At 44.7% G+C, this 113,367-nt stretch overlaps 2 protein-coding genes and 1 non-coding gene across 7 annotated transcripts; all 3 read left to right on the forward strand.

The window, feature by feature from the left end:
- Nucleotides 1–15,094: 15,094 nt before the first annotated feature.
- PSMD9 (proteasome 26S subunit, non-ATPase 9) lies at nt 15,095–30,568 on the forward strand. Its single transcript, XM_020882518.2, has 6 exons — nt 15,095–15,302; nt 19,082–19,184; nt 22,062–22,267; nt 24,257–24,358; nt 29,785–29,873; nt 30,193–30,568. Exons 1-6 carry the CDS (start codon nt 15,165–15,167, stop codon nt 30,218–30,220), a joined length of 666 nt encoding a protein of 221 aa, XP_020738177.1. The 5' UTR covers nt 15,095–15,164; the 3' UTR covers nt 30,221–30,568.
- On the forward strand, nt 29,494–29,566 carry TRNAG-CCC (transfer RNA glycine (anticodon CCC)). Its single transcript has one exon. It is a non-coding gene; the product is annotated as a tRNA-Gly (tRNA).
- A 1,788-nt stretch (nt 30,569–32,356) lies between the features above and the next one.
- On the forward strand, nt 32,357–104,319 carry CFAP251 (cilia and flagella associated protein 251). Of its 5 annotated transcripts, none has more exons than XM_070475240.1 (22): nt 32,358–32,514; nt 33,621–34,201; nt 35,248–35,643; nt 42,257–42,394; nt 44,870–44,979; nt 51,487–51,598; nt 51,848–51,928; nt 57,974–58,051; nt 59,421–59,471; nt 62,128–62,342; nt 65,022–65,216; nt 66,339–66,589; nt 67,137–67,288; nt 68,403–68,576; nt 70,025–70,209; nt 78,779–78,893; nt 79,925–80,088; nt 85,300–85,390; nt 85,609–85,752; nt 101,423–101,651; nt 102,720–102,821; nt 104,049–104,319. In XM_070475240.1, the coding sequence occupies exons 2-22, from the start codon at nt 33,641–33,643 to the stop codon at nt 104,183–104,185; spliced, it is 3,681 nt and encodes a 1,226-aa protein (XP_070331341.1). In that variant the 5' UTR covers nt 32,358–32,514; nt 33,621–33,640; the 3' UTR covers nt 104,186–104,319. The 5 variants fall into 5 exon arrangements, with proteins under 5 accessions (XP_070331344.1, XP_070331341.1, XP_070331340.1 ...); XM_070475239.1 differs by having other exon boundaries at nt 32,359–32,501; XM_070475241.1 differs by having other exon boundaries at nt 32,376–32,451.
- The last annotated feature ends 9,048 nt before the right edge of the window (nt 104,320–113,367 follow it).

The raw sequence follows: 113,367 nt of genomic DNA on the forward strand, positions 1-113,367 counted from the left end.
CAGGGAAGTCCCTGTAATATGTCTTAGTCATAAGCATGACTATATGGTGGGTCCTGTGATTCCTCCTAGTACATAATCAAACTTGGAGGTGGTATTGGGACCCCTCCCTGACAAGGTGGGATTCGACATATGGGCCCTGACTCACTGAAAGATGCTGGAAGCATTGTTTGGGGAAAGGAAGGATGGAGTGGCAAGGAATGTCCTTCCTAAGATTTGCATATGAGTTTCCCAGCTGTGTAAGCACTGGCTATCTTCTTCTTCATGACCATGACCTAGGTGGCCTTGGTCCTGAGCTCCTTTCTGAAGACCTGGCTGAGCACTCAGAACCTGCCCAGAGGCCTTGGGGTGGCCTGCATGGCCTCCTGGAATAGTCGACCAGCCTTTTAAAGCCCACGTGGCTGTGGAGTTATCTATGGTGTGAGACAGTAGCTTACCTGCAGCCAAAACTGTTGTGAGAGGTAAAAATTACTTCTGGGATTCGACAGTAATAGATGGAGTCCCAGGAGAGTTGACTAGCTGCATCCCTATGGTTTGTTGAGACTGCGATGGCTTGAAATGAGGTGGGGAAGCCCAGTGTGGGTGATGCCTTTATTTACTTATTTATTTAAAAAATAAAAATTTGGGGGTCTTACTGTGCTGGATGCAAGATCTTAGTTTCCCGACCAGGGATCAAACTCAGGTCTCCTGCAGTGGAAAGGCAGATTCTTAACCTCTGGACCCCTGGGGAAGTCCGGATGCCTTTGGTGTTTTGTTCTCTCCTCTAGACGGGAGGAAGAAGAGGTCAAACATTCCCAAAAGTGAGCTTTAGGTGGCCCCCAAATGTTGAAAGTTTGCATTATTGTTTCCACTAAGTGGAAAGAAAATGTCAAATCTTTTCCCAGAATGGAGAAAAGCTTTAGATAAACCAGAGGGGGAAAAGGGCAAGGGAGATGCTCTAGCTGTGGCTGCCATAGCCTCCCTCTCTCCTCCCCGCTGTAAGGGTTGAATTTACTGCTAAGAGTTTAAATGCATTTGCAATGAAAATAAAGGGGGAGGAATTTTTTTTTAGGTGCACCCTCAGTTTATTCATTTTAAAATGTTTATTATTTATTTATTTTTGGCTGTGCTGCGTCTTTGTTGCTGTGAGGGGGCTTTCTCTAGTTGCGGTGCGTGGCTTCTCACTGTGGTGGTTTCTCTGGTTTTGGAGCATGGGCTGTAGTGAACAAGCTTCAGCAGCTGCAGCACATGGGCTCAGTAGTTGGGACACAGGGCTCTTTTGCCCTGAGGCATGTGGGATCTTCCCAGACCAGGGTTCAAATCCGTGTCCCCTGCATTGGCAGGCAGATTTTTAACCACTGGACCACCAGGAAAGACTAGGGAGGGAGAGGAATTTTTTTTTTTTTAATTATTTTTTTAACTGTACGGGGTCTTATTTGCCGCACTCAAGATCTTCAGTCTTTATTGTGGCATGCAGGATCTTTAGTTGTGGCAGTATACGGTCGTATGCACTGGACCACCAGGAAAGTGCCAAATGGGGAGGAATTTTTTAAGGGCTTTGTGTGTGTGTGTGTATTTTATAGCTATTACATATGGATATATGATTAAAGCAGATACAAAGTGTTATATGATTGTAATTTCATAAATACAAGAGGGATGGTCACAATTAGGAAGAGCTGCAAAGAGAAAAGCCATCACTGGGACACAACTTTCTTGCATTTCACCATATGGGCAGCTTGGAATTTGAGTTCTTTGAGTATCGAAAACAGAACAGTTCATACCATGAGTCCTTGCCTATTGGCTCCTGGAGAAAAAAAAAAAAAAACAACAATGTGGGACTTCCCTTGTGATCCAGTGGCTAAGACTCTGAGTGCTCAATGCAGGGGTCCTGGGTTCGATTTCTGGTCAGGAAGCTAGATCACACGTGCTGCAAATAAGACCTGGTGCATCCAAATAAATAAATATATATTTTTAACAGAGACAGTGTGAAAAAGAGGCAGTCTCTAAATGGAGATGCACTTTTGAGGTTTGGAAACACAGTCTTTGGTTGCTAATGAGCTCCTGTGAAATCATATGCCTGACCTTTAGACATGATGTGCCATGACTTGCACATCTTTGTGGGACTTGGCTTGTATTCTAAGACCAACATGACAAAATGGGTGTGGGAAAGCCTTGGTTGTCTTTTGAACTTGGGACGTGGCTGTCTGGCTTGGCTGCAGCAGAAGAGATCCTGCTACTCCCCCTTCCAACCCCCAACTTTATCGAGGAATAATTGACAAGTTACTGATGAGAGAAGCTCATTGGGTCTAAACTGGACAATGTGGTTTATGCAGATCACCTGCGTGCTTCTGAGAGTCTGGAATTTTGGCACATCATACCATGCAGAGGTTTCACAAGACATCTAAAGATGTCCATGGCAAAAAAAGGGAGGAAAAAAAAGGCATAAGATCTCATGCTCTAGATAATATGCACATGAATCCCTACCCTCATTTATAAGGCTGTTCACTTGTCTTAGTTCATCTACCATGGTGGAAAATATTGTAAACAACCTAAATGTCCTTGTATTAGTTAAATAACAAGGAAACAGTAAGTAACTATAAAAACAGATCAAGAGGGATTTCTCTGGTCATCTGGTGGTTAAGACTCCATGCTTCCACTGCAAGGGATACAGGTTTGATCTCTGGTCAGGGAACTAAGATCCCACATGCTGGCAGTTTCCCACAGGGCAAAACATGCCAATGATTGTCAGCCATCGAATGGACTTTATTAATTTATTTTTTCAAGTTTAATTGGAGTGCAGTTGGCTTACAATGTTGTGTTAGTTTCAGGTGTGCAGCAAAGTTAATCCATTCTGAATTGGATAAAGAGAACCTGAATTTCAATAAAGAGAACCAGTTCAACAATTTCCATTTGGAATCTTCTTTTGGGATCACTCCAGGCTATTGTGACCAAAAAGTTTATTTCCTTCTCTTAAGGTCTAATTGCCATTCTGATTCTGCAGCAAATAATATTTGCATGATTTACGTGATTTTAGGAATTATAAATATGTTTTTTTGAGAATCGTAGTTCTTGAAATGTAATTTATAAAGAATGACATTCACCCTTTTTAGCATACAGTTTTATAAGTTTTAAAAACACATGCAGTCACATAACTATAACCACAATCAAGATCTAAAACAATTTCATTACCCAAAAACAGATCCACCAACCCATTCACCACTGTGTACCTTTGTAGTTAATCCCTCCCCCACCCAGTCGCTGACAGCCAGGGATCTATTTTCTGTTATGTGGACAGATTGTGGGTTTTGCCTTTTCCAGCATTTTGTATAAATGAATCAGACAGTAAGCAGCCTTGTGAGTCTGGCTTCTTGCATTCAGCATAATGCATTTGAGAGTCTTCCATGTTGGTGCCTCTACGTGGATTGTGTGTCTTTTTGTTGCTGAGCAGAGTTTCATAGCACTGGTCTCCCAGAGTTTTGCTGCTGCTGTTTTTGTTTGTTTTTTGTTTTGGCCCTGTCTCATTGTGATTTTGATTTGCGTTTCCCTAGTGGCTAATGATGCTGAAATTTTTCTGTGCTTATTATTAATTTCATACATTCTTTGGAGAAATAGCTCATATCCTTTTCCTACTTTTTCATTGTATTATTTGTCTTTTTATTACTGAGTTGTTGTTGTTGTTCAGTTGCTCAGTTATGTCTGACTCTTTGCAACCCCGTGGACTGCAGCATGCCAGGCTTCCCTGTCCTTCACCATCTCCCGGAGCTTACTCAAACTCATGACCATTCAGTCAGTGATGCCGTCCGACCATCTCATCCTCTGTCACTTAGCTGTAATGGTTCCTTATGTGGTCCCTTATCAGGAATCAAGTCCCTTATCAAATATGTGATTTACAAATTTTTTTTCCCACTCTGTGGGTTGTGTTTTCACTTGATGGAATGACAGGCAGCACAGATTTTTTTAAATTTGATGACGTCTGACTTACTATTTTTTTCTTTTGTCACTTGTGCTTTTGGTATTGTATGTAAGAAGGGGAGCTGATTTTTTAACTTAAAATATCTTCAGCTGAAGGAGTGTGATCTGTCTCAAGTTGTTACCTCTGGAGGCAGAGCACTTTTTCAAAATAATAATAATAAGCAGCAATGACAAAAACTTAGATTTTTCTGGTCATTTTGTTTTATAAGCCAGACACTGTGCTAAACACACTAGATGCTCTGACCTTTCTTTTTTCTTTTTTTAAATTAATTTTTTATTGGAGTATAGTTGCTTTTATGCCCTTTAATTATTAAATCCTCTAACAACCCTAGGAGGTAGGTGCTATCATCCCCATTTTACAGATTGGAAAACGGAGGTTTAGAGAGGTGTCCAAGGAACACAGCTAAAAAGTGACAGAGAATTGAGCCCAAGCCTTACTCTCTCAGGCTTCCCTGGTAGATCAGCGGTAAAGAATCTGCCTGCAATGCAGGAGACTCAGGTTCAATACCTGGGTCAGGAAGATTCCCCTGGAGAAGGAAATGGCAACTCACTCCAGTGTTCTTGCCTGAAAAGTCCCATGGACAGAGGAACCTGGTGAGCTACAGTCCATGAGGTAGTATGAGTCAGACATGATTTAGCGGCTAAACTGCCACAACCACCTGACTCTCTCCAAAGTCTATATGCTAGCCACTGCCTGCCATGCTGTCATTGCTTTTGGAAAATGCTTTGGAAATGACCCCTGAGTCTGTTTTCAAGCAGCAGGAGGAAACCAGCCTTCTGGACCCTGGAGAAGCTTCCTCTTCCTTTGGCCTGTGGCTGAGTGGGAAGGGCTGGCTTGGCAGGGGTGAAGGAGGGGAAAAGAGGGAGAAGGTAGGAGCACTGCGAGTCTGCGGGGAGGCTTTGTGGACAGGCTGGTGAGGAGCAAAGCCTTTGTGTAGACAGAGGTGGGGGCTCCTGCTGAGCAACCATGGGCAAGTCACTTCACCTCTCTGAGCCTCATCTCTAAAATGGGAATTGTGGTAGTACCTCCCTCAGAGGGTTGTTATGAGAATCATCTGAGCTAATGCTCATAGAGTGCTTTGCTTGATGCCTGGCATGACTCAATTAATGGCTCCGGTATAGACAGTTAATAGTTACCAATTATGCATGAGAAACGCTGGGCTGGAAGAAGCACAAGCTGGAATCAAGATTGCCGGGAGAAATATCAATAACCTCAGATATGCAGATGACACCACCCTTATGGCAGAAAGTGAAGATGAACTAAAAAGCCTCTTGATGAAAGTGAAAGAGGAGAGTGAAAAAGTCGGTTTAAAGCTCAACATTCAGAAAACTAAGATCATGGCATCTGGTCCCATCACTTCATGGGAAACAGATGGGGAGACAGTGGAAACAGTGTCAGACTTTATTTTGGGGGGCTCCAAAATCACTGCAGATGGTGATTGCAGCCATGAAATTAAAAGACGCTTACTCCTTGGAAGGAAAGTTATGACCAACCTAGATAGCATTTTAAAAAGCAGAGACATTACTTTGCCAACAAAGGTCTCTCTGGTCAAGGCTATGGTTTTTCCAGTGGTCATGTATGGATGTGAGAGTTGGGACTGTGAGGAAAGCTGACCCCCGAAAAATTGATGCTTTTGAACTGTGGTGTTGGAGAAGACTCTTGAGAGTCCCTTGGACTGCAAGGAGATCCAACCAGTCCATCCTAAAGGAGATCAGTCCTGGGCGTTCATTGGAAGGACTGATGCTGAAGCTGAAACTCCAGTGCTTTGGCCACCTCATTCGAAGAGTTGATTCATTGGAAAAGACCCTGATGCTTGGAGGGATTGGGGGCAGGAGGAGAAGGGGATGACAGAGGATGAGATGGCTGGATGGCATCACTGACTCGATGGACATGAGTTTGAGTGGACTCTGGGAGTTGGTGATGGACAGGGAGGCCTGGCGTGCTGAGATTCATGGGGTCTCAAAGAGTCGGACACGACTGAGCGACTGAACTGACTGACTGATGCTTATAAGGAATGTGTGGCTTAGTCGGGTCCAACTCTTTGTGACCCCATGGACTGTAGCACGCCAGGCTTCTCTGTAGTGGGATTTCTCAGGATAGAATACTGGAGTGGGGTGCCATGTCCTTCTCCAGGGGATCTTCCCCACCCAGGGGTGGAACCTGCGTCTCTTGTGTCTCCTGTGTTGGCAGGTGGATTCTTTACCACTAGCGCCACCTGGGAAGCCTATGAGGAATGTGGGAGGGTTGCAAATGTCAGGTTAGGGGGTTTGGGCTTTATCTTTGAGGCAATGGGGAAGCTTTTGAAGGTTTTGTAGCAGAGTTGCAACATGATCAAGACTTTAAAGGCTTCACTGCTCAAGGTCAATGTGGGGAAAAGTTGTTGATAACTGCTGTGCTTGAACTGGAGTGGCCTATTTATGATTCTTTGTCGTATCTGGGGTCTTCCCTGGTGGCTCAGTGGTAAAGATTCTGCCTGCCAATACAGGAGATGCAAGAGACCTTGGTTTGATCCCTGGGTTTGGGAAGATCCCCTGGAGAGAGAAATGGCAACCCACTCCAGTATTCTTGCCTGGGAAATCCCATGGACAGAGGAGCCATGTGGGCTATGGTCCATGGGGTCATGAAAGAGTTGGACATGACTTTATGACTAAACAACAATATTATATCTGGGGAATGTAAATAAAGTAAAAGACTTTAGTTTCATTTGAAAATTGGACTGCCAAAACAGTCAAACAGTCCTGTGTTCTGTTTTCTAGGATCTACAACTGTAGGCCTCCAAACAGAACAAATGAGGATTCAGGGGCAAAAGCCCATCCCCTGCCAGGCTCCATAGACTCCCAACAAGGGCTGAAATAACGGTTGGGGAACAGAGGGCATGTGGGCTGGCCAGTGTGCCCAGCTATTATCAGGGCTGGTGCAGCTGGGCAGGGCCAGCTGGGTGGGGCTGGTCTCTATCTCTTGGGGCACAGGGCCCACATGCTCGAACTTTGGGGTGATGGGCAGCTGTATCACCAGGCATCAGTGATGGCCTGGAGGGTCCAGAGGGTTCCGAGTGGGGACTTCTCTCCAGTTGCAGTACACAGGCTTCCGATTGTGGTGGCTTCTCTTGTTGCAGGACATGGGCTTCAGTAGTAGTTCCAGCAGATGGGCTCAGGAGCTGTGGCTCATGTGTTTAGTTGCTACAAGACTTGTGGAATCTTCCCAGACCGGGGATGGAACCCAGGTCCTCTGCACTGGCAGGTGGATTCTTATCCACTGTACCATCAGGGAAGTCCTGGTAACTTCTGTGATCTTGGGCCACTTCCAGCTCCTCCCTGAGTCTCAGTGTCCCAAACCATGGGCGCCCAGGATCTGAGGTGCCCAGGACAGAAAACTGTCCTCTGTGCTCGGCTTTGGAGCGTTGAGCGCTGTCCTGGATTTTGTTGGTTTTGCCTGTCCAGCATCCATCGCTCCCCTAGCCTCTCACTCTTCCTTTGGGGAACCATCCCTTCTCCCTCTCTGCCCATGTGGTTTGGGAACATGTGGGGGGCTTCCCAGGTGGTGCTAGTGGTAAAGAACCTGCCTGCCAATGCAGGAGACGTAAGAGACACAGGTTCAGTCCCTGAGTGGGGAAGATCCCTTTGGAGGAGGGCATGGCAATCCACTCCAGTATTCTGGCCTGGAGAATCCCATGGACAGAGGAGACTGGCGGGCTATAGTCCATAGGTTCATGAAGAGCTGGACAGAACTGAAGCACCTGAGCATGCATGAGCCAGGTCTGGCCAATGAGAATCCCTGTGATTGGTTCAGGTTTGGGTGCCTGACCAGAGCTGGCCAGTGTGGGTTTGCCTGGGACTTTTGCTTGAGAAAGAGGCTCTCTCTGGGGTCTGGGTTTGCTGAGCCGATGGAATGCTGCTGCGGTGCCCATGTCTGACTCCATGGAGGGAAAATGTGCCTGTGTGTGGAGCTGGCACAGAGAAAGCAGTGATGAGAGAAGGAGACAGATTCCTGATATCTGAGTGACCTGTTTTAGACATACTTCTGGGTAAGTCAAGAATTTTTCCTCCTTTGCATAAGCTCCTTTGAGTTGGTTTTCTGGCATTTACAACCACTAATCCTGACACAAAGAATATAATAGCAACAGCAATAACTGTCTATGAGCACATATTCAATATCAAGCACCAACGTTGGTTGGCAGCCGTCTGTTCACCAACTGGCATTGATACTGATTAGCTTTGCTGGCATTGGAGTTCCCTGGTGGTTTGGTAGTTAAGAATCCACCTGCCAATGCAGAGGTCCGATCCCTGGTCTGAGAAGATCCCACATGTCACGGGGCATCTAAGCCCGTGTTCCACAACTACTGAGCCTGCACTCTAGAGCCCGTGCTCCCCAACAAGAGAAGCCACCACAATGAGAAGCCTGCACCCCACGACTAGAAAGTAGCCCTCGTTCACCAGCAACTAGAGAAAGCCCATGCATAGCAACCCAGCACAGGCCCCCCCCCAAAAAAAAATTATAGATGTAGATTTGCTGGCACAAAATGATAAAGTCAACAGACTTATGGCAATTTTGATTATTATTTTAAAATTCTCTATGGACGATTTTCCTCTGTGGTGGGCATGGAAAGCCCTTTCAAGGAAGGACTTGGGGGGATGGGGGAAGTGGCTGGCTGTCAGCTCCTATGGGATCTCCTGCCGTTGCAGACTTTGTCCCAGGCTGCCTCTGCCCAGAGCAGCCTCCATGTGGTAGCTGAACACGGCAGGAGTAAAGGTGGCCATTTCAGCTCAGTGGGGGACAACTCTGACCACAAGTCTGTCTCCAGAGTCCCTTTTGGGACTGATAAAGTCCTGCTGGGCCTCCACCACTGACTTCTCCTTCTCCCCTGTCGGGCTTCTTCACGTTCATTTCACTGGTGTGCATCCTTAAAAACATCTTGTACCCCTAGCTCTGTCTCAGTCTCTGCTTCTGAAGAACCTATTCTGTGACCAGCCTTACTACCTGCACCTGGAGTGGGCAGGACTCGTTGCCTCTCCCCACTGGGTGTGCCATCCCAAGCACTGGGCCTGTTTATCCTCTCAGCTCACTGTTAGTTCTCCCATTTTATGGATGAGGAAACTAAGACTCAGAAAGATGAAGACTTGCCTAAGTGATCAATTGTTCACTGCGACTAGAAAATGCTGAACCAGAAGGTGGAGCCAGATCACCTTTATATCACTATGTTTGCTACAAAGCCAATCCCTTTATTTCAAGGTGTCAAGAACTTTAGCAACCATTGGAGGAACATGTATTTGAAGGCTGTGACCGAACTTAATCATTTTTAAAGTCAAAAGCAGGTTCTGGCCAGCATTTTCTATAAAGAGCTAGGTAATACATATTTCAGGCTTTGAGGACCATATGGCCTCTGCTGAAACTATTCAGCTCTGCAGCTGTATTTCGAAAGCAGCCAGAGGCAGCATGTAAATGAATTGGCATCATGGCGTGCCAATAAAACTTTATTTACAAAAACTATTTCCAAAAACAGGCAATGAGCAGAAAGAGACAAGCATTCATATTTGGACTGAAAGTTAATATAGCTTGCTTGCTCCAGCCCTAGACAATCAATAAAACAATTAAGCTTTAGTTTGCAGCAGTGTTGAATTCTGTGATAAAAGGACTCCTTATGGCCAGTTACAAACTGCTAACAGAAGGTAGTTTGAACTTGGAGTTGAGAACCATACGTGAAGTAATATATCACACAGAAAAATAGACAAAAGTCTAGGTAGTACTAAAATGTAATAAAATCGGGAATTCCCTGGAGGTTCAGTGGTTAAGGCTTTGTGATGTTACTGCTGAGCGCCCTGGTTCAGTCCCTGATTGGGGAACTAGAATCCCATAAGCTGTGTGGCAAGAAAAAAAAAGATGAAAATGTAGTAAAATAAATAATTAGGAAGTGATGAGATTTGAACATTTTTTATCTTTGTTTTCATGAGTTTAGTTGTAAGTGTATATTAAACTTTTTTCTGCTTTTTAAATGTAATCTTTTAATATACATAATTTAATTTTAAGTAATCTGGTGTCTTAAAAAAAAGTCTCCTAAACTTCCTGAAGAATTCACAATGGGCTCTCCTGAGCCGGTGGGAACTGCTGTGTGAGGTGTGTAGGAGGCAGGAGGCCCCCCATGGCCAGGGAAAGGGCAAAGGCCATCAGTGGCCCTGGAGGAGGAGAAGCTGCTATAACATCAAGGCCCAGCACACATCAAAGAGGTTTCCTCTTTCCTCTCTGGCCAAACAACTATGACGTCAGTCGCTCCATTATTTGCATAAACTGAGGGTGAAGTTACTCAAGATCAGCCATTGATCCCTTCCAGACTGAACCTGTGACCCCATCATCCAGAGTCCCTAAACTTTTGAACATCTGCTATCCTTCAGCTTGGAAAGCTGACTTTGATTCTTCACAAGGGTAACAGAAGAGTTAGCTTTGGCCTTCAATTTGCTGTGTTGCCTTCAGTATATTGCTTAATCTCTCTGAACTGCCTTTCTCTATATCTGAATATTAGGGAGAGCTGTGGTGAGTCTCTGGTACCTACAGGGATAGGAGTGACTATGTGTCCAATGCTTGGCATTTAATATAACAGCCTTATGAGGTAGGTGTTATTGTTATACACATTTTACAGTTAAGGAAACTGAGACTCAGAGAAGCTAAGTGGTTCATACTAGTAAGTGGTAGAGTTGGGATTCATTCTGCCTACTCCAAGTCCAAATTTCTCATTTATTTTTTTCTGGTGTGTCTCCCTGCATCTGGAGATCTCCAAGATTTTTACAGTGATAGGAGTCTGAGAAATCATTAGTTCTGAAACTCGAAACCCAAATGCCCTAGAAGCCAGGAGAGTGACAGAGAAGAGAGAAGAGCCGGGTGGGATTGTGGAGTCACAGGTTCACGCCTTGGCAACAAGGACAATGATTATTCAGCTTCAGCCATTTATCCCTGGCAGGAATGTCGGCCCAGTTTCACAAGATTTTGTTCAAGAGAAGCTGAAAATGTGAATTTTTATGTGAAACCCATTCATTTAAAAATTGCTTTGTTTTTGGGAACTCCCTGGCAGTCCAGTGGTTAGGATTCCATACTTTCACTTCTGAGGGCCTGGGTTAAATCCCTGGTCTGGGAACTAAGATCCCATAAGCCTCGCAGTGTAGCCAAAAAACAAAAATGAAAAAACTAAAACACCTTGGAGTTCAGCCTGTTGGTTTACAGATGCAGGAACTGAGGGTAATTGACTTCCAGTTCCCAGGAGGCTGGGGCAGATGGAAAATATGGAAGATTTGCAGAGTCCTGGAGGCTGGCACTATGATTGTGACGCCCCAGGTATTGTAGGTAGCTCTTAGGTCTTTATCTCAATTCCATCTCTCCTGGCCTCCTCCTGAAATGAAAATGAGAAAGACATGGATGTCTGGAAGAGGCAAACAGTTTAAGTTCTCCTAGATCTCGGCAGCTTTGTAAAGCAAAGGCTCTCTTGCTTGCTTTTGGCCACCGCAGGTAAGCTGAACCTGCAGAACAATCGGAATGGGAAAGAGCAGATTATTCTCCCTGTTGGTTCCCTTAGAATCCTTGATTCAACACTCACCTGGACTTCCCTGCCAGTCCAGTGGTTAAGACTCTAAGCTTCCAATAAAGGGGTGCGGGTTTGATCCCTGGTCAGGAAACTAAGATCCCATGTACTGTGTGGTGGGGATGGCCCCCAAGCCCCCACCCCCCAGACAAACAAGACCCCCCAAATGAGCAAAAATCCCACTCACTTAGTCAAACAACTGAGGCTAAGTCTCAGTCCACGTCCTCTGAGTCCTAAGTACATGGGACACACAGGTAAACATGCATTAAGGATACAGATGGAAATGCACTAAACAGTCCAGCTCTGAGGTGGGTCAGAGAATGATTTTCAGGAGAGGTGATATTTGAGCTGGATGGATCTCAAAGGAGAAGCTGAAACCAGCCTGGCCTGAGATGATGTTTTAGAGAAGGAATCTGCTGGTGCTAAGACCCAGGGCTAAGAGAGACTGAGCAATAAATAAATGGGACAGAAACTGCTGTCAATTTAGGGTGGCTGGAAATCAGTTTATCTCTGTGTGTTGGAGATGGGCTAGGGGTCAAAAGGCAAGGAGGGATCAGAAGGGTCTTGAAAGATAAGAGAAGGTGCTGGAAAGCCATTAAAAGCTTTTAAGCATCAGAGTGACAGTGTTGTTCTTTGGGTTGGTTATTCTGGCTGCTGCGTAGAGAATGGATGAAAGGGACAGCTAGAAGCTGAGACAAATTCAGAGCCCTCAGAAATCTGGGGTGATGGCATGGGAGCAGAGGTGGAGGCGATGGAATGGCTTTGAGAGCTATGAAGGCAGCAGAAGGGAAAGGATCTACACCATTATAATAAAAGCATTGACAATAACAGCATAATGTAGGGACTTAAACAATAGCTCTGGTTTCTGAATGTAAAGGCGAGAATCTTTTCCCCTCCCTTTTTTTGGGAAAAATTTCAAACCTCAGAAAAATTGCAAGATAGTTTCTGTGAACACCCAATATACCCTCACTGAGATTTACCTACTGTCACATTTCGCCGCTCTTTTTCTCTGTGTCTCTGCTTTTATACATACAGAGATGTATACATACATGTTTGTATGCATAGCTTTTTTCCTGAACCACTTGCAAATTTGTTTCAGAAACCATGATACTGTACCTCTAAACACTTCAGCATTCATCTCTTTTGAATAAGGAGATTTTTCTAACATATTCACAATACCATTAACTTCCTGAGGAAATTTAATATCCATATACTGTAATGGAGAAGGAAATGGCAACCCACTCCAGTGTTCTTGCCTGGGACATCTCATAGACAGAGGAGCCTGGTGGGTGACATACAGTCCATGGGATTGCAAAGAGTCAGACATGCCTGAGCACACACATACACACACACACATATACACCTTAATATAAAGTCCATATTCAAATTTTACCAGTTGTTCCAGAAATGTCTCCTAAAGCTGCTGTGTTTTTAATTTTATTTTAAAAAATTCAAAGATTATCTGTTGCAGTTACTGTGTCTCTTTTGTCTTTTCTTTTGTTTCCTTTCTTTTTTTGCATCAATGTTAGAAATGTTTATTTAAAAGCAATAATTAAGGTGAGAGTTCCCTGGTGGATGAGGGGTTTAGGATTTGGCACTTTCATTGCCTCATGGTGCGCAAAAAGAAAAATGGTGATTAGGTAATTGAACAAAATGTAGGAGGCCTAATGTAATTGGTTCTACTTTTTTCTATGTAGAGATTATTTTAGCAACATTTTATTTTGAAATAATTTCAAATTTACAGAAACATTGCAATAATAATACAAATGAATGTTTCACCCAGAGTCACCAGTTATTTATACTTTGTCACATTTACCTGTTCATTCTCTTATCTACAAATATATATACAGATTTTTTTCTGAACCATTTGAAAATAAGTTGCTCCTCTTGCCCCTAAATACTACAGGGTGTATTTTCTAAGGACACTGTCTTAAATAGCCCAATGCAAGTATCAAAATCAGGAAATTTAACTATATTTGGTACTAATATAGTTATATTAATATATACTACTGTATATATTAATATATACTAATATAATACCTAAATTTGGTACTATATTACCCATATTCAAATTTCCCCAACTGTGCCAAGGATGTCTTATAGTCTTTTTTTTTTTTTTAGATAACCAGGATCTAATTAGGGTTCACATATTGCATTTAATTGTTGTGTCTCTTTAGTCTTTAAATATATTTATTTATTTGGCAGTGCCAGGTCTTATTTGTAGCATGTGAACTCTTAGTTACAGCATGTGGCATCTAGTTCCCTGACCAAGGATTGAATCTGGGGCCCCTGCACTGGGAGTGTGGAGTCTTAGCCACTGGACCCCCAGGGAAGTCTTTTTAGTCTTTAATCTAGGTGATTGCCAGGTTTCTGTGTGGGATATTTCACAATAATGACATTTTTGAACAGTTCAGCCCAGTTGTTTTGAAGAATGTCCCTCAATTTGGGTTTGTCTGTTTGTTTTTCATGACTAGATTCAGAGCAAACATGTTTGACTACTTGGTAGGTGATGGCATGTCCTTTTCAGTGCAAAATGTCAGTGGGAACATGTTAAGAGGTTGTGTTACCTTTTGGTTAAGCTGGGTTCAAATTGGGGCTGCTTATTTTGCTAGCTGGGCAAGTGAGTCATTTAGATGATTTTCTTAGCCATCAAATGAGGGTAATAATAATTCTGATTTATGAGTTTGTTGAATTAAAAAAAAAATTATTTGGCTGTGCTGGGTTTCAAATCTTCACTGGGGTATGCAGGATCTTTTTTTCAGTTGCCACATGTAAACCCTTGGTTGAGGCATGTGGGATCTAGTTCCCTGAACAGGGATCAAACCCTGGCCCCCTGCATTGGGAGTTCGCAGTCTTAGCCACTGGACCACCAGGGGAGTCCCAAGCTTGTTGAATTAATACACATAGGGCCCTTAGAACAGTGCTTGATATTATTGTTGTCATCAATACTATTTCTACTGAAATTTATAGAGACCTTAATATGAGACGCACTGAATCCAGTGCTCAGTTCTTTGCCCTTCCAGCACCTAGGACACTGTATGACACAAAGGAGGCATTCAATAAATATTTGTTGGCAAAATGTCAACACTATGAGATAGATTGCTATCAATAGCTAACCAACTCAAGGATGAGGAAACGGAGGCTCAGTGAAGTGATTTATCTAGGTCACTACGGGCAGTAAGAGGCAAGAGCCGGGATTTGAACCAAGCTTATAGGCTTTGTAAAACCACGGATAAGGAATCTGAATATTTTGTAAACCCTCAAGGACTGTAGATGCAGAGCTGAAATGGAGCGCCACGCAGTGTGCTGCCGCATGCATACAGAAGGTGCTCAATACATAGCTGAATGAATGAGAAAAGAAAGTGAGTCAATTAGGGAGAGTTCATCATGCCCTGGTCTGGGCCAGCGCTAGGGTGGGACTGGGAATCCACCGGTCCTCATACTTCCCAGCCAAGAGTCACCACAGGACCACGTGTTCCAGTAGGGTGTGGCTTCTGGTGACCACTCCCACAGACAAACCACGCCTTTCACCTTTCCGGGCGCCCGCGAACAGCCGAGGTGTTTTGGCCCGCGCACGGAGCCGTAGCTTAGTTTCCTCGGGCGTCCGCGACCGGGAAGCCAGCTGTTCCAGGTTCCGGGCAGCCGTGCACAATGTCGGAGAAGGCAGGGAGTCAGAGTGGGGGCTCCCCGGAGGCCAGTGGGGTAACTGTCAGCGACATTCAGGAACTGATACGGCGCAAGGAGGAGATCGAGGCCCAGATCAAAGCCAATTATGAAGTGCTGGAGAGCGTGAGTGTGGGAACTGGGCTCCCGGGCGGGCTGGGAGGCGCCGCAACGCATTCCCGACCCGGCCCCCAGACCGGGCAGTGAGGCAAATAAGATGAGTAACTAGGAACGATTCGAATTGATGCCCTAGCAAGCATTTATGGAACCCTCATTGGGAACTGTGTTAAACGCTTGATATTGGTTAACGCATTTAATCCTCCCAACTATCTTTTGAGGTGAGTTCTATTATTTCCCCCATTTTAGGGATGGAGAAACAGGGACATTACTTAAACCTGCCTGAAGTCACGGGGCTAATAAATTTGCAGAGGCAGGGTGATAATCATCTCTGTCATCAGTCGTTGTACAGTTACCAGATGTCCTGTAATCACTTTACCTTAGAGCTTCTTAAACTTTAACGTGTATGCGAATCACCTGGCGATCTTGTTAAAATTCAGATTCTGATGAGGCATGGGTGTGTGGGAACAGCTACTGCATTTCTGCAAATTACCAGCGATGCTGATGCCACTGGTGTAAGAACGTAACAGGAAAGGTTTATTATCCCTATTGTGTAAGGAGGAGACTGGGGCCAAGAGTGGGGCAAACCCTTGCCTAGGGTCATGTACGTCGGAAGTGGCTGTGATGGGGTTAGTTCTCAGGTCTCTCTGGCTCCGAAACGGATAGTTTTTCTTAAGCCACCTAGTATAAAACCACAAATCAATTTGCAGAGGAAGAGTAAATGAATTACATTCTATATAGTGCAATATAGGGGATGGTTATAAGATGAAGTATGTGGAGGCCAGGGTACCCTTTTACTGGGTGCTGACTGTGTGCCTGAAGGGAGCTGGTTTATGTGTATGCTATATCCTGGAATCCTCTCAACTGCTTTGTGAAGTTGGTATGTTACCCTGGGGCTCAGAAAGAAGTCACAAGGTGAGATTTAGATCTCATGCCTTGGGAATCCAGAATCTGTGCTTTCAAGTGGTTTATGCCAGCTATTTCTCACACCTTAGTTATTTTTCTACTGCAGGCAGGATGCTGTGTCTGTATACCTCCTGTACTGTTACTCCGTTGTTATTTTCCTTTAAGTTAACCCTTTTTTTAACTTTATTTTTAAAGGAAATTTTGTAACTTCACAGCCTCTGGAAACGTAAGAATCTCTTTCCTTAAATATAAAATAATTAAAGTGATCCCCCCCAAAAGGTGATCTATCCATTTAACTGTCACCTGATGAATGGATAATGAAATGTGGTCTGTCCATACAATGAGATATTACTTAAATAAAAAAGAGTGAAGTGCTGACATATGCTACAAAAGGGCATGAACCTTGAAAGCTAAGTGAAAGAAATTCATCACAAAAGACCATACATTTTATGATTCCATTTATATGAAATATCTAGAATAGGCAAATTCATGGACAGAAAGTAGATTAGTGGTTGCCAGGGGCTGAGGGGAGGGGGAGATGGAAGTGGCTGCTAGTGGGTCAGAGTTTCTTTTTGGAGGGTGGTGGAAGTGTTTTAAAATGGATTGTGGTGATTATTTCATAATTCTGTGAATATTCTAAAAACCACTGAATGGTACATTTATTTACTTGACTGCACCACACAGCATGATCTTAGTTCCATGACCAATGATGGAAACTGTGCTCCCTGCAGTGGAAGCACAGAGTTCTTAACCAGTAGACTTCCAGGGAAATTCAGAATTGTACACTTTAAATGGGTGGATTGCATGGATTATATGAATTATAATCATATAATGAATTATATGAATTATATCTGAATGAAACTGTTTAAAAAAATAGAGAGACCCAGATATAACAAGTGATCTGGAGATAATATGAAGACCAACACCAGTTGGAGACTTTTTCCTTGACTACTGGAGAGTTGATGATAATTAGAAAGTGAATAAGTGTTTTAGATTCAGGGTTATTAAATGCCTTGTATATGAGTTGCCAGTGGCTCAGGTCCCAGCTTTGGAAACCAGTCTCTGATGCAGTATTGCCTTACTGTAATCAGGAAGGCCAGTGAACTGTTAATCATTGTGAGCAGACAGGAGGCAGATAGAGATATTTAGCCCCTGGCACATTTATACTGTATCTATAGAGAGTCCTGGGTTAAGGGAGTATACGAGATCCCCTTCCCCATGAACAGAAACCAGTAAATAACCCAGAGGCTTTCAGAAAGAAAGGGAGAGATGTGAATGGAATCCCTCCCTTTGGAACCTGTGTACACTCAGCCGTTGGTCTTTGTGCTGATCATTATAGCCCTCATTTATTATTTTCTGTGTGTATTAATTTCCTGGGGTCACCATAACAAATGATCACAAACTTGGTGGCTTAAAACAGCAGAAATTTATCCTATCTCAGTTGTGGAGACCAGCAGTGTGAAATCAAGGAGTTGGTAGGTTTGGTTCCTTCTGGAGCTCTGAGGGAGAAGCCATTCCCTGCCTCTCCTAAATTCTGGTGGCTACTGGCCATCCTTAGATGGTGGCAGTGTCACCCTAATCCCTGCCTCTGTCTTCGTGGCCTACTCTCTGCATCTCTCTGTCCCATCTCTCCCTCTCTTTTCTTTTAACAGGATACCCATTATTGGATGTAGGGGCCACCCAAAAACCAGGAAGATCTCTTCTTGTGATCCTTCACTTAATTATATCTGCAAAGATCCTTTTTCCAAATAAGGTCACGTTCACAGGGTCTCTGGGTTAGGACTGGGACATATCTTTTGGGGGCCGCTATTCACTGCTCTGTGAATGTGTCTGGCACTGTGCTAAGCACCCTACGTAGGTCAATTAGTTAATTCTCAGAACAGGTGTGAAGTGAGGTGAGTGTCATTTTTCCCATTTTAGAATTGAGGAAGCTGAAGCCCAGAGAGGTGAACATGTTAACCAAGGACACCCAGCTTGTATGTGGCAGAATTGAGCTTGAAATCAAAGTCTGCAAAAACCCAGCTGTATGTCATATAATATAGTTCATTGCTGTTGTGTACCATGCTCTGATTTAGGTAGGAAAAGACTTTAAAAATATGAAAATGGGAATTCGTTGGTGATGCAGTGGTTAGGACTCTGCTTTCACTGCCGAGGGCATGAGTTTAGCCCCTAATTGGGGACTAAGATCCCACAAGCCATGCAGCACAGTTGAAAGAAACAAAACATTACAACAAATGTATTGTTTTCAATAGGGAATACATTGCCATGGTCAAAATTCAACGTTTACAATAGGATATAAGATGGAAAGTCTCTCTTCCTTCCCTCTCCCCAGCCACCCCTTTCCTCTCCCCAGCCACCCCTTTCCTCTCCCCCAGATGGCAACTGGTAATATCAGTGTATCCTTCCAGGGATGAAAGGCTTGTTTGAGGGTCCCTTCAGATCTCTCTTTATTTTCAGAAGAACCAAAGTCCTGCCTCAGCTGGGTGCTCTTGGGGGTTTTTACCCGCTTCTAACCTCCAAGGTCACCAGCCAGGTGTCAGCTGCCCATAGGAAGGAGGGTCTGGAGGAGTTGAGGTAGCAACTGGCCTTGAGGGTGGTGCTCAAAGGAGTCATTAGTTTTATCTGTACTGCTCTAATGTCAGAAAAGAGAGTGGGTCCACTCATTACTGGCGTTGTTAAAAGTCAGTTAAAAAATGGTGCCCACCTCCGAGGGCAGTGGTGAGAGGACATGGGAGAGGACCCGGTCTATGCGAAGTGATCAATATATGGCCGCTGTGGTTACTGGTACGTTTATCACGACTGCAAAGGAACAGAGTCAGGGGAAAGAGGGCTCGAGGACTTCATACCTGTAAAATCTTTCTGACCTTGTTTCTTCCCTCCAGCAAAAAGGCATCGGGATGAACGAGCCACTGGTGGACTGTGAGGGCTACCCCCGGGCAGACGTGGACCTGTACCAAGTCCGAACCGCAAGGCACAACATCGTCTGTGAGTGACCCTGGCTGGGGATGTGCCCTCACCTTGCAGCAGGAGGTGTTTAGGGCACAGAGGAGGCACTAGTATTCCATATTACCTGCTTCCCTCTCCTCTCCCTGATGGGATCATCTCCTTGTCCCCATGGAGGGACTGAGAACTATGGGAATGGGATAGACTCTAGGGGTCTATATTTATGGTCTCATTTTTCTTTTTTTTTTAAATCCTTTTTTAAAAAAATTGTTTTATTTTTTGGCCTCACCATGTGGTATGTGGGATCTTAGTTCCTTGACCAGGGATCAAACCCATGCTCCCTGCCTTGGAAGCATGGAGTCCTTAACTACTGGACCTCCAGGGAAGTCCTGTGGTTTCATTTTTCATTTTGCTTTTAGGAACCTTGCTTCATTGCAGAAACTTTTATTGCAGTAACAACAGAAACCCAAGGCAGATATGGCTTACAATCCCAATCAAATCAGTTACATGTTAGGAAGTATGTTTCGCTGTTAATGATAGTGACCTGACTATGGACACTCAAGCAGAAAATAGCTCAGTCCCTCAGTAAAGACATTTGGAGGTAGGCCGTGCAGGCTGGTCTTCAGAAACCAGGCTCTGCCATCCTTAGGAAATCTTGTCCATCTTCAGGGTCACCATATCCATGTGGCAGGCGGGAAGAAAGGGGAGGAAGAAGGTAGGAAGGACACAAGCTCCTATGCCAGCTGGTACCGCTCCTGTTAAGGATCTGTCCTGCAAGTCCCATGCCCATGTCCTGCATCAATTTCTGCTTTCTCTTATAGGCTCCCCTGCCTGCAAGAAATGTACCCCACAATGGGCGTGTTACTATCTTAAATAAAATATCTTATGTATATAGGTGTATATAGTGTGTCCCTGGAGAAGGAAATAGCAACCCACTCCAGTATTGCCTGAGAGATCCCATGGACAGAGGAGGCTGGCAGGTTACAGTCCATGGGGTTGCAAAGAGTTGAGCATGACTTAGCACCTAAACAGCATAGTATGTATGTATGTATTTATTATCAAGGAACAGAGAGAGTGAATAGAGGTTGGGTAGTTTATTTGACTTCTGTTTCTGCTGTAACAAGTCATCACAGACTTAGTGGTTTAAAATGTCACAAATTGGGACTTCCGTAGTGGTCCAGTGGCTAAAAACTTTGCCTTCTAGTGCAGGGGGTGTGGGTTTGATCCCTGACCCGGGGAACTAAAATCCCACATGCCTTGTGGTCAAAAAACCCAAAACATAAAACAGAAGCAATATTGCAACAAATTCAGTAAAGACTTTAAAAATGGCCTACATCAGAAAAAAAAATCTTAAAAAATAAAAAGTCACAAATGTATTATCTTACATTTCTGGAAGTGAGATGTCCAAGTGGGTCTCACTATACTAAAATCAAGGTGTCAACAGAGCTGTGTTCCCTCCAGAGAATTCATTTCTTTGTCTTTTCCAGCTTCTAAAAGCTGCCCACCTTCCTTGACTTGTAGCCCTTTCCATCTTCAAAGCCAGTGGTCACTTCTCTCCAATTTCTGAGTCTGTCATCACGTCTTTCTCTCATCCTCCTGCCTCCCTCTTTCCCTGATAAAGACACCTGTGATCACATTGGGCTACCACTTGAATAATCCAGGACAGCCTCCCATCTCAGGGCCCTTAACTTAATCCCACCTGTACAGCCTCCCTTGTTATGTCAAGTAGCAGATTCACAGTGTCTGGAATTAGGATGTGAACATCCTTTCTTGGGGCCACTTTCATGCTGCCACAGCTAGGCAACCAACGATTTCTACAACAAGGGCATGTCAAATAGTAGGGAATTTATCATCTACATTACTCCTCCCACTTTTTAAAAAACTAATTTATTTATTTTGGCTGCACTGTGTCTTTGTTGCTGCACTCAGGCTTTCTCTTGGGCTATTCTTTGTTGCAAAGTGTGCTGACTTCTCACTGCAGTGGCTTCTCTTGTTGCCGAGCCTGGGCTGCAGGGGCCTGGGCTTCAGTAATTGTGGCAAACGGACTCGATTGCCCCACGTCATGTGGAAGCTTCCTAGACCAAGGATCAAACCTGTGTCCCTGGCATTGGCAGGCGAATTCTTAACCACTGGCCCACCAGGGAAGTCCTACTTTATCCCCTTGGTGACTTCTGTTTTACCTCTGTGAATCTTGACTCTCTCTGCAGCATGCTTTGGTATAAGTTGTCTTTACGTTAAAAAAAAAAAAGCTACCCAGATCCTAGCCATTCTGCTGGACTGGCCTGCAGAGACAGCTTACTCGACTGGCCCATTTGTTCCCCACATTTTGAGTTAACTGGCAGTACTGAAAAAAATCAGAGGACTTCATCCCAAACTCCTGGTTTCCAGCTGTTCTCACTGTTGCCTCTCCCACGCTGAACACCACCAGTCGTGTGTTTCTAGATTGGGCATCTTCTGGAAGCATTAAGAGAAAAGTGAGGTCCTCCTCGGCTGCAGCCTGCTTCACTTGGTCGCTTGCTCACGGCGCTGCCCCTTGTGTATGCCTGAGCTTGTGCCATGGATTCAGCTGGACGAGTCCCTCCCCCTGCTCACCTTTCAGGCCTCCACTGAAATGGTGCTACCTTTGGCAGGCCTTCCTTGATCTTCTAGATGAGCCAGGTCAGGGCCCATGGGTGGGTCAGCCCTCATTGTGGTCATCAGGTGTCATTGTAATCACTCATCCCTTGGCTGCTCCCCTTGTGGGACTGTAAGCTTCATGAGGGCAGCCCCTCTGTCTTGTTTGTCAATGAGTCCTCAGTGTCTGGCCCAGTCTCTGGGATTTAATAAGCACTCGTTAAATATTTAGTGAATGAATGTGGGGGGCGTGTCTCATGTCTTCTGCTGTCTTTTCTTGGCCCCTGATACGATGCTCTCCTTCAGGCCTGCAGAACGACCATAAGGCAGTGATGAAGCAGGTGGAAGATGCCCTGCACCAGCTGCACGCTCACGACAAAGAGAAGCAGGCCCGGGACCTGGCCGAAGCCCACAGGGAGGCCCTGAGCCGCGGCCAGAGCCACGGCCTCAGCCCTCCTCAGGCCTTCGCCAAAGTGAACAGCGTCAGCCCCGGCTCCCCCGCCAGCATCGCGGTAAGCCAGGGCTGACTCCCTGAGTCCACGCCCTGAGGGTGCCTTGAGGTGGACTTGAGGGTGGGGCACTGTGGACAGACAGACCACACTCTCTCCAGGGCAGCAGACGCCAGGGAAGGCCAGTGGGAGTTAGGCCGTGCTGCCCGCTCCAGTAGCCACGAGAGAAACCCTGGGCCACAAGGTGGAAGGTGATAGATGTCTCAAGAGAGGGAAGGAGGCTCTCCTCCTGGGCCTGATTTTCGCTGGGCGTTGAATAGTAGATAGGAGGGTAACAACAGCAGCTGCCGCTTACTGAGTCCTTGCTGTGCAACATGTGTCCTGCCAAGTGAGCTTGCCTGGTGTGTTTTGACAAGTTTTAACAGCTTTAATTGGGATATAGTTCATATGCGGTAACTTCTATCCATTTAAGGTACATATATGATTGAATGGCTTGTGGTGTATTAACAGTCAGGAGTCAGATTTTAGAGTATTTTCATTATTCTAAAAAGAAACCAATTAGGCGTTACACCTCAACCCCCATCTCCCCTAACCCCTGGCACCCACCAGTCTGCTTTCTATTTCTATAAATTTTCCTATTTTGGGCATTTCATATATGAGTGAATGGAATCATACAATATGGGGTCCTCTATATCTGGCTTCTCCCTCTTAGTATCACGTTTTCAAGGTCTATCCACGTTGGAGCATGTATGTCAGCTTCACTGCTTTTTCATTTTCTAAAATGTTTTATTGGAGTGTAATTGGTGTATAGTGTTGTGTTAGTTTCAGGTGTACAGCAGAGTGAGTAAGTTACACATGCACATAGACCGCTCCTCGTTGGATTCTTCTCCCGTATCGGCCGTTACAGAGCACGGAGTAGGGTTCCCTGTGCGTACAGTGGGTTCTTATTAGTCACCTATTGTACATATAGTTGTATATAATCTCCCAGTTTGTCCCTTTCTCACTTGCATTCCTTTTTACTGCTGAGTATAGTATGGTGTCTGGATAGATCACACTTTGTTTATGCATTCATCAATTTGGTTCCATTTTCTCGCTATTATGAACAGTGCTTATGTGAACATGACAAACAGATTTTTATGTAGAGCTGCAATTAATGCTGAATCCCACAGCCCCTCTCTGGAGTAGGTACCATTTCACCCAGGGGAAAAGCCTCAAACCCCTGAAGTACTTTTTGCTAGGACACATAGCTTCTAGAAGGCGGAATTGGGCCCTGCCAGTCATCTTTAGTGATCGTAAGACTGCGAGTTAACATGTTTTATCCACCGCTGTGCATACAACATCTGGTACAGAGTTGTCGGCCTGTGACGAGTATCTGTGGAAGGAATGGAGGAATTGTGATCTGTGTTCTTAGAACCACAGGGTCACTCTTGTCCTGGGTCAGCGTTGTGCTCCTGGCTGCTCGAATGGGGCCTTCTAGGGCCAATGTATCTAAATGCTGACTCCTGAACAAAATAGGCCAGGTTGGCTTGCTACTCCTTGCCCCCCGCACCTGGGTCAGGACCCCCGGAGAGCTTTGCCCCCTGTTCCTGAAGGCTTTCACCAGGCACTGGGCGGACCCGGCCAGCCGCCTTTTGCTCACTCTGTTCCTGGAGGAACCCCTGGAGGAGCTGGCCCAGTTATGCGCTGTCTCTTCCTGCCTGATGTATCTAAATCCTAACCTCTTTGCTTCGTGCCTGCCGTTCTTCTCTGTGGAAAACATGCTCATTAAAAAAAAAAATCAGAGTATAATTGCTTTACAACATTGTGTTTCTGTTGTACAATGAAGTGAATCAGCCACATGTGTACATATATCCCCTCCCTCTTAAGTGTCCCTCCCACCCTAACTCCCATCCCACCCCTCTCGGTCACCACAGACCACTGAGCTGAGCTCCCTGTCTATACAGCAGATTCCCGCTGAAAACGCGCGTTGACTTAGGACTGTCTGAGAGGGTGAAGGACACCAGAGGCACACTGACCTCTCTCCTGACTTTCTGTTTTCTCTTCTCTCTTTAGGGTCTGCAAGTGGATGATGAGATTCTGGAGTTTGGCTCTGTGAACACCCAGAACTTCCAGTCACTGCAGAACATCAGCAGTGTGGTCCAGCACAGTGAGGGGGTGAGCTGGAGGCTGTGTGGTGTCTGGCCAGTGACCCTGGAACTGCCGGGGCAGGAGCTGTGGCCGGGGGTGGGCCAGCTGCCCTCAGGGGGCTGTTTCTCAGGCACAGTCCTTCCCGCACAGGGCCTTTACATTGGCTGGTCCCTCTGCCTAGAATGCTTATGCCCCTGATTTCTGGCAGGCATCCGTCCAAGAAGCAGTTGGCTGGTGTCGGCGCCCTGCTCGAGGTCAGGCCCTCATTCCACACTGACACCTTCATCCAGTCTGTACTTAGGTGGAAGTTTATAATTTTGATTTTTGTCAAACTTATTAGTTTTGCACTTTATGGCTTGTATCTGCTTGAAGAAATTCTTCTAGTGCTTTTATTGGTTTGGTTTTAGCTTTTCTTTAATCCATCTGGCATGTATCTTTTATTATTTTTTTTAATAGCAGTTTGACTGAGGTACGATTTACATACCTTCCAGGTCACCCATTTAAAGTGCATAATTCACTCATTTTTAGTCTGTTCGTAGAGTTGAGCATCCATCACCACAATCAGTTTTATTTATTTTTTAAATTTTTATTTATTTATTATTTTTTAGAATCAATTTTAGAACATTTTCATCACCTCAGACAGAAGCCTCATTCCCATTAGCAGTCATTCCCATTTTCCCCATATATACCAACCCCTGGCAGCCACTATACTACTCTTTGTCTCTACAGTCTTGCTTATTCTGGATATTTCATGTAAATGGAATCATACAGTATATGATTTATACTGTATATATATACACACACATATATACTGTGATATATCCTGTATATATAGTAAGTGATATATATATATCATTTAGTGTAGTGTTTTCAAGATTCATCCATGTTGTAGCATATGTCAATACTTCATTCCTTTTAATGACCAAATAGTACCCCATTGTATGGATAGGCAATATTTTATTTATCCATTCATTAATTGATGAATATTCAGATTGTTTCCACTTTTTGGGTATTATTATAGAGTAATACTTCTGTGAACATTCTATATAAGTTTGTGTGTGCACATATGTTTTCATTTCTCTTAGATTCATAGTTCATCTGAAACTAATTTTTGTGAATGGTGTGAAGCAGGGTCCCAGACATATTTTTTTTCCCAAAATGGATAATAGTTGTTCCAGTATTGTTTATTGAAAATTTAGTACTGTACCCACTCTTTTATATTGCCACATCTGTTATATAATTCTTATATGTGGGATTGTTTGTTTCTTTGGTCTGTTTGTTTGGAACCTTTCTGGGGTTCCCTAGAACAAATCCATTTGTCCTGCTCTGCTTCCCTTTAACCCTTTGCCAGAAAAGGTGTATTGGTGAGTGAAAAAAATCACCCCAAAACTTTAGCAGCTTCAAGCTTCACGCATTTATTAGCTCATACAGTTTGGGGGTCAGGCAGTGTCTAGGAGTCACATGGCTGGGTGGTTTTGGTTCAGAGTCTCTCATGAGGCTGTGATCAAGATGTAAGCAGAGGTTGCAGTCACCTGAGGGCTTGACTGAGGTTAGAAAATCTGTGTCCAAGGTGCCTCACTCACCTGGCTGTTGGCAGGAGACCTCAGTTCCTCAGCACATGGGCCTCTCCACAGTGCTGCTTGAGTGCCCTCACAGCATGGCGGCTGGCTTCTCCCAGAGTGGGCATTCCAGGTGAGAGCAGAGAGCCGACAGCAGCACCTTCTCTGACGCAGTCTCTGAAGGTTCACACTATCATTTCCACTGTATTCTATTTGTTAGAAGCAGCTAAGTCCAGGCCTCACTCAAAGGGAAAGGAATTAGGCTTTAACTCTAGAAGGAAAGAATTCCGAAGAATTTATCATTGTGGCATTATACCTTTGTCATCTCTTTACTGTCTCATCATCATTTTAGTGAGGTTTCTAGAGATGATGCATTGTGTTATTTTTACCAGAGTCTCTGTTTTTCACTCCTTCTTCCCTACCCCACCTTCCCAGCTTGCTAGTATGTTAGAGTTTACTCAGGTTTCTTGGGTACCTTGCTGCACGTAACAATATTTTTAAACTTTGTAGTTGTCTGGGCTCATTATTACTGGTTTGTGTTGTAAATATGTCTTTTTTTTTTTTTTTTTGCCCCCTGGAAAAGGTAATACTTACTAATGGCAAAAACAGAACGAAAAAATATAATGAAAAACCTCCCTCTCCTCCAAGTTTATTTCCTTTCCTCCAAAGGCAGCTGCTTTCGAACTGTGTGTCCTTTCAGGGACAGGTTCTTTGTGCATGAGCATACAGGTTAAGGTCTGATGTACCCACAGCGGAATTCACCCTTTTCAGTGTATAGTACTATGAATTTTGCCAACTGTATGTAGTTATGTAAATATCACCAAATGAAGATACGTCGCAGTTCTACAACCCAAAATGGCCTCATCTTTTTGTAGTTAACTTCTCCCCATGCCTCATCCCCAGGAAACCACGAATCTATGCTCCACTCCTGTGGCTTTACCGTTTCTAGAATGTTGTATAAGTGAAACTGCATAGTATAAAGCCCTTTAAGAGACTTCCCTGGCAAACTAGTGGTTAAGACTGTGCTTCCATTGCATGGGGTGCAGGTTCCGTCCCTGGTCAGGGAACTGAGACCTGGCATGCCATGTGGCACAGCTGAAAAATAGTCCTGTAAGTCTGGCTGCTTTCACCCAGTGTCCTGCATCTACGGTTCTTCCAAGCTGGCATGTGCATCTGTAGTTCATTCCTTTTCACTACTGAGTAGTAATCCATAGCGTAATGACCCCCAGACTCTTCATCCATTTCCCAACGTGGGACATTTAAGTTGTTTCCAGTTTTTGGTGGTTACTCATAATAGCTACTGGTTTCTAGTCCGTCTTTTCTAGTTAAATATAGTCTTAGACTGCTGCTGCTAAGTCACTTCAGTCGTGTCCGACTCTGTGTGACCCCATAGACGTCAGCCCACCAGGCTCCCCCATCTCTGGGATCCTCCAGGCAAGAACACTGGAGTGGGTTGCCATTTCCTTCTCCAATGAGTGAAGAAAGTGAAGTCGCTTAGTCTTAGGCTATTTATAGCTAAAAATCTGTTTTTGTTAACATTGAGGTATAATTGATGTATAACTATATGAATATTATTTTCAGATGTAAAACATAATAATTCAACGTTTGTATATATCGGGCATTGATTGCCACAATAAGTCTAGTTAACATCTGTCACCATACATAGTAGTTACAAGTTTTTTTTTTGGTGATGTGCACTTTTAAGATTTACTCTCTTAGCACCTTTCAAGTATGCAATAGAGTATTATTATATTCCATATTGCACAGCATGGTGACTCTAGTTAATAATACTGCATGATTCCTTTTTTTTACAAAGGTAGTTATTGAACATTTTGTAAGAAATTTCATTCTTTAAAATGAAATTTCCTGGGGAATTCCAGTATATCAAACAGACGAGTTGAACTGCTGGGATGAGCTAGAGGTGGGGTGGGGGCAATCTCACATCATCAGGGCCCTAGGTCCTCCTAGAACCAGAGCACAGCTTGAGAATCATGGATCTGGGTTTCCATGGTCTGCTCTGTGAATTGGAGAAAATAAAATTTTTTGTAACCCCATAGCATTCTATTGTTAGACATTTAGAAAGAAAGAAAGTGAAGTCGCCCAGTCATGTCCGACTCTGCGACCCCATGGACTGTAGCCCACCAGGCTTCTCCATCCATGGAATTTTCTAGGCAAGTGTACTGGAGTGGGTTGCCATTTCCTTCTCCAGGGGATCTTCCCAACCTAGGGATCAAACCCGGGTCTCCCACGTTGCAGGCAGACACTTTACCATCTACCAGGGAATCCCCTAGTTAGATATTTAGGTAGTTTCCAATTAGAAATTAACACTCTTGTAGACAAATCTCTGTTTCTTTAGATAAGTTTTTTAAAGGTGAGTTTCTGGATCAAATGCATGTATTTTCAAAGGAAAAAAATCTTAAAACAATATTTCCTTATATTAAAAATAGTGTGTATTCAACCATAAAAAAAGAAAGGTGTACTGATATGCTATAACAGTAACAATCCTTGAAAGGATTTGTGCTAAGTGAAAGAAGCCAGACACAAAGGGCCACATATTTTAGATTTCCATTTATATGAAATGTTCAGAAGAGGCAGATCCATAGAAAGTAGAAAGGTGGTTTCCAGGGGTTGGGGAGGAGGGACAGGAGAGTGATTGCTAATTAGTGATTGCTAATTGCTAATTAGTGATTGCTAATGGGCATGGGGTTTCTTTTTGGGTGATGGAAATGCTCTGAAATTAGATAGTGGTGATGGTTGGACAAATCTCTGAATGTACTAAAACCCACTGAATTGTATACTTTTTTATTATTGTAAAAAATATTTATTTGGCTGCACTGGGTCTTAGTTGTGGCCACCTGGGATCTTTGTTGCGGCATGCAGGATCTAATTCCCTGACCAGGGATCGAACCCAGGCTCCCTGCATTGGGAACGAGGAGTCTTAACCATTGGACCACCAGGGAAGTCTCAAAATTTCTATTATTTTTAATTGAAGGAGAGTTGATTTATTTTTTTTAATTAATTAGTGTAGCTGCCTGGGGTCTTAGTTGTGACACACAGGGACTTTGTTGAGGAGCACAGGCTCTGTAGTTGCATTGAGCAGCCTTAGTTGCCATGCAGCATGTGGGAACTTGGTTCCCCAACCAGAGATTGAACCCATGTCCCCTGCATTGTAAGGCAGATTCTTAACCACTGGACCCCCAGGGAAGTCCCTGAAGTATATAGTTGATTTATAACATATGTGACCTTTTAGGACATACATTCAGATGGATTCATACTTCACTGGTTTTGTTTTATTTTTACTAAACCTACTTATTCACTGCACTATATTTGAACAATACCTTATTGAGGGGTATTTTGGGTGTTTTCAGTTTTTGAAATTTATAAACAGTCTGGGATGAATGCTTTGTTTATTTATCATCTTGTAGTTTTGCAAAAGATATCTTGTATGCACTTTTCAAAGACTTTGTTGTTGTTGTTGGGGAGGTATGTTCCTCCAGGAGGATGGTACCAAATCTGTAGCCCCATTGGCTGCCCCCAGAGTGCCACGTCCCCTGCATTCTTGCCCGCTGCAGAAATTATGTTTAGAATAAGCATCCTGGGACTTCCCTGGTAGTCCAGTGGCTAAGGCTCTGTACTCCCAATGCAGGGGGCCCAGGTTCGATCACTGGTCAGGGAACTAGATCCCACATCTTGCAACTAAGACCTGGCATAGCCAAATAAATAAATAAGTAAAAGCAAAAAAAAAATTTTTTTTAAAGCCTCCTTAGCAATCTGGTGGGCAACCCCCCGCCCCCCGCCCCCCGCCCCCGCTACTCCCAGTATCTCAGCCTTCTAGCCTGACTCTCTTTGAATGCTAAGGAGGCTGAACATAAAATGAGCTTATTTTCCTTTCAGAAGCCCCTGAATGTGACAGTGATGCGCAGAGGGGAGAAACACCAGCTTAGACTCGTGCCAACACGCTGGGCAGGAAAAGGACTGCTGGGGTAAAGTATCTGTGTCCATTCATTCACACTGCAGCGTCCACTGCATGCTTGTTAGACATAAAACTCCAGGCAGGAGGTGGGGTCGTTGGGGAAGGAAGGGAGTTTCCAGATTACCTGTAGCAACTCATGATGAATCTTTTTGGCAGGAATGAGATTGCAGGTGTGGAGGTGGAGGGAGCCCTGGTCTTTGGGTCTTTCATTAACTGGGCGTTTGTGTTGAATGAACAAAAGCACGTAGGTGAAGAGCTCAGAAGGGATCACTTTTGATCTTCCTGAATGGAGCCACCAAACTTACATACTGTTTTCTTTTTTTTTCCAGCTGCAGCATTATTCCATTGCAAAGATGACTGTCCCTGAGGAATGGAAACAGGAAAGCATCTTCCTTTGCCCCAGACCTGGGTCTAGTGGGCATTTCCTCCTCTTCATCTTTGCCTGAAGTTCGAGGATCTCAAAGAGACTGGACGGCTGAACTTCTAGGTGGTGGAAACACTGTGGCCTCTCATTTTAATCTCTTGGGATTAAGGCATTGTTAAAAACTTGATTTGTGTTTAGCATCTTTTGCAGGTTAGGCCATGACCCTAAGTGAGACTCCTCTGGATGGTGAGGAAGTGGGCGGGAGTTATTCTGGCAGGTGCTGATGTGACTTTATTCTTCTAGAAATCTTTTTTTTCCAAATAAAACCCAGTTTTACAGTATTGATATGATCATGTTATCACCCCAGTTGAATTTCCTATGAACCTCTCAAACCAAAACTCAAGACAGGAGTTAGAGCCTCTTCATAGAAAGTTGGGCAGAACAAATCAACAGTTGTGCTGAGATCAAGGTTTGGCTAACAATCTCTCTGGAACATGATCCTTTAGTGAATGGGGTTTCCAAACACTCAGGCTGCACCATCTGCTCTTGCATTGCAGCATTGCTGCTCTGGCTACAGAAATTGCATCCTCAGCATTTGAATCTCCAGGGCCACAGCTCCCTCTAAGATTAAGGGAAGCCAAGAAGTACGCCTGGTAGCTCAGTATAGTGTCAGCTTCCTTTCCATAACCCACCTGAGAGCAAAAAGGTCCTTTTCTGGAATAAAAGACCCTGCAAATTAGCCCCTAATGACTTTTCATAATTGAACCTCCTAAGGTGTGTTGACATTACTGATGAGAATCAGCAGGGTGTGCAGACCTGGTTTCTTGAAAATGCTGATTCCTCCTGCCTGCCTTTTCTTTCTTGAACGTGGCAGTGTGAGTTTCAGTGATACTTAGTGACTCCCTGTTTTACGTTCCTTCTCGTCACCGTATTACAATGCTTATCTCCACAGTTACTGCCAGACCACCTTCTGTTTCAGAGGGCATTGGCACATTCTGCTGAACACATGTTCAGGTTCCTCAGGACTGGATTTGCTTGGCTTGGATACAGATACCAGGTCGTCCTGACAGGAGTCAGTACTGGGTGTGCTCCTGTCCATGGGCACTCATGCTCAACTGGAAAGACCTCCTATTGAGTACCCCAAACTGTGTACCCTAGCCAAACTTCCACCTGGATTTCCCCCCTTGTAGCCACAGATGTGCTGTGTTTGCTGTTTAAATTGTTTTTTCTAATTCCATGTGTTTTCCAATCTCTTTTTATAAACCTTAGACTATAATAAACAGGTTTGTCCCATCCAGTAATCCCTTTTACTTTTTTTGAGATGTGTGTATATGAAGATCCCCTGGAGTCGAAAATGGCAACCCACTCCAGTATTCTTGCCTGGAAAATTCCATGGGCAGAGGATGGAGGCTACAGTCCATGGGGTCGCAAAGAGTTGGATAGGACTGAGCACACACACACAAACCCACATGCTTGATAAAACCAGCCTTGTGATAAGAGGGTGTGGTGGCGTCAGGAGAAGCATTCAGTCCTCCTAAAACAGTCTTCTGCCTCAGTGCCTTTGGCTGGTTTCCTTCATGTCTTCCTTCAGAAACCTCAGGATGGATAGGCAGGCAGGCTGTCTTTTTTGAGGGGCTAGTGGAGGGTTGCTTTGAGTTGGAATCATCCTAATGGATTTTACCACACTGGTTTGATAGAAACATTTTGTGATAAGAATCGCAAGATAATGTAACCTGTGTAATATTTAATCCCAGCCAGCTAAAATGATCTACACAACATGTAGTTCCCCGGGCGAGGAGCCTTGGAGGACAGCTGTAAGGTGCATTAACAAGACCGGAAAATTCAGTTTGCTTTTGACAAAGAGAATTTTATCAAACAGTTCGTACTTCTTCACTTAATTTTGTTAAGCCTTCAGAAAGTCAGAATTGCTGGGATTGGCCGCTGCAGCTTCTTAGTGGATGGCTTCAAGGGAAAAAGTTGGGGACAGAGAAGAGGAGGAAAGCCAATTTCAGCGCGCCAAGTCGCGGCGGCGCTTCTCCCCACGAACCGCCAGGGGGCGTGCTCGGCCCGCTCCCGCCTCTTTCTGGGCATGTGATCTCGGTCCAGCCTTCTTGCTTTACGGCCAGTCGCCTGCAGCGGCAGCGGTTACCATGGAGACGGGGCTTGGTTGGCAACCGTAACTAGGGAGCCTGTGGAGAAAGCGGCCGCAGCTGGAGGCCGGGAGGTGGGAAGAGGGCTTCACGCAGCGGGACGACCCCGGCCTTTGAGGACCGGGTGGGTGCGCTCTGTGAGTCAGGAGCGGGGTCCCTGGCAAGGCAGGGCCTGGTGCCTCTCGGGGGGCGGGGGGCGCTCACCCCACCTGGGCCCGGCCTGAGGCAGCTCCAGGGAAACCTCAACCGCGCCTGGGCTTCGTGCCCCCAAGGGCAGACACCTGCTCCCCCCACCCCTACTCCCCGTCCCCTCCCCTACCGCCCCCCCCCCCCCCCCCAACTGCTTCTTACTTGCTGTTTTACCTTGAATAAGTCGCTACACCTCTCAGCGCCTCAGACTCAAGTTTGCTGTGAGGAATAAATGAGAGAATACGTTAAAAGGCTTTTGTGAAGTGAAGTGGCTCAGTCGTGTCCGACTCTTTGTGACCCCATGGACTGTAGCCCACCAGGCTCCTCCCATGAGATTTTCCAGGCAAGAGTACTGGAGTGGGTTGCCATTTCCTTCTCCAGAGGATCTTCCCCACCCGGGGATCGACCCCGGGTCTCCCGCCTTGTAGGTAGACGCTTTACCGTCTGAACCACTGGAAGTTTAGTTTTAAAAGGCTTTTAAACTTTCTAGACGACTGCTGCCATTTCTCACGCACTCTGTGCTGCAGCTCTGTTGAGCATTTTACATATGTCACCTCATCTTCATAAGACCCCCAGAATGTAGGGTTATCATTTTCATTTTGCCAGTGAGCAAATTTAGACTCTGAGGGGTAAAGTGACTTGCCCAGGGTCACAGAACTACTGAGTGGTGGAACTGGGATTCAGTGCCAGCACAGGCTGACTGAAAAGACACTTTTCACCACTACCTGCTTCTTCCTTGATTCATATGCTTAGAATTGTTGCCAATGCCTGAGTTATCATTTTGCTGCCTGTGGGAATATGAGTATATTTAAAGTGAGTTAGAGGGCTCTAAAATTATTCCTAGAAAGGAATGAATCCCCGGGGGCAGGGGGGAGGGGGTGTTGGGCATCAATATTTTTAAAGATTTTGGACAAGCTTTCCCAGGAGTCTGGCATTCTTCTCATTCTCATGGAAAGGGACAGAGCTGGCATTGCCAGCTGATGTGTTTGTGGACCAGGAAATCGAAGTGGGACAAAGAGGTCCCTGCTGATTATTATGTTCAAAATTTCTTTAGAGAAAACTCCAAAGAGAAGAATGTCAGATGCAGAGGAAAACCCACTAGAAGAAACAGAATACGGAGAAATAGAAATGCAAGAAGAAGATGAAGAAGAAGAAGAAGATCCAAATTTTGAAGGGCTAGAAAATATGCAAGGGGAATTAAAAGAAGTTAACACATTAGCATGGACAGCGTCTCCAGAGGAGGAGGAGGGAGAAGAAGGGAGGGAGTTTGGGGAGGAGGTGGAAGCAGAGGATGGGGAGGAAGGAGAGGTGGAGAGAAGAGAAGAGGAAGAGGAGGACAGGGAAGGGAAGGAGGAGGGAGAGGAAGAAGAGGAGGAAGAAGGGGAAGGGGAGAAGAGAGTGGAGGAGCATGGGGAAGAGGGAGGGAAGGGAGAGGAAGTGGTGGAAGGATTTGGGAAGGAGGCTGTCAAAGAAGAAGTAGGGGAAGAGACTGCAGAAGCACTGGAGGAGAAAGAGGAGGCCTCAGGAGCACAGGAAGAAACCTCTGTAGAGCCCGAAGAAATCACCACGTCCATGATCAGTTTGGAGAGATTTACACAGATTGATTCCCAGACCATCTTCTCAGAAACATCCCTAGTAAGTTGGAATTGTCATTTGTTCATTCTTTCCTAATCATTAATTGCATGCTTGTTACCCACTTACCTGCCCGGCTATGGGAATATAAAACCAAATAAGACACAATCCATTCTCTTAGAGCTCTAGGTTGTGTAAGGAGGCAGACCCATAACTGAAGAGCAAGTGTTAGAAAACTAAGTGGAGTGAGGGGACTTCCCTGGTGGTTGAGTGGCTAAGATTCTGAGCTCTCAATGCAGGGGGCCTGAGTTGGATCCCTGGTCAGGGAATTAGACCCCATATTGCCACAACTAAGACCTGGCACAGTCAAATAAATATTAAAACAAACAAACAACTGAACTAAGTAGAGTGATTGAGAGATGCATAAGAGATATGTATCTGTATTAAGGCTGACAACCCAGCTTAGCAGATGATCAAGGAAATCTTCCTGGAGGAAGTGTGTGCCAGAGCTGACTTAAAGGACAGTGGTTAACTGGAGTGTGCTTATCTAAAGAGTCAGCCTGTAAAACTCAGCTGTGGTCCAAGAAGTGTGCGCCTGTGTGCTCAGTCGCTTCGGCCGTGTCTGAATCTCTGGGACCCTGTGGACTGTAGCTTGCCAGGCTCCTCTGTCTGTGGACTTTCCCAGGCAAGAATACTGGAGTGGGTTTCCATGCCTTCCTCCATGGGATCTTCCCAACTTAGGGATCAAACCTGAGTCTCCTGCATCTCCTGCATTGTAGGTGGATTCTTTACCCACTTAGCCACCTGGGAAGCCCCAAGGAGAAGTGACTCTCTGTGACTTTGTGGTGGTTTTGGAGGCCACTTAGAAGAATCATTTTGCTGTTGTGGGTCTGCTAGTAAGCTGAGAATAAACTTAACACACCCACGATTCCTGTTATTTGAGTACAAAACATCCCAGGCTCTCTTTTAAAGTGGTTCATAATTCTGATGTGAGGCTAACACTAAGACTGGCTGATTAGGAAAAGAAAGGAAACTAAATGAGGGACTGTAGCAGCATGTACTGTATTTGGCATCACAGTCTCCTTTTTATTTCTTTTTTTTTTTTAAAGAAAAGTAGCGAGTCAAAGCATTCATTACAATCAGAGCTTTTGGAAATGTTCGAGCTTCCAAGAAGCCCTGGCTCACAATTAGAGTTTCTGGATTTGGATGTAACCACTTCTGGGGAACCACTGATTAGTTTCCCGGAAAGGCAGCCTTCAGGCGAGCTCTACCAGAGGCCCCAAGATGAATTGGAAGAAGAAGAAGGGAGAGACTTGGAACCAGAAAGGGGAGACTTGGAGCAGGAAAACAGGGAAAGGAGAAAAGAAATGAGAGTATCATATACCAGCGAGAAAAGCGAAGAAGAATCACAGCCCAAAGCAAGGATCACCAAGGCATCGCTGGTCTCCACCGCCACCGAGGACATTTTGTTCCAAAGGAGGGAGAGTACCAACTTGTATCCCTTGGTAAGTGTGGCATCCTTTTATGTGTTTACTTTTTAAAACTTTTTTTTTTTTTGGAGTATAGCTGATTAACAATGTTGTGAAAGTTTCAGGTGAACAGCAAAGGGACCCAGCCATACACATATGTGTATCCATTCTCCCTCAAACCCTCCTCCTATCCAAGCTGCCAAATGGCCCCCAGTGCTTTGAGAGTATTTTGAAGTAGGGGAATTTTATGCCTATGGAAAAAAATGCCACCAGAAAGATCCATTTTAAGCTAATCATAGACTTGGGTCTTTTTAAAGTTCAGTTCAGAGCTCTGGCTGGCCGTGTGTGACAGAATGTGCTGCATCTGGGTTTGATAGCGGCACTGTTCTGCAGGCAAAGAAATTCCACAAGCGGTTTGTCTGTTGCATAGGGTGTTATTTTCTTTCTTTCTTTCTTTTTTTTTTTGGCCGCGCCTTGAGGCATGTGGGGAGTTCCTCGACCAGGGATGGAACCCATGCCCTCTGCAATGGAAGCATGCAGTCTTAACCACCGGGCCACCAGGGAAGCCCAGGGTGTCGTTTTCTTGTGGGAGACTCAAAATCTCTCTCTCCCCTTTCCCCTCTCCCCTCTCTCTATCTGTTTCTCTCCCTTTCCCACTCTCTCTCTTTGATATTCTAATACTTCTCTTCCAGCCACCAATTCTCTTTCTCCTTCTCTCCTCACCTCTTCCCCTGTAACTGGCTTGATCCCTTCACCAGCTCCCCAAACCATGACAGCTTCCTAAAAACTAGCCACCCCAAGATGGATCAATAAGCGAAAGGTCTGGAAGACGTGAAAGCCACCAGGAAAAGCACCAGTCGGTCCAATGGAGTCTGCCTTTGCTGCCACTGACAGCATTGCAAGGAGGCACCATCTGCGAGGAATAAAAATATTATCATTTGCCAAGAGAAGGAAGAGGAGGTTTCTTTTCCCCCTTCTTCCTCCATCTGCTACTTTCTGAAAATTGTTTCCTGGGATTCATCTTTCCCCCGCCTCTCCACTGTAGATCCATGCCTTTGGAAGATTCATAAGTGATGGAGTGTGTATACTTAATGCAGTTCCTAACACAGAGTGAGCACTTGACAAGTGTTAACAACCAGATGATGAATGGGTGGTGGTGGTGGTGGTAATGGAAGGACGCCGAGGGGGAAGTGCAGAGAAACTGACAGCCTCCTTTCTGTAGATGTGGCTGGCTTTGAGCAGTGGAGTTAAAGCTTCAAGCTTGCAGTTGCTTGGTCTGAAAGAAAGAATAACTTTGAGTTTTTTAGAGCCCATGAGGACATTGGTCTTATTTAGCCACCTAACCGGAAATCGGGTGATATCACTGATGACAGCAAGTGATCTTTGTACCAGGGCCCCCGCTCCCTGGACTTGACAAAAGCCACCACACAGGTCTGGGCCCCTGTTAGCCTTGGGCTTGTTGTAGAACCAAACTTGCAGAGGCTGTCCCCCTTTGCAAGTTTGCTTAGCTCTTTGAGGGCACTTTCTTTTTCCTTTCCTTTTGCCTTTATTTCTTCTTTTTGTTAAAATGAATAAGTGCTCTCTCTCTCTCTCTCTCTCAGGGACTTGCCCGGAGGTTCAGTGGCTAAGACTTTGTGCTCCCAATTCAAGGGGTCTGGGTTTGATCCCTGGCCAGGGAACTAGATCCCACATGCTGCAACTGAAGATCCTAAGCTCAAAGATCTTGTGTGCCACAACTAAGACCTGGTGCAGCCAGATAAATAAATAGTCTGTATTTATTTTTCTTAAAAAAATTCACCCTTTATTTCTTTTTTCTTTAAAAAAGAAAAGCATATATATATATATATGGCTAAGATTCCTATTCTTTAACACACTCTCACCCAAAACCATTTTCCTGAGGTGATTACTGTTGCAGTTTGGTATAACCATGTATCTTTCCAGACTTTTTCTGGTACATATACAATTATGTATCTACACACACAGACACACACACACACACACACACACACACACACACGAGTTTGTATTTCAGTTTTTGTTTTAACCAGTGAGATATTCTGCACCTCTGTAAAATGTTTTTGCACTTAATATCTCTTAGAGGATTTTTTTGTATCAGTGCATGTGTATCCACTTCCTCATTTTAAATTCAGCTATTTCCTTATTGATGGTCATTTACGCTATTTCTAATTTCTTGCTCTCACCAAAGGTGCTTCTGTTGCAGGAAGGGGACCCCGTCCAGGGCCCGAAAGTGGGCTCTTGTCTAACACTCGGAAATGAATTGTCTGAGGAGATGCATGTGCTGACAAAGCAAGAGACTTTATTGGGAAGGGGTGCCCAGGTGGAGAGCAGGAGGGTAAGAAAACCCAGGAGGACTGCTCTGCCACATGGCTCACAGTCTCAGGTTTTATGGTGATGGGATTAGCATCCAGGTTGTCTCTGGCCAATCAGGGTCCTTCCCGGTGGCGCAGGCGTTGCTCAGCCAAGATGGACGCCAGCGAGGAGGGTTGTGTTCCTGTTGGGACCTCCTGTTGTGAAATAATTCATGCCGTGGTTACTTATGCTGCCTGGACAGGGTGGGTGGTTTCAGGCAGTGTGTTTCCCCTAACTCTTCAGTGCATATACTTCTCCATCTATGTGCTGCAGCACCCTCCTTTTCCTTTGGGGTCCCCTGCCTTATCCCAGAGGCCTGTCATAAGTTGAAGTGCTCATGGTAAATAGGCATAACCGTGGATACCATCTCCACCCAAAAAACAAGGTATCATGAGTTTATGAGAAAGAATCATGGCTATCAAATATAGTGAAATCTGGTTTTGACAATCAAGTTTTGTTTTCCAGATCACCATGATTAATTATGAAGAAGATTAATATGAGAGGTGACTGTCCCCATGATCATCTATCATAAACGTCAAAACTAGTGCAAAATGCAATGAATATGAGTCCTGTGTGATTTTGGTTAATGGTAGGGCTGCTCAAGGAAGTTCTGTGACTACTGAGTGAGGTCCATCTAGTTTTGATCTTGGAAGAGTTGTTTTACCTGGAGGCAGGAGTCTAGTTAAGAATGTGTTCCTTTTATAACTAATTTGTTAAGTTGGAAAATAAATTTCCAGGATGACTATAAGGTCTTTTAGAATTACCAGGTTTCCAAAAGAACCCTTTCACATGAAGAAATTGGCTTTTAAGAAGCAGCTAGAGGGGACTTCCCTGATGGTCCAGTGCTTAAGATTCCGCACTCTCAATGCAGGGGTTGCTGGTTTGATCCCTGGTCAGGGAACTAGACCTCACAGGCTACAATGAAGATCCTGTGTACTGCAACTAAGACCAGCACAGCCAAATAAATTAATTTAAAAAAAGATCCATCTAGACGTGAAATATTTCCATTCCTAGAAGGTGCAGCTTGAGACAATTATGATTCCACAATTCTACCATTCATGCCCACGCAATAAAAGATCTAAATATAAATATAAGTTACAGCAAATGAGCAGATGGAATAAGGAGATAATGGAGAATGAAGTGTGTAGGAGAGAAATCGGCCATGTTGTCCACTATGTCTTGGGAGAAATATATGGTCCATCATTTAACCTTGTTTCATTCAAATATCAGAAAGGAAATGCACCAGATTTCATCTCTATGCTCCAATATAATTCACTGATTTTTGGTAACTAATTACATAACCATTATTTTAAACACTCTACCACATCAGCCTTGGTTAATTTTTTAAATAGACTTTATGGGGGGGAGGGGCAGCAGTTTTAGGTTATAGAAAAATGGAGTGAAAAACAAAGAATCCCTCTGTAGTCCCTTGTGCCTTCTTCCACCCCTAGTCTCCTCTGTTATTCTTGCATTAGTGGGAATTTTGTATCTTTATAGTGAATACTTTGTCCTTCCAGGGAGAATAGTGAGTAAGGAACAAATACTCAGGCTAAATAATTGCCTTTCTTAAGAAGTTACTTAGTGACTTTATTATAACTTATCCATTCTACATACTCTTATTCAGTAAATTGAATTTCACAACAATCAGTGCTCACTGTGTGGTTGATTACTGAACTGGGTTCTAGGTTCTGGAGAGTAGGTAAATAGGAAGCTGTTTCTATTTACTGTTGAAAGCTTTCCTTTATTTTTAAAGGAAACATTTTTATTAAAATATACAAAGAGAAAGTGCACACACAAGTGTAGAACTCACTGAATTCTTACACAGTAAACATACCTGTGTAAGCACCTTGCATCTTTGCTTTTCTTTCTAAATGGCATTATCAATCACATACCATAAAATCCACCCTCTTAACTGCTTCTTAAAAGATTATGGTAAGGGACTTCCCTGGCGGGCCAGTGGCTAAGACTCCCAGTGCAGGGGGCCTGAGTTCTATTCCTGGTCGGGGAACTAGTTCCCACATGCCACAACTGAGTTCTCATGCCACAACTAAAGATACCACGTGCTGTAGCTAAGATCTGGTGCAGCCAAATAAATAAATAGTTTTAATCAGATTGTGTTAAAATGTATATAATATAAAACTTACCGTCATAACCATTTTTACATGTAAAATGATTTTCTTAGGTTGGCAAAAAAGTTTGTTCTAGTTTTTCTGTAAGGAAAAACCATGTTAGGTGGTGGTGGTTTGGTCGCTAAGTTGTGTCTGACCTCTGCGACCCCATGGACTATGGCCCACAGGTTCTTCTGTTCATGGGATTTTCAAGGCTAGAATACTAGAGTGAGTTGCCATTTCCTCCTCCAGGGGATCTTCCCTACCCAGGGATCGAACGTAGGTCTCCTGCATGCAGGTGAATTGTTTACCAACTGAGCCACCAGGGAAAACCCCATAAGCTGTTATGGAAAAACCCTACTGAACTTTTTGGCCAACCCAGTAAATACATTCATAGAATTGTGCAACTGTCCTCATCGCCATCCCCATAACTCTCTTCATCTTGTGAAACATACACTGTACCTATAGCTGCCAACTCCCCACCCCCCACCCATTCCCGGCTAACACCCTTCTACTTTCTGTCTCTATGAATTTGACTATTCTCAGTCTCATATAAGTGGAACCATTTAGTTCATATTTGTCTTTTTGTGACTGGCATATTTTACTTTCATTATGTCCTGAAGGCTCATCCACGTTGGAGCATGTGTCAGAATCTCTGTCCCTTTGGAGGCTGAATAATATTCACACATTGTTTATCCATTCATCTGTCCACGGACCCTGGGGTTGCCTCTGCCTTTTGACTATTGCAAAACGTGCTGCTCTGAACATGGGTGTACACGTATCTTTTTGAGACTCTGATTGATGTTCTTTTGGGAATATACCTGAAAGTATAATGGCTGGATCACATGGTAATTGTATTTTCAGTTTTTTTGAGGAACCGCCACACTGTTTTCCACAGCAGCTTCACCGTTTCACACTCCCACCCATAATGCATAAAGGTCCCGGTTTCTTCACATCCCTGTAAAGTGTACCCTTTGAGTTTTTTTTAAGTTATTTTTGTTGAAATGCAGTTGATTTGCAATGTTAGTTTCAGGTGTACAGCAAAGTGATTCAGTTATATATAATATATATTTGTATGTGTATATATATGTGTGTGTATATATATCTTTTTCAGATTCTTTTCCCTTATAGATTATTATAAGATATTGAGCATCGTTCCCTGTGCTATACAGTAGGTCCTTGTTAGTTATCTGTTTTATATATAGTAGTATGTATATTTTCATCTCAAATTCCTAGTTTATCCCTCCTTCCCAATACACTTTCCCCTTGTGTAACCATAAGTTTGTTTTCTATGTCTATGAAAATTTACCCTTTTAATATGTACAGGTGGGTCTTTCCTGGTGATCCAGTAGTTAAGAGTCCACCTGCCAATGCAGGGTCACGGGTTTTAATCCCTGGTTGGGGAACTAGGATCCCACATGCCTCAGAGCAGCTAGGTCTTCATTGCTACACCTGGAAAGTTTGTGTGCTGCAATGAATGATCCTTCATGACCCAACGAAGATCCCTGCATGCCTCAACTTAGAAAGGACGCAGCCAAAAAAAAAAAAAAAGAAAGAAAGAAAGTACAATTGTTTGGTTTCTTAGCCCATTCACAAGGTTATGCAACGTTTGCCACTATCTAATTTCAGAACATTTCCGTCACCCCAAAAAGAACCCATACACAGTAAGCAGTCACTCCCCACTTCCTCCCCCAGCCCCTGGAAACCATTGACCTACTTTCCATCTCTATGGATTTGCCTATTCTGGACATTTCCTTATAGATGGGGTCATACACTATGTGGTCCTTTGCATCTGACTGCTTTCACTTAGCATCACATTCTTAGGGGTCATCCACATAGTAACATGTTCTTGAGGATTTCTCAAGGTGATGTTTCTCTCTTTAAAAAAAAATTTATTTGCTGGCAGTTTTGGATTTGAGTTGCAGCCTGAGGGCTTAGTTGCCCCGCGCACACAGGATCTTAGTTCCTTCGACCAGCGATAGAACCCACATAACCTGTGTTGGGAGGTATATTCTTAGCTACTGAACCCCCAGGGAAGTTCCAAGGTGGTGTCTCTTTATTGGCTGATGATGTGAACCCTCTTCCTCCAGGACTCATGCTAAGATCACCCCGAGGCCCAGCTCTGAGCTCACACACCTTAGTGTCCTGCTGGTTTTACCTTTGTCTTCCAGACCATGACCTGGTCATTCGGGTGGAACAGTTCCCTTCCTGTTTACTACATTCGAGAAAACCAGAGAGTCCTTCTCTACGCCAGTGGTCACACTGGGGTCATCTACAACGTCCTCAAGAACAACCAGCACCATCTTCAGGTTTGCAGGCTTCTCTTACTTCTGGTGAAAGAGGTTGTCGTTAACTTGAATACAGCACTTTGGTTTTTATTCCCAGGACCAACCTCATTCTATCTCAGTCACATGTTCCTTCCTCCCTTCTGAACCATAGCAAATTCTGTTTGCAAACAACTTTTGCTGTTTATGGTCTTTCTGATTCTAATCAGAATCAATTTACAAATAGCAGTTGACTTTAATTTTATAGTAACTAGAGTCTAAAGCATCTGTATTTTTTTTACATTTTTATAAAAATGGGGTCAGGAGAGACCATATTGTCTCCACAGGACAATGATGAAATGCAAAGGGAAGCTCTTCAGCAGGGATTCAGACCTCATTAACCCTTAGCCTCCTTTCCAGGGCTCCCAGGGCTTTGATCCTCCTACTCATGCTGAAAAGTGGTTGTTAATATCCCTATTTCACAGGAGAGGAAACTGAGGCTCAGGTCAATTTAACTGACTGGCCCAAGGCTGCTCTAGCAGGTGGTAAAGCCAGGTCTCAGGTTCAGGTCTCCTGACTTGAAGGTACTAAGTAGGTCAGTTGTCCTCTCTCTCCTCCCTCCTGCATCTGTTTTTATTTACACCCACTAAGTGCCTCCCTAAATGCCCTACACACCTTCCATCCCTACACTGCTCTGCTTCCTCTGTTCCAGAAGTTTTTTGACCCCTTTCATTTTCATTTACCTGTCCAAACGTCATGTTTTTCCAGTGTCTGAATTTCTACTAGTTAACCTGGTGAATAGTTCCACATCACCCCTTTCAGTTGAGGGGTCCTTATTTTAATAAGGACCTTCCTCAGTCAATGCCTAGATCAGAAGCTTCACCAAGTATTTTTCCAAGAGGTCAGCCAGTACTCAGCATCCTGCCAGGGATCCAAGACACATGGGTGTAACTTCAGGAATTTGCTTCCTAGAAGTCCTGAAATACACACAGTCCGCATGCCCTTCTTGGTGCTTAGTTGAATGTGCAGCGCCGAGTGCAGCAGGGGGAGAAGGGACAGTGTGATGATAGGGATGTGGAGGAGGGGCAGATGGGCTGAGAAGCAAGGAGCAGCCAGGCAGGCGTCCAGCCTCCCCAGAGCGGATGGCTGGGTGGGGCCTTGGCCATTCATTCATTTCCATGTGTATTTGTCTTAACCATTATGTTTCAGATGACATCGTGAACAAAACAGATCTAGTTCCCCCCACCATGGAGAGGCAGACATTAACCAAGTGAATGCATAAATATATAACTAAAGATTAGGGACTTCCCCTGGTGGTCTGGTGACTAAGACTCTATGCTCCCAAAGCAGGGGGCCTGGGTTTGATCCCTGGTCAGGGAATTAGTTCCCACATGCCACAACTGAAGATCCTGTGTGCTGCAACTAAGAGCTCCCATGCCACACCTAAAAGGTCCGGCATGCTGACCTGAAGACTGAGGATCCCACGAGCTGCAACTAAAGACCTGGCACAGCAAATAAATAAATTAAAAAATACTTAAAAATTGCATAAAAATAAACATTATAACAATCACTGGAATGGGTATGTGAAATTGCTCTAAAAGAGAAAAATCAAAATCTGAGAAGACTTCCTCTGAACTGGTGGGCAGGGAATAGAAAAGTACTATTTTTGATGAGACCCGAAGGCTGAGCATGAGCCAGCCAGGGGTAGTTTTGGGGGCAAGAGCATCCCCCACAGAGAGAGCTCCAGGTTGTCAGGCCTTTTGTGTCGGGCCCAGAGAAGAGGCCAGAGTGAGCGAGGGGTTGACATGGAAAGAGGGCAATAGAGGTTGTTTCCTGGCTGCCATCTCTTGTTTGTGTTTCCAGAAGATTCCTTGTTGCATGGGGAGGATTGTAGGAGGATACAGTGAAAGCAGAGGCCAGCAAAGAGGCTTTGGCTCCAGAGCTGCTCGGGGACCCGAGTGAGCAGTTTTAAGGGAGATGAGGCCAGCAGGGAGGTCCAAGGAGGTGGGACCTGGGAGGACCCAGACATTTATTCTCAACCAGGGTTCAGAGTCAGGTACATGCCTCGACCCCTAGGAAGCTACTGTTCTTGTGGGGAGTGTAGCTTGTCCTGTTAGTGTTTTGGGTTTTTTTAATACTTTTTTTTTAAAATGTGGGTCATTTTTAAAGTCTTTGTTGAATTTGTTGCAGTATTACTTTTGTTTTATGTTTTGGTTTCTTGGTCCTGAGGCATGTAGGATCTTAACTCCTCCAGCAGGGATGGAACCCACACCCCTTGAATTGGAAGGTGAAGTCTTAACCCCTGGACCATCAGGGAAGTCCCTCCCACAAGCGTTTCAAGGGAAAGTTTGAAAACCTCTGGCCTTAGAGTAACACTGGGAAAGTGGGCAGGAGTCGGATGTTCAGTGGTAGAGACCAGACGGGGAGCTCAGTTCTCTCTCTGGGGTCCCGCCTTTCCTGCTGGTGCTGGGCTGGGCCGCACCCTCCTTGTCTCAGAGCATCTTCTCTTCATGTCCGCAGGGCCACCCCAACATCATTTCCTGCCTCTGCATCAGCGAAGACAGGCGCTGGGTCGCCACGGCCGACAAAGGGCCCGGCTGCCTGATCATCATATGGGACTCTTTTACAGGGTAGGCACGCCAAAGCCACCTCCTCCTCATATATGTACAGTAACAGGCTGCTGTAACTCGCAAAAAACAAGACATGCTGGTCTGGGGATACAGAAGCTGGTGCTGGGATGCAGGGCAAGGTGCAAGGGTCCCAGGAGAGTTTGTCTTCCTGCCTCAAGGCCCATGGGAGTGACATTACTTTGATGAATTTCCCATGGACAATTCTTGGCTCTTTAAGCCCAGAAACCCTGTCGCTCAGATGGTAAAGAATCTGCCTTCAATGCAGGAGACCTGGGTTCGATCCCTTGGTCGGGAAGATCCTCTGGAGAAGGGAATGGCTATCCACTCCAGTATTCTTGCCTGGAGAATTCCATGGACAGACAAGCTGGCAGGCAGGCCCATGGGGTTGCAAAGAGTCAGACATGACTGAGCGACTGACGCTACCAGGTACACTGGACTGAGGGGAGGCCAGTTCACACTCACCCAGCTGGGAGGCCCAGAGAAGTTGTGTGACTTTCACCATCTGCAAAAAAAAAAAAAGAGAAGGCTAATCATACCATCTTTGCTTCCCTGGGCTGCTGTGAGAAATTACCTCCAGGGACTTTTCTGGTGATCCAGTGGCTAAGACTCTGCACTTCCAATACAGGGGGCCTGGGATTTGATTCCTGGTCAGGGAACTAGATCCCACATGCTGCAGCTAAAAGATCTGGCACAGTAAAATAAATAAATATATATACAAAAAAAATTACCCCCAACTAGGTGGCATAAATTACAGAAATTTATTCTCTCATTGTTTGCAAGGCCAGACATCTGAAGTCAGGGTGTCTGCAGGGAGCTCCTCGGGGCCCTGAGAGAGAATCTGTCCCATGCTCCCCTCCTGACTTCAGGTAGTCACTGGCATCCTTGGTGACCCTTAACCTGTAGACATGTCCCTCCAGCCTCTGCTTCATGTGGTGTTTTCCCCTCTGTATCTCTCTGTAAAGTCTTTTCTCCTCTAAAGACACGAGTCATTGGGTTTAGGGTTCTCCCTAAGCCAGTATAACCTCATCTTAACTATTTAGACCTGCAGAGACTCTGATTCCATGTAAGGTCACATTCTGAGGTTCTGGGTGGAATGAATTTTGAGGAGCGCACCATCTGACCTACACTACTTACCTTACGGGATTGTTATGAAGATCCAGAGCACAGTACCCGGCCCAGGGTAGATGCTCAATGTGTGTCCTTTCGTAATTCCTGGTCCTAGAGACAGAGGGCAGTGTCAGTTTCATTGACAAGATTGTAAGGGCTTGATTGGGTGTGGAGGGTGGGGTGGGGAGAGGTGAGGTGGGTTAGACGAGTCCAGGTGGAGAGGAAGCTTAGGAAGAAGTTATGTTGAATTTCTGGAAACAGGAACTCCCCTCCCCCGGTGACCCGTGGCATCTATAGGGCCGTGTTACCTAGCCGCAGTCCTTACCTCGCTTGACCTCTCAGTGGCTTTCAATACCCTTCACTTCCCTTGGCTCTTCTGACACCATGTCCCCTGGTTCTCCGCCCAGTGCTGTCTGTTCCCTCTCAGATTCTCCTCAGCCTTATCCTCCTCTAGCTGTTCCTTAGCTGTGGCACGAGGGGATGCGGGTGCTGTTGGTGACGTTCTCCAGCCGGGCAGGAGCACACCCAGCGCTTGAAACCAGACCATCTTTCTCTCTGTTTCCTGTGTTTGCTGAGGGGGCGCTGCTGGAGGGCGTTCCACCTGCCGGTCCCATGGGCCTCCCCTGCCAAAATGTCCAAAAGTCCTGTGCCTTCGCCTCCAAATAACCTCTGCCTCTGTCCATCCTCTCCTGCTTGGGCCACTGCAACAGCCTCCTGACGGATCTCCCCTGCTCCCCTTGCAGTTTCACTCTTCAAGCCCCGCCCCCCTCATGGCACTGAACCACTTTTTCTTTTAGTTATTTATTTTTGGCCACACTGTGCGGCACGTGGAACTTCTCCAACCACAAATCCAACCCACTTCTCCAACCACGAATCGAACCATCGCCCCCTGCGGTGGACGCATGGAATCTTAACCACTGGACCACCAGAGAAGCTCCTGAACTACTTTTACACGTAAAATTCCCTGGCATTAATTACATTCACAATGTTAAGCAATCATCACCACCATTTGCAGAACACTTGCACCACCCAACCAGAAAACCTGAAGGAATGAATTCCTCACTCTCCCTCCCCTCAGCCTCTGGTAGCCTCTCATCTGCTTTTCTATCTCTGTAGATTTGCTTGTACTGGACATCTCATGTCAATGGAGTCATACAATATGTGGCTTTTGTGTCTGGCTTCTTTCACTTAGCATAATATTTTCCAAATTCTTCCATATTGTAGCATGAATCAGTATTCCATTCCTTTTTATATCTAAGATTCCATTGCATGAATATACATTCTGTTTATCCACTCATCTGTTGATTTTTTTTTAATTACTTTAATACATTTTAATTGGAAGCTAGTCTCCTTTGGCCACCATCTCCAATCTTAGTCCTCTAGTCAATTTGGAGCATTTTGTTCCAGAATATTTGCTGTTGTATTAAATACACATGTGTGGCCAACAGCATCGTATGGTTTTCCTCCACAACTTTCTTTAAAAAAGATCTTATTTAATTTATTTTGTTGGCCATGTGGCATGTGGGATCTTAGTTCCCTGACCAGGGATCCAACCCACACTCCCTGCTTTGGAAATGCAGAGTTTTTAACCACTGTATCACCAAGGCAGTCCCTCTCCACAACATTTTGAGCTTGATCTTTGGGCCAAATGCAAAATCTGATTGTGCTGCTCCCCTGCTGAGAACCCTCCAAGGACTGCTCATTGCCAATTCAGCCCTTGTTGCAGGGGATTCGCACCTCACACACTAGCCACGCAAACACTTCTGCCACGAAGTGAAATTCGTGTCTGTGTGCCTAGCGGTCATCTGTAGCAATGACATGCTTTTCAGCTGCGAGTAATGACAAAGCTGTCCTGAGGCAGGAAGGGCAGGCCTCTCACTTGTGTCTCTTCTCTCGACCCTTTGCCGACAGCTCCCCTGGCCCAGGCAGAGCTGGCCTCCTTTCAAACTGTGTTTATCCTTTGCTTTTTACTTGTTTATAGAACTGTCTCCCCCATTAGACTGGGGGTGACTCTGCAGTAATTTTTTTCTGTAACTGCAAAGTAAAGTGTGTCTCTGGTTTACAATGCAAATGATTTATTGATAATGAGTTTTACGATATTGCAAATGATGACTTGGGGAACCCAGAAAGGATATTTGGTGTTAGAATTAATATTCATTTATTAAAGTGATAAACCGTACTTCTTCCTTTGAGATATTAGTTCACCTTGAATTCTAACTCTGCAAATCTAGCATGTTTTTGCAGTTGCCTATAAGGGGGGGCTCTGATTAGTGTTTGGGCTCACAAATTTTGTTATTATCTCCTTTTAAGCGTTTTAAACTGCATTTAGAATTGGAATATATTCAGTTTCATCTTTAAGTTCTTTAGTAGTCTGATTAACAAATAAATCCTTCATCAGTATTTAAGTAATTCTCATAAATCTAATAAACTAGACATAAATATGGCAATAAGCTAGACATAAATGTGGCAAGTCTTAAGTTCTCTTAAGTGTTCTAATATCGTTTATAAACCTAATACAATTTAAATTTAAAATCACAAGTCTAAATCAACTACAGACTGTAAATTAGAATCACAAATTAATCTGTTTGTTAACACATCAGAGACTCTGATATGTTAAGTTCTCTTAAACATGACTCAGTCCTTTAAAAAAAAAATCTCTTATCACAGATGTTAATAGCACAGGTCCGGCTGACCTCATCTTCTCTACATTTAATTCTATCTCCAGAGATGAGATACATTTGCCCACAAAGGACATCAGTACGGCATTCCTAACAACTTTAGAACTCCCTTCTCAAGGGAATTTTGGGGGCTGCTTCTCAGTGGCATAAAATTTCTCAAGTGACAGAGAACTAGACAGGCCCTCAGCCAGCACGTGGACTTGGTTCCAGCCAGTTGGTACACCAGTGTGACATACTGAGGCCTGTTTACATTAAGATCTCCATTATGAAAAACCAACTGCGGGAACTTGTCCAGAGTCCAGTGACTAAGACTCCCAATGCCCGGGGCCTGGGTTCAGTTCGTGATCAGGAAACTATATCTAGCATGCTGAGACTTAAGAATTCATGTGCTGTAACTAAAGATCCCACATGACACAATGAATATCAAAGATCCCACATGCTGCAGATAAGACCCGGTGCAGCCAAATAAGTAAGTAATAGAAAAGAAAAACCATGGATTCACACAGCCCATGTACCTGGATTAAGTCTTCCTACCACCGGCTCTTCCCGTGGAGATCAGGGCCTCCCCCACACCACAACTCACTTCCATCATTTCTTCAACTGTTTCTTTTGTTACTTTGACTCTGTCAGGTATTCATATATTGTCTAATTAAATTCTGCATGTGTTAAGGCTTTGTCTGCTTCATACAGTTCTAAAGTGCTGCCAGTGACATAATACAAACATGTAGAAATTAAAAAAAAAACGAAAGTCCCCCTTTACCCAAGCCTATATCTGGAGTCACCATGTAGTTTGCAGTTCATTCCTCTAGAATTTTTTTTAATTATGAGTACACACACACACACACACACACTCTCTCACACATTCAGGATGATGCTACGTATACCACTTTGCAATTTGCTTTTTTCACAAGATTTTAGTCATTTTCTCAAATCTACTTCATTGTTTCTGAAGGTGACATTTTTTCTTTACATGGTTTTACCATGCTATTTGTTAAATAAACCCCATATCAATGGATATCTGTGTTGTTTCCAAATTTTTACTGTGAAAGCCATGCCGCAATGAATATGAATTGGCATTTATCTCTGTTTACTTTTGCTATTATTTCTCTAGGGAAAAAACAAGTTGTAGAAGTGAAACTGGTGGCCCTTAGGATCTGTGCATTGAAGACTTTGACACGTGCAGCTAAGCTGCTGTGGAGAAAGCCTATGTTTGTTTATTCTCCCCGTCCTGGAGGAGGTTGCCACTTTGCTGCGAGCTGGGATGGTGTCCGAGGCAGCTTGTTTCATGTTCTCATCCTTCACTCCTGGCCCAGAATTGGCCCTGGATAACAAAGGAGTGACTCGAGCTCAGACAGAGAACAAATAGCATATTTACATACTGCCCTGAGCTTTTTTAAAAAATTAATTTATTTTTAATTGAAGGATGATTGCTTTACAGTATTGTGTTGGTTTCTGCTGTATATCAATATATGCATCAGCCATAAATATACATATGCCCCCTTCCTCTTGAACCTCCCTCCCACCTCCTACCCCCTCCCACCTCTCTAGGTTGTCACAGGGCCCTGGTTTGAGTTCCCTAAGTCATACATCAAATTCCCACTAGCTATCTATTTTATATATGGTAGTGTATATGTTTCCATGTTAGCCTCTCCATTCATCCCACCTTCCCCTTCCCACCCTCTGTGTCCCCAAGTCTGTTCTCTATGTCTGCATCTCCGTTGCTGTCCTGCAAATAGGTTCATCAGTACCATCTTTCTAGATTTCATGTATATGTGTTAATATATGATATTTGTTTTTCTTTTTCCTGACTTCACTCTGTATAATAGGCTCTAGGTTCATTCACCTCATTAGAACTGACTCAAAAGCATTCATTTTTATGGCTGAGGAATGTTAAGGGCCAGATTAGAGTTTTTTTTTTTAATTAGGGCGGAATTCATGTATGGCTCAGTCAGTATAAGAATCTGCCTGCAACTCGGGAGATGGGGGTTTGATCCCTAAGTCGAGAAGATCCCCTGGAGAAAGGCATGGCAACCCACTCCAGTATTCTTGCCTGGAGAATCCCATGGGCAGAGGAGCCTGGTGGACTACAAGTCCATGAGGTTGCAAAGAGTTGGACACAACTTGGTGGCTAAACCACTACCACCAAAATTTACGTAGCATAAAAGTAACCACTTTATTTTATTATTTATTTATTTATTGCCACACCATGCATCATGTGAGATCTTAGTTCCCCAACTAGGGATTGAACCTGGGGCCCCTGCAGTGGAAGCGCAGAGTTTTAACCCCTGGACCCCCAGGAAAGTCTCAAGAGTAACCATTTAAAATAAACAATTCGGTGGCATTTCATGTAATCACAGTGGGGGGCAGGCATCGTCTCTATCTGGTTCCCAAACATTTCCTTCTCCCCGAAAACAAACCCTGAAACCGTCAGCAGTCACAACCCACTCCCCCACCGTCCATCCACAACCCCCTGGAACAAGCATACATCTGCTATCAGTTTCCATCAATTTGCCTATTCTGGAGATTTGATGTAGATGGAATCATACAATGAACAGCCTTTGGTGTCTGCCTCCTTTCCCTCAGCACCATGTTTTCAAGGTTCATCCATGTTGTCGCCCGGGTCAGTGCTTCACTCCTTTTTGTGACAGAGTGACATTCCATAGTGTGGCTAGACCACAGTTGTCCTGTTCCTGAAGTGGGGGTCCCCCATCGTGTTTTGCAGCATTCCTGTGCACACGATATTTGATAGCTGCCCAGAAGATAACGGCATCAGGGCCATGGCCATCACCCGTGACGCTAAGTATCTGGCAACCATCTCAGATGCTGAAATCCAGGTACAGGGCCCGTTGGGGCAGCCAGCCTGTCAAATGTGTCCCCGTGAGCAGCTCTGCTCAGGCCGTGCTGCCTCTGTGGTTCTCTGGGTGCACGGGTGACCAGATTCCCGTCAGGGGCTCCCTGCCTGAGGCCAAGCTCACTGTGCATTGCTCAGTTAGTGGAAGTCACTGGGTTACCATGAGAGGTGTAGGTGACTTCAGCAGTGTTCGGGAAACTTCTCTCTCTCCTCTGTCTGCTTTCACTCACAGAAGGTTTGCATCTGGAAGTGGACGTTAGCGGTAGAAACGCCAGCATGCACTCTTGACCTCCCCAAGGAATATGGTTTTCAGGTGAGTTCAACTTGAACCTGTAAAGATCCACCTAAAGTTACCCTGGAGCCAGGTCAAAACTCCTTTTTGTTTTGCTGGAGCTTAGTTATGGTGCACTAGAGCTTTTTAAAAACTCCTATTTGTGTTCTTGGGCTTCCCCAGTGGCTCAGTGGTAAAGATTTCACCTGCAATGCAGGAGACACAGGAGATGCAGGTTCAATCCCTAGGTCAGGAAGATCCCCTGGAGAAGAAGTGGCAACCCACTCCCGTATTCTTGCCTGAAGAATCCCGTGGACAGAGGAGCCTGAGTTGGCCACTTACTGGAGCAACTTATGCACGCATCCATGTCCTTAGTTTATTTTTGGTGATAATAGCTAATATTTTAAATCTCTTCTTATGTGCAGGTTCTGCTAAGTTCTTTGCATGCAGTATCTCACATAATCTATGCAACATGCTAGAAAGAGGTTACTATGGAATTAATATTACTGCTATTAATTATCAAATAATTGGTCTACAGTCACCCAGCTTTTCTTATTCTAGAAGCATGCTCTGAACCACTCTTCATATAGGGCAACTATCAGTATTCTTGATTTGCATGAGGCGACTTGCCAAGGGCACCAAGAGCAATGACTGCTGCTCTGTACCATCTCAGTCAACCTCGTAGCCTTTGTTCACCTGCACTTACTGCGCTGTGCGCCAGGCACTGTGGTCAGGACGGATGTTGCTTGTGTGAACTAGAACCCAAGCAGGAGGTCTGGGTGACTGGACTCAGCCAGACATGCATCATTATCAGTTTTATATCCATTTTCTCTCTTTCTCCCCCTCCGCCAACATTCTTCCTGCACCCAGAAAAAAAAAAAAAATTCTTACTTAAAAAAAAAAAAATTTATTTGGCTGTGCCAGTTCTTACTTGTAGCAAACAGGATCTAGTTCCCTGATGAGGGATTGAACCTAGACTCCCTGCATTGTGAGCTGGAGTCTTAACCACTGGACCACCAGGGAAGTCTCAAATTTCCTTACTTCTTAGAGTTACCAGTAGTACTTGGATATTTAGGATGAGATACCAAAAATATTTTGGGGATTTTGATAGAGATTGCACTGAATCTATAGATCCCTTTGGGTAGTATTGTCATCTTAACAGTATTGCCTTCCAACCCAGGAGCACAATACGTCTTTCTATTTATTTATATCATCTTTAATTTCTTTTAGCAGTGGTTTTTTTTTTTTTAAAATCTCACCAGGTTTTTAGTTGTATTTTATTTTTCATTGGATAATTACAGTATTGTGATGGTTTCTGCCATACATTAACATGAATCAGCTATAGGTATATGTATGGCCCCGACTCTTGAACACCCCACTCCCGCCCCCGCCACCCTCTAGGTTGTCACAGAGCACCAGCTTTGGGTTTCCTGAGTCATACAGTAAATGCCCCCTGGCTAACTATTTTACATATGATAGTATATATGTTCCAATGGTACTTTCTCAAATCATCCCCCCTTCTCTCACCCCAACTGTGTCAAAAAGTCTATGTCTCAGCAGTGTTTTGTAGTTTTCAGTGTACAAATCTTTCACTCTTCCTTGGCTAAATTTATTCCCGAGTATTTTTTTATGCTTATGTTTTTATGTTTTTTATGTGGAGTTGTTTTCTTAATTTTTCTCTCAGAATGTTCATCGCTAGTGTATAGAAATGCAACTGACTTCTATACTGCAGCTTTGCTAAATACACATGGCTATTTCAATTTAAATTGGTTAAAATAAAAGCGTACATTCATTTCCTTGGTCTCACTAGCTACATTTCAACCACTCGTCATCCACGTGGACCTGGTGGCTACGCTTGTTGACAACACACGTGATAGAACATCTCCACCCCCTCAGGAAGTACTGTGGACAGCATGGCACAAACTCCTGGCCTTCTCCCCCCAAGTCCTGGGTGTGTCCCACCATCAGCCTCCTCTGGATCCAGGCCCCAGAGGGCTGAATGTGGCTGATGAGAACCACCCAACTGAGCAGATTCATCTTACTTAAAATTCAGTCAAAACTTTCAAGGGGGCTCTCAGCCTGGCCTGGCTGCTCTGGGAGACTGTCGTTTTCATTTGTAGAGACGACAGTTTCATAGCTGCTCCTCCCATCTCCCACTGCCCTGCCACCCACACTCAGCTGATGACCTCTACCCCTCCTGTTTCACTGAGAAAAATGGAAGCCATCAGATACAAACACCAGCCTGCTGTTCTCCCTCCCAAATCTGCCGTGTGTGTGTGTGTGTGTGTGTGTGTGTGTGTGTGTGTGCGCGCACACACGCGCATGTGCGCTCAGGTACTTCAGTCATGTCCGACTCTTTGCAACCCCGTGGAATGTAGCCTGCCAGGCTCCTCTGTCCATGGGATTCTCTAGGCAAGAATACTGGAGTGGGTTGCCATGCCCTCCTCCAGGGGATCTTCCTAACCCAGGGATCAAACCAGTGTCTCCTACATTGTAGGTGGATCCTTTATCCGCTGAGCCACCTGGGAAGCCCTGTAAATCTGCCACACACCTTCAACCTCACCATCTTCTCTTCCCCTCTGACTGCAGTGAAGGGCCAGTGCACTAGTTCCTGGCTGCCTGAGGCCCTTCTGCAGCTCTCACCCCTCCCTCTACTACACATAAACATGCTTTAGGACCACTGATCCTGAGAGAATGCTCTGACCCCACATCTCCTTCCAGCTACGCCCCCTGCTCCTCTTTACAGGGAGACTTCTCAGAAGCGCCATCCACACTTACTTTCTCTACTTCCTCATTTCATATCCTTTTTTTTTTTTTTTTTTGCAGGCAATATTTGACCTCTTTGTGTTTTGTTGCTAAATAAGGCATACATGCAAAACGTGTATATCTTAGAGAAGAAAATAAAATATACCTGTGTGCTCATCACAGGATCATGGAATAGAATGTTACCTTAACCCTAGAGGCCCCCTGTGTTCCCCTTCCTGATCTCATCCTCGGTCTTGCTCCCTAAAGTTAACCATTATCCCAAATTTTGTATTATTCATGCCTGTGCTTTACTTTTCTCCGGTGACATATGTATCTCTCAATACTATCTGTTTTCATTTTACCCGTTTTTGACCTTTCTATCTTTGTGACTGGGTCTTCCCTGGTGGCTCAGCGGTAAAGAATCCACCTGCCAGTGCAGGAGCTGCAGGAGCCATGGGTTCAATGCCTGAGGTCAGGGAGATCCCCTGGAGTAGGAAATGGCCACCCGCTCCATAGTCTTGCCTGGAGAATCCCATGGACAGAGGAGCCTGGCAGGCTACAGTCCGTGGGGCTGCAAAGAGTCAGACATGGCTGAAATGGCCAAGCATGCACGTGTTTGGAATCAGAATAATTGTTTGATCTGCTCAGCGTTGTTCTGAGAATTGCCCATGTCTATCCTTAAGCTGCAATTCCTGTTCACCTCCACTGCTGTTTTGTTTTTTGCTCTTTGAGTGTTGCAGGACTTATTTATCCATCCTCTGTGGATGGACATTTCCCTCTTCCCATCTGTCCTCCACCCACCCACTGCTCTAACAGAACTGTGCTGCCCACGGTCACTGGTATCCCCAATCAAATGGACATTGTTTTTTTAAAAATAGCTTCCCAATGGGTCTCCCCATTTTTAGTTTTTAATTTTTATAGATTTTATTTTTTAAAATTACAAAAAATTTTTTTTGGCTATACTGGATCTTTGTTGCTGCTTATAGGCTTTCTCTAGTTTTGAGCAGGGACGCCTCTCCAGTTGTGGTACAAGAGCTTCTCATTGAGGTGGCGTCTCTTATTGCAGAGCACGGACTCTAGGGATTATGTGCTCCTTAGCATGTGGAATCTTCCCGGACCAGGGATTGAACCCATGACCCCTGCATTGACAGGTGGATTCTCAACTACTGGACCGTCAGGGAAGTCCCACAACTGTCAATCTTACTGCTATTTTGAAAGTTATGTGTCTTTTCCCCCACCTCTGGCTGCTTTTAAGATTTTCTCGTGGTTTTCAGCAGTTTTTTGATGGATGGTGTATCTATGTGTGAATGGATATGTTGTTGTTGTTGTTGTTTTTTAAAAAACTTTATCCTTTGGGTTTTTTGAACTTGAGATGCCATGTTTCCTCAGTTTTGGAAAACTCTGGCCATTGTCCCTTCAAACATTATTTCTGCCACATTCTTTCTTTCCTCTCCTTTTGGGACTCCAGCTATATGTAAGTTAGACCTTTTCAGCTTGTCCCATAGGTCTTTTATTCTCTTTTCTGTTCTTCTATGTCTTTATGCTTCATTCTGTATCTTTTCTCCTATAATTTATCTTCCTTTTTTACTGTTAATTTGGCTTCCCTGGTAACTTCTTTTCTACTAACAAATTATTTATTTGACTATATTTAACTTTCTGTTAAACCATATTTTGAGTTTTTAAAGCTTTTTTTTTTCAGATCTAGAAGTTCCATTTGATTCTTTTTAAAAATAGAGTTATCTGGTGGCTAATCATCAGGGAAATGCCAATCAAAACCACAATGAACTATCTCCTCACGCATATCAGAATGGCTATCATCAAAAAGGCCACATATAGTAAATATTGGTGAGGGTGTGGAGCAAAGGGAACCCTGGGAATGTAAATTGGTGCAGCCATTGAAAAACAATATAGAGGTTTTTCAAAAAGCTAATAGTAGAATTTCCGTATGACCCAGAAATTCCACTCCTGGGCATATATCTGAAAAAAAATTACTGATTCACAAAGATATATGCACCCCAATGTTCAAAGTAGCATTATTTACAATTACCAAGATGTGGGAGCCACCTAAGTGTCCATCAACAGAGGAATGGATACAGAAGGTGTGGTACATGCATTCAGTGGAACACTCAGTCATAAAAATTACCTGGTGTTCTCTTTCTGTAGACCACTCATCTTCCTCCTTTTCAGTCATATGACTCTTTCATATGCCTGGTTATTTTTCACTGAATGCCTGATGTTGTACTTTAAGAAGAATAGGAATAATTTGAGGCTCAGGATGGTAATAACTTTCTCCAAGGAAGACTTAGTTTTGCTTCTTTTGGGCCTTTGGCAAAGCAATCACCTCCATCTCATCAGAGATTGAGGTGACCTGAGGCTGATTTTCAGCCTTTGTGAAGCCTCGTCCATGTACTTCCTTTCACCAGGTCTTTTCCCCACCCAGACCTTTGTGCTGTCCTGAAATTGATCCTCAGACGTTAGCCTTGGTAGCTCACATTCCTGAAGTGATGCAGCAAGCAAGGGGCAAGAAGTCGGTGATGGGGTGGAAGGGGCAAGAACGGAACTTATAAAGCATTTCTTGAGCCCATCTCTCAGAGCTGCCTCCTGTGCACCCCTTCCTGTTAGACTGCAGCCACCCGCCTCCTGCACACATACCGTTTCAAGACTTGCACTTAAGTGTCCCCAGGGATTCCTCACTTGTTTTAGTTGTTCTGCACTTCAGGTTTCCTTCACTTCTATAGTATCTACAGGGTTGGTTTTTGGGAAGGGAGCCAGGCAACCCATGCTATTCACCATCTTGGCAGGAATCAGAAAATCTTTCCAATATTTTGTATTCATTCCAAGTTCCCTTGTGGCCCCGTTAAATTTAGAAATGAGTACACAGCAGCCTTTGTCCAAAAGGACATAGAATAAAGGTTATTGGTGAATACTGGTTTACTTTTGCTTGTTCCAGTTTATAGATGATGAATTATAGTAAATAAGACTAAATAAGAAAGGAAACACGTTTGAGTTCATTCATTTTCACACTCATTATTTCAGTTATATTCCTATTGCTTATAAAATGCCATGTGTTTTCTGTTTTATATTCCTACTCAGTTATTTATTTTAATTAAAAGTATTATTTAATTTAATTTTATTTTTTTGGCCATACCACCTGGTTTGTGGGATCTTAGTTGCTCCACCAGGGATTGAACCCGTGCCCCCTGCAGTGGAAGTATGGAGACCTAACCATTGGACCACCAGGGAAGTCCCCAAAATATTATTTATTTTAATATCCAACTTAACCAGAGAGAGACAGAAAATTTTTTATTATAATGTAATATATTTTAATATCTTATATTTCAGAACTACCTAATTTTTAATCCAACAAATAATAAAGAATTGGTGAGCAATAGTAAAACACAAGCAATATATTATACGTGGGTAAGTAGAACTGTTTTCATTTGTTTTAAATATATGGACGAGTATCTGTTTATTCTTTGAGTACAGATGTTTTGGTAATGTAACAATATAGTATCTACTTAAAAAGCAATAAACATATTAAAGTGTTTTGATTTAATTATAGCATTTATTTTAGCCCCACTGGAAATTAGCATATTAAGCCAGAAGCACATAATTTAAATTCTATTTAATTTTTTAAATTAATGAAATGAATATTTTTTTGAATGTATTTAAGGCCTAAGATATAGGAGTTTTCAAATCTTGGGCTCTTTTCCCCTTTTTTTAAAATTAATTAATTTATTTTAATTGGAGGCTAATTACTTTACAATATTGTAGTGGTTTTTGCCACACATTGACATGAATCAACCATGGGTGTACATGTGTCCCCCATCCTGAACCCCTGATTAGCAAACAGATTGGTGATAATGTATACTGACACAGGGAAAAATCATGGTATTAAAAAGACATCAAAATGTAAACCTAAAATTACCATATGACCCACCAGTTTCCAGGTATATACCCAAAATAATTGAAAACAGGCATTCAAACAGATAATTATATACAGATGTTCAGAGCAACAGCATTATACACAATACCCAAAAGGTAGGAGCAAATGTCCATCAACTAGTGAATGTATAAATCCAATGTGGTCTATCCATATGTGGAGTATAACCTAGTCTTTAAAAGGAATGAAGTGCTGACACCTACTGCAACTGTGGATGAACCTTGGGAACATTATGGTCAATGAAAGAAGCCAGACCCAAAAAGCCAAATACCATATGATCCCATTCATAGGAAATTTTCAGAATACCTGAATCCATAGAGACAGAAAGAAGAATGGTGGTTGTCAGGGAATGGAGGAGTAGGGGATGGGGGGTGACTGCTTGATGATAGGAGGGTTCCTTTTAGGGTGATGGAAGTGTCCTGGAACCAAAGAGAATAACAGTTGCACAGCATTGGTTATGCATTAAATGCCACTCAGTTGTACACTTTAAAATGGTTAATGGTTAATTTTATGTTATGTGAATTTTCCCTCAATAAAAAATGCAAAACAAATTTACAGTGATAACTCTTTACTTCAGGTATTAATGATAGCTTAAACCCTTATAAATGCAGAAGTCAGATCTGCATTACCAACCACTTAAAATCACAGTCATTTGTGGCATTATTTATTTATTTTCTTTTAGAATGTTTTTAGATGTTCCTGGAGATAGCAGGTTCTCCTACCTGTAGAAATTGCAAAGCTCTGCCCCTGTTTCGATGCATTTGTTTTGAGTTTGCTGTTACGTTGCTTTTCTTTTGGAAATGGCTTTTTTTTTTAGTAGTGATTATTTTTTTCTGTGCTTATCAGTATCCAGAGGGAGGCATACTTGTTCACAGTGCCCCGCTTTTAACAGAAAAAGTGAGTATGTATTGTACTTTTATATGCCTGACTTTGTAAGAAATAAGTATGTGTGTGTCAGCCTAGTCACTTTGGGTACTCTGTGTGTGTCTTGATATTGGGAAATAATTTGAAATTTTTACTGAGGTCCTTTACCATACTGAATGGTCAGTTTAAAATAATGGAAGGATTTTTTTTTTCTGATTTTCTTTGTTATATTTAATTTTTTTTAAATTTCCACAGTAATTTTCATAATCCAAAATCAATAATAAGTTTGCTTTTGTTTTGTTTTGTTTTTTTTCCATTTATTTTGGATTTTTAAAAATAATATAGAATACAAATAAATGGCAAAGAGGTACATGTATATGTATGGCTTAATCCCTTAGCTGTTCACCTGAAATGGCCACAATATTGTTAATTGACTATACCCGAATACAAAATTAAAAGTTTGAAAAAATTATAAATTTATCCTGCAATATTGAAAATAAATGGCAAAGGAAATTTACTACCACAAGCAAATACCCAAGAAACTGGTGGCTTTTATAATGTATGTGTGCCTGTGACAAAGGATGAAAGTTAATTTGGGGTGATGTAAGTAAAGTCATTGGACATGAGTGGATCCCTTTAAGCTGCTTAGTTTTCAGAACAATTAAAAAATGATATGGAGGGACTTACCTGGTGGTTCGGTGGTTAAGAATCAACCTTCCAATGCAGGGAGCGTGGGTTCGTTCCCTGGTCACGGAATTAAGATCCACATGCCTTGGAGCAACCAAGCCCACGTACCATAACTGAAGTGAGCCCACGTGCCATAACTAGAGAAGCCTGCGAGCCACAACGAAAGATCCTGCGTGCCACGACTAAGACCTGACACAGCCAAAAATAAATTTTGAAAACTGATATTGGGTGTTTAGCTGTTTAAGGTCCAGTAGGAAGGTGGTGAGCCAGGTGTTGGCAGAAACATTTTATCCTGCCGGCTTTCTTTGAGCGATTGCACCAGGGGTGGACCTTGAGTCCCGTCTCCTGCATCAGTTTCTGTTTCTGATACTCATGGAACCTGCTCTCAGTGTGCACCTTATGATGATTTTTCTGTTTCCTTTCTTCTTTTTTGATTCAGTCTATAAAACTTTACTTTTCAAGCAAGCATGCAGGAAGAAAAAATAGAGAGAGACAGTGGACACAAGGCAAGAAGATGATTCTGTCTACAAACTCAGCTTTTTATAACTCGAAGTATCAAAAACTAAATACAGTCAATTCTCGTTATTTGCCATAGCTATGTTCTGTAAGGTCTCTGCAGACCTGAATTAGTGGATGCTGAATCGTAGCTCCTAGGAGAGTTGTAAGAACAGGTTCCTGCCAGCTTAGGGTCACCATACTTTCATCAGCTGACAGATCCATGACCTTGTTTTATGTATGTTTCTGTTTAAAGATACCATATTTAATTTATAACGTTAGTTCCTTAACGTTGGAGTCAAGGTTGACAGCACCAGGTAGAACTCATGCCTGAATAAGGCTTATCTAACACAGGTGAATTCTCTGGAAGGCATGTCACAGCCTTCTCGTGCTCAAGAGCACCATATGGTATTTTAATACCATGTTCAGGAGCCAATTTAAATACCAAAATCACCAATAAAAAGTACCCCCCCCAAAAAAAACAAGAGCAAACATCATGGCAGTAAAGACCAGGCTAAGGACACTTGCTTCCTGAGAGCTGAAACCAGATAGAGAATTGCCTTACTTGACCTCAGCTGGGAATGTCAAGTTTTTTGCCACTCGGCACACGCACACATCTGCAAATGATTGTGAAGTGCAACGAGGATTGCTTTAGAGGTTACACATACATTTCAGCACATAGGTAAATTCACAAAAATGGAATCCACAAAGAATGAGAATTGGCTGCAGTTTGAAATGATAAAAACGCCTCGTGTTGAACAGGGCTGCTTTTAGACAGAATGTACTGTTTGTGCTTGACCAGTTGTACTTCTACTGACCTCAAAGAGGTCCACCCTCGGCTTTTCTCTGCCTAAGTAGAGAGCCAGACAGCAGACTTGCTGTATCATGACAGATCACTGATTTCCTTCGTGTATTCATTCAGTAAACATTCACCAAGGGTTCACTCGCTGCTCTGCGTTCTTTCTATACTTCGTATCTAGGACACTGTCAGAGAAAGATGGCCTGGTGCCTTATCCTACATAGCATACATTTAGTAAGGAATCTTAGGGGCATTTCTGTGTAAAGCACTTACTTTCCACTGATGGGAAGATGATTTATGATCAGACGAAGACTGGGAGAATTGTTTTATGATTTTTTACAGCTGGAGCATGCTTTTGTTCATGACAGACATTAGTTTCCTTATCAGTCTCTGAAAACTCTGAAAGAGAAGTTGTGCAGGTATAAACAGTGATTAACCACTCTTTCTTTTGCTTTAAGCAAACCATTTAATTAAGTCCGTACGTAACCCTTCACTTGCTCTTAGCAAACCCTCAGAGGTTCAGAACTGCCTGGATCATGGCAATCCTCAGGGAAGTGTTTTTTAAGTGATTTTTTTTTTTACTTTATTTTTTTCCTACTATATTTAGGTGAAACATTATAAAACGTTGTGCTGATAAATGTTTTGTTTTATATTTACCATCAACGGTAACGTGTACATATAACGTGCAACCTGTCTTTTGAAATACAGACATTCAACAAGCTCGTGGGAAAATTTAGCCAGTCTATCTTTCACTTGAATTTAACCCAAATACTGTCCGCGACGATGGAAGGGAAGCTGGTTGTCTGGGACATTTACCGCCCACTGCCATCTGCCTCCTCCTCCATGGGCTTTCCCCATATCAAACCTTGCAAACTGGTTCATTTGCAGAAGGAGGGTATCACTGTGCTCACTACAGTTGACAGGTAATTAGTGAATGAAAAAGTAGCTGTAGATGATTATAAACTTATCTAAAAACCCTTTTGGAGGTAGATACATATTTTGTATATGCAAAGATTGTTTCTGGGGAGAACCAATTTAACTGGGAACATTGGTTGCCTCTGAGGAAAAGAACTGAGAACCAAGATTAAGGGCAGGGGTGGATTTACTTCTTTTTATAGTCTCATTTGTACTAATTGGGTTGCTTTAAAAAAAAAATTGCATGGGCATGCATTACTTTTAAACCCAATCCTTTTGGGTTGGTGAAATAAAAAGTAACTGGCTTTTTTTCTTCTTCTGCCCTAATTAGACTTATTTTGCACCCTAAATTTTACATTCTTTCAATGGAAGAATATGGCATAAAGAGCTATTTTTTTTTCCTGATGACAAAATAACATTTGCCAACCATGAAAAGATGAAATACAACAAAACTTTATAGAGTTCCTTAACTCTTTGATTTTGAGGGGCTGTGGGGATCCACAACTGATCTCAGCCTCATGCCTTAGCCTCAGACATAAAGGGGTTCACATGCCAAATACATTCCTTCCTTGCTGAGTGACCTGGGACAAGGGACTTAAATGTACCAAACCTCCATTCTTCCATCTGTAAAGTGGGCACCATAACACTGTCCCTCTCTGAGTGATTTTGTGAGGATGGCTTGCTGGATCTTAGTTTCCTGACCAGGGACTGAACCTGTGTCTCCTGCAGTGGAAGCACTGAGTCCTAACCACTGGACTACGAGGGAACGTCCCAAGGATTGTAAAACTCCTAGCACGCTCTCAGGCACAGGGGAGCTCTAGGTACCACAGCCCTTGTCAGGGTGCTAGGGAAGTTCCCCAAAGTGCTGGAGACAGTTGACTCATGACGAGGACCCTGCCCACGTGGTGGGAGTCACTGTGCCCTCTGCTCTCCAAAGGCCCATTGCTCTCCTTCCCCTTTCTTTAATATAGGGTCTATATTAAAGGTCTTCCCCTTTCTTTAATAACAGTGAGGCCCTGGCGTGGCTTGGAAAGAGAAATGCAAATCGTCATCTTCACCCAGTTGGTGGGAAAAGATAGCAGTAGAATCACACCTGATGAAGCAGTCAACTTTAATCATTGGGGGTTAGGACCCAGGGAAGACCATGCTTGGGTTCTCTTCTCTCCATGTTAAGTAAAACGCAGCCAGGGGACTTCTGCTGCAGTCCAGTGGTTAAGACTCTGCACTTCCAAGGGAGAGGGCGAGGGTTCGGTCCCTGCTTGGGGAAGTAAGATCCTGCATGTTGAGTGGTGCAGCCAAAACAACAACAAAACAAACAAACAAAAAACCCCAGCCAGGACCAGGGAGCCCTTGCAAGAAGAAGTCTTAACAAACACTGGAGACGCACACAGAAAAACACATTTGCCTTGTTTTGCTGTTTCTGTCCAGCAGAGGGCAGTGAACGCCGTTCTAGCCAATTACTCTGCCCACTTGCCTTGCTTATTAATCAGAAACCTCATTTAATCGCTTTATATGTGTATATATATATATATATGAGAAAATCCATCCCCCACACCCCCCCCCCCGTGATTAGAATTAGTGTCAGAGGCTTAAAAAAAACAAGCTCATTGGGATGGCTCTGAGGAAATAGAAACCATTCTGTCACGCAGCACTGCCTTTGGCTGTGATGACTGACAGGGCTTTACGATCCCTCTCACAGCAGTTGTCTCCCTGTGTCCCACTGCCAGCCTGTGTGACTTCAGAGGGACGGTAGCCGGACTCTGTTGTCATCTGTAGTCTGTGGTGGAGAGTGGAAATCACTGCCCACTGCCGCTGCACAGGACTGACCTTGGAGGGCAGGGCAGAGGAAAGCAGAGAGCATGGACTTCGTGTTGCATACACTTGGACCCCTGCGTAGTCTAGCCATGTGGCTCTGATAGGGTTGCCAGGTTTAAGTATGTCCTGGGACTTCCCTGGTGGTCCAATGGCTAAGACTCCGATCTCCCAGTGCTAGGATGTCTGGGTTCGATCCCTGGTCAGGAAACTAGATCCTACATTGTACAGTGAAGGATTTGAATGCAGAACTCAAGATCTCTTGTGCTGCAACAAAGACCTGATGCAGAAAATAAATTAAATATATATATATATATATATACACACACATATATATACACACACATATATATATATGTCCCAAATACTGCATGAGGCAATTGCATTTGGGAGCATACACTATTTGGGACATACTTATCCTATAAATTTACTCATGGTTCATCTGAAATTCAGATTTGACTGAGTATCCTGCATTTTTACTTGCTAAATCTGGCAATCCCAGGCCTTAAACCTTAGTTTCCCAAACGGGAACTGGGAATGACAGTAAATCAGCCACATGGGGCCATATTCAGTGAAAGTTTTTACAACGCCTGGAGTCCAGAGGCTGGCATATGTGTTCAGTAGATGATAGTCAGTATCATTATTTAACCTACAATGCAGGAGACTTGGATTCGATCCCTGGGTCAAGAAGACCCCCTGGAGAAGGAAATGGCAACCCACTCCAGTATTCTTGCCTGGGAAATCCCATGGACAGAGGAGCCTGGCGGGCTATAGTCAATGGGGTCACAAAGAGTTGGACACATCTTAGTGACTAAAACACCACCACCACCACCACCACCATTATTTAACAAACTGACTTTATCCTCTGTTTTCAGCTATATTGTCACAGGCGACATTCGGGGCAACATCAAGTTCTATGATCACACCCTCTCCATTGTGAACTGGTACAGCCACTTCAAACTCAGCTCCATAAGATCCCTGTCCTTTTCAAAGACCCCAGCAGCTCCTCCGACCGAAAATACAAACTATCCTCCAGACTGCACTCTAAAAAGTGACCATTTTGTTGTAAGGTGAGTTGTTAACTGTTGTTGTTGTTCATTCAGTAAGTGTCCGACTCTTTGTGACCCCATGGACCACAGGCTTCCCTGTCCTTCACTATCCTTCGGAGTTTGCTCAAACTCATGTCCAATGAGTTGGTGATGCCATCCAACCATCTCATCCTGTGTCATCCCCTTCTCTTCCTGCCCTCAATCTTTCCCAGCATCAGGGTCTTTTCCAGTGTGTTGGCTCTTCATATCCGGTGGCCAAAGTTGGAGCTTCAGCTTCAGTATCAGTTTTTCCAATGAATATTCAGATTTGATTTCCTTTAGGATTGACTGGTTTGATCTCCTTGGGACTCAGGAGTCTTCTCCAGCACACAGTTCAAAAGCATCAATTCTTCAGCGCTCAGTTGAAGTTGTTCATGAACCTTATCATTGAAATAGTCAAAAAACGGTCTTCTTTTAGTTTGTGTACTGTGGTATCTTCTTCCTGTTCCTGGAATGTGAAATACAGGGAACCTGGCCTTTCTAGTTAGGCCTTTCACTGGGTCAGAGATGGATCTCCTTGGCTGATTATGATCACTGTTTAATCTTTTTTTTTAAAGTGAAACATCATTCTCCTCTTAAGAATGTTTAGTGAAAAAAAAAAGAATATTTAGTGATAGGAAACTGGAAATGGCTCTGATTTCAGTTGCCTCTGGAGTCCTTCATTGTAGGTTGGTCTCCTTTCTCTGAGCTGAGTTTGTTCTAGCTCTATGGTTAAAGGGATTTGATAGTGAATAGCCATAACATTTCAAGACAGAATTATCTGTGAGCCTGCTTAATTACCCTTGCCATATTTGCAGGCACATCTGTATGTGTGCACCCAGCCCCATATTTGCATACACAAATGAATATTTGCATGTGCAGATTAGCTAATTGTACAACTGACTGTCCATCTGCATACTTAATGACTCAATTTACATGTAGAACTGTGGGCTTTTTCACTTGCAAATGGAGGCTGTTGGGTTTTGGTGGCGTATTTTCGGAGATGCTGGGTTAATAATGTCACTAAATTACAGACGACAGAGGCGTTTCATGTGCAATTAGAATTGCTGGCGTGCCCCGTTCCCTGCAAGTGCTGATACGGGCTGGTCTCTCCTTGGCAAACAGGAATTTTATCATCGGAACATCAGATGCATCAGTGTACCACTTGACAGTAGATGGGACTAAACTTGAGAAGTTATTTGTTGAGCCCAGGGATGCCATTTGTGCCATCTCCTGCCACCCATACCAGCCCCTCATCGCCATCGGAAGTTTCTGTGGGATGATCAAAGTGTGGGATTATGAACAGAAAAAATACCTCTTCAGCAGGGTCTTTGAGAAGGGGCTTGGAGTTCAGAGTCTGACCTACAACCCTGAAGGTATTTTCATCTTATCCACCTGTCTTAGGTTCTAAACCAAAAACAGACCCAAATGGCTCTGCCTTCGGCTGTAACAGCTCCAGGAAGGTGACCTTGACCCACTCCCCACACCAGGCCAGATGGGATGCCTGGGCCCCCTGGATGCTGCAGAACTCTGTACCGCCTGGTCTCATCCCATGGTGCCATGTTTTCCAGTTTACTCCTCCCTCTCAGGACCTTGTCTGTCCTGTTCGTTGCTATCTCCTTGGCACCTCGGACAAGGCTCGGCACAGAGTTGATATTTCTTAAGTCAATGTAGTCCTTTTCTTTCTTTCTTTTTTAAAAAAATTGTATTTGTTTATTTAGCTGTGTGGTTCTTAGTTTCGGCATGCAGAATCTTTAGTTGCAGCATGTGAACTCTTAGCTGCAGCACATGGTATCTAGTTCCCTAACCAGAGATTGAACCCAGGCCCCCTGCACTGGGAACTCAGAGTCTTAGCCCCTGGGCCACCAGGAAAGTACCAGTGAAAGTCTTTTTCGATCCTTGTTCTCCTACTTGTGATTTCAGGAGCTCTGCTTGGAGCTGGCTTCACAGAGGGGACAGTTTACATTCTTGATGCAATGTCCTTAGAAAGTGCAATCTCAGAGCCTTTCAGATACTCCAGAAGCAGCGTGACTCACATCAGTTTCTCCCATGACTCCCAGTACATGGCGACCGCTGTGAGTATTGTCACTGAGTGAGGTCCTGTGGCTCCGCAACCTCCTTTAAAGCCGCAAGAGGAAGGATTTGAGATGTGCAGGTGGGGGTGGGGTGGGGAGGGGGTGCTCCAGGATACGGGTTTCTTTGGGGGGGGGGGCGATGAAAATGCTCTGAAACCGTGATGATGGACGCACAACTCTGTGAATGTACTAAAAAAGTCAATTGAATTGTACATTTCTGGTGGGTGAATTGTGTGGTGTGAATTATATCTCAATAAAGCTGTTATAAAAAGAGAAAGGGATGGGGAAAGTGGGGCAGTGGGTGGGTGGGGGGCACTTCTGCCTGAAAACAAGACCAGGGCCTCAGAACTCCCCGACTCGGGGCTCTGCCACTCCGACAGCTCGTGTTGGTTTGTTAGTTTTTTGGAACCCTCTCTGCATCCTGGCTTTCATCTTTCCCTTTGATTTCTGACGAGATGACATTCTCATTTATCTCAAGGCAAAGTCTTCTGCCGAGCATTTTGGATTCTGTTCCTTCCCTCTGTGAATAGGGCTCTTAATCTCAGTAAAGATTTTTCCCGGCCCCCCAACCTCTCCCTTCCCCCCACTTCTCCTGGGAGAGGGGGTGGGGATGCAGGGCAGTAGCTGCTGACACCCTTGACTCCAACTCGCTTCCCATCAGCACAGCGACTCAGGTGTCCCATGTCCCTTGAGGCTGTTCCCGCCTGCTCTCTGTTTAGCTCTCAGCCGCCATGTATGTATTTTTTAATCATACCTTTTAAAATCTTGTGTAGCTGGATGAAGAGAAGGGCGGACAAAGGCAGAAAGGGTAGGGATTTCAGTTTCCAACAGAGAATGACATGGACACCAGCAAGGAGAGAAAGACCATAATGTTAGACAAATACCATCTCTGCCCACCCCACCACCCCTCTCCCTGCCCCATTGCCTGCCACTACCTACTTTGAACTCTGATTTTTCTCATCTGCTAAAATGGGTATTATTTAATCACTTGTTCCAATAGACAGAGGTTTTCTTTTGGGATAAAATACTCTAAAAGCAAAGTTAGCGTGAAAAACACAACGATAGCTCTTAACTTACAAAATTGAGTAAGTTCTGCTCTTTCCCTCATACTCAGGATGTCAGTTTCACTGTGGCTGTTTATGTGGTGAGAGTCAAACACAGACGAAGGGTCTGGGAATACTTGGCAAGGCTGCGCTCTCACCGCAAGAGCATTCGAAGTGTCCTGTTTGGGGTTCATCTGGACAGCAACGAGCCCCGACTGCTGAGCCTCGGCAGAGACAGACTTCTGGTGAGCTCCTTTGCTTTCCTTTGCCTGGTCCTCAGGACCGTGTCTCATTCTTATTTCCCTGGAGTCTGGCAGTATGTGTGATTTGTTGGAGAAGACGAATATATGGGGACTTCCCTGCTGGTCCAGTGGCGAAGACTGCACGTCCCCAATGCCCAGGTTTGATCTGTGGTCAGGGAACTGGATCCCACATGCCACAACTCAGAATTCGAGTTGGCAGGTGAAGATTCCCATATGCTGCAACTGAGACCTGGCACAGCCAAGTGAATAAATTAAATAAGTAAACGTCTTTTAAAAAAGAAAATGGATGTATGACGAAGTAGCAAAAACCATTCTGAGTTGGCACTTGGCTTCCATGCAGCTCTGACACCACACTCATGTCCTGAGGGAGGAGGGCCCTGGGAAATGGCATGTTGGTGGAGTGGAGGTGGTCCTCCCCGCAGCGTGGACAAGCTCAGCCACCTTTGCCTCTCCGTGGACATTTGGAAGCCAGCACCACAATCCCTGTGTCTCGGAGTCGGGGCCAGGCTGCTACCTCCATGTGACAACCCAGAGAGGATCAAGAAGGAAAGGGAGTGTCAGTGGCAGATGTGATATTACATGCTTGAACCCAAAGGATCCAAAATCAATTGATTTATCTGTGCATCCATCTTAACTTCCTTCCTTTCTGCCCCTTACTTCCTTTATTCTACCCATTCTTTTTTTTTTTTTAACAAATATATTTAAAATTTTATTTATTTATTTATTTGACTGCACCAGGTCTTAGTTGCAGCACGTGAGATCCTCAGTCTTCATTGCGGCATGTGGGATCTAGTCATCATGTCATGTCTAGTCCCACATGACAACCAGAGATGAAACCCAGGTCCTCTGCATTAGGACTTCAGAGTCTTAGCCAGAGGACCACCAGCAAAGTCCCTATTCTGTCCGTTCTTCCATCCACCCATCATCTATCCATCCTTCCTTCCTTCCATCCATCCTGGTCTGGCCACCAAAACCTACCTATGGGTGAAATTCAGCAGACTGCTAATGTATGACTTTCAAGAGCTGAGATTTAGCTATGAATTAGTTCCTACTCACAGAAAGTTCCCGAGATAATGCTAAGTGAAGCAGGACAACAAAGTCCTAAGAGTTCAGGTTCTGGAGTTAGTTGGACCTAGATTTGAATTCTCAGTCTACCACTCCTTGGCTGTGTGACCTTGGGAAAACCACAGAATCTCTCTGAACATCTGTTTTCTCATCTGCAAAATGGGCATAGCAGGACTGCACCGCTGGGGAGTTGTATTAAATGGCATCATCTTGCTCAATATGGATACTCCATATTGGTAGTTTATTAGGTGTAGAAGTTCAGGCAATTCTCTTAAAAGGCCTGATACTGTCTTCCCCAGAAAAGGATTGTTGACTGACTTCATTCACCTCAGTCCTCATGTGTATGCATCTGGGCTTCCCTGTAGATTGAGTACAACCTACTCAAGAGCTACAAAGATCACCTGGCAGTCCTGGACGTTCACTGGACTGACCAGGGTAGCTACCCCACCTGCATGGTCTGGTACCCGCCGCTCACCAAGGAGCTCTTCCTGCTCATCTGCAACAGTAGCTACAAAGTGAAGCTTTTTAACTCCACCACAAAAATGTGCAGGTAAGCCAGGAAGCTCCCCGCAAATGGTGCATAAATCAATTTCTCAGTCCCCAGGTTATTTCACGTCCCACCTTAAGGACCTGCAAACAGCTTGCCTACCATTACAACCCTTCTTACTTTGCAAAGTAGGAAACTGAGGCACAGATAAGGTTAGTTGTCCTTGCCCAAGTTCACATGGTTAGAAAGTGCCAGAGACAGGGACTTCACTGGCGGTCCAGTGGTTAAGAATCCGCCTTCCAGTGCAGGGGCTGCGGGTTCAATCCCTGTTCGGGGGGCTAAGATCCTACATGCTGTGGGGCAGCTAAGCCCGGGCACCGCATCTACTGAGCCCAAACGCTCTAGAGCCTGTGTGCTGCGACTAGAGAAGCCCACGTACCACAGCGAGCAGTCCGTGTGCAGCAATGAAGAGCCGGTGTAGCCGAAAATAATTTTAATAAGCAGATAATAAACTGCATTGGTAACATCTAACAAAATTTGTAAAAGGAAGTGCCAGAGGCAGCATTCGAACCCAGAAACGTTGTTTCTGAACCCAGTGCTTCACGGGGATAAGGTCCTCAGAGTGCGGAGACAGAGAGTCAACGAAGGAACAGACCCTGTGGCCCCGGGAAAGCTGCTCATGTGCAGTGGAATCTCCTGGAAAAAAAGGGGTTTCACCTGAATACTACCAGCTGTTTGATCTTTCTCATTCTTGGTTCTTAAAGAAGTTATAAGTTCAACTTGATAGCACTCTTTCTTCTCTCAAGCCCACGATATGGCCTATAGACCACCCTGTGGACTGTAGCCCTCCAGACTCCTCTGTCCAAGGGATTTTCCAAGCAAGAACACTGGAATGGGTTGCCATTTCCTCCTCCAGTGGGTCTTCCCGGCCCAGGGGTCTCCCGCATTAGCAGGTGGGTTCTTTACCGCTAGCGCTACCTGGGAAGCCCCCTTGGTTCTCTCAGAAGGTGTTTCCTGAGCCCCCGCCTGAGCCAGGTGCTGTTCCAGGTGCTGTTCTAGGTGCTGAAGACGGGAATGAAGACAAAACAATGTTGCCGTCACTATGAGATTTGCATTTTATTGGGGGAAGTGAAGTTCAAGTTAGAAGTTGGGCTGGAGATCCATATTTGAGGTCAGCACACTTGGTGGTTTAAAACATGAGACAAGAGAAGATTCAGGAGGGGAAGGGTGGATAGAGAAGAGGTTAAAGGACCAAGCCCGGGGTATCCAAAGCTTAACATCTTAGAGCAGTGGTGCCTCCGTCCCGAAATATGTCTACACCTGTGGTTGCCCTCTTGTGCTGCTAGGCTTGTGAGTCCAGGGTTTGTTCCTCCTGATCAGTGTGTGACCCCTTTGTCGGGGCCCTGCATTCATCATCCCATTTCATCTGCAACAGTCCTGCAAAGGATCATGCCACTGTGGATCAGATAGGTGACAAAACCTGCCCAAGGTCACCAAGCTTGTCAGGGCAGGACTTGCCCCTTGAACCCACCTGTGACTGTGTCCTCTCTTTGGCATCGCTGGTCCCCGATGCAGCTCTCACAGAGGTGAAGATGCTGTGGTGACCCCACCTGGGAGGAGGAAGTCGGAAAACACCACAGCAGCTGGCCCCATGCTTGAGGAAGACCATTCTTCAGAAATGTATCTCAGATAAGATAGGTCTTCAAAAGGCCAAGATCACTCAGGGTCTTTTTTTTTTAATTGCCCTTTTTAGAAGGGCCCATGGGTTTGAGTAAACTCCGGGAGCTGGTGATGGACAGGGAGGCCTGGCATGCTGCAATTCATGAGGTCGCAAAGAGTTGGACGCAACTGAGCTACTGAACTGAACTGAACTGATGGGAAAATGACTAAGATATGCCATGTCATGTGGCAGGGACAGGAGAGAAATACAGCACAATTTTTTTTTAAATCTATTAAAACACTGGGAAGAAGACATTTGAAAGAAATATGTAAAAAGGAGTTTTAGGAAGATTTCAGAATCTTTCTACATCTTCTTTAGTGGACACAAGCTTTTTGGACAAAAACTATCTCATAGGGACTTCCCTGGTGGTCCAGTGGCTAAGACTCCATGCTCCCAATGCAGTGACCCGAGTTTGATCCCTATTCAGGGAGCTAGATCCCACATGCTGCAATGAAGAGTTTGCCTGCTATAAATGAAGATTCCACCATGCCACAGTTAAGAACCAGCACAGCCAAATAAATAACATTAAAAAAAAAAAAAAGAATATCCCATAGATGTGCCCAGTTCTGAGAAGCTCTGAGTTGGCTGAGCAGGTGGCTGGGGGATGGAGCTGCCCAGACTTGGAGTTCCTCCTCACAGTTAGTAATGGGAACTCAAAGCTGAGCGGTTAGGAGGTTCTGCCATTAAAGATCAATGGGAAATTGGTGTACAGCGTCTTTCTTGTTTTAAAAAATGTTTCCACCTGTTGCCTTTATTGTTGCTGTTATTTTTTATTCCAGTTTAATTGAGATATAATTAACATACAGCACTATATAAGTTTAAGTGTACAGCATAATGATTTGACTTACATACATCATGAAGTGCTGTTACAGGAAGTTTAGTGAACATCAGTCCTCTCCTATAGCTACAAAATTAAAGAAATAGAAAAACATTTTTTCCTTGTTATGAGAACTCTTAGGATTTATTCTCTTAACAACTCTCATCTGTAACATGCAGTAGTGTTAATTATATTTATCATGTTATACATTACACCCCTAGTGCTTATTTTTCTTACCACTGGAAGTTCGTGGCTTTTGTCTGCCTTAATCCAACTTGCCCTCCCCCCAACCCCTGCCTTCTGATAACCACAAATCTGGTCCCTTTTCTATGAGTTTCTTTGTTTGTTTTCGAAGTATAACTGACCTATGACACTATATTATTTCTTGTTACACAACATAGTGATTCTATGCATTTATTCCTATTTCTATATATTTCAAGATGATCACAACAATATGTTGTCAAACAAGGATATTACATAGTTATTGACTATATTCTCTGCATTGTACGTTTCATAACTGGGACTCATTTATTTTGTAACTGGAAGTTTGGACCGCTTTATTTTCCTCTCCTATTTCTTTCCTCCCCCACAACCCTCCTCCCCTCTGGCAACCACCTGTTTGTTCTCTATATCTATAACTCTGTTCCTATGTTGTTATATTTGTTCACTTGTTATTGTTTTTTTTTACCTTCCATATATAACTTAAATCATACAGTATTTACCTTTCTCTGTTTGACTTATTTCACTAAGAGTAATACCCTTCAGGTCCACCTGTGTTATCACAAATGACAAGATTTATATTCTGTTGGATATATGCACTACATCTTTATCCATTCATCTATTGACGGACATGTAGGTTTCCTCCTCATCTTAGCTATTGTAAATAATGCTTCAGTAAATATAGGGGTGTGTATATCTTTTCGAATTAATGTTTTCATTGAGAGCCATGAAATCAGGCATTTCTGCCATTGAAGAGCAATTGGAAATTAGTATAAAGCATCTTTCTTAAAAAATAGTTTATTAAGGTAAAATTCACATGACGTAAAACCAACCATTGTAAAGTGAACAATTCAGTGGTATTTAGTCCTTTCACCACCTACCTCCATCTAGTTCTAAAACATTCTCATCATTCCAAAGTAAAACCCCTGGCATAAAACATCTTTTAAGCTGTAGGAATAATAAAGCCCTGTAACCACAACTTAATTGGGAAGGAATTGCCTTTTGATGATAAATCCAAAAGAATTTTAAAATGCATTTTAAAATATTTGAAAGAACATGAAGAGGCAGTTCAGAGAAAAAGGCCAATAAACCTATGAGCAGATGCTTACCAGTACATCAAAGATGCAAATGAAAAGAAGACATCATTTTTCACAAATCAGATTGGCAAAGATAAAAATGATCGATAGCGTCAAGTGTTGGCAAAGTCATAAGACACTGTAACAGGCTGCTAGCGGCCGGGTTGGGGGGTGTAGTGTAAATGGGGACAACCTTTTGGGAGAGCAATTTGTTACCCTCTATTAAATTACAGCCTGTCTTCTGACTTCTAGGAATGTAGCCCACAGAAGTACTCACACAGGATGCTAAGACATAAGTAAAAGGATGTGTTGTTTGAAAATATTTTTAAAAATGGAAACACTCCAAATGTCCATTAATAGGGGATTAGTTAAATGATGGCTTGTCAGTACACTGAAACATGATGCTGCTTTTAGAAAAAGGAAAAGAAAAAAAGATAGCTCTCTGCATAGTAACATGGAAATATCTCTAAGACATAAATGAGATAAAGTAAATTGCCAAAGAAGTTATGAATATATTTTCATATAAAATTATATTTATGTAACTTATATATTTTCATCTAAAATTGTAATTAGGTGGGCTAGAATATATATAAAGTTGTATACAGCAAATTATTACCCATGATTATCTTGGGATAAAGGGTGTAGCCATGTAGAGTTATGGGTAGATTTTTCTACTTTCTGTCTAAACATTTGAAAATTTTCACAATGAATATGTAAAATATTTTCAATCAGAAGAAAAAGACATTAATTTTATGAAATTGTTAGAAATCCAGCAGTACTATGTAGCAGTTACATATCTCCTACTATGTGCTGAGTATCCTACTATCTCCTGAACCGTACTGAGTGCTTTATATATATATTAACTTATTTAATGCTGACTATAGTCTTATGGGGTAAATACTATCATGATCCTTTTTTTACCAATGAGGAACCTGAGGCCCAGAGGGGTTGAATAGCTTAACTTTTTTCCTTTTGCTTATTTATAATTTAAGCTGGAATTCATATACTGTGACATCTACCATTTTCAATGACTTTTTACTGCATTCACAAGGTTGTGTAATCATCATCACTATTCCATTCAAGAACATTTTCATTACCCACTAAGGAGATATCCCAAACCCACTAGCAGTCATCCCCCATTCCCTTTCTTTCCCTCCGACCGCCCCCGGCCCCCGCCACAACTATCCATCCCTGGCAACTACTAGTCTACTTTCTGTCTCTATGGATTTTTCTGTTCTGGATATTTCATGTAAATAGAATCATATCATATGTGACTTTTGGTGTCTGGCTTCTTAGCATCATGTTTTCAAAGTTCAGCCATGTTGTAGTCTGTGTCAGTGCTTCATTCCTTTTAACGGCTAAGTAATATTCCATTGTATAGACAGACCACATTTTGCCTATCCATCCATAAGTTGTCAGTTGGGTTGTCTCTACTCTTCGGCTCTTACAAACATTTGTATACAGGTTTCTATGTATACATCTGTTTCATTTGTCTTGGATACAGACTTAGCAGTGGAGTTGCTGAATCATGTGGTAACTATATTGAACAATTTGAGGAACCGCCTGACTGTTTTCCACAGTAGCTGCACCATTTCACATTCCTGCCAGCAATATATGAAGGTTCTAGTTTCTCTACACTGCCCTAATTTTTAAGGGTCAGAGCTGGGATTCTCACCAGAGTCTGTGCTCTTAACCATCCTCTTCCCTGCATCTACCCATTGAATAATACTGGTTTTTATTTTGTTTGGCCCCACCTTATGGCATGCTGGGGCTTCCCTGGTGGCTCAGAGGTTAAAGAGTCTGCCTCCAATGCGAGAAACCTGGGTTCAATCCCTGGGTAGGATCCCTGGGTCCAGAAGATCCCCTGGAGAAGGAAATGGCAACCCACTCCAGTATTCTTGCCTGGAGAATCCCATGGATGGAGGAGCTTGGTAGGCTACAGTCCATGGGGTTGCAAAGAGTTGGACACGACTGAGCGACTTCATTTTCACTTCCACTTTCTATGGCATGCAGGATCCTAGTTCCCTGACCATGGACTGAACCGGGCCTCCTGCATTAGGAGCATGGAGTCCTTACTACTGGACCACTAGGGAAGTCCTACTTAATGATATCTGAGGAAGGTCTTTAAACATTTCTACTCAAATGATTAGACAAAGCTGACTTAAAATTAGCTGATGCATTGTCTATCATCTGGTTATTTTAGTATTTTTAACACTTCGCCTAATTCTCTGTGTATATAAGCCTGATCATGGATCATCCAGCCTGACCCCTTCTGCATCCTGCAGCCCAGCGGTCAGTCAAGTCTGCCTTCAGAGTTTGCCCATGCTCACCATCTCGGTTTTACCTTCCTTCACCCTCCTCCCCCAACTCCTTTCCCCTCTACCGTTTCTGCAGGTTTCAAGCAATAGTCCACATCCCATATGTTTGATCTCCTGTGCCCACTGCCTGTTTTTCTGTTACTGCCCTATGTTTTTCTGCCTTTGCAAACTCAGATGTCTTCTGATAGATGTCTCATCACTGCTTCCTCAGCGCAGGCTCCATGCCGGGTGTTTGCTGTCACCTCTCTTCTCCCCTTGTGGCGCTTCCACAGCTGTGGTCCCTGCAAGGCCATGAGCTCAATGGCAGTAACTACCTCTCACTCATTTCTGAGTCCCGAGCCCCTGTCACGGTGCCTGGCACAGAGAGGTGCTCAAGAAAGTCGTACAAGGAGTGTGTCCTGTCCCCACCAGATACGGGCTGGGTACAGGAGATACAGGGAGAAAGCACATCCAAACAACAAGGGGCTTAAAATATAAGTTGAAAAAGCTTCTGGCCTTATTCAGGGGCAGACTCAGGTTTTGTGGGATGTGAAGTGTATTCGAATTTGTGGGTTCTCTCTCTCTTTTTTTTTTTAAATTAAAAAAGAGATGTAGAGACTTCCCTGGTGGTCCAGTGGTTAAGAATCTGCCTTCCAATGCAGGGATGCAGGTTGGATCCCTGGTTGGGAAACTAAGATCCCACATGCTTCAGTTCAGTTCAGTCACTCAGTCTTGTCCGACTCTTTGCTACCCCATGAACCACAGCACGCCAGGCCTCCCTGTCCATCACCAACTTCCAGAGTTTACCCAAACTCTTGTCCATTGAGTCGGTGATGCCATCCAACCATCTCATCCTCTGTCGTTCCCTTCTCCTCCACCCTCAATCTTTCCCAGCATCAGGTTCTTTTCCAATGAGTCAGCTCTTTGCATCAGGTGGCCAAAGTATTGGAGTTTCAGCTTCAACATCAGTCCTTCCAATGAACACCCAGGACTGATCTCCTTTAGGATGGACTGGTTGGATCTCCTTGGAGTCCAAGGGGCTCTCAAGAGTCTTCTCCAACACCACAGTTCAAAAGCATCAATTCTTCGGCGCTCAGTTTTCTTTTTAGTCCAGTTCTCACAGCCATACATGATTACTGTAAAAACCATAGCCTTGACTAGACAGACCTTTGTTGACAAAGTAATGTCTCTGCCTTTTAATATGCTGTCTAGGTTGGTCATAACTTTCCTTCCAAGGAGTAAGTGTCTTTTAATTTCATGGCTGCAATCACCATCTGCAGTGATTTTGGAGCCCCAAAACCTAAAGTCAGCCACTGTTTCCATTGTTTCCCCACCTATTTGCCATGAAGTGATGGGACCAGATGCCATAATCTTAGTTTTCTGAATGTTGAGCTTTAAGCCAACTTTTTCGCTTTCCTCTTTCACTTCCACATGCTTGGGAGTGACTAAATACTCATTGAAACTACTGAGTCAGCATACCACAACTAGAGAGTCCGTGTGCTACAACAAAGATCCCATAAGTTGGGACCTCATGCAGCCAAATAAATTAATTGGTTAATATTAATTATAAACAAATATATGTAATTTTTAATTAAAAAGATATATAATTAGGAATAAATTTAAAATGGTAAGGGCCCCTCCCAGGCCTCAGAAGGTGCATGTATGAGGGAGGGGTCCTGCAGCTCAGGTTTTGCCAGCTTCAGGGCAAACCCAGCTCCAGGCTTGAGGTCACTTATGGCAGCCTCACCTTGGATCAGTTTCCTAATTACCGTAAGAGAGTCTGAATTCAGAAATCTGACCATGATGGGGGTGCAATTCATTAGAGTGTGATGCACAGAGTTTCTTGGGGACCCTTGAGTTGCTCTCAGACCTGCTGTCAGATGTCTGGACACCAGATGGGGTCTCCTTCTAAGATCCTGGGCAACCCTGGGAGGATGGGGCTGTTTCCTCACATCCTGTCCATGCCCATCTTGTCCTTACAGCATTTTCTGCATCCCTTGTTTGTGTACGCATTCTCGAGGCATGATGGTCCCTTCATTCAGCTGTCAAGGGGCAACTCAGAGCCTTGGCCAAGAAAAGCATCCTTCACAAGCGAAATTTCCCTGGAACATCTGGAGCTGTTGCCCCTGATTTGCAGCCACTGTTAGCAGTTGAGAGAGAGGTCTTTATGATGGGCTTAGCTAAGCAACGAGAAACTCAAAATTTAAAACATATAGGGTGGACTTCCCTGATGGTCCAGTGGTTAAGACTTTGCCTTCCATTGCAGAGGATGAAGGTTCAATCTCTAGTCAGAGAGTGAAAATCCCACATGTCTCACTGCCAAAATACCAAAACATAAAGGAGAAACAATAGTGTAACAAATAAAGACTTTTAAAATAATCCACATCAAAAAAAAAAAAAAAGATCTTTAAAACATATGAGGCATTGTGAAAGGGAACAAGTCATAAAACCTGCTTTCAGATTTGTGGAATTCAGAAAGTGTTTCTTTTTTTTTCTCTTGCAGGAAGACACTCCTCGGGCCAGTTTACGGATCTCCCATTGAGCAGATACAAATCCTCCCAGTGAAATCCACTCTGGAACTGCAGAAGCGCTACATGGTGTTCATTAACAGAGACAAGGTACCAGCGGTTTGCCCTCTGCCCCACTAAGGTGACCACATGTCTGGAGTGGGAAGCAGTCATAGGTGTTACTAGACTTAAGAACACTGGCTTTCCCCAAGCCCGAGACTCTCATCCTGCTCCACACTGCAAATTGCCATAATTGAGTGAGGATGACTCTTAGGAGACTTCCCTTGTTTTCTCTTCTCTCCAAAGTACACCAAAGGATTTTTCCTTTCCTTTCCTTTTCTTATGAAGACAAGTTAGTTACACTTAGTTGTACATTTAATGACTAATCTAGGGACTTCCCTGGTGCTCCAGTGGCTAAGACTGTGAGCTCCCAACTCAGGGTCCCTGGTTTCGATCCCTGGTCAGGGAACTAGATCCCACTGGCGGTGACTAAGAGTTCACATGCCGCAACTAAAGATCCTGCACGCTGAAACAGACCTGGCACAGCCAAATAAATTAATTAATTAAAATAAATAAGTTTTTAAAAAATCTACAAGTCCATATGGGAAAGTATGAGATCAAAATGCCATAATTATCCTGGAAAAGCCTGGACACCTCACCGTGAAGGTAGGAGGGAAGTTTCCTTTCTGTGTCCCTGGTAGAACCAGGCATCTCCCTCCCAAGGGGCCACCCTGCAGAGCACAGTGCATGTGAAGCCCCAGCCATGTGAAATGCTTGAAATGCAGCCCTCACATGCTGAGAAGGCGGTTCCAAACCCACAGGTCCTTCTCACAAACAGATCTGGAGCTGACAGCTGACTGTGCCAAGTCTGGCCTGGGGCCTGGGTATCTCAGTCTGAGTATCTAGTTACTTTTTCCTTTCAAGTCTTCCCTGGTGGCTCAGAGGTTAAAGTGTCTGCCTGCCATGCGGGAGACCTAGGTTCAATCCCTGGGTCGGGAAGATCCCCTGGAGAAGGAAATGGCAACCCACTCCAGTATTCTTGCCTGGAGAATCCCATGGACAGAGGAGCCTGGTGGGCTACAGTCCATGGGGTCACAAAGAGTCGGACACAACTGAGCGACTTCACTTTTCTTCCGTTCTAGGTTGGACTTCAGATCTTACCAGTTGATGGCAACCCACATAAGACCTCTGCCCTCATATGCCACCCGAATGGGGTGGCTGGCATGGCCCTCTCCTATGACGGTTGCTATGCCTTCACAGCAGGAGGGCAGGATCGGTCAGTGGTGCAGTGGAAAATCAACTTAAGGTGCGTGCTGCGTCGAGAAGCTTGGCCCCCTAAGGAGGGTGTCACGTGTACACCCGTTCTTTTCACTCAGCAACGGCAGACAGGTATTAAACCCCTATGATGGGACTTCCCTGGTGGTCCAGTGGCTGAGACTCCACGCTCCCAATGCAGGGGGCCTGGGTTCTATCCCTAGTCAGGGAACAAGATCCCACATGCTACAGCTAAGAGTTCTCATGCTGCAACTGAAGATTCCGAATGCTGCAACTAAAAAAAAATAGAAGAAAAGATCCCCCATGCCGGGGCAGACAAATAAATACATATTAGAAAAAGATAAAAACAAAAACACCCTATAACATGCTGGGCACCATGCTAGGCCTGCAGGTTTAAAGACAGCCAAGACTCAGGCATGGCCTTCAGGGTGCTCCCTGAGACACTTGTTCATATTAATGGGCAGACAGAAGGTTACTCTTCTGTCTCAGGGACCCATGGTATTCGCAGGCAAGGCCATGTGATCCTACCTCGTGAACCCATGCCCCTTTCCCCCAAAATACTTCTCACTGTGTTGCCTGAAAATCCACACCAGCTAGAGACATTGAGCCTGAATCTCCAAAATGTGTGTTACAGAAATAGTAAGAGTATTATTTGAAATGTGTATTTTCAGTCTTCTCTTTTTACCACCCTGCCCTGAGCTGCAAATTTCTGCCTAGGACGAGGCTGGAGAGTTCTCTGATCGGGCATAGGAGAGACATAGACTTTAAGGTCAGAGGGACATCGGTTCGAATCCGCAGACCACTGTCTGCTGGCTGTGGGACCTAGGCTGCCCTAGGTCCCGGAGATTAGCATCTCTGAACTTTAGATTCCTTGTCTGTGAAATGGGGGTGGGGGCATGGGGGGGGGTGGGAAGGGGGCAATAATAGCGACTTTTATAGGATCTTTATAAGGATCAGGTAGGCAAACATATGGAAAGCACACAGCACTGAGCTAGACTCAGAAAACTAATGATTTCCTTTCATCTCTTCTTCCTTATAAAGGCATTTGCTTAGGAGCGCAGGATCTTTCTTATTAAAAAAGAAGGTTAGAGACTCCCCTGGCGGCCCAGTGGTTAGGACTGCATGCTTCCATCACAGGGGCCGCAGGTTCGATCCCTGGCTGGGGAATGAAGATCCTACATACTGAACAGTGCGGCCAAAAAATAGTAATTTTTTTTCTTTAAAAAAGATTTTACCACTATAGTAATCTTCTCATTTCTCCAAATTCATTGAACAGCCACAGGGCAGAGCCAGTTCCTTTCCTGACCACCTTCTCCATGCCCCTCTTCCTGGCAGGGTTCCATGAGGAGCTGGGTAAAAACAGCCCAGAGAAAGGTACCTTCCTAAAAGAACAAACCCAGTTTGTTTGTTGGGTAAAAGGGTACCCCCAGTAAAAGAATACTCCCTAGGCTTCCCTGGTGGCTCAGTGGATAAAAATCCACCCTTCAATGCAGGGGACACAGTTTTGATCCCTGGTGCAGGAAGATTCCACATGCCATGGAGCAACTAAGCCCCATGTGCCACAACTGCTGAGCCTGTGTGCTGCAGCTACTGAAGCCATAGAGCTGGTGCTCCACAAGAGGAGAAGCCAACTCGCCGCAACTAGAGAAAGCCCACGTGAAAGCAACAAAGACCCACCGCAGCCAAAACTAAATAAAACATAAAATAAAAGTATACCCCTCACTGTGTGCCAAGTGCACATCTCTCTTCCGTGGCAGACATCGAAATTTCTCCCCTTCACGTGAGTAGAAGCAGAACCAGCCAGGTGAATCCGCTTTGGAACCTCAAGGGTGTTTCAGATCACAGTTGCAACTCCGACCTTCACCTCTGTTCTCCCCCAGGAGGGCAGACTTGGGGATTTAGAAGCTGAAGGTGAACTCTCCCCTTGAAAAGAACTTACTCATCGCGTCTCCAGCATGAGGTGTTAGTCCTCTGACACCTATAGCCTGTTACCCAGACGGGTGGGGTCAAGCGACATCCTGGTGGGAAGACAGAATCTTCCTTTTTTTTTTTCCACTTTTGTCCTCTTCTCAATCATCTTGAGATCTGGAATGGCAGAGATTTAAAAAGAAAAAGAGCACTCGCTTTCCAGTAGCTTTCCTGAACATGGCCAGAATCCAGGCTTGCTAGAATTTCAATTTAATCTGTTGTGGGGACAAAGGATCATTATAAACTAATTAGCACTTCATCACTGCTTCTGGTGTTTTAATATGTTCAGTGCTTCACTAATGGGAAGAAATGTAAAAACCCGAAACAAGTAAACAAGTGAAATTTCCTACTAGGTCTATTGATGGCGAGTTGTAGGGTAAAATGAAGGTGATAAATCCTGTCACGTTCACATCATCTTAACCAGCAAACTCCTAGGCCCCTGAATTGTCATTACAGCATCTCAGACTTCCCCTGGGAGACCCCTTCCCTTCATCTTTCACCCAGAGTCCCCCACTCGTACTTTCCCTTCCCCTATCTCGGGTAGCAGGCCACCCTTTTTCTCTCCTTGTCTGGCATCTGTTTTTAAATCCCCCATTTTTGTGCTCAACCTCACACCCGCCTGGCATCCTGCTGTCTTGCTCAGACAGAAAGACCCAGGTTCAAATCCCACCTCCCATGCTACTTGCTGACCTGAGGCAACTCCCTTCCCTTCCTTGAGCCTCAGTTTCTCCATCTGTTAAAGTGGGAATATTACCCCTGTTTCAGAGCTGATTTGTTTGTTTGTTTTTGATCTCTCTCTCTCTCTTTTTTTGGCAGTATGGGGCATGCAGGATCTTAGTTCCCCCATCAGAGATCAAACAATGCAGTGGAAGGGCCAAGCCCTAATCACTGGACAGCCAGGGAATTCTCCCTCCATGATATCTTTATACAAATATAAGTATATATATTCATACTGTATGCTCTATGTACCCATCTGCACCTGCATTTTGCACTTGGCAGTATATTTATTTGGCTGCACCTCAAGTCATGTGGGATCTTAGTTCCCCTACTTGGAATTGAACCCGAGCCCCCTGTGGTGGAAGCTGGAAGTCTTAAACACCAGACAGCCAGGGAAGACCCCAGAGCTCTTTTTGAGGATAGTGATGTCTACCATTGCTATCCCCCCTCCCCTTCCCTCCCCGTCTCCTTCCCCTCCCCTTCTCCCCTCCCCTTTCCCCTCCGCTAGAGAACCTTTACTGAACACCTGCTCTATGTTGGTTGCCATCTCACAGCTTCTCGGCTTTGGATCATTCCCCAAAGTACTGACTAGATTCCTGGGCACACAGTGGGAAGAGCATTCTCAGTAAATGTGCCTCCCCCTTGTGCCCCAGAGACCTCTTGTTTTGTGGTGAGTGTTAGAACCCAACTTGGGCAGAAAGGGGAAGTTAGGAGCAGTCCTGTCCTGGATCTCAGGTCACTTCACTGCGGGAGCAGCCAGGACTGCCCACCCTCAGCATTTGCTCTCTGCTTGCCTCTGCCATCACCCTGCTGTCACTCGGCAGAGGTGGGTTTCATCACTCGGCGGGAACATGGCCTCTGACAGTTCCTAGATTCCCCCAGCTCTGGTGGAACAAGCCCAGTCAGTCCCTCTGGCTCTCCCAGCAGCTGATGGTAGCTAGGGAGCCAGGGGCATATTGCAGCTCTGACCAGCGGAGGGCTGTTCCCATAGGATCCGGAGCTCTGAGAGCCTGTTCCCTGGGGCTTTCCTGGTAGTGACAGACTTCTCCATGTCACATCAGGGCTTTAAACTGGCCCTGCTTCAGAACCACAGGGCTAACCGTGGCCTCTCTGCCCACAGTGCCTGTCGAGATTGGGCCTGAGCCTGGCCTGGGAGCCTCAGAACAGGCGCCCTTTTAGCCGGACTCCTCCGTCGATGGCTAATTGTCAGAGCCAAGAGTTGGGTGAAGGCTGGGCCCTGCTGGAGATGGGCCTCAGGCCCAGCTGGGACCCAGGCCCACCTGGAGAGTACACCAGCTCCACAGACCACCAGCAGCCTTCCTGGATGGGGCTTATGCGGGGTCCTGACTGAGGACTGAGGACTGTTTGGTGGCGGACTCCTGCAGGAGTGGGGGAGGTTTGACCCGGTCAACAGTACTGATAACCCTGGGCCAGGCCCTGGGTGCCGTGCTTTCCACGCATTGCCTGATTTATCCTCACACCTATCTGGCGACACAGGGACTGCTGACACCACCGTTGTACAGGTCTGGAAACTTGCTCCAGGGGCCTCAGGGGCTGCCCGAGCCATGGAGTGAGGTGGTGAGGCTGTGGATTCACATGCTGTCTTCCTTATTCAATTCCGCACTTCAGCAAAGATTCATCACAGGAGAAAAACAAAGGGCTTCATGTCCAATCCTTTATGTGCATTCACTTTAATTTTCACAACTGTCTTGTGAGGCAGACCCTGTAATTATTCCCATTTTTCAGAATAGGAAACCGAGGCCCTGAGTGGTAAAGCCACTTGCCCATGATCACCCTGCTCTCTGGAGGCAGAGCCAGGGCTCACAGGCATGTCCCTTTGACTCCAGATTTGGTATACTTAGCCACTTCCCCACCATAATCTCTACAAAGTGTGCCTTAATCATCCTCCAAAGAAGCTAGTAGTCTGATTAGCAGAAATCCAGTCAGTGGATTTTTAAAATGATTTTATATTATTAGCATTTTGTATGAGACAGAGTCAGCCTCACATAAAAAGTAGCTTTTCTTGCCACTTAAAGGGCCTATTTTTGGAAAAATCTGACCCTGTGTTAGAGAGCAGAAGGTTATTTTTATCTGACCAACATGGGTCCCTTGTGGCCTCCTGAGTTTTTATGGAAGCAATTAGTGCTGGCTGTCCACCTGTGCCACATCCCATTCCCCTGGCTCTGGTCACATGCAGATCTAAGGTTACAGCACGGCTACTCTGCTGGGAGTGTCCATGGGCTCAGCACATGGGGACCCTCCTCTCCCTCCAGAGGATTTTCCCAAAGATTGCAGACACATTGCCAGGCGCCTGCCCTGCCATCCAAAAGAGAGTAGCACCATCTTTAAGACGGGGGCCCCGAGCCGCTGGGTTCCATACCTTTGAATTTTCCATTTGCAGCTTCATTTTGGAGGGAATTTGCTTAGCAAGTTTACAAAGACCCTAGCTGTATCCACACTGTAATACCCTTCAGAGGTCTGCAGCCTGCAGGACTTGCGGGCCATCGCGTTCCCGCCTGAGTGCTCTCTAATAGCGATGTTTCTCTTATTGTTCTAGTGCCCTGGAGGCAGCAGTTTCTCTCGGGGGTGAAGACCTGACCCCGTTCTACGGTCTGGTGTCTGGTGGCAGGGAAGGAAAATTCTACAGGGTAATTGTCCTCAGAATAAACACTTCCCCATAACATCTAGTTAAGTTTGTAAAACAAATGTGCCCGGGGTTAACCTTCTTGCTTTTTTTTATTTTTCCCAAAGCTGTTTTCCCCACTGAGCTCAAAATGTACTTTCTAGAAAATGCCCTTGAAGTCTTAATGGCTGCTTCAGACTGAAGCCAAAAATGCATGTTGTGTTCCACTTTATTTCCACGTAGGAGCTGGAAGACTATTTTTACTATTCTCAGCTCCGTAGTCAAGGTATCGATACAATGGAGACCAGAAAGGTGTCGGAACACATCTGCCTGTCGGAGCTTCCTTTTGTCATGAGAGCAATTGGCTTTTACCCATCGGAAGGGAAGGTAGGTAGAAGGAAAACAAGCGCAGGCAGGACGTGTTATTTATTAAAAAAACGACCTCAGGGAGCTGTCATCACAGGCCAAAGTAAAAATCTAACACCATTCTTACATAAATGGATCAGAAAGGAGGTTCTGGGCATAGCTGAGGCATTGCTTAGAAACAGACTTACCGTAAAGATACCCCTGTCAGGCAGATTCCTTGCCAGAGTTTGATGTGGTTGGTAAGAGCATGCGTGCCTGCTCAGTCGTTTCAGTCACGTCCAACTCTCTGCAACCTCATGGACTGTAGCCCGCCAGGCTTCTCTGTCCATGGGGATTCTCCAGGCAAGAATACTGGAGTGGGTTGCCATGCCCTCCTCCAGGGGATCTTCCTGATCCAGGGATCGAGCCTGTGTCTCTTACCTCCTCCTGCATTGGCAGGCGGGTTCTTTACCACTAGCGCCACCTTTCCGGAATTAGGCAGAAGGCCCCTCGAGGCGTGAGGACCGGCCTCATGGGGTTCAGGGAGGTGACGCCTGCACAGCGCTTGGCACAGCGTAGGCTGCATAGAAAGATCTCGGTAGATGCTCACTGTCGTGATCCTTTCCCTGTGTAGCTGCGGTTCACCTGGCCTGTGTGAACAGGCTGCCCTTGAGGTGGCTGCTCATCCCGGGCTGGGGATGGAGCTCAGGAGATACAGCCCCTCCTTGGCACCTCACAGCTCACCCCCAAATGCAAGGGGCTCCCAACAAGGACCAGAGGAAGTGGTCCTCATGGAAACTGTGGCTTAAAATGCAACTGATTGGAATATCCCTGGCAGTCCAGTGGTTAAGACTCCACACTGCCACTGCAGAAGGCTTGAGTTCCATCGCCCGGGGAACTACGATACTGCATGCCGCAAGGAACAGCAAAAAAAAAAAAAAAAAAAGCAACTGACTGGGTTTTCTTTCTGACTTAAAATGTTAGCACATTCTCGTTGTAGAAAGTTTGGAAAAAATACAGAAGTGAAATGAAGAACATAATTACTTGTAATTCCACTACACTGAGACTTCAGTTATTGGTATCTTCCTGGATTGATTTATATATAATGCACGTACATATAATTTTTAAAAACTAATGGGTACCATATTGGATATATAATTTCATCCTATATTTTCACTTGGTATTGTCATACACATTTCCCATTTCATTAACAGTTCTCTGAAAACTTGATTTTTTTAAAGGATATAGCTTAATTTTATAACTTTGATTTAGAAAATAGAACTGTAAAGAAGAAACAAGAAATGACTCAGAGGTAGTCATTATTAACATTTTCGTGGACTTCCTTCTATAGTTTTCTGTTTGGATATAGATATATAAATTTTTAAACAAAGAATTGTTGCTATATGGTGTATATATGTATATATCAGCAAATGCATGCATGCTTAGTCATTCAGTCATGAATCAGTCATGTCTGATTCTTTTCGACCCCATGGATTGCAGCCCACCAGTCTCCTCTGTCCATGGGGATTCTCCAGGCAAGAATACTGGAGTAGGTGGCCATGCCCTCCTCCAGGGGATCTTCCCAACCCAGGGACTGAACCCAGGTCTCCTGCATTGCAGGAGGATTCTTTACCATCTGAGCCACCAGAGAAGTCATATATCTCAGCATTTTACAGAGTATGTGTATATGTTTATGTGTACAGCAGCAGTCTCAGTAACTCTTGTTTTGTGAGCATGTGGTGAAAATTACTTGATAATGTGATCTGGTTTTACGAAGATCTGATTGACATAACATTGTGTTCATTTAAAGTATTCAGCATAGTGATTTTATATACATATATATTATAAAATGATCACTACCACTCAGTTAAGTAACATATCACATCTATCACCTTGCAGAGTTACAATTTTTTTGTGTATGGTGAGAATTTTAAAATCTACTATTTTAGCAACTTTTAAATATACAGTACTGTGTGTTTTTTTTAATTTATTTATATATTTATTTGGCTTCTCTGGGTCTTAGTGGCATGTGGGATCTTTAGTTGCAGCATGTGGGATCTGGCTCCCTGACCAGGGTTGAAACCGTGTCCTCTGCATTGAAGGTGGATTCTTAACCACGGGACCACCGGGGAAGTCCTTTGTATTAACTGGAGTTCTTATGTTGTACCGTCTAACCCCAGGACTTGTTTATACCTGGGAGTTTATATCCTTTAACCACTTTTCACCCATTTCTCCTACTCTCCACCTTCTTCCCCTGGCAACTGCTAATCTGTCTTCTGTTTCCAAGTTTGATTTTGTTTTATTTTTTTCAGATTTCACATACAATTTGAGATCATACAGTGTTTGTCTTCCTCTGTTTGACATTTCACTCAGCATAATGCCCTCAAGGTCCATCCACATTGTCATAAATGGCAAGAATTCCCTCTTCTTTACGGCGGGATAATATTCCAGTAATGTTCCATCATGTACACAGACACAACCCATATTTTCTTTATGCATTTCCACCAAAAATGCACAAGAATTCCCATTTAACTTCAAATCCTTGTGAGCATTGGTTTTCTCTTTTTTTGATAAAAGTCGTTCTGACAGATACAAGGTGATAACTCATTGTGCTTCTGATTTGCATTTTCCTAATGGTTAGTGATGTGAGCATCTTTTCATGTACTTGATGATCATTTGAATATCTTCTTTAGAAAGATATCCCCTCGGGTCTTCTGCCTATTTTTAAAATGGGTTATTGGTTTTTTTGCTATTGGTTGTGAGTTCCTTATGTATTTTAGGTGTCAACCCCTTATCAGATGTGTGGTTTGAAACTATTCTCTCCTATTCCATAGGTTACTTTTTCATTTTGTCAATCATCTCTTCTCCTGTGCATAAGCTTTTTGGTCTGCTATAGACAGCATACTTTCTTAAGTCCATATAGTCAGTTGATCCATTCCTCAGTTGATGACACATAGGTTGTGTGAAGTATTTAGGCTGTCAGAGACATGGCTGTGATGAACATCTCTGCATATGGTTTCTGTACTTCTCTGACTGTTTGCTGGGTCAAAGTCCTAGAAATAGAATTACCAGATCAGATAATATTACCAGAATTACCAGATCAGAACTTTAAGGCCCAGTTGCCAATAGTTTTACAGAAATGTAGCCTTTTACAGCTCACCCTCAAGCACACATAGCTCCTGAAACCCAGCTGAGACTCGATGTTCACCTTAGGTGTCTGAGCACAGTTCAGTGATATGAGCTGTTACCCTGCTCATTTCCCTTGGCCTCAGTGGCCTCCCCAGTCACCTCTTTTTTGAAGTCTGAAAGTATGACTAGAAGGTGACTTTTATTCTCCACATAGAGTCTGGAGAAATGAACTTTCAGAGCCTGTAAACCCAAGTTGAGTCTTGAATGAGCAACTTAAAAACACCTGAGACTCTTAATCTCCTTTAAAGTCTTTTGACCAATATGCATTCTGTAAAAGTATGTGGCCAGAAATGGAAACAACTATCCAGAAAGTTTGTACAACCCACATAGAAGTGTTCTTTAAGAGCTGTGTTTCTAAAATGTATTGCCTAGAACCCTATTTCTTAAGCTGGCAAGCTGCAATAGAATCACCTGGAGCACTTAACTAAAAAATCAGAGTCCCTGGCCCCATCCCAGATCTAGCCAATCAGAATCTCCATGGAACCTAAGGGTCTGCACTTTCCTTTTTTTAAAAATATTTTTCTCCTCCTTCTTCTGTTTGCCTATTATTATTTTTAAAAAACATTTATTTATGTATTTCACTGTATAGGGAGGGTCTTAGTTGTGGCACAAGGGATCTTTATTTGCTTCATGAGAACTCTTAGTTGTATGTGGGATCTAGTTCCCTGACCAGGGATCAAACCTGCAAGGTGGATTCTTTATACATACATATAAAATTTAATTTATTTACTTAGTTTTGACTGTGCTGGGTCTTCGTGGCTGTGTGCAGGCCTTTTTCTAGTTGTGGTGCGTACGCTTCTTGTTGCAGTGTCTTCTCTTATTGAGGAGCACGGGCCCTAGGGTACATGGGCTTCAGTAGTTACCGCACGTGGGCTCAGTACTTGCAGCTCTCAGGTTCTAGAGCACTGGTACAGTACTTGTGACATGCACGGGCTCAGTTGCTCCACGCATGTGGGATCCTCCTGGATCAGGGATCAAACCCATGTCCCCTGCGTTGGCAGGTGGACTCTTTTAACTACTGGACCACCAGGGAAGTCCCTGTCACTCAGGATTCTTGATTTTAAACCCTGGGCTCAAGTAAATGCGTCCTCTGCAGTACTGTTTTGTCAGGAAGTGAATTCTGGGTGTTTAACCTTTGTGACTGTCACCCACCTGCCACGCAAAGTGCTCAAGGGTGGCACAGAGTGACTGCGGTTTTTCTGCTTTCTCTGGGAGTAAGAGATGTAATCCCTGAAGGCTCACTCCACGGTCCTATCTTTGGGCAAAAATAATAAAGCTTAATCACCTATCGAAATTTTTGCTGATGAGTAAAACGTACCCAGAGGGAATTCCCCGGTGGCCCAGTTAGGTTAGGACTGCACACTTCTGCTGCTGAGAGCCTAGGCTTCTATTCGTGGTCAAGGAACTAAGTTCCTACAAGCCTCATGATGTGCACATCCCCCAAAAAAATACCCAGAAAAAAAGATTAGCCTGCCACAAATGTTATAAAGTGATACTGAATATTATTTACCCACACAGAAACAAAAATAAATGAAAATGGTCACTGTCAGGTTGTCACTGGCTTTTGCATGAGTCCCCCACCCCAGCTGCCACAAAAGGGGTTCTGGTGTCCCAGTGTCTTCATAAATGCCCTGGACTCCAGGGTTTTTCATCCACTTAAAAAACACGTTTACTCTTTGGAGATGTTCTCTGAAGGCCCCCGATCCAGATGTGTTCATTGAGGAATGCGTTTATTGCTGAAGCTCCTCGGGGAGAAGTTTTTGATCTCTTGTTCTCATCAGATTTATAGCGATTTTAATAAAAAATGTTTTGGGGGCTTTGAAACTTTCAGACCCAGACTTTGCCGTGGTTCATGAAACATTTCCTACTGAGATGCAGCTGCTCCCCCTCCCCCGAGAAGTTCCATGAAGAAGTAGGCCCAGCTCATAGAGTATTTTAGCACTTGGTTACATGAAAGACTTAGAGATTCAAACCAGCCACCCCCGACCCCGCCCAAGGCTAGACATTATTTATATTTTTCTTTATGTCATTTAAACTGCCTTGGGAATTTGTATCTAGTCAGTGTGGCAAACTGAAGCTAAATTATACAAGAATATAACCCTCCCTAAAGGATCTCTCACCCCACCCATCTTCTGCAGAACACAGCCAAAGAGGTGGGGGTGGGTTGCTCCTACAAATCTTCATTTTTCAAAAGAAAGGTCTGCAGTGTTTATGATGTTGTATAAGGAGCTCAAACTTAGGTTTGGGTTCCTAAGTTAGGGTTCCTTCACAAGTCTGTATAGCTGATTTCACATACAAGAAAGTGTTTTTTTTGGCTGTGTCGGCTTCTCTCTAGTTGAGGCACATGGGCTCAGTAGTTATTGCGTGCAGGCTTAGTTTGCCCTGAGGACTACCAGGAAAGTCCCATGAGGAAGTTTTGTCTTCCATCTTTATAGGTGTATTCTTTTCTCTTCCGGGTCTTTGGAATATCTTGTTGGGCTGGGCCCGTGCTTCATGCCACATGTGTTCCCTGGTATGTTCCTATTTAGCTTTCCAAGTGTTACACATTCTTGATGTTTTCACAGTGAATTCACAGCAGTGTGACCTCTTAGGCCAATTAAGGTCAATCCTGGCAGAGAGGTATGGGCCCAACAAGAGCTCACATGTGGATGCTCAGCAAATCTGGGTCGAATGAATAAATGAATAATTGAATGATGCTCACCAGTCATGTTTGACCGCAAAGACAATGAGGAAGATAGAATCCCTGACTTCATGATTTGATCTCAGAGTAATTAATAAGTATTTGGTATATTCTGCAACTTTAGCCTTGTTTAGGAGAGTTTGGAGATGAAATAAGTAATCACTTAGCTTTTTAAATATGCTCATTTTGGATCCAGCAATTCTACTTTGAGGAATGTATCCTAGAGAAAAACTCAGTCAAGGGTAACAGTGACATACAACTACTGCAGTGGGTTAGTCGCTCAGTCGTGTCCAACACTTTGAGACCCCACGAACTGTAGCCTGTCAGGCTCCTCTATCCATGGGATTCTCCAGGCAAGAATACTGGAGTGGATTGCCATTCCCTTCTCCAAAGGATCTTCCTGACCCAGGGATTGAACCCAGGTCTCCTGCATTGCAGGCAGATTCTTTACCATCTGAGCTACAGGGAAGATCTTACAACTACTGCAGGATAGTTTATAATAACGAAAAATTAAAACAACCTTAACGTCCGTTGACAGGAGATGGGATAAATCAAGTCAGACACACCTACACTTAATAGTTACTGAACAGTGAAATTGACCTATGATTCTTTTTTTTTTCAATTTATTTATCTTTGGCTGTGCTGGGTCTTCATTGCTGAATGTGGGCTTTCTCTCGTTGAGAGCGGGGGCTGCTCTCTAGTTGCGGTGAGCAGGCGTCTCCCTTTAGTGGCTTCTCTTGTCGCAGAGCACAGGCTCAGTAGTTGTTGCATGGGATCTTCCCAGAGCAAGGATGGAGCCTGTGTCTGCTGCGCTGGCAGGCGGATTCTTACCCGCTGGACCGCCAGGGAAGCTGACCTGTGATTCTTAACTCAGGAAGAATGTGCAAGTTTTGTTACTGAAGGACAAAAGGCAAGTTGCAAAACAGTATGTAAAGCATGGCCTCCCTTCATTAACAATAATATGTAGATCTCGTATACACCTAGAAAAACTGAAAGAACTTGTTCCAGATGCTTAGCGACACTGACTTCTGAGGCATGGAACTCACGAGAGCTTCTAAACCCTAATTTCTGTGCATCACTTCCTGTCAGCTGGGGCCTCCAGTACCAGCTGGACCCTGGCCCTGGTCCATCAGAGTTTGGGGTGCCCTGGGGACTCTTGCTCTCCTGTGCTCACAGCCCCTTCCCCATGTGCGTGTGCAGACTCCAGGTCATTCCAGACCCGACACTCAGCTCCTTCCTCTGTTTCCACAAAAGCCGAAAGCCCAATCCATGCAAGACAACTTTCCTGAAAAAACTGGGAATCACCAGGAAGTTTCAAGCGTAACCACATTTCACAGCAGTTTCCCTAAAACTGCTTATTAGTACTTCCCTGGCAATCCAGTGGTTAAGACTCTACACTTCCAATGCGGGGGGGCGGGGGGGGGGGAGTGGGGGCAAGGGTTCAATCCTTGGTTAGGGAACTAAGATCCCACATGCTGAGTAGAGCAGGCCAAAAAGGAAAAAACAAACCATGCCCCCCTCCAAAAACCCCGGCTTATTAGACCTTCTTGCTAGTCCTGATTACCACCCCCAGGGGGCTTCCTAGCTCCCCCTCTTCCCTCCCCCAGCAGCACCTCTCCTTTCCCTCTACTGGCCATACCAACTCAGCTCTTAGCTTGTATTTCCAAATCTTCAGCATAAGCCCATATCCAGGGTCTACAAACGACAAAACTTCCCATTTAGTTGCATCCACCCTCCTTAATATATGGTTCGGTTGTAAATTGCCAGGGAGAGAGGAGCATCTTACATACATTTCTGAAGAATTTAATTTTTCTTAACTACAGGCAGTAGCTTGTATTGCTTTTGTATTCAGAACAAAACCCAGAAAGATAAACGAACAAATCCTCCCAAAGCCTTGTGTACTAATCTTTGTGGTTAAACCATGGTCCCAGCTGGGATGGAGGGAGCGTAGCCAAGTAGTACAGCAACCCCTCTACAGGGAGGAGAAATCCGAGTGAGGGGTCATGGGCAGTTTCTGCTCTGACGAAGACCCCGGGGGAGTTTGGAAATTCGCCCTTTGAAGACAGGTCCTCGTTGTGCTGGATTTGCTGAGACATAAATAACCAGGAGGCGTTTCCATCCTGAAGGCGAGAGGAATGATGCACTATCATTCCTCATCCCGCAGCAATAACCAGTGTTGTGGGGAGGCCTTCCTGGTCCACTGAGAACCCCACACCAGGGAGCACTGCGCCTCCCCACAGAGATCAGAACAGGGACTTCTGCCTGCCGCACTCACAGCATCTAAAGAAAGAAAGCCTGAAGTGCTGTGCGGCCACTGAAGAAGAACGCAGCTGGTCATAGTGTAATAACACCAACAGTGGCAGCAGCCGACCAGCTCTTCTCGCTTGAGCGCTCACTGGGCGCCAAGCACCGCGCCAGCCTCCCTGGCGTCCAGTCCTCACAGCAAGGAATGCTTTCATCATCTCCATTCACCAACAGGGAGTGTAAGGCCTCGGGGGAGGAGGAAGCCTGCATAGCCACTGAGCTACTGAGGGCAGGGCCCGGGTCTGCACCCTAGCAGGCTGGCCTCGGACCCCATGTTCTGTTTTGACATGTGCCTCTTACTGCAAACGAGGAAGAAATCCTGTAAGTCAGGACATTGAACACTGGTTATTGCTACAGGGTGAGGAATGATAGCGCGCTTTACTTCCATCCTTTGCATCTCCAGTGTTTGAATTTTTTTTATAAGCATGTTGTCATCTTGACTGGTTTAATGATGATGAAAGAATAGATCATAGTCATAGTGAAAAATATATTTTCAAAAATATTGATATTACTTGCCTTGTTACTTGCCTTTGCTGTTGCTTCACCTCTGTATCATTTTTCTTCCTTTTATTTTTCTTTTTAAAAAAATGTTTGTTTATTTATTTGGTTGCATCAGGTCTTAGATATGGCCCGTGTGCTCAGTAGTTGCAGCGCGGGCTTAGTTGTCCCAAGGCATGTGGGATCTTAGTTCCCCAACCCACATCCAATGCAGGGATCGAACCCACATCCCCTACACTGGAAGGCAGACTCTTACTGGACCACCAGGGAGGTCCCTCCTTTTATCATTATTACTATTTTTGGCCACGCTGCATGGCTTGCATGATCTCCTCTGACCATGTGGTGAAAACACAGACTCCTAACCACTAGACCACCAGGGAGCTCTGTATTTTTCCTCCTTTTAAACAATTTTATTGAGCTATATCACAGATCACATAATTCACCCTTTTAAAGTATGCAAGTCAATGGCTTTTAGTATGTTCACAGAGTCACGCAACCATCACCACTTTAGGTTCCTCTCAGGCGGGTGACTTTAGGACGAGACTCCCTCAGGCCCTAGGAATGGGCCTGGGTTATCCAGGGAGGGGATCCTGGGGTTCAGCATTTCCAGAGTGTTGCCTAGAATGCAGGGGCATAGAATATAGGTGGATGACTCCCTGTGAACATGCTACCTTACCCAGCAAAAGGGGTTTCACTCGTATGATTGTATCAAAGGTCTGGAGATGAGGAGATTATCCTGGATCACCCAGTGGGCCCAGTGTAACTACAAGGGTCTTTATAAGAGGGAGGCAGGGGACTTTTCTGTGGGCCCAGTGGCTAAGATGCCACACACCCAATGCAGGGGGCCAAGGTTTGATCCCTGGTGGGGGAACTAGATCTTGCATAACATAACTAAGGCCCAGAGAAACCAAATAAATAAGAGGGAGGCAGGAGGGCCAGAGTTTAAGGAGGAACCATGATGACAGAAGAAGAGGTTCAAAAGGGTGATGGGCTTACAGGCTGTGAAGGTGGGAGGGGCCACAAGCCAAGAAATGCAGGCTGTCTCCAGAAGCTGGAAAAGGAAAGAAGGCAGAAGGGATGCTGTCCTACCAACAACACCTTGGTTCTGGCCCTTCAAACCCATTTCAGACTTGTGGCCTTGAGAACTGTGAGGTCAGTCTGTGTGCCACTAGGTGTGTAATCGTTTGTTATAGCAGCGATGGGAGACACACAGAGGGTGCTTTGGAAGTGTTTCGTGGGCACCCCTCCCTTGCTTCCCCCCTCCTCACACTTGTTTCCCAGCCTAGAGTGCCTTCCCCTCCCCTCCCACTGCCTGGATCCTCAGTGGCCCACCTCTTCTGAGGCAGTCTTCCCAAGTCTCCCTTACTGAACACTCCTCCAGCCCTGAATGTCAACCTCCTGCATTCAGGTGCTGAAATCGTTTAGAGCCATGGAGTCCAACCATGTTCAAATCACTTAGGGGCACTTAAAAAGTACTGATACTTGGGCTCAGCCTCCAATCTGTTGAACCTCGGGGTGGAGCCCGGGCCTGGAAAAGTTTTGAAAAGCCCTCAGGTGTGGGCACAGGGCCGAGCAGCCAGTGATGGAGCCTTCCTGGTTAGTTCACTCTAGCAGGAGTGAGTGTGTGTGTGTGTGTGTGTAGTCTCCTGGGTGTCTCTTCACAGGACCCAGACCAGCGCCTGGCACTTCGTAGGTGCTTAATCTTTGCTGACTGATTGGCTAACTGTACACTCCTAGAATGCAGGGCTGTCCTAGTGATAATTAAATGACTAGTCTTCCATTTGCCAGTGCCAATCCAAATGCTCAGTAACTTCTAGTAAATTGAACTAAATTAACTAGGGCAGTAAGCAGTTATTCTAAATACGCCTTTTGTGAGGTTTTTTTTTTTTATTTTTAAAAATTTTTTTGGTCACACCACATGGCATGTGAGATGTTAGTCCCCTGACCAGGGATCAAACCTGCACCCCCTGCAGTGGAAGCTTGGAGTCTTAACCACTGGACCACCAGGGAAGTCCCAGGCCTTTTGTAAGTTTTAACAGAACTTTTTACATTGTGCCCACAGTGTTTCATTCATTCATTCAGTAAACATTTTTCTGGGCCTCCACAATGTGCTGGGCTCTGAACGAGGAAGCTGCTGTGGAAATAGAGATGAATGCCATTGCTACAGCTTAATGGAGGAGACAGATGTAGGCCCAAAGAATTAGACCATGCATCACAGCTGCCACCCATCATTACCCTCAGTGAAAATCATAAGAGCTGGTGCTGATTCTTCTCGGCACAAGTATCACCTCCTCCAAGCACCGCTGTGTAAAAACCGATTCTCAAAGCTGTGGCCCCCAACACCAGCAGCACAGCCCTCACCGGGGGATTTGTAAGCAGAGCAGATTCTCGGCCCCCATCCCAGACCTGAAGAATCAGAAACCCTGGGGATGTGACCAGCAGTCTGTGTTTTAACAGGGCCTCCTAGTCATCTTGATGCCTGATATAGTTTGAGATCCCCTGCCCTAAAGCCATAACTTCTCAACCTTGGCCACACATTCATATCCCCTGGGGAGCTTTTTTAAGCTATGACTGCTCATACTCCACCCCTGACCAATTAAATCAGGATCTCTGGGAATGGGGCCTGGGCCTCAGAACATTTAAAGCTCCCTGGGTGAATCAAATGAACCCCTGCCTTAGCAGATGACGGGCCAGCACAAGAATGCCAATAAAAGACCAGGTTGAAGCCAGCCAGAGCACTTTGGGTGGCCTTGGGGGCTCCCCCTCCTTTCCCCCACCCCTCACCGGGGCCCTGGGAAGGCTGTGGTGTTTCATTCTGGCTCCAGGGTTCCTCTCCCAAGCGTGAACCTTGTTCAGACACGTAGCAGAACCTGCCTCTTCAACTAACACTTGCAAACTAGGCTTGGGAAAGAAAGTCGTGATGCCAAAGCTGCCAGCTCTCTGCTTGTTGAGCAGTGAGTTTTGATCAGTCATTTAAGGAAAGAGAGTAAGAGGTGAATCACCTACAAAGTGGTTTGTGCCAAGCATATTCCCTGAGATCTTTGGAACGCTCTGGGTATGAGCAACTCCAGGCACTTTGGGATTTCTTTCTGTCATCTTTGAGTTACTGTCCTATTTCTGAATTGAGTTTAAATCGTATGTTGTGTTTATAATGTACACATATCATTTACATTATAGTTTCTATGTTTATAAATGATATAATTGCATGCATTGTAATCAGCAAGGGCGTAGAAAGTATCATACTCACAAGAACTCTTAATGCCTGTTGAGTGCTGACTGTGTTTTAGGCATTATGTCCACACTTAGATACACTGTCACAGTAAGCTGCAGATCAGCTCCACTGCAAATGATTCGCCATATTATCCACCTTTTCAAAAAGGGAAACTAAGGATAAGGAACATCACATTACTCACCCAAAGTCACATAGAAAATGGCAGAGCCCGGGTTCGAATAGAGATCTGTCATCAAAGATTATAGTTTTAGCCCCAGTCTCCTCTGGCTCATGGTAAGTGGTAGCACATGCATATACTCATATTATGCATATACTCATACTAATCATATGGTGTAGGGAATTCCCTGGTGGTCCAGTGGTTAAAAAGTCACCTTGCCATGCAGGGGACCACTTATCCATCCCTGGTCGGGGAACTAAGATCCAATGGCCTGTGAGGAAAGTAAGCCTATGCTCTGCAACTACTGAGCCTGCATGCTCTGGATCCCATGTGCCACAACTAGAGAGCCCACATGCCTAAATTACTTAAGCTCGTGCTCACTCTGGAGACCCTGGGGCATAGCTAGAGAGAACCCCCCACACTGAAATGAAAGATCAGATCCCACACGCTGCAACTAACATCCAAGGCAGCCAAATAAATAAATAGTAAAAAAAAAATTTATATAGTACAGTTCTGTAAATAATATGCTACTGAATAGTTTTACTTATACAGAAAATTATACGTAGTTTAACATCAGTTACATATAATATAACTCAATAAATGCTATACATGGAAATGTTACCAGTTAGAGCTGCTGACATAGTAATGATTAAAGTTCATTTGTATCCATAACCAATGATGTTATACCTAAAGACCATTCCTGGAGTGTTGCATTGAGAATATGTGGCTTCTTTGAAAATATTAGGTGATTACTAAGATACAGTGTAAAAAGAAGGATACAAAAAGAATGTATTTACAAACCAAATTTGCAAAAAAATAGACACATGTATTTTATAGGCATGGTAAAAAGTGAAAAGAAAGTGCCCCAGATCTTTCACAGTAATTATGATCAGACGGTTGGACTGCAAGAGGTTTGTATTTTCTTTTTGATGCTTGGAACAAGACCAAGATGCTGGGATGCTCCAGACTGCCTGATCTTTGACACTGCTTCAAACTGGTGCTTCTTTCAGTGTTTGCTCTACATTTATTTAGTGGACAGGAAGAAATTGGTTATCTACCGGTAAATATTGTGTGCAAATTGGAGAAGGAAATGGCAACCCACTCCAGTACTCTTGCCTAGAAAATTCCATGGATAGAGGAGCCTGGTGGGCTACAGTCCATGGGGTCACAAAGAGTTGGACAGGACTGAGCAACTTTTCACTTCACTTTTATTGTGTGCAAATACAGATCATCTTCCAAATTTATTCCTACAGACCAAGTTAGAGTTATGTTCTGGGGGGAAATATTATTTCCCACTTTTCTATGGCTCTTATTCTCTCTCTTTCTCCCTCTCCTTGTCTTTCTCTATAAAATTCAAAACCCCTCAATTTGGAGGAAGACATATTCACCAATGAAGTCCTTTGGTCCTTGGCTTTTCTTCACAGAAGTTGTAAAGTTACTAATTCCATCTATTTACTTGTTATAGTTCTGTTCAGATTTTCTATTTTTTCTTGAGTCAGTTTTGGTCATTTGTATCTTCCTAGGAATTTGTTCATTTTTCCTAAGTTATCTGATTTATTGGCATATAGTTGCTCATATTCCTTTTAATTTCTGTAAGATTGGTGTCAATACTTGCATTCCCTCTTTCCTTTATGATTTTAAAAATTTGGGTCTGTTTTTCATGGTTAGTATCACTTAATATTTGTCAACTGTGTTGATATTTTCAATGAATGATGTCTTCTTAGGTCTTCATTTTAAAAATTATATCACACAAGTCATGTGTATGTTACAAAATATCTTTGTGTGTATAAAACACTGCAGGATAAACACGGAAAAGAAAGAAAGGAAAAAAGAACTACAATGCAGTTATCATAAGAAACTTACCATAGCGATCAGTCAGCGATCAGTGTATTTGAGTTTCACACTGAATTAGTTACTTATTTATATAAACTAATTTCTAAATTCTTCAGGATTCTGTGAGCTTCCCTGATGGCTCAGCACATAAAGAATCCACCTGCAATGCAGGAGACACATATGAGACATGGGTTTGATCCCTGGGTTGGGAAGATCCCCTCGAAGAGAAAATGGCAACCCACTCCAGTATTCTTGCTGAAAATTCCATGGACAGAGGAACCTGGCAGGCTACAGTCCAGGGATCACAAAGAGTGGGACACGACTGAGCACATGGCACAAAATAGCTTCTTCACAAAGCAGGGACATAGCAAATACAGTGCGAGATTTGTTGTTGTTCAGGCGCTCAGTCATGTCTGACTCTTTGCAGCCCCAAGGACTGCAACATGTCTTGTTTCTCTGTTCTTCACTATTTCCTAGAGCCTACGCAAACTCACGTCCATTGAGTCGGTGATGCCATCTAGTCATCTCGTCCTCAGTTGTCCCCTTCTCCTCCTGCCTTCAGTCTTTCCAAGAACGAGGGTCTTTTCCAATGAGTCAGTTCTTCATATCATGTGGCCAAAGTATTGAGGCTTCAGCTTCAGCATCAGTCCTTCCGATGAATATTCAGGGTTGATTTCCTTTAGGATTGACTGGTTTGATCTTGCAGTCCAAGGGACTCTCAAGAGTCTTCTCCAATACCACAGTTCCACGGCATCAATTCTTTGGTGCTCAGCTTTTTCTTATTGTCCAGGTCTCACATCGGTACATGACTACAGAAAAACCATAGCTTTGACTATACAGATCTTTGATACTTAGCTGAAAAGTGATAAAATGAAACACTGTTCATGCCAATGCTAATAGTATTGGCCAGTTGGACAGTGGATCAGAGCTGCAGTAAAAAGTACCACAAACTGGGTGGCTTCACACAATGGGAATTTATTCTCTCCTGGAAATCCAAAATCAGGGTGTCAGCAGGGTCAGGCTGTCTGTGAAACACATAGGGGATAAACCGTCCCTGCCTCTTCCAGTTTCTGTGGTTACCAGCAGTCCTTGTCTTTCCTTGGTTTAAGCTCTATCACTCCAACCTCTGCCTCCACCATCATATGTCCATCTTGGCCGTGAGTGTGTCTCTCCTCCTTTGATGATAATGTGACTGAGCCAAGCTTATTCCGCTTGCCACATGACAGGCCAATACATTGGGAGATGAGTTGCTGGAACATGGAATAATGATTTTAATCAGAAAGCTAGCAGACCAAGAAGATGGCAGACTAACATCTCAAAAAATCATCTCCCCTCAGTTCCAATTCGAGCTCCTTTTATACACAAGAGGGGGAGGGGCCCACTGGGGCACCAACCAATCGCTGAGCAGGACCACTAATGGTTTGTCGTTGACAGTTGCTTACTAATGGTTTCTTGCTTGGGGAGGGGCCCACTGTGGCAGCAACCAATGGCTGAGTTGGCCCACTACCAGCTTGCACCTGCCCCACTGCTATTACAAGGACACCAGTCATATTGGATTAAAGGCCCACTTTATTCCAGTATTGACCTCATCATACTACTTACATCTGCCGTGACCCTGTTTCTAAATAAAGTCACATTCTGAGAGATGGGGAGTTAGGACTTCAACTTGTCTTTGGGGGGCGGGGTGAGGGGTGGATACAGTCAACCCATAGCAGACATGTTCTAAGCTAACTACAAACATTTGTCTGTTATGCTCCAGTTCTTAGAAATCTATCTGCTTACCATGGTCTTTTTTTTTTCCCCTAAACCTCTTTTCTAGATTGAAGATATGTTTAACGAAATCAGATTTAGTGAGTATGTGGACACTGGAAAGCTCATCGACAAAATCAACTTACCGGATTTCTTCAAAGTCTACCTCAATCATAGGCCACCCTTCGGTAACACCATGAGCGGCATCCAGCAGAGCTTTGACATTCTGGGTTTCACCAATTCAAAGGGAGAGAAGGCTATTCAAAGAGAGGATTTTCTGAATCTGCTTCAAACTAAAGGTAGATACAAATAGGTAGATCTCGTAACACCCTTGGGCCCATCCCACTGGAGAGAACTGAGCTGGGAAGGCAGCCCCCAGACACCTGCATCTTTGATTTGACAGAGCTTCAGCCCTGAGGATGCTGCTTACTGACCCACATGGCTGGTGAACAAGGGATAAAGGGAAGGATGGTGGGGACCTGAAGGATGGAGTGTGTGTTCCAGCTTCCTGGAGCTGCGCAATTCAGTGCCCTAGACACTTTCCTCTTACCTTGGGTTTCCCAGGTGGCGCTAGTGGTAAAGAATCTGCCTGCCATTGCAGAAGACATGAGACATGGGTTCAGTCCCTGGGTTGGGAAGGTTCCCTGGAGAAGGGAATGACAACCGACTCCAGTATTCTTGCCTGGAGAATCTCATAGATGAAGGAGCCTGGCAGGCTACAGTCATGAGGTCAAAAAGAGCCGGACACGACTGAAGCAATTTAGCACAGCACTCATAAAGCAGGAATACAAGTGCCAGCCATCGACCTCACGATGAGGTACCATGAGATTGGGTTGCATTTGTGAGATAAAACCACACCAAAGTAAAAAAAAAAAAAAAAAAGATCCTTTTTAGGGACTTCCCGGGCAGTCCAGTGGTTGAGACTTTGAACTGCCAACGTGGGGGGCACAAGTTCAATTCCTGGTCAGAGAATTAAGATGCCACATGCTGTGTGGCACAGCCAAAAGACAAAAAAAAAAAAAAATTTTTTTTTTTCCTTTTTCTCTGGGTGATCATTTCATCTCAGCAAAACTGGTGTTTCTAACATGAGGGAAACTGAAATGAAGCCAAGTGCAGTCTTTGTCAGAAAGCTGTTCCCCATCTGCACAAGCCCCGACACAGTCCCCCAGGTTGGAGGCCCACTTTTAGCACCATATAAGGAAGTCTATGTGAGGGTAACACGGGACTCACTAGGTGGTTTTTGCATCTCAAGAAAAGGAAACCTATGGGATAATTCTCTTGAAGACTTTAGAAAGATGATGCGAAGCTCGGATGTGAAGCTCAGTCCCACAAGCCAAACCGCCTCCTTTTCCCTTTGCGATGCCCAGGTGAGCACATGACGGAAGAGGAGATGACGGACTGCTTCGCCACGCTGTTTGGACTGAATCCCGAGGGCTGGAAATCCGAGCCCGCAGCCTCCTCTGTCAAAGGTACTACTAGCGAGTGGGCTCTGTCTGGGCACGTAACCAGGGCACACTAATTTGTTGTCGACTTGAGTGCATTTATGTGTCCTGACTGGTGCCAGCCACTCTCCTTCATACCGCGCACACGACAAAGCAGGCCTGTGGGGAACCCAACATGAATAAGTTATGAAAGGACCAGGGAGTGGTGGTCACGCTGAAGAGATGAAAGCCTTTGTTCCCGGGCTCTGACATCCCCTGTGTCTTCTGGCCTTGTTTTTCCCTTTATTCCCCCAACCCAGTCCTTATCTTTCCAGCCAGGGTAAGCGAACACTGGCCACTAATTGAGAATACAGTTTGAAAGTCATTTCAGGGGAGGTATAGTCAGGAGAGCCTTAGAGGACAAGAGGGTCAGCGACTCGGGGGCAGGCAGGAGCCCGACCCCAAGTTGCCAGAACTTGAACGTCTTTAGAGATCCTCCCAGGGACTTCCCTAGTGGACCAGTGGTTAGGTCTTGGCACTTCCACTGCAGGGCTCACAGGTTCAATCCCTGGTCGGGGAACTAAGATCCCACATGCAGTGTGGTGTGGCCAAAAAAAAAAGATCATCCTCTTCTTCTTTCCTATCTGAGGATTTCCCACCTCCTTCTTTTAGTCCGTTGGCCCGAGTGTGCTGGAACATGTCCGTGGACAACCCCCCCAGGGCTGCCCCTCTGCCCCCCACAAGAAGTCAGGAGCAAAGACCCCTCACCTTCTTCCTTCTTCCTTCTCCTTTCCTTCCTTCTTCCTCTCCTTTTGTTGTCTGTTCCCAATTTCAAATTGAACAGGGTTCCTAACTCAGACAGTTCTAGACTCCACTGTCTGATCTGTTATTTCCAACCTGCAAGCTCCCCCACCCCATTCCGTGTGTACTTGGTATCTCAGAATGTAATTTTCATACACACACACACATATATGCATGTACATGGATACAGTGTTCCTAAGTGTCTCAAAACAGTAAAATCAATGATGCCATATAGTTGAGCATTTCCAATAATGTGTGCAGAGATTTGGGTAAGAGTGCTCCAAACCCAAACCACAAAGGAGGGATTTTGACCAATTTCCACCCCAGAACTTCTCAAGGAGCCAGAGTCAAATCCCCTCACAGAGCACGTCTCACTTCTCTTTTGTATCAGTTCCTCATATTTTTTGGAAAATGCTTCTGAGTTAGAAACCTAATCATTATGAAGGCATTTACTTTCTTCTCTTGTTTGGTTAGGTTCTGAAATTTGCTTAGAAGAAGAACTTCCAGACGAAATCACTGCAGAAATATTCACGACTGAAATTCTTGGCTTAACCATTTCCCAAGATTCTAGACAAGATCCTAGGATCAGTGAAGTCGAGCAGAGTTTCTGAAGCACAAAGGACTTTGTGTGTGTATATGTGGTTTTTCTTCCCCCAAGAGGTACCGCTTTTCCTGCATTTCCCTACCCCTGCTCTAATCTTCAGAACGTTTAAACATTAAAAGCATGTTTCTGTTAAGCAACGGATATCACAGAGTTGGACATTCCACTCTGTCCGAAATAGAAAAGTGGATGGAAGCAAGAAAAACACTGGGGGTTGGATGGATGTGGTGGCTGGAAACCCCGATTGCCATCCACATGCCTGATCCATGGCAGTGCTGCCTGGGGCAGGGTTGCCAGGACAAGGAGGTGGCATGGTCCCCAGGGGCAGAGAGGGCCTCAGCCAGCAGCTGTCCTTCCTCGTGGCATGTGTGGCCTTATTCCCATTATCTTGAGTGGCACCTGGACCCTTAGCCTAACATGGCCAGATACAGATCATCCCAGTCGGCTGTTAGACTGGGGCGGGAGGTGTTGGGTGCTCGGTGCTGCTGAGAGCCCTGGCTTGTGGCTTCTTATCAGTAAACCCTGAGCAGTTGTGCGCGGCCGTTATGAAGAGCATCACTGGCCAAGCTTAACCCCGGTGGCAACTGCCAGAGAAAATGCAGAAAAAGCACCACCGCCCCCCCCACCCCGCCACCGGAGCCCTGTGGGTGTGCACCTGGACTAGAAACCACACAGCCAGCCTCCCCGGGGCAGAGCTCGGCCCGTGTTAGCCACCCTCTTCCCGTGACCCACGCACCGCACAGGCCCATCTGGTTGGCTCACAGCCTTAAACTCCGCTGGGCTGCAGAACACCTAACAGGCAAAAACAGATTCCCAGCTCAGGGGTTGTTTCGGGAACGTGACTAAGGCTGCAGTACTGTTTTGACCTTGAAAAGACGGTACCCCCCCCGCCCCCCCCGGCCTATAAACAGATGAAAGTTATGGTCCGATTTCGACCTCGGTTATGAAGCCTCTCTCAGGCCAGTGGGCCAGAGGTTATCCTTCACATGTGTTCAGTCCAACACCCCCACCCACCCAAACCAGTGCCTTTCCCGGAGAAACCAGCCTTTGAGATGACATCGCTGACCTCTGCAAAGGTCCTTCCTCCCCAGGGGCAGAGTTCCATGTGAGAGAAACAGGACGGCCTCAGCATCCTTCTCCTGGCACAGAGCCCTCTGTGTGGCGGCCACTCAGAAACCTGGCTCCTGGTGAGTCCTCGGAACACCCCAGAACGCAGGACAGAGCCGGCTCCCCAGCCAGGCCGTGTCACCATGACCTTGGGACAGCCGGCATGGGCCATGGTCCAGCAGGCGCCCTGCTGGTCAGATTTTACCTCCAGGGCTTCACAAGCTGGTTTACATTGCATTCTTTTTGAAAAACCCAAAAAGGAAAACAAGCTTTATGAATCAACTTTGCAGCCGCTGAGGGCTTAGGAGAGAGAGATTATCAAGCCAGTTAAAAGGTTCCTGGGGACGCTTTAGGGAACAGAAAACTCTCCAATGACTTGTTTCCTTCCAAAAAAAATAGCTTAGAGTTGGATGTCCTTTGGACACCCACAGGGAGCTTCTCTCATTGGATCTGGCTCCTCTTTTTTGGTTCTTATTAATGACATATATATTGGAGTCATTGTGTGGAGCAGAATAGGCCTGTGGCCAGTTGGACCTGCTGTGACTGGGCCAGTAGCAGTAACCACCTCCAGGCCCAGGCTGAGCCACTCAGTCCCTCTGTGCTGAGTCGGTATGTGGAGGGGGAGGTCCTGGTGATGGCCAGGGAGGGTTAGGGGGATGGTTGGGCATCCCAGGTGGCACTAATGGTAAAGAATCTGCTTGCCAGTGCAAGAGACATGGGTTCAGTCCCTGCATCGGGAAGATCCCCTGGAGTAGGAAATGGAAACCGGCTCCAGTAGTCTTTCCTGGGAAATCCCATGGACAGAGGAGCCTGGTGGGCTACAGTCCATGGGGTCACAAAGCATCAGACACGACTGAGCACACCCACACATAGGGTAAGGGTTGGGGTCAGGGCGGCTGTTCCCCCAGGAAGGCCCAAGTAGCCAGGGGCAGCAGGATCCGTGTCAACAGCCTGGCCAGAGGAGCTCCTGCTGGTGCTATTCTTGGGATGTCTCTCAGCTTGTCTGACCAGGAAGAAGAGCAGCTCATGTGTACCTTCTGGCCCCCAGAGGACATCTGCCCCTCCATCTGCCTCAGGCCCACCAGCTGGCCACACAGGCAGTGGAGAAGCTGGGCCCCAGTGCCCCGGGCCAGGGGAGGAAGTGGGGGCCGCCTTCCTGCCAAGTGAGCAGAGAACCCAGACTCTCCCAACCGGGTGGCTGGCAGAGCAGGGACACCAGAAAAGGAGGAAGGAGAGATGGTAAACAGTATCACTGGGCTTGTACCTCAAGACATGGGGACACAACGCTGGACACCAGAAAGCAGCATGTGATGCTCTTTTGAAAAGATAATACCATATCACGTGGGCCTCTGGCTACTGGCCTCTGCATCCTGGCCTATTGCTTCCAGAGTTCTGGAGATGGAAAAGGCATGGTAGTCCAGGAACCACTCAGAGCCTCCCCCACCCCCCAGTCTCTCCTCCAGAACCCCCCGGCCCCTCCGGTGTGGGGTGAGCATCCTGTTTACACAGCACTGGCCCCGCAGGCCAGGCTGGGCTGAGTCCTGCCTCTGCCACTGAGTAGCACCCTGTGTGCCCTCGGGTGTGGCTAATCTCTTAAACCTCAGTTTCCTCCTGGAACAATTCCTGGGGTGGTGGTGAGGATTAAAAGAGATATTGCAAATAAAGTGCTCCTGGCATAAGGTAGTGCTCAAAATAGGACGGCAGCTATTATTACTGCCGGCAGAAACTGTGCCTGAGACTCGGGAAGATGTCTGATGAGAATTAATCTCTCCAAACTCCAGGGTTTTAGCACCAGTTAACACTTGCTCAAATAAGGGTCTCTGCAAGCTTTGACAAAGGGCCCTCAATAAATATTTGCAGAACGATTGAATGAATGAGCATGAAGCTTCAGTGCTCTTTTAATAGCTGACTTAGTTTCTGAATCAAAGTGAATCCGGCCCCCACAGGCCATCCGCATCAGGGTCAGCAGACTCTCTGGAAAGGGCCAGAGAGTAAACAGTGGGGATTTGTGGGCCCAGTGGGCTGTCAGACACCTCAGCTCGGCCGCTGGAACACAAACGCAGCCACACAGAACTTTGGTTCAGAAAAGAATGAGCATGGCCCCATTCCAATCAAACTTTACTTATGGACACTAAAATTAATGTGGATTTCATGGGAACTTCCATGTATCATGAAATCATCTTCTTTTGATATTTTTTTCGACCACTTAAAAATGTGAAAACTGGGACTTCCCTGGTGGTCCAGTGGTTAAGACTCTGTGCTTCCACTGCAGCAGGGTTGCAGTTCCATCCCTGATTGGGGCACTAAGATCCCACTTGCCTGGTGGCAAACAAACAAACCAAAAAACACACAGAAAAAAAAACAAATAACTGTGAAAACTATTCTTAGCTTGCAGACCACAGAGACACGCAGCCCAGATCCATCCCACAGGCTGGAGTTTGCTCCACCTCATTGGCCAGGATGAATCCAACAGATTTTTATAATATGACAAATCTGTACAAAACACCTGACTAGTACTCATCAAAAATGCTCAGGTCATGGCACTTCCCATGGTGGTCCAGTGGTTAAGAATCTGCCTTCTGACACAGGGGATGCGGGTTTGATCCCCAGTTGGGGAACAAAGATGCCTTGTGCCGTGGGGCTTGCACACCACTACTAGAGAATCTACGTGCTGCAACAAAGACCTAGCACAGCCAAAAAAAAAAAAAGAAAAAGAAAGCCCAGGTCATGACAAACATGAAAAGCCTCAGAAACTGTCACAGGTCAAGGAGACTAAAGGGAGATGATGACGAAATGTGAAGCAGGATCCTGGTTCTCTGGATCAGAAAAAAAAGGACGTTAGGAAGAACCGGTGAAACCCAGAGGAAGTCTGTGGTTTAGTTGATATTGTTTGCTCCAAACTTAATTTCTTAGTTTCGATAAACGTATCTTGGTTGCCTGAAACGTGCCACAAGGGAAGCTGGGCCAGCAGTCTCGTGGGACCCTCTGACACACCAAGGCCAGATGCATTCAGTGAATCAAAGGTTTGTATGGTCAGACCCTAGAAAGGGACATAGGCTCAAGGCGAGGTACACAGAAGTCTAGAACTATCTCTACCATTCCTTCAGTACCACTGTGGCACAGTCCTTCCTCCCAAGTCCAGATAGGGATGTTTTCATGTGGGCGATGGGCAGGAGGGAGGGGGGCCACATATTCAAGAGGATGATCTGGCCATTCTCACTCCTTCACTTTCAAAGAGTCTTGATATAGGATAGGCTGCCCCTCAGAGGGTCCCAGGAAAAACCGTAGAGAAGTCACAGATGGAGCCGCCCTGAAGCTGGTGTGTTATCTCACATGACAATAGACACATGTGGAAAAGTTCACAGTAGGTTTCAGCCCCATAAACCTTAAGCCCTCAGTCAACATCAATTCGTCCTTCGTAGTTTTCCCCCAGGAATTTCAACATTTTAAAAAGACACAATTTTCTCCATGATCTCGTCATCTGTTCTTGCAGTCATGTCTAATCACACGTTCCCCCGAGTCACGTCCCCCCGAATCACTGGTGGTATTCCAAAGGCAGCCCAGCATACAGTGAAGCTTCACCAGACGCTCGCCACTTACCTCTCCCTCAGTGTGCTGTGGATCCTCTCTACCTTTTCACTGTTCAAGGAGAGAGGACAGAATAGCAGTAACTGGTGCCGGATCCTCTAACAGCGACCTCAGTTTAACTGTGTGTGCCCTGCAGCATGCTAAGCCCAGAGATAAAATGTGGCAGGAAGCACCGGCTCTTCCCCTTTGGAAGGTTACATTGTAGTGCGGGAAACAGATATGTCAATAATAATTACAGTGTTTTGTGATATGACATAGGGGCATCCAGAGCAGATGGGGTGAGAAGGAGGAGGAGCAGGAGGAGGCGACCAGGGAGAGGTGGAGAAGTTACATAAATGTGGCACTCACTCTAAGCCTATCTGAGTGGTGCCTGGGGGAAGTGGCAGGAGAGCAAGCCAGGGAAGACAGTGGTCACATTATGGATGGCCTTGTGTGCTAAAGCAAGGAGGTTGAACTTGATGTTAAAGGGAAGGGATAGAAGTAGATCAAACTTGCATCTCAGGGGCCTATGGTCAGGTGATGGGCAAGAGGGGTTGTCTGGGGAAAGGGACCACAGCAAGGAGACTATTACAGTACTCTGGGGAGAAGTGAAGGACTGCAACAAGAGAAAAGGCACTCAGGAGGGAGAAATAAGTATAAAGACTAAGTTAAATGTTATCAAATATGGTATCAATCATGACCCTTGGTTTGCAGCAACAGAAATTGGCTCTGGTTAGCTTCAGTGGAAAGTGATGTTATTTGAGGACCATAGGCTCAGTGGAGAAACTGGAGAAGCCAGCTCAGTAAATGACCAGGAAGCAACCACAGCCAGGATGCCAATGGCATCACTGGGAGCTCATGCCTCCAATACCTCAGGCTCTTCAATGGCCGTTTCTGCTGTAAGTCACTTCTCCACTATTGCATACACCCTCAGAATTCCAAATCAAAACCACAATGAGACACCCTTTTACCTCCACAAGACTAAAATGAAAAAGAAGCGAAAACACAATAACAAGTATTGGTGAGGATGTGGATAAACTGGAACCCTCCTATACTGCTGGTGGGAATGTAAAATGGTGCTTTGGAAAACAGCTGGCAGTTTCTCAACATGTTAAACAGAGCGTTACCATATGACCCAGCAATTCCCCTCTGGTGAATTGGTATGTAGCTGGGAGAAATGAAAATACACATCGGCACAAAAACTTGTATACTAACCATCATCACAGCATTATTCATAACAGCCAAAAAGTGGAAACAACCCAATGTCCATCAATGAATGTGGTAAATCCACATAATGGAATATTGCTCGGCCATAAAAAGAATGAAGTATTAATACATGCTACCACATGGATGTAAAATATGCTGAGAAAAAGAAGTCAGACCCAAAATGACACGTATTATATGATTCCACTTACATGAAATGTCCAGTGGAGGCAAATCCATAGAAATAAGAAATAAACTCTCAATCACCTAAGGCTGGGGGTAGAAAGAATGACAGCCAATGGGTATTGGGGTTCTATTTTGGATGATAAGAATGTTCTAAAATTGATTGTGGTGATGGTTTCACAACTCTGTGACTATACTAAAAAAAAACTTTAAAAGGTGAATTTTATGGTATGTTAATTGTGTCTCAATAAAGTTATTATTTAAAAAAATCAACAGGCAACCCACTTGAAAAATGGGCAGAAGACCTGAATAGATATTTTTCTAAAGAAGACATACAGATGGTCAACAGGCACATAAAAAGATGCTCGACATCACTGATCATCAGGGAAATGCAAATCAAAACCACAAAGAGCTATATCACCTCACACCTGTCAGAATGGCTATCATCAAAAAGACCACAAGTAACAAATGTTGGTGAAGGTGGGGAGAAAAGGGAATCAATGTCTACATTGTACCCCTGAAACTGTAATAAATCAACTATACTTCAGTAAAAAAAAAAAAAAATCGACTGACTAGACCATCCACCTACTAGATCAAGGTTAGGTCCCATGTCCAGGACCTAGAACTCCCAGGTAGAAGAGTGAAACAGCCCCCATCCCCCAGCTTCTGTAGTAGGGTGCAGCCTCCATCCTTAAAGGTTCACCCAGAACTAGAAAAGGTTTTCAGAGGCGGCCAAAAATGACACGTGTGGGAGCAAGAGAGAAGATATTCGGGCAGCCATCTGGATTCCTGACCTAAGAGCTCACCAAGCGCATCGGTAGACGGATTCCAACTCTGCTCCGGGTCACTGGGTCATGACCAGACGTTCCGTGTTTAATCACTCATTGTTAGAAGAGCGGCTGTGTTACACCATCTCACCTTTGAACACATCCGTCTTCTGAAGCACTTTATATCTACTATCTCTCTGTTTGAATATGGCCTCAAGTGGCCTAACTTTTAGTCTGGCAGTTTGCCAATCTATTAGTATTTGAGCTGGGAACCGTTTTTAGAGTTGTAGTTACAGGCAAGAAAAAGTAGGCATAGAAGCAATTTGGAATATTTGGTTTATCAAAAAAAATTTTTTTAATATTTATTTATTTATTTATTTGGCTGCTCCGGGTCTTAGTTGTGGCATGCAGTATATTAGGTTGCGGCATATAAATTCTTAGTTGTGGCATGTGGGATCTAGTTCCCTACCCAGCGATCGAATCCAGGCCCCCTGTTGGAAGTGCAGAGTCTGAGCCGCTGGACCATCAGGGAAGTGCCCCTCCCCTGCAAATTTTCACTGGCCCAGTCTCTGAAATTTATCATAAGGCCCACATTGTAGGGGAGACCTTCCCTACAATGAACTAGGACCACATGGGGCTCCACCAATGGCGTGCTGGTGATTGTTTGCCAATCCCCTCTGGGTGGGGAGGGACAGGAGGGTCCCGAGAGCACTCACAGGGGGCTGATTCACCACTGTCCACATTCGGATGACTATGGAGTGGGGAGCACGGTCCAGAGGCACAGGAGAGAGGGGCTCTGGCTGGAACTCTGCAGACTGTGACTGCGGGATGGTAGCATCCTTTTCTGCACATGGAGGGAGACTTCCAACTCTGTAGCTCATCCTTTCTGGCTCTGTCTCTGAGGAAGGGGCTGTATTTCATCCTGTGGTTAGAGTGTCCCCTTCAAAGCTCCCCCCTTGGCTGGGCCTTGCTAATGATCTGTTCCCCAAACACCAAAGCTCCTCTGTTTATGAAAACAGTACTCAGTTGCAAGTTGCTAGGCAAGGACCAAGTCTACCCAGAAACGCCAGGGCTGGGTCTGCATCTTCCTCACAGTCACACGTCTCCATCTGTGTTCTTATCTTTCCCCCACCCCAAACTCCCACCCCTTGGTGAATGAGCCTTCATCTCAGGGGGAGGAGCAAAGTAAGAGGTGGATTTACCAGTCCTAGGAAGAGTAGTTTGACTTCAGTCCCCAGTGTGGGGCATACTGATGCGAAGATCATAGAGGGTGGTATTTAACAAATACTTTTTGTTATCTGGGGAAGATCCCCTGGAGGAGGACACAGCAACTCACTCCAGTATTCTTGCCTGGAGAATCCCATGGACAGGGGAGCCTGGCAGGCTACAGTCCATAGGGTTGCAAAGAGTCAGACAAGCCTGAAGCAACTTAGCATACGTTTTGGTATCTAGCACTTACAACTTGCCAAGCACTGTTCTAAATTCTTGACAAATACTGTTTTTTTTTGTTTTTATGTTTTTCAACTGAAGTATAGTTGACTAACAGTGTCATGTTAGTTTCAGGTGTACTGCAAAATGATTCAGTTATATGTGTGTATGTGTATATATGTGTGTATATTCTTTTTCAGGTTCTTTTTCCATATAGATTATTACAAAATGTTGAGTGTAGTTCTCTGTGCTATACAGTAGGTACTCATTGGTTATCTATTTTATATATATAGCAGTGTGTATATGTTGGGCTTCGCAGGTGACGCAGCGGTAAAGAATCCCCCTGCCAGTTCAGGTGACACAGGTTTGATCCCTGGGTCAGGAAGATCCCCTGTAGTAGGACATGGCAACCCACCTCAGTATTCTTGCCTGGAAAATTTCATAGACAGAGGAGCCTGGCAGGCTACAGTCCATGCGGTCACAAAGGGTCGGACACAAGTGAGCAGGCACAAACGCACGTGTATTCATGTTAATCCCAAACTCCTAATTTATCCCACCCTCCTTCCTTGACAAATACTGTTTTTTTTTTTTTTTTTTTTTTTTTTTTTTTTTTTTCCACACTGTCATTATTAATGACTTTTATCTTCAATTCCCTTTTATTTGTTATTCATATTTCTGTACCAAGATTCTTTTGGTAAATATTTGTTCAGGTTATATTTTCTTTTCTTTTTTTTTTTTAAATTTTTATTAGTTGGAGGCTAATTACTTTACATCATTACAGTAGTTTTTGTTATACATTGATATGAATTAGCCATGGATTTACATGTATTCCCCATCCCAGTCCCCCCTCCCACCTCCCTCTCCACCCGATCCCTCTGGGACTTCCCAGTGCACCAGGCCCGAGCACTTGTCTCATGTACCCAACCTGAGCTGGTTA

Source organism: Odocoileus virginianus, chromosome 12 (assembly GCF_023699985.2).
Source record: "Odocoileus virginianus isolate 20LAN1187 ecotype Illinois chromosome 12, Ovbor_1.2, whole genome shotgun sequence".
Taxonomy (NCBI): Eukaryota; Metazoa; Chordata; class Mammalia; order Artiodactyla; family Cervidae; genus Odocoileus; species Odocoileus virginianus.

Bases quoted from the DNA above. Each gene is read 5' to 3' on its own strand.
- PSMD9 (XM_020882518.2), top strand. From the start codon at position 15,165: ATGTCGGAGAAGGCAGGGAGTCAGAGTGGGGGCTCCCCGGAGGCCAGT. The intron at 19,185-22,061 runs GTGAGTGACCCT...GCTCTCCTTCAG, and splicing joins CGCAAGGCACAACATCGTCT to GCCTGCAGAACGACCATAAG. The intron at 22,268-24,256 runs GTAAGCCAGGGC...TTCTCTCTTTAG, and splicing joins GCTCCCCCGCCAGCATCGCG to GGTCTGCAAGTGGATGATGA.
- CFAP251 (XM_070475240.1), top strand. From the start codon at position 33,641: ATGTCAGATGCAGAGGAAAACCCACTAGAAGAAACAGAATACGGAGAA. The intron at 34,202-35,247 runs GTAAGTTGGAAT...TTTTTTTTAAAG, and splicing joins TCTTCTCAGAAACATCCCTA to AAAAGTAGCGAGTCAAAGCA. The intron at 51,929-57,973 runs GTGAGTTCAACT...CTTATATTTCAG, and splicing joins CCAAGGAATATGGTTTTCAG to AACTACCTAATTTTTAATCC.